At 38.3% G+C, this 121,896-nt stretch overlaps 10 protein-coding genes across 12 annotated transcripts in view; 9 read left to right on the plus strand and 1 right to left on the minus strand.

The window, feature by feature from the left end:
- LOC118824189 (uncharacterized protein C14orf132) overlaps positions 1 to 13,793 on the plus strand; it is a 24,085-nt gene extending 10,292 nt beyond the window's left edge. The window contains exon 2 of the mRNA XM_036594179.1: positions 12,032 to 13,793. Coding sequence (XP_036450072.1) covers positions 12,032 to 12,265 — 234 coding nt within the window. The 3' untranslated portion in view covers positions 12,266 to 13,793. The remainder of the gene's footprint in view (positions 1 to 12,031) is intronic.
- Positions 13,794 to 30,351: 16,558 nt separating this feature from the next.
- Positions 30,352 to 34,854, plus strand: LOC118823684 (B2 bradykinin receptor-like). The gene is made up of 2 exons (XM_036593432.1): positions 30,352 to 30,478; positions 32,627 to 34,854. Exon 2 carries the CDS (start codon positions 32,631 to 32,633, stop codon positions 33,672 to 33,674), a length of 1,044 nt encoding a protein of 347 aa, XP_036449325.1. The 5' UTR covers positions 30,352 to 30,478; positions 32,627 to 32,630; the 3' UTR covers positions 33,675 to 34,854.
- Positions 34,855 to 36,256: 1,402 nt separating this feature from the next.
- On the plus strand, positions 36,257 to 39,101 carry LOC118823794 (B2 bradykinin receptor-like). The gene has a single exon (XM_036593609.1). It carries the CDS (start codon positions 37,118 to 37,120, stop codon positions 38,162 to 38,164), a length of 1,047 nt encoding a protein of 348 aa, XP_036449502.1. The 5' UTR covers positions 36,257 to 37,117; the 3' UTR covers positions 38,165 to 39,101.
- A 2,558-nt stretch (positions 39,102 to 41,659) lies between these two features.
- bdkrb1 (bradykinin receptor B1) lies at positions 41,660 to 43,739 on the plus strand. The gene is made up of 2 exons (XM_036593472.1): positions 41,660 to 41,841; positions 42,058 to 43,739. Exon 2 carries the CDS (start codon positions 42,058 to 42,060, stop codon positions 43,132 to 43,134), a length of 1,077 nt encoding a protein of 358 aa, XP_036449365.1. The 5' UTR covers positions 41,660 to 41,841; the 3' UTR covers positions 43,135 to 43,739.
- A 2,850-nt stretch (positions 43,740 to 46,589) lies between these two features.
- LOC118823955 (G-protein coupled receptor 4-like) lies at positions 46,590 to 47,995 on the plus strand. The gene has a single exon (XM_036593829.1). It carries the CDS (start codon positions 46,988 to 46,990, stop codon positions 47,975 to 47,977), a length of 990 nt encoding a protein of 329 aa, XP_036449722.1. The 5' UTR covers positions 46,590 to 46,987; the 3' UTR covers positions 47,978 to 47,995.
- Positions 47,996 to 52,246: 4,251 nt separating this feature from the next.
- Positions 52,247 to 55,093, plus strand: LOC118824149 (psychosine receptor-like). The gene is made up of 2 exons (XM_036594115.1): positions 52,247 to 52,381; positions 53,347 to 55,093. Exon 2 carries the CDS (start codon positions 53,357 to 53,359, stop codon positions 54,317 to 54,319), a length of 963 nt encoding a protein of 320 aa, XP_036450008.1. The 5' UTR covers positions 52,247 to 52,381; positions 53,347 to 53,356; the 3' UTR covers positions 54,320 to 55,093.
- Positions 55,094 to 66,685: 11,592 nt separating this feature from the next.
- Positions 66,686 to 80,832, minus strand: kcnk10b (potassium channel, subfamily K, member 10b). 2 transcript variants are annotated; one of them, XM_036594149.1, is made up of 7 exons: positions 80,763 to 80,832; positions 77,273 to 77,682; positions 71,189 to 71,306; positions 69,647 to 69,807; positions 69,258 to 69,450; positions 68,553 to 68,695; positions 66,686 to 68,132 (listed from the first exon to the last, which is right to left on the minus strand). In XM_036594149.1, coding segments are annotated over exons 1-7 (1,689 nt in total). In that variant the 5' UTR covers positions 80,764 to 80,832; the 3' UTR covers positions 66,686 to 67,469. The 2 variants fall into 2 exon arrangements, with proteins under 2 accessions (XP_036450042.1, XP_036450040.1); XM_036594147.1 differs by lacking the exon at positions 80,763 to 80,832 and adding an exon at positions 79,941 to 80,152.
- A 1,488-nt stretch (positions 80,833 to 82,320) lies between these two features.
- Positions 82,321 to 88,979, plus strand: spata7 (spermatogenesis associated 7). Its single transcript, XM_036594139.1, has 11 exons — positions 82,321 to 82,521; positions 83,050 to 83,142; positions 83,329 to 83,376; positions 83,619 to 83,740; positions 83,862 to 84,313; positions 84,568 to 84,613; positions 84,966 to 85,072; positions 86,519 to 86,569; positions 86,863 to 86,940; positions 87,034 to 87,091; positions 87,264 to 88,979. The coding sequence occupies exons 1-11, from the start codon at positions 82,479 to 82,481 to the stop codon at positions 87,792 to 87,794; spliced, it is 1,629 nt and encodes a 542-aa protein (XP_036450032.1). The 5' UTR covers positions 82,321 to 82,478; the 3' UTR covers positions 87,795 to 88,979.
- Positions 88,980 to 92,525: 3,546 nt separating this feature from the next.
- On the plus strand, positions 92,526 to 116,528 carry ptpn21 (protein tyrosine phosphatase non-receptor type 21). Of its 2 annotated transcripts, XM_036592766.1 has the most exons (20): positions 92,526 to 92,924; positions 94,435 to 94,729; positions 95,639 to 95,808; positions 95,957 to 96,054; positions 97,264 to 97,331; positions 97,474 to 97,544; positions 98,004 to 98,091; positions 98,719 to 98,807; positions 98,936 to 99,023; positions 100,434 to 100,513; positions 100,650 to 100,757; positions 102,400 to 102,460; positions 102,637 to 102,718; positions 102,834 to 104,272; positions 107,727 to 107,867; positions 108,522 to 108,740; positions 109,002 to 109,130; positions 109,285 to 109,519; positions 111,257 to 111,417; positions 112,640 to 116,528. In XM_036592766.1, exons 2-20 carry the CDS (start codon positions 94,550 to 94,552, stop codon positions 112,766 to 112,768), a joined length of 3,636 nt encoding a protein of 1,211 aa, XP_036448659.1. In that variant the 5' UTR covers positions 92,526 to 92,924; positions 94,435 to 94,549; the 3' UTR covers positions 112,769 to 116,528. The 2 variants fall into 2 exon arrangements, with proteins under 2 accessions (XP_036448659.1, XP_036448660.1); XM_036592767.1 differs by lacking the exon at positions 100,650 to 100,757.
- Positions 116,529 to 118,106: 1,578 nt separating this feature from the next.
- On the plus strand, positions 118,107 to 121,475 carry LOC118823978 (akirin-2-like). The gene is made up of 5 exons (XM_036593853.1): positions 118,107 to 118,824; positions 119,561 to 119,704; positions 120,025 to 120,174; positions 120,596 to 120,667; positions 120,796 to 121,475. Exons 1-5 carry the CDS (start codon positions 118,647 to 118,649, stop codon positions 120,804 to 120,806), a joined length of 555 nt encoding a protein of 184 aa, XP_036449746.1. The 5' UTR covers positions 118,107 to 118,646; the 3' UTR covers positions 120,807 to 121,475.
- Positions 121,476 to 121,896: the final 421 nt, after the last annotated feature.

Raw genomic sequence — 121,896 nt, forward strand, 5'->3', positions numbered from 1 at the left:
TAGAACTTGTGATGGACTGTGATGTCATATTTAAAGTTAGCAAAGATTTAAGATTTTATAGTTTGCTAAGTAAACAATTTGTTTCCTGTTTTGAAATGTATGACTACAACCATGAATGTATTACTGCTGGTGTGGGTTTCCTCGCACTTTAAGATGCAGAAAAGGCGCTACAAGTGCTAGAAATGAGATTTCTACATTTTTTTAAAGCACTTTATGTACTTTTTATCTCAGTTCTAAAACATATTCATTTGTGCTGCAACACTGTGCAATTTCTGTGGCATGAAAATGGTGAGATTTTATAACACACTGCCAGATAAACTTCAATGTGTGTTGTAACGTATTTGCTGATGCTTAAAAACTTGAAAAACTTAAATCTAGGTCTTATTCCCAACACACTCAGACAGACAGTCATAACCCACCTGTTCCAGCTTTCCCAAAATATTGCGGGTACCATATTGTCACATCATCAGGCATATCTTTGAGTATGATTGCAGTAAAATTTAGGGCCCTCTCAGAACAATCTTGGCAGTAAAAAAAAACAGGAAATGTCCAGGATTTCACAATAGAGTGGCATGAAGAGAACACTCTGACTTCTTGTAAAGCACACTGAAATCAACTGAATCCATCAATTAGGCACACCTAATCTAGGCTAATCAGCCAATCAAGTGGCAGCAATGCATTGCATAAAATCATGCATATTTTTTTCACATTATAACACATTTTTAACATGTAAAGTGTGCAAAAACTTTCACATATGAAATTCATGTGACTTTTTTAACGGTCCAACTCACTCACTCAATCACTCACCTAATCGCTCATTCACTCACTCAGTCACGTTTAACAAGATTGACCAGAAGGGGGACCTACTGGCACTTTAGTAAGTGAAGTGAAAACAACCTTGCGTTAGCTGAAATGGCTGAGTCTATTAAGCATTGTGGATACACAAGAAGTGCATGCTTTCTGGGACTTTTGGGGTGTTACATGGTGGTGCTTTGTATCAAAGACCATTTGTGTCCTTGTTTCTTTTTTAAATGGTAGTCATCTGACTCCAGTGACACCACATGACAATTAAGTGTGACCAATCAATGGTTTGCAACCTTACTAGCTTCATCTATATGTTCCAGCTCAGCATGCTTGGTACCCTAGTTGGTACCCCAAAAAGGGTCACCAAATTCAGCACACTACTCAGGTGTAGCACAGTTCACTTTGCCATGGAAATGATGACTCAGTGTGTAATCAAGGGTTTAGAACTGTACTGTACTACAATGTCCTTGAGAAAAAATGCCATATGTGCCTTTATCTGGTGTTGCATCTTTTTGCATGTCTACATTTTGATGATTCTTTGTGCTTGTCTAAAGCCCATGCTTTAGCTTTGTTTTGTTTTGTAAAAAAAAAAAAAATCTTCATTTCCACACATACATCCTGCCTCAAAGCTTCACTTGTGACAGAAATGTTCCCTTTGGTGTAATTTTAAGAGAAGCAGAGCAGAACAAAGCGGTCCAAACAAAACAAGCTCTGTCAGGTTTGTAAGACATTCTTTCAGCGTACCCAAAGGAAAACTGTCTTTCATAAGAAGTCTTTTCTTTGTCTCAGAAAAGACAAAGCACATCTCAATACTGTTTTAATGAAGGATGACTGGTTTCTGAGTTCTTTCCTTTAAACCTCTTTCAGGAGACAAAAAAAGAGGGAAACAAAAGCATTTATTTGTTGATTAAGACGTTATGGAGGTGAACAAGAAAAGCACAAGGTTCTGTTGCGATAAAGAGATCCCTGCGATGTAGAGGAGAGCTTCCTAAGAAATTGATGAGATCTTATTACTCAGCTAAGAATAGGGTGAGACAAGTAAGAAACAAAAGAGACAATATTCTGGAAATCCAAGGGTTGTTCCTCAGAAGCTGGATTTCGGAAAGATGAGAAAATTGTTTCATATGAGGAGTAAATGAGATCTTTTAGAATATTCCTTTCTTCTGAGTTCTCCGGAAGCATGAGTTTGCTGTGTTAATAATGCAAACTTAAATACATTATAAGTATATGAAAAATACTGTGTCACTGAATTTTGCCAATACCACAGAGCAACACATACAGATACTGCATTTTCTGAGCTAGTGGTCATATGAGGTGGCTGGCTAATGATTTATGCAAACTTCAGCTGTCTTTATGTGCATCTAAGTGATTTAGATAATAATCACCCCTGCATCTGTTAATCTTGTCTGACTAATTTCCAGCCTTGCTCTGGGTAGGATGTGGCACTGGCTCGACTCCAAGAGTCTTGGGTAAGACTCTGTCTGGCAGTGCTAATATCATGCTCTCTGAACACGTTCAGGAACATTATTCTGTCTGCACAGACTTAATAACAGTCCACAGAGTAAGCTGAACCCTATCCAAAAAGCCAATAAAGTGCATGCAGAATTCTTAGAAAGAATGAGCATTACTCATCTGTGTCACTGAAAGAACTCGATCAGTTTAGATTATATTTGTATGGCTAACGAAATGTATTATGTCTAGATGAATTCTGTGTAATTTCTAACAGACTTCTGAAACACAATGCAGTTTGGTAACATAAACAGCCCATTTCTCACTAGCCACCAGCAGCTGCTGCGGTACATCTGTGGAGACTGTGGTGTTTTTCTTCCAGCCCTATTATGGATGAAAGATGGGCAGTTTTTCTCCTAAGAGCTTTTCATTTCACGAATGAGCTCAAAAACAGCACGTAGCCTCACTTGAGCTGAGATCCAATAAAATCTCCTCTACCCCCACCCTAAAGTTGCTCAATATTTCATGCAGCCAGAGCAGACAAGAAGATCCAATGGAGCAAAGACTGGCAGCAGACAAATGGACTACTTTGGGCTTTACAGCATCATTTACTTCAACTTGTAATGAAGATCTTTTTTTTTTCTTACATTGTGTATGACTACTCATAATGAGCCTCTCTTCCTCATAACACAAAACCTCTCTTGCAAAACACATGATAAACAGCACATGCCAAACATATGATAATAAGCAGTGGATATAAAAGAGGATAGTAGTGGAAATCATTTTTTGGCGAGTGACAATCAGATGGATGTGTGGGGGTCTGACAGAGTGGCCCACAGCATCCAAAATAAGAACACTGACTGGGCTCGCTTTTGTCAGGATCCCTCAGTTGTCAAGAAAATCCATTATTTTACCCGTTGCTAAGAGCATCAACCCAGCAACAGGCAAGAGCTCACGGACTACATGGAGAGCCCTCTTAAAGTGACAGACACATCAAATACAAAGACTGACACAAGATTAGATATGTGAGACAGAATATGTAGCCATAGATATCATCCATGTGATGGACAAGAATGTTAAGCTGCTGCTTACTGCTGTCAGTGTTTTCTGTTTTTGACTCTGTTTCTGGCCATTCCTGCTTCAGCACCACATGCTCACCGTACAGAAACAGCAACTGCAGCATCAAGTTGTATATATATATATATATATATATATATATATATATATATATATATATATATATATATATATATATATATATATATATATATATACACACACACACACCTGGTGCACATTATATACATTTTTCTAGCTAGTTTGAAAAAATTGTTTCTGTATAAACTACATTTCAGATTTGATCTAGAATATCTGATTTATGAACTGATCAGTTGCCTCAGATATTTGAACAGGAATTAATTTGTCTTCTCTTTAACAGATTATCTTGTACATAACTGTGGAACAGCTAAGTACTTATTCTGTTGCTAAAAAAAACAATAAGTTGTTCCACACCATTGCTGACAGAGAGGATGATCTTTAATTACATCAAGATCTCTGATACCAATACTGGAACCTTAAGTATCAGTCAACTCTTTAAATTCTACTAAGCTTTATGGGGCACATATTCTTTTTTTTTTGTTGTATTTCATCTTTTCTCTTGTTTTGTTTGGTGTCATGTACCAAATTGTAATAATTCATTTTTACATGACCCTTTTCCAACCTCTCTGACCTTTAGAATTAAACAGGCTGTTTTTGTTACTGTTACCTCTAAGACTGATAGGAGATAAATCAGCTCTGCTCTGATTGATTGTGCCTCACTCAAAAAGCACTGGAACACTTCTTATAACTTCACTCTGAAAGGCCGGGGCTTGACTACTGCACACTGAATAGGTGGATATACGTAAATGTGTTGATTCTCATGACATCACATGATATGTGGTATCAGATTGGTACAATCTCTACTGTTTATATTTTCACAGTTTCATACACCAGCCAGGGACATGAAGATTGCTGGGAGCTTTGAGACTAGCACTTTGAAAAACCTCACTCTTTTTATCATTGGATAATATATAGTACACGAAGGAGAGGTTTCTCTGATATTTACAGAATGTGATTAAACCATAAAAGTAAGTTGTTCAACTAGGGGCCAGTTACCTGGACATGGGTTAAGCTTAGTTTTGGACTAAATTGCAGTACTTAATGGTTATTCACCATTAAAAATGATTTTTTTAGTTTTGGTTTAACAACTTAAAATCCCAGTAATATTACATACTAACACATATTTTTCAGTAACTTTCGGGGATTTGTAACAATGTAACCTGGATGAGCTAGTCTTAGGTTATAGAACTTGAAACTGTAGACCTGCCTGTGGATCCTAGCCATTTACCGAGTGAATCTTAACTCTGACCTGGGGAAGTTCCATTCTTTCCTCATAGTATATCATGCTTTCACAGTCTTTTTTCACTCAGTCCTAGGTTGACTTTCTCATGTAGTTTTATGTGTCTCAGAGTCTGCACATGTGTAAACTCAAACATTAGAGTTTCATCATGAGTCAATAGTGGTTAGTTTGAAAGCTTCTTGCCCTTAAACTCTGATAAACTCTGAAAGCCGCAAAAAACACTTCGGCTCAGTTAGGTGGTTTGAGAAGCATTACTTTCTCAAGGGTGCCTTTCTCACTTCCAGCAGAGCGCCTGAAGAATGCAGAAAAGGTGCTTCACTGGGGGCTGAAAAGCAGCAGATTTGTTACACCATAGAAGAAGAGTCGATTTGCAAGCCATGCACCTCATGGAACGTGCCTCAGCCTCTTTAGTGGCAGTAACAGTTGGAGTCTATAGCAGGTTCCCAGCACTCCTGGGAATCAACCTTTGTATGGAGTTTTAAGGTTGGCTCTGAAAGTTCTGTGGGCAATGTAAGAGGAAAGAAAAATCAATGCGATTAAGGCTATAAATCTAGACAGCATTTTCACGCACCACTTCTGAGGACATGCTGGTTTTTCAAGCGTTACACTGTTGTATTACCCCCTGTCTCTCATCATAGTGTGTTTGAAAGTTTTCAAATTCATTGCCCTGTTTATTTTTCTTCTATGTTATGATTGTATTCAGCCTTGTAGTCTACGCTTTCTCTGACTCATGACTGAGAAACGGCACAGGTTGATGTTATCTGAGGTATCACTACTGTAGCATGCAGGCGGATTCTCTTTACAGTCTGCCTCTGCTCAATAAATTCTCTTGCTGTTCAGATCCCTGATGACTAACACGAGCACAGCGCATCACTGTACTTTCCGAACAAGCTCTGAATCACTGAAACACAAGGGATTATGGCTTCTTCTAGTCATGATTGGCAGTGCTGTTGCTGGAAGAAACGAAGAAAAGGATAATTTTCTGTTTTCCACTTCTAGGTGCTGGTAATGTTGCTTGTAACTGGTGGATTTCAGTTTTCAGACAGTTTAGTTTAAGATAAATTAGGTAGTTAAAAGATGCTTTTTGGTAAACATACACAGATGGTTGACAAATTAAAGGAAAAAACAACACAAAGTGTCTGTCACGTCTCCCCCCCTCTGGGGACACCGACTCCGCCCACTGTATTTCTCTCCTACACACCGGCAGCACATTTCAAGGACATTAAGAATGCTACAAATACCTTTGTGTTTTCAATGTGTTTGCGAAGTCTCTGTGTTGCTATTTGTGTTTGTCACTTGAGTTTTGAGCCTGTTTCTTGTGTTTGCTTTTCACTGGTTTTGACCTCTGCAGTGGGTAGCACTGTCGCCTCACAGCACAAAAGGCCTGGGTTCAATTCCCGGCCGGGCGACCAGCGTCCTTTCTGTGTGCAGTTTGCATGTTCTCCCCTCTCTGCGTGGGTTTACTCCCACAGTCCGAAGACATGCAGTCAGGCCAATTGGACATGCTAAATTGCCCCTAAATGTGAATGTGTGTGTGAATGTATATGTCTGTTTGTCTGCCCTGTGATGGACTGGCGACCTGTCCAGGGTGTTTCCTGCCATCCACTCAACGGCTGCTGGGATAGGCTCCAGCACCCTCCCCCCAGGTGACCCAGAAGGATAAGCAGTTTATGTGTGTGTATCTGTGTTTTTCTTTGTTTTGTCTGATTATGGATCTGCATCTTTTCCTGCCTGTCTGTTTGTTGATACCTCCCTGCTAAGACAATGAGTATCAGAATGCCTCTAATAAAGTCACTTCACACCTGCAACCTGCCTCAGCCCCTATGTTATAGTGTCTTAGTGAGGCTCTGAGCCAAAATGAGCCACCACAACGGCTTCACTGTATAGTCTATGAAACTGTAGTGGAGGAACAGGACCCCGTTCTTCCAAAATATATTCCCTATTGATGGGCTGTCAAATCTAAATCTCTCAAAGATGTTCAATTGGGCTGACATTTCATGACTGCAAAGGCTGTAGCATATGGTTTACATCATTTTCATACTTGTCAAGCCATTCATTGACCGCTCATGCGCTGTGGATGGGGCAATTGTCATCCTGTAAGAGACTCCCATCAGGATAGAAATGTTTCATCATAGGTTAAAGATGATCAATCAGAATAATGTTGTATTGATTTGCAGTGACCCTTCAGTGTAAGTGGACGAGTGGACCTAAACTGTGCCAGCAAAATGCCCCCATGGCATACCAGAGTCACTGGATTCAGGCATGTACCGTGCTCTTGGTGTTCACAACACATGCTCTCACCCATTTGTGGAAAATACAGAGAAGGATGACTCATCTGACCAGGTTGCTATTTTCCACATCTCTATTGGCAATTGTCTATGGGTTTTGCACCACTGAACTTTCAAATGAATATATGTCTTTGAACTGAGGAGTTCATGCAGTGCAAATCTGCTGTAATGTCCATCTCTGAGTAGTGGTGGACATACTCCTCTTGCAGATGGTCTGACTACATCCATTGACATTCTCAGTCACCTGAGGAACAGTAGCTCTTCTGTTTTTTCCTTACAAATTGACAAGCATCAGAGTCATTGAATGTATACTTTCAACGACAATGTCCAGCCCTATTTACTGGTGTCTTTTCCATAGATCTAAATGCAGGTATCACTTTGTTCACAGTTCCAATTGAAATACTACCCAGTTAAGCAGTCTTTGTGACTGAAGCTGCTGTCATCAGTGCCCCAACAATGGACCCTCCTGCAAAGTAACTTAGATCCTGTGCTCTTGTCACCTTGATCCAAACTTGTGGTATACTGGGTGTACTCAACATTTTTATACAAGCCACACAGTGTGGTAGGATGTAAAAACGCTTGTTAATTTTAATTGTTAACATGTCAGTATATATATAAATGCAATACACTCCTTTCCAGATGATGTCTCATTTGCTCTCTGCAGCTAAAATACCCAGGGTGCTCCTCAGTAACTCTTTTGCTTTCATGAATTCAGTTTTGAACTCTTATAGGCACTACAACTGAGTGTAGTTTAAACACATTGTATATCATTTTACAATATGAAAATTTTCATTAGAACTTAAAAACCCATGCGATTCACCTTATGTGTCTTATGCCCCAGCAAGTGTTACAGCTGGATGAAAAAAGTGGAGTAGCCCTTTTAATGCACTGTGAGAGCTTTAATGTCTCTATTAGCCAACCAATCATTCAAACACATTCTGGGGACTCACTACCTAAAAGCACTTTAAATGGCTGCGACCTATTTTGATCCCTTGCTTAAATGCAGAGGTGCTTTGGGATGCCCTCATGCAGAGTTTTAATTTCCTCTCCATGAAATGTCTGGCCACTCATCTGACTATTGAGAAAAGTTCTGGGCATTACAAGAAGTCTAGAGTGGGGCAAGTTGAATAAGAGATTAATCTGCCAAATGTGAACACTGGCACTGGATGTCAGTAACTGACAAAGATTTATTTCACTGTTCAGATTTTCCAAATCTTGTTAAAGACACTTTATGGTGAGAGTAAAATCAGCATTGCAGTAATATTAACCTGATGAAGTACATAAACACAAGTCATGGCTCAGAAGGTTATTGAACTGAAATAAGTTGAGTTGAGTTATATATTGTGTCAGCAGTGAAGACAGTAGAAGCATCAAGCTGGTCCATGTTTGTTTATTTGCATCTCCTAGTCACATGTGTGTGTTTGATGAGTTTGGTTCAGTTGAGCAACAACTTAAATGTTGTGTAGTGTGTGATCCCAAGGTGTTTAATGTGTGATCCTCAATATTTCAGTCACCCAAAAAATCTGCAGTCAAATAGTGTGAGATACCATCTTTTTATAATCTGTTAGGACTTTAAAAGTTGTGTAGTGCATCCAAGGCTTAAAGCTGAGTTGAGTTGAGTTAAGCTGAGTTAAGATGAGTTGGACTCAGTTGAGTTGAGCTGAGTTGTGTTGGGCTGATTTTAGCTGAGCTGAGTTGGATTGAGTTGAATTGAGCTGAGTTGAGTTGAGCTGAAGTGAACTGAGTTGGGCTAAGTTTAGCTGAGCTGAGCTGGATTGAATTGAGTTGAGCTGAGCTGAGCTGAGCTGAGCTGAGTTGAGCTGAGTTGAGTTGAGCTGAACTGAGTTGGGCTGAACTGAGTTGGGCTGAGTTGGACTGAGCTGAGTTTAATTTAGCTGAGTTGAACTGAGTTGAGTTAGGCTGAGTTGAGTTGAATTGAGTTGAGTCCTTGGCCTTGGCCTCACCAAAGCCTTTTTTTTTTTGATCAACTATGTTAAGCCACTTGCAGTATTTTGTTGCTCTTTTTAGCCACTAAAATTAGAGATCTTACATTATTTGTCCAGAAAACAAAGCCATCTTTACAATTTAAAATGCATAAGAGCATTTATTTTATGTACCAGTGATATTAGAGAATTACCTTTTAGGTGGCAGTGATATTCAAGTGATATTAAAAGATTACATTGAGGGAAAATGTCTGTAAAGATTCTACATGAACAATAGTTTCTGTCTGTTGTTTATTTGTGCCACCATTAAAGTGCAGTTATCAACCTACAGCAATTATTGTTAGACAGAAATCAATACATTAGTCCTATGAGTTCTTCTCTGGCAATGCAGTCCATTATAAATACCCTTTTAATAGAGAGAAGCTTAGAAGTAAAATTATTCTTCTTGTTCACGACCAATCAGCATGATAATGAAGGCATTACAATTACAAGACACGTCTGCAGTTACTGTGTATGCAAGACAACCTAGTTATGGTTGATAACAGCCATCAGTTAGAGCTAGTACATATACTTCTGCAATAGAGCTCTGGAGACAGTGCTTGATTTGACTTTATTCTGCAATGTCATAACAACAACAACTGTTCACAGTGTCTAAATTTAGTGTCCATTGTATCTACAGTAAAACAAAAATAAAGTAAAATAACAGCTCAATTTATATAGAGAAGTGCAACATCAAACCTACATGCTGTATACATCACAGGCTAATTGTATTTTCTCTCTTCTTCAATATTATACTGGCCACAAGTCATAAAAACATGACAGGAATACAAATAACCATCTAAGGCTGCTATCATTCTTTTCATGCAATGCCTTAAAATAGGGTGATGAGTCACCCATTTCATTGCCAGAAAACTTTCCATATCAGCATTCCTTTTTTTTTTTAATTCAAAAGTTAACTCAAACCCACACTTTGGCCTTCTTACCCCCAGGTCCAAGCATATTTGTTCCTGTCTCTTTCTATCCTGCTATGAAGCTGCAGGTTGAATGAAGGTTCCTATTCAGCTCTATGTCTGTTGTCACGCCTCAGCTGTAATTTTATCATTGTTTGGAGCCTCCCCTTTGACAAGAGCAGTCTGTCCGTGTGCTATTCTGAGCATATTCATGTGCTAGGCAGCCTCATACTGTATGTACAGTGGATATGAGAGGATGCTTGTGCTCTGCCAGCCAGCCTGTCTTAGGGCACTAATTGTCTTAACCAATAAATCATTTTAACTTGCCCCTCTTTAAATATTTATTACACATTAATTAAGCCCTACTTCCTCAGATGTGTGGGAATATATGCCAGGGGTATAAAACATTCATTCTCATTTGCAAAGGATGTCGTGCAACAGTTCAAATAATGGTTAAATATGCTGTTTAATGTGCATATGGAAATGCTTTTGGAAAAGTGATTTTTTTTTCTTTCTGAAGGCACAGTAAAATGTCTGAGAAGCTCTTGAATGTCCTTGAGTTAATGTATTCTGGCATGTGAAGGAGTCAATTAACTCCTTAAATTTAATCTCTTTAAACACAGCTCGGTTGTATTAATCAATGCTGTAGTACATAGACAATACAAGCAAGAGGAAAAGCAATCAATCTTTGCAAAAAAGGGTTCTCTAAAGTATGCTATAGGTCTCCTAGTGGCCATTCCACTGGCAGAATGGATATCGACTCAATATTTTTAATAATATAATCAAATAAAATATTTTACCCCATAACATAAGTAGGACATTATCGGCTCCCTGTGTGTAAAATCTAGTGACTGTGTTGAGCTGCTAGTGAGCAATGAGGGGTTAAAAGGAGAAGGAATGAGAACCCCCTGCTATGAAAACAATTCACATCACTCCGCAGTGAAAAATAGCATTTAACCCTGTCGAACAGAGTGACCTCTTTAACTTGTTTAAATCTGTTGCCAGAGGAGTTACACTGCATGCATGTTCACACTGATAAGCGAGAAACATGTCAGCATGTGAAATTAGCACTTTCTACTTGTTTCTGTGATTTCTATCACTGTTTAAAAGATGCACAAGATTTTCTTTATTGTTGGATGCACTATTGCATATTGCCACTTAATTTTCTTGTTCAAAAAGGTAGTTTGTGACAACAGCTAAATAAAACTAGCTTTATAAGATTTGCTTTTTACATATATAAATAAATGCAACAACATAGTTCATAGTTCGGATAGGTTGTGTGTTGTGGAGTCAGAGTCACATGATCATCCAAAGGGGTTCTGGGAACTGGAGTCCTTGTGTGACAGAAATTTCCATGGTATACATATTCCATCAATGCTATTGAAGAAAAAAAAATCATAACAGGCAGAAAATGCATTTTATGGTTACTAGGAGTTAAAGTTCTTTAAAAATATGTACAGTGGTTTCGCCTTCATGAAGATTTCGCATGACAATAATGATGAGACCTAATCATAATAATAATAGATGCAGTAGAGAATATAATATCTGACTATCATAATTAGGTTCTTTGTGAACCATTGTCGGCCTTAAGTGACAAACAATTGGGGGCCCCTCCACATACCCCAATCAAATTTTGAATGCAAGAATAAAAAAAGAATTAAAACTTAATTAATTTTACCTTCTTAAATCCCAGGTTTGTTACTTACTAAGTCTTATTATTCAATAACTACATGGACGACAATGCAAACTGGCTAAGTTTGGACCCACAGGTAGGTCCCGGCCATTTAAGGGGTTCATCAGGAAAAAATAAGAAAACCTCTGTACTCACTGTGCTGTTTCTACGAACAAAGTTGAATAAATCTTACAAAGTACATACTCTGGACCCCCTGGTGGCACAGGGACCCTTGGCAACTGCTTTATAGCAAAAAATGACTCCAACCTTGTGGTGGCAATTGTAGCACAATTTGAACAGCAGACTTGAAAAAGAACAATTTCTTGAACTGCAAAGAATCATTGAGTTGTCATGGTTTGAAATATTACCACTGCATTTACTAAAGAACCGCTGAAGAACACATTTTTCCAGAAAGCACATTTTAATCTTGAAATTCATCTTCTGAGCCCAGTGATCATGTGAACTTAATCTAAAGCTCTGATACTCTATTTCATGGCTATAAAATAATGAACTTTTCTGTTGCACAGATCCCGGTTATGACAGGAGCTTTCATGGACTCCTCACCCAATGACGACTACAGCATCGAGCATTCCCTCTTCAACTCGTCTGCCAGCGTGAACGCGGCCCCCACAGCCTCAGTGCAGACGCAGCACGATGAGCAGCAGCACATGTCCAGCGATGCTATCTGGCTGTGGATCGCCATCGTTGCCACCATTGGGAACATTGTGGTGGTGGGAGTGGTTTACGCATTCACTTTCTGATCTCTCTGTTCAAAGAGACTTCACTGCAGCTGAACTCTCGAGGCTGAGGATGAGGGCAGTGTTAAATTATACATACCGTATACCGGCAGAGATATTGTTTTCAGGTCTCAACTAAACCAGTCTCTGCCATCAAAACTTTCCTTCCAACAATCTGGAAGCCTCCAACCTCAATGCATTAGTGAGCAGTGTCCTTGTGTTTAGAGGATGTTCAAAGGAATTAAATGGGCTTTAAGGATTGGACCTACTTAAATGTTCCCTGGAGATATGAGAAGCAATTAAGAGAAGTGCTGCTCAATTATTTGGATGAAGGGACCGCAAATCTTTAAACATTAAAGGGAATCAGGTCACTGCTGTAGCATTATTTTAAGCTTTTACACAACAAGAACGAGCGTACTTATTTTGCTGGCAAAGGGTTTTTGCTTGATATATGAAGAAGATTTCTATTTAAATTAACGGTTCATTATCTATTATGATTAAAGAATGATCTTTCATAGCTACACCTCACATTTATTCCACAGCAATCTCAACGTTCATGTCATAAAGACAACAAAGGAGAATTTCTGATCAAACGCTGCATATCTAAACATTAATGACTTGTGAAAAAGCACTGCCAAAACACAATGGATTGCAGAAGCAAAGCGTTATGTTGTGCCAGGCACCTTCTTCCACCAAGCTCTCCGTATTCCAGAGCTGAATCTCATTTCTATCTGTGTTGTTCTCCAAGAAATCTTAATGTCAGAGGCATTCAGTAATCGGCTGAAGTCCACTTGTTACCATGGAGATTAATCCTCCCTAATTACGGACATTAAATGACTCTTCCCCAGCTACAGGGAAGAAAGCTCCTGAAGGAGAGATCCTGGCTCTTGGATGTCTTATTTTGTCTGCCAGCTGTTTTCCTTCTATCAGAAGAGGTGGGGCTAAACCCTGAAGAAGCCATAAGCACACATCATGTTCTCTCACAGATGTACTTTAGACTGGGTTGCCATGGAGAAGGCTAGAAGGGGCACAAAGAGAGTCCTAGTAATGCCACTGCACAGCTCCAGTCCTGTAGTGGGCTCTCATAGAGAACTCCTCAGAGATCAGAGTCAGATCGATGACCATGTCTCACAATAGCAATGTGTATAAATATATGACAGTTTATTTCATATAGATGTTATTCCATCACGCCAATATATGTTATTGTAATATACCATACATGAAACATATACTCATAATGTACTTATTTTTTCAGGTAATGGGATGGACTATTTTTACTGTCTGATTTGAAGTTCTTGGAATCACCCTCTACTCATCCCATTTGAATCTGCCTGCTTATCCATTTCCATGTAAAAACCATGAATATTGTTTACACACAACTTGTGAAGTTATTAACAAATTTTAATGTCATCATTACAGAACAAGAAGTGAAAAAAAATATCACAAATTAAAATGGATGAGTTTAGATGCTGAGGTTTGTGAAAAGCCATACAGCAAACTATTCTTTTGTTACAACATATTCTTTTGATTAAACATTTGTTCCACAATATTATGTCTTTGCATTTTCCTCTCAATTTGAGATTAATCGCAGTGGAGAACTGTTACTGTTAGAGCTAACTTTGCTCAAAAATGGGGAAAAACACCTCTATGACAATGCCCATATCTGCAAATGCCCCTATGGGATTCTAGTAGTATGTTAGTACCAATCTAATACTAATTCACATTAACCTTTTTTGGCCATTCTAGATTGAACACATATATTTGAAGCTTGTAAAAAAACATTTCATGTTTTATTTGAAGCTTGTAACAAATATTTAGGCCTTCTGTCCAGCTCCTAACCAATGAGAGAGCTCACTTGGCTGTATCTACCGAGAGAAAATAAATCATCATTTGGTAATTTGATGGGTTTGTCAAGAATCTAACCCTTTTGTTTCCAGCCACAACTTGACCATAAAATATGAATATTACTGCTTGCAGATTTTAAAGAGGTCATGGTATGCTCATCTTCAATGTTTATAATTTTATTTTTGTGGTCTACTAGAATAGATTTATATGCTTCAGTGTTCCAAAAGCACATCATTTTTCCCATATCGTACATCTCTATTCACCCTCTGTCTGAAACACTCTGTTAGAGCTACTGTGTCTTTAAGCCCCATCTCCTGATGTGCCCAGTGTGCTCTGATTGGTCAGCTCGCCCACTCTGTTCTGACTGGTCAACCACCAGAGTGGTTCTGCCCCTAGATGTTCCACCCCAGTCTTGTAGTCTGCAGACAGATCCTTCTCTCCTGAGCAGCTGTAAACACCAGAGTGGCTATTTTTCCACAATAAGGATTTTTCCACAATAAGGATTGTGTTTTGAGATTGTGCCATCTTGTAACAAAGAAAAGGGCTGGAATTCCAAGGTGTTTCAGGCAGCTGAGAGAAATGGTTTCTGAGGGAGAAAGTTACTCCCTCTGGTGTGTACTTTGAGCTTAGTGGCTTTGCAGACCATTTGCATGCCCTAAACGCCTTATAACACACTAAATAAAAAGGAAAATGGAGAAGCATAATAAGTCCCCTTTAAATACAACAAAATGATGATATATTAAATAACAATTAAGTAAAAAATACAAACTTGTATTTTTTATTTTGTGGTAATTGTTAGGTAATCTCTGAAGGTCTGAGGGTTCCCCACTGATTAATGACTGGTAGGCTTAAGAACCTTATAATATCACTGCTGACATAAAACCTTGTGTTGTTGAACTGGTAACTTTAGAAGAGGTGAAAATACATTTTTAGCTTTAATGTTGAGAGATTTTATTCCATGTAAATTTGTGTGATTTCTATTGGTCTAATCATCATGCAATGTTCAGACCAGGTAAAAGGTATCTGACATTTTCAAACAGAGTCAAAAAAACAAATAGGGGGAAAGAGATAGATTTACAAGGTTTTGATATGACAGCAACAATATTCTGACCGTATATCCGAAGCTGTTCATCGTTCAAGTAAATACACAACTATGACAGCAAAAAAGACAGATCTACCCCTTCACCTGAATGAATAGCCATTGTGGGGAAATTCCTCAGCCCTCAGTCAGGTGCCCTACTGTTTCTTCACATGGCTGCCATAAATAATAGACTGTTTGGGTTAATGCAAGCCTTAGGTTACATGTACATATTGATGAGCACAGAGATCTGATGTGCACTGAAAAGCAGGAGTCTCCTGGGATGCACCTCCACATTGCACTCTCCCCTCAGCCCATGGTTGCTGACAGCTCTGCGGAGACAGTTTGAATATGCTAATGTGTGCCAGGCTCTTCGGACTCATCTTGTCAGAAACTGTCAGCTCAGATACCCAGCAGTAATACCAAGGGTTTTTATTTTTTGGCTTGTTTTTGTTTTTTTTAGCCATAGCAATCCCCTACAACTGTGTCATGCTGTAATCCATGCTAGGTTACCTGAAAGCTCTCTGGCTTTGCTAATTAGATAAACAAGAAATTATTAAGTGTAGAAAAACATGTGTCTGCTTAATGCCCTTTATTACAATTAACTCTAATGACATCTGCATGTTTAATACAAGTGGGTGTAAACTGACGGGCAGCCTGTTTAGTCTTTCTACATTAGCTGCCTCCTCAAAACCCTGCCTCCGCTTTCTACTGACAGCCACCCACTCTGCCTCGACATGTCAGTACACAGACAGGGCTAAAATGCAGAAAAATCAATCCGTCAACCTACACTCCGTACGCATTCTAGGAAATAAATGTAAGGGTTCTCTTGTTTTGAAAGTGAACTGTAATGCACAATCCACCAAGCTAAAGGAATATGACTGCCTTAACGCATTTGAGTCAAGTTCCACATTTTCCATAAACCGTCTGGCCCCTAAACTGCAAAATTGCATTTGAATTGCATCATATTCGAAAGGCCAGAAGCATTTTATATCAACTGCTCTTACTACATTCCATTAAATTCAGTAAATACATTGGGCCTCATTCACCAATATCTTCCCAAGTTTGGTCTTGAGGAAGGTCCTAAGAAAAAGTCTGCAGCAGATTCATGACTTGTTCTTAAAGCACAGAACTGTTTGCACCTTTGCGCTCTTGAGTGTGTGTAGATACTTACCATAAGAACAAATCTCAAAAAAGAAAACATTGGTGAATGTCAGAATCTTCTTGAAAACTGCTTAGGTGGGTATAAAGGGGAAATTTCTTCTTAAGAAAGGTCGGTGAATGAGGCCCATTATTCTTAACAATTAGTGAATCACAGTCATATTATAATCTATCAAATCTCCAAATCACAAACTTCACAGTTCCCTCAAACAGTACTTTATTTTCAAGAGGAGATCACTGTCCCCTTAAGATGCAGAAAAAGAAAACAGGATGACCTGGCATAAACACAGAAGATGTAATTTATGACTGGACCAAGCTATGGACACTTGGTCTAAATGCTCTTCAAAGAATCCCAAACTCTAAAATATTTATTAATAGCAAACTCAATAACATTTACATTTTCATTGTAACATTGTATTTTTCACACAAACATTTACTTGTTGAGATAAATATGATGTATTAGACGCTTCATTCCTGTGAATGATGCATTTAATATTTTGAGCATCAACAATGCAATTGCACTGTTTGAAATAAAAGGCAAACAAAAAGCTGCATTTCTTGATAATAAAGCTCATGAGATTATGAAAGTTGTCAATGTGATGCTTCATGCTTTTACATAACAAGATGAGGAATTCAAGTATGTAATTACCCAGAAATAATTACAGTTAATTAATCTTTGATATTGCATGTTTACTACATATATGATAAAATAATGCTTACTTGTTAAATATTCTTTATTAATGAAACTGTATACTCTGTAGTTAGAATACTGTAATACAGTGTTTCACTTCTCTACCTTTCATGCTATGGTTTGTGTGTGTGTGTGTGTGTGTGTGTGTAAGCTGCTGATGCAATGTATCTGCTGAGTGATGAAGAGGGAAATAGTTCACTTCACTCAATGCCCTTTGGGTCTAATTATCTGTACAAAAACTTTAAAGGAGGGAAAAGTGAGAGCAAGCTGCTTGGAAATCTTTTGCTGCCTCTTTGCCTTTTTGACCTCTCTATCCAACACAGGAAAAACTGATCAATCGCTTTCACATGGAATAATGATCAAAATGAGTACAGCTCTTTCATCATTCACACTTGCTTTTGCCTTGCGTTCTAATCCATTTAAATCCACACACAGTTTTATACAGTGTTTCAGACAGGACACTGACAGCAGCACTGGGAGCTATAGTGCAAACCTCAGTTCCAAAAAAGTTGGGACAGTATGAGAAATCCCAATAAATAAATAAATAAATGATAGCAGAAAGCAGTGATTTGTAAATTCACTTTGACCTGTATTTTAACTGAAATTGACAAGACAAGGTAAGACAAGGTATTTAATGTTTTATCAACTTTTTTTTTTTTTTGGTAAATATGCACTCATTCTAAAACTGATGCCTAAAACACAATTCACAAACATATTGTGTTTTGGTAATGTCTTTAATTTAATACAGGTCAAAAAGAAATTACAAATTACTTTTATTAGCATTTCACATAATGTCACAATTTTTCGTAATTTAGGTTTGTACAACCATGTTGTATCCGGCCACATCGAGCCAAGACAGCCAAACAATTATATTAATGTAAGAGTTATTTCAAAGAGCTCAAAACCTACAGGTTATGTTTTTTTGTTTTTTTTTCCCCAAGGTCCACTTTTTGTATGGCTTTATGTACTGAAAACTGGTCATAGTTTTTGCATGACCATCTTCCAAACCTTTCTTAATCGCTTAATCAGTTCTCTGTTCTGCTCTGATATTGCCAAAAGCAGTCCAGGCTGAAACACTTTGTACAACTTCAGCATGACTAGGCAGAGTTAAACTGGATGAAAAGGCATTTTGGCTTCTGTGGCATCCCAAAAACAATACACTGAAATGAAAGTGTTTTCACTGTCGTTATAGACTGTATGGACTGGAGAAATAACAGTGTGTTTTAAACCTGCTTTAAACCTCACAAAAAGGGAATTTTTAGTATTCAGGGTTGTGGGGTATAGTTTTTAATATGAGTGCCAGCATGAAATGAACATTTTGAAAGAAATGTTTGCCCTTCTCCTCTCTGCAGGAGATTCGTTATATAAACTTGTGACTTTTCTTTTTTTGCCATCATTAAAACAATCACAGGGAGAAGAGAGGTGTCGGCTCTGATCCATTCCTTCATTAAGATATCTAATTTATTCCACACATGACACGGTAAAGAATAAGCCAGGCCTAACAGTGGGAGAGAATGGAATCTTCTCACATCATCTACAGACGCTGCCAAGTCTTTCAGAAGTCTAGAGAAATCCATCATAATGATTAGTGGTTAATATGAACTGGTGACTGTCACCATTTGGAAATAAATCTAAATTAAATGCTGTTGTACAGGGATTTCCTGGAGTTCTTTGATTTTATATGAAATTAATGTGGATTAATACCTAAAGTTTCACAGACCCATTGTCCAGTCCAGACTTTCATTAGTCACTCCAATAATTTATTTATAACTCAGTAATTTGGCCTTGTTTCCTGGGTACATCCATGGAAAAGACAGTGAACACACAAAGACAGTTTAGGGGCTTATAGTTATATGAAAAATAAAAAATGCCAAAATACATAAGTCAAATGTTTCACATGATACTGTGTACATACCGTATGATGTTTTGTATGTACTGCTTTTGTGTTAGTGTAAGAATGTCCATCGCTACAGCTGATGAGTGTACATACTGATAGTCTGAAGGGACACCTTCAAGCTGTTTCCTGTATTTTGCTTAATGTGGTTTTATATTGTTGATTTGACCCTGTATTTCACCTACAAGACCTGGTGTGAGTTACTCATTTTTATTTCAGCATTAGGAAAAAAGCAGAAAACATTTTTAACAGAAAATTACACAGAAACACACACACACACACACACACACACACACACACACACACTCACACACACACATACACACACTTTCTAAGCCGCTTATCCTTCTGGGTCACAGGGGAAACCGGAGCCTATCCCGGCAGTCATTGGGCGAAAATCTAGTGCAAATTTTCTTCTTTTTCATCCAGCTTTATTGTCATTTCTTCTCACCATAGATGTGTTAGGAGAGGAATGAAATTCATTTTCTCCGGGATACATTTAACACAGCAGTGCAGACAGACAAACTTTACAAACACAATACAATAAATTCTTCTCTACAATATACAATAACTGCAATGTATACAGCCACTGAGCACAGGACAATAGAGAAAATAGACCAGTTGGTCCACAGCAGCAATAACGGTTGTGTGTGTTTTTTATCGGTACACTGATAATTAACACATCCTTTCAGGCTTGCAGGGTTCAATTGTTTTCCCAAAGTGGAAAATAGACAGAAACACCTGGATTGTTTCAGATCTGGAGTAAAAGTGGAGTTTTCTCCTCTCTCTCAAAAATGAAAGCTTTAACCCTCCTGTTCTGTTCTACTGTAAGGAACAGCAATAATATTCCTGGGTCAAATTGACCCGATGCACGTTTAACCATCTGAAAGTAGTTTAAAATATATTTTTCTCCATAAACATTATCTTTAGCTTGATTAAGATCAATGTAATCAATTTTAGTGTAAAGTTTTTCATCCCTTACACATCATGGTTTACTTAACATGTTTTTCATTAAAAAAATTTGATTTGATTGGCAAAAAAATAGACATTCAGCATATTTGTTTTATTTGTTCATATGTTGTTTAAGTTTTTGGCATATTGTCTATCATGGGGACAAATCAGTTTGGATCTACATTTAATATTTTTACCTTTGTTAGCCTCCATTCTCACTGCTGGGTCAAACTGACCTGAATATGTGTATAACATAAACATGCAGGAGCATTACAAACATGTTAAATTACTCACTTTCTGTTTACATGTTCATTTCACTAATTAAGCCCAGCAGAAAAGATTTAATTCCCCCAAATTTCTAAAAAAATATTTTTTTCTGTATTTCTAATCTTTGAAATGGGCCAATATGACCCGCAAAATTACAGGAGGGTAAAGTACTGTCTATCTGCTGCTGACAGGTATGGTGGTCTATACGGCCTTGCTCTGTTGTTAGGAGTCCTATTTTCAATTTAATTTCCCCTCCCTTATGCAAGTGGGTTGTCTTTTATCTCAACTCAGAAATATCTCCTGAAGAATGAGTAACTTGTACTTAATGGCCATTTTGGCTGGAATTTGGTCTCTGAATTTACATAGTAGTGTAGAATGTTTCACAGCTCTGTCACCACAGAGATTATTCAGAGACTAAATACTGCTTTGTAGAGGTGCATTGTTAGTAATGTTATGGGCAGTGTGTAGTCAGTCCCTTTCAGGCCAGTAGAGGGCACTGAAATCTAAAGAATGCAACAGGTTGCAGTCACATAAAGGTTTTAAATCACAGGTGAGAGCATGACTTTCTCCTAAGGTCAAAATCCATCTCTAAAGCAGATGAGGAAAAACATAAAAAAGTCTAAGAGCAAAGCTGGTCATTTTCCCAACTTAAACAAAACATCACACCACAGGAATTCTGGCTGAGCTGTAAGTTTATATCCAATTATTTACACATCCCCAAGTGTCTAGTTTGGGCTATTAGGACAGCATCTTTATAAACTATACTGACCTTAGCCCTTGGCATCATCCACACAACTTCCTGAAGTGACCATATATTGAGTTGGAGAAAGTCGTCAGTGGAAAGCGTGATGACGTGTTCCTGTTTAGTGTTGCCAGAGGTATGAGTGGGTAAACTTGTGGTGTTTTGAAAAGTAGATATTCAAATTTATCATCCTCCATTATGTACAGTTGTGCTTGTCTCTTTTCATTCAGCATACAGATTTCAAAGATGTGGAAGAAGATATGCTGAATACTTTTCTATCCAGTTTTTATATTTGACAAGAATTTTTGACATTGAAGATTCTAGTTGTCATTATTTCACACAGGAAAAAAGTTGGTGCTTTTCGTCAAAAATTAGAGCCAATATTATCCTAAATGCTACAACAGATAAGTTAAATTTAGTCAGCTGAATTTCTTTCCCTCACTGCGGTGGAAGTGGGTACCAGAGCATCATAACTCAGCATAGTGGTGATGCTTAGAAAGCTGAGAGGCTTATTAGCGTGGTATAATGGCAGCGTAATTTGAGTCAAGAGACAGTAAGACCAGCGCAGACCAGCTCCAGCCGCCCTAATACAGAAATACACCCTGTCTGTGTGGAGGAGTGGAAACATTTTCATGTTTTTGTGTTTGAGTATGGAAACATAGTGAACAATAACTCATTTTAATGATAAGATGCTTTAACATCCAGAGTATGAAAATGGGTGGAAAAGTTTCCTTTGTCCCTATGCAAAGTTATGTTTATCTATGTCATGCATGTCAAAGTCCAAACATTTGTATTTTTAATGCAAATTCATCTGGATTGTGATAATCCTCCCCCACAGAAGTGACATCAATAGAATAGTTTTCTTTTAGAATTTGCATTTAATTCCATTTTTCACTTCCCATTTTGAGTATTATGTTATATAACAGTATGTGGGCACAATGTGCCCCCATTTCATGTGACATATTTGTTGAAATGTGGCCGTCTGAGGTTTCATGTGTAAACATGGGAATGGTTCACTGTTTGGAATGGAAAGTTATGGTGTACCATAAAGCCTGCCACAGCTAAATACCCATTATTTGCTGGCCAAATTTAAAAATATACATTCATGAGGAATGAAAGACACTGAGTCTGCTGTAAACAGAATAGACCTGCCTTTTAAAAGGGAAAATATGAGAAGTGTGGAACTCTATTTATATTTCAAATGCTTTAGCAAATATCTACATTTGTCTAACAAAATGGACAAACTACAGCACTGTGCAAAAGTCAGAGACCACCCTTCATATATTTAATTTCCTGTCAAAGTTTTAATTAAGTACAAGATATTTGTATGAGGAGATATTTCTGAGGAGATTAGATACAAGATAATCCACTTGCATAAGCAAGGGGCAAAAACGTGGCTAACTGCCAGTGTAGCAAAAAAATCACTCTTCTGCCTTCCTTGCCTGCTCTTCAGTGGGGACACTACTTGGACTACAACAGGATTCAAGTATTTAAAACATCTTTCGGAACACCTGGCCAAACACAAAAGCAGTGGTTGCTAGATTAGGCTTGCTTGGAAGAGCTAGTATCGCAGCTCAAATTGATGCCGTTCACAGACGTGCTATTGTGCTCCACAATCAGCAAACAGAAGAAAACAGGTATGTTCTTAATTGAATAATAGCACGCCTAAAACTTTATGGCAAATGCAAAATTGCTCTGCGAGGCCATGATGAATCATCAGGTTCACTGAACCCAGGCATTTTAAGACCATTTTGGAGACAATGTGCAAAGGAGATTCTAGACTTAGACGACATTATGATGCACAGCCCTACTTCAAAGGCACCTCAGCCACTATTCAAAATAAACTTTTAGAGTGCATGTTCAGTGTATACCAGGAGGAGGTTGCCAAGCAGGTATCAGAGACTCCTTTCGTTGCTGTTCAAGCAGACGAGACAACAGATGTGTCCTGCAGATGGTAATTGTGCTATGCCACATGACCGGTCAGTGACAGTGAAAGAGAGGTTTTAGAGATTCAGTGAGGTGAGGGAAAAAACTTCTGGTCTTGCTAATGCTATAAAAGATGTCCTCGAGCCATTGGGCCTTAAGGTTAAATTAATCATGCAAACCTACGATGGTGCGGCGGTGATGAGTGGGCGTATGAGTGGGGTTCAGACGCTAATGAAGGAGTTTTATCTGAATGCGCGATTCATGCATGGTTACGTGCACCAGCTAAACTTCACTCTACAGCAGGTGTGCTCAGGGAGAATATCTGATTTGAAAGTGCTCTTTGCAGATTTATCTGCTTTCGCCACTTTTTTTTCTCCCAAAAGAACAGCCGCACTAGAAGAGACTTCAGGTCGGCGCATCCCCAGGCCTCCAGCCACTTGATGAAATTTTAAAAGCAGAACAGTGAATGCTGTTTGGGAGAACCATGTGGATATCAAAGACTGTCTAGATAAGATACGAACAGAACCAGGATGGGAAAGTGTTACAGTACGTGAAGCCTATGGCCTCTCCGTGCATCTGGAGGATGAGAAATTTCTACGGTTTTTGCAGTTTTTCTATACGCTGATGCCAGAAGTGGACATTCTGTATAACATACTGCAGAAACGAGAAATAGATGCAGCCACAATCAACTGTGCAATTGGAAGCTTTAAAAACAGAGTGGGTTGACTGAGGGAGAGGGCGGATGTAACAGCTCAGGAAAGAGAAAACACTGGGACTAAACTGAGAAAAATGAATGCCGCTGCTGTAATGAAGGAAGCTTGTGACATTGTGGTAGCACAGGCCGAAGAGAGATTTTGCCAAAGCGACCACCCTATCGCAGCACAACTTGTTGACTGTACACTCTTCAGCAAGTTTATCAAATCATTTCCCAGTGCTGAACTTGAATGTGCAATCAAAATTTGGCCAACAGCAAATAGAGTTAAGCTAGAAACTGAGCTTAAGTCGCTGTACAATCACTCTGAGTTGCACATGGGAAATATTCTCTGCTTCAGTTAATTCATGAAAACAACTTTCAGGATGCCTTATCTGAAACACTGTTACCGCTGAAGATCATAATCACTACACCAGTGACCACTTCTGAATCAGAGAACCTTTTCAGTGTTGAAAAGGATTAAGACATTTACATGCAACACCATGGGGCACCAGAGGTTAAATCCACTTACCATGCTGTCAGTTGAAAATGAATTCATTCATGGATTGGTGGACTTCGACAGAAAAGTTATTGACAAGTTTGCCCAGATGAAAGATCACTGTGTATCTTTGCTTTCAAGCAATGAATGTCACTGGTGAGTCTGTTTTGCATTATTGCAAGGCGTGTTATTTTGGCTGTAGGCTAAGCCACGGAAAGCGTTGATCTTATACTGCTTGACATCTTTGGATTTAATGTGATGCTGTAGGGCTAGGTAATATACCAGTTGTGAGAGACCAAATGCCGTTATTGGTGATGTCACTCCTATTCTGGTCTATACTTCTGTTAACTCCTGCTTTATGTTAATGTGTGCACTTGTGACTTCAATGATGAGGTGCTGTGTTTGGATTATGGTGGTTAAGCAGAGTATTAGAAAAAATGGCACATTTGAAAACTCATTTTCCACTCACAGTCTAATTTACTTCGTTTTCCTTCATTGCTTTTTTTGTTGTACTTTGTAAATTTGTTTAGTAAATAATTTTAACAGCAATATAATAAATAAAGCTGGTTATACAGCTGTGACCAATGTAGCACAGTGTTAGCGACAACTTTGCAACAATATCATTTATATAAGGCCTAGTCATTATTTTAATGAAAGGCTATGCAAATTTAAAATCTGTTTGAGGAAACTGAAAACTCGTTAGACCTACACAGGCCAATAACCTGAGTGGTCCGAAGGTGGACCTGCAGTGGCATACAGCCAGCAGTGCGCCGATCTTATCAAGCCAGCAGACTGATATATGTTTGCTCTCTGGTACTTTAATTTTGGAAAGTAGAAGAAAGAAATAAAAAAAAACTTACCAGTATCTTTCCATTTTTCAGGAGAAAACTGGTTTTGGGCAGACGGACGCTAGGATTAATGCTACTGAGTGCTGACCAATGCTGTGTTGAAATATTAAAATGTCCCTTTTTATATACAAAAAATGATTAAGCATTTACAAACTATGATTTTGCACACATAGCTACATAGAAACCTATTCATTATGGACTCTGGAGTGTCCACTAGCTCTGGCAATTCCCCTTGTGTTACATTCTCTGTTAGCACTATTGGTTGAGGAAACAAATCTTCACTTGGTAAAGCTCACCAAAGTGGAAATTGACACAAAATCCTCTATACAAAATCAAACAGTTTTTTTTTTAAATAGAATTTTCTCAGTGCATAAAATTTGACACTGTACTGCATGATTCCTGCTGTTTTTCCTAACACTGCAAAATGAAAAACTTGTATTTAGTGGCCGTTTTGACAGGAATTGGTCTGATCAATATAGAAGGGGCAAAGAGTGCTGTCACTGTTTGAGCATTATTATTGCTCTCTGTTTGCTTTGGCCCCATGACTAAGAGTCACTGTGTTGAGTGTTTGCTTCCCACTTGATGCTAAAATAAAATCCTGTGAGTATATGTCACCACATCAGAACAAAGCTCCTCGATCTGTTAATGGTTGCTACACTACATGTCGCATACCAAAAATGCTTGTTTGGTGTTTTCTTCCACTTTACACAGAAGCAGCATATGGTCGCATACTGAGCGTAAATACACACATCCTGTTTTACTTACTCATGTTTTTTTATATGAAATGGAATCAGTGAAAACTCACGACAAATGAAGGTGTGAAGAGAATGTACTGCCACTGGCAAAATATGAATATGAGTTTTTTGTCGTAGCCCCAAAAGTTACAGGCATCCTAAGTGGTCATTCATGACTTCTTGATTCACAAGGGTATAAATATGAGGTGTCTAACAACTGGAGCTGTGTTAAACCTGCCTGGAACACAACATGAGTGTATTTTGCCCACACAGGCAGTAAGGTTTATAATTTAAGAGGCACAACTTTCTCCAAGGATCAGAGTTGGACAATTACAGGTGTCGGTTGCATCCTGGAGTCACCACATTTCCTAAACTACAATTAGATGCCACTTTCATGCCAACACTTACTTGTGCTGTCATCAAACCACCAACCTGGGCACCTGGAGTTAACAGAAGTTTATTTATACAGTACTTTTAAAAAAATAATTATTGATCAACATGCTGTGCAACAAATTAAAGTGAATTGATGGTAAAAAAAAAAAAATCAATGATATAATAGGAAAGTAAAACAACTCCATACTTCCACTATTCCATCACTGTCACTTTGATTGGAACCAGTTTTGTGGTCAGATGAGACATAAGGTTTTTGGCAACAAACAGTAAATGTGGGTTTGATATATAAAATGAATCAATGACATTCAATATACCCCAGAATGAAGTATGGTGGTGGGTCTCATTTTTTCTTCTAAAGGTCCTGGGATGCCAGGATGCCAGTAGGCTAAGACATGCTTGGAGTGTCCAGCAGAACAGTGATCCATAGCCTACCTCCAGACTTACTTGAAAATGCTTCACTGGCGGGCTCCCGAGTGGCGCAACCATCTAAGCGTTGGCCCTATCATCAGGAGATCGCAAGTTCGATCCCTGGTGATGCTACAGCCATCCGTAGCCGGGAGTCCAAGAGAGCACAATTGGCCTCACTCTCTCTGGGTGGGTAGAATGGCCCCTCCTTCTCCCCACATCACTCAACACGATGCTAGTCAGCGCAGGCATCTGTTAGCTGACGTAACAGATCTGGTGGTTGGCGCTTTCCTCTGAGCGCATTCAGCTGTCCGTTGCGTGAGCGGCAGTTTGAAAAGACGCTGTGGCTGGCTTCACGGGTCTGGAGGAAGCCTGTGTTAGCCTTCGCCCTCCTAGCGTTGATAATATTGTGTGACTGGGGGAGTCCTAACTAGCAGGTGGAATTGTCAATGACTAAATTGGGGAAATAATTGGGTTAAAATTCAGAAAATGCTTCACTGACCACAGAATCAGGCTTTTCAGTGCCCATCTCAGTCCCCTGATCTAAATCAATGGGATGAGATGAAGAAGAGAGATCACTAATGAGAACCATGGACTCAAAGGATCTTGTATGGAAGAACGGTCTCATCACTTGTTTCATGTTTAGCATTGCTTTTTTTTTGTAATAAATATGTGTAACACTTTATTTGGAGTGGTAATTAAAATGTAATTAAAAGGTAATTAAAAGTCTCTTGATAATCTACTGAATGTATTCACTACTGCTACATCATTGATATGTTGTTGATATGTTATTAAGAGTCTACTGAGTGTTTATTTCATCTCAAAAGCACCACTTAAAATAAAGTGTCATCAAAATATGGAATGAATCTGGTTCTCGTGTCATACAACAGTCCACAGCATTTTGTATTTTGTGTTAATGGTATTTTGCACGATTTTGGTCAGATTCTGAACACTTACAATACATAAAAAATGAACCAATTGGGTTGTTTGACTTACAAACTGAAAATGTGTCAAATGTGTGTTGTTTTCTTTGGTATGTAAAATGGACAAACATTGAGGAAAGTGCATAACTCAAAACTGTTTATTTTAACCCAAAGAGAATTCCATTCCAATGAAACACAAATAAACTGCACAGAAATGTTTCAGTGATTTCTTTTTTTGAGTGAACCTAAATTTGCTATGATAAATCAAAAGAAATGTCCTGTGTGAAATGTCTACACTCATGACATTCTGATGCTGAATCAACACATACTGCAATTTTATAGTGGCTAAATTTCAAACAGAAACCCACACAGTTCAAAGTGCTTCACAAAATATGGTAGCTAAATTACAATTAAAACTATAAAAACATGTCAAAACCTTCAAATGAAGTAGTGTTTAAGACAAAAATAAAATAATAGACATTAAAAAATAGCACCACCCATCTTAAATTTAACTCTTTCCAGCAAGCCAGCAGCTGATGATCGTGAGATCTGCTGTAGAACACAGTGTGACTGTAATAGCTTTGTGGAGGCACCAGAACTTCTAAAAGCAGGTAAACTCTAAAGCAGGCAACCAGAGCAGTGATGCAAGAATAGGTGAAATGTTTCTACTCTCCTCATTTTACTGGTGTGAGTTAATACTCCAGTTACATTGCACAAGCTGTTTTCTCCCAATAGTCTTTTTTAGGTAATCCAAAAAACTGGGTGTTGCAAGAATGAAGGAGGGAGAAGGAATGAAACCATCAATCTTTTTGAGTTGTGCATGATGAAGGATCCAATTTATATGTCCCTGGCACATCTTCGTTGTTAATGTGTGATTTAAATGACAGCTCTGAATAAATATATTGAATAATAACATCCAATACATTTTGTTTCAATTTGAATAAAAAAAATGACCCATAGTCTTAGGTCAAATTTATTTTTATTGTTTAAGTATTTGTATAATAGTCTCTATTATCTTTATAAATACCTATAGTTTCTTAAGCATTGCTCATAAAATGCTGTGGAGAGTAAAAAGTACAACTGATTACTTCTCTAAAATGTGTTTTTTTCACTAAGGCTGTTCATTCTGAAGGCTAATAAATTAAATGAACAATTATGAGTTGTATTGAAGGTTCTATATGTGAGGATTTGCATGCTGCTGTAACTCTGGAGTACATTCTACTGCCAGAAAAGCATCCTTCACTCAAACACATCATTAAATGAACCTTCATCATGCACCTCCACAATCTTCTGTCCAAAGTCTTTCCTGTTCTAACTAATTTCTATGCTTTTAAATCCAGCTTTGAGTGGTCTTTAATCCAAACAGGCAACATAACATCTGGAAAATGTAGTATTCATTGGCAGCCTAAGACAACCAGCAAACAGTGTGAGTTGTGTTTATACAAATAACATGCAATAAAATGAAAATTAAAAATTGTTGAAACTACCAGTGTTGGTAACATAAGGGGACATTAATGGCTCTTACTCAGTGTTATCAAGCCAATAGCTGCTACTTAACTAGCTAATTATTAGTATTTTATTAAGCAATCACTACAGTGAATTAAGCATTTCCCTGGGCACTTTTATTTGTGTGTTATAGAGTACATTAATTGTTTGCACATTTTAGGTGTCCATTATTATGAACTCATTAAACCTTATCAAACCAGTACCTGGTAACTTGTTATAACCAATAGCTGCTAATTAACTGTCTATTACTACTTTATAAAGGAGTATCTACCTAGACTCAAGCATTTCTAGAGCACTTTCATCGTATATTTTATATCATATTCTTGTGCACAGTCATTGCTTAAAATTAGGTCTATAATGTGCTCATCAGTTTGCCTCAGCAAAGCACTAGTTGAATGTCTTCATATCAATAAATAATATGCAAAAACTTGATGTATAAGTGCTCTAGAAAATGTTTGATGCCACCTAGTTATTGATTAATAAAGTAGTTATAAGCAATCAGTGAACTATCAACTACTGGCTTGATAAGACTTATTAATGCCCTTCTAAATTGAAGTGTCACCCAAATGTCTTGCTGACACAGTTTTCATATGAACCCAATAGAAGTGAAATGTGGAAGTAACAGCAAGATGTGGGTTAGAGGAAATAAAGCCATGAAACTGCTGAGTGCACTTCAACGTGTTTAAAATAGCAAAAAAAAAACAAAACAAAAAAAAAAACATAAAATAAAAGAAAAACAACTGCAATGCACTTTTTCAATTGTGCATCCTGGGAAAACATGAGAGACTGCACTTATCCAGCACACAGAACATGAGCACACAGCATAAACACAGTTAAGAGGTCACAGAAGATGTCTGTGGTCAATAATGGCAATAATGGCATAAAAAGCATTTTCTTACTGTAAGCAGATCTCACTAGGAGGTAATTTGCAAAAAATAAATCAATAACACCAAGAGCACAGTGGTGAGTGTTGTATCAGATTGCCATTACAGCACATTGTTCTAAATCATCTCCCAGTGAGGCACTGAAGCATGTTGGTTGTGCTATACATTTCACACATTTTACATTTTTTGCTTGCTAAGAGCTGTTGCTATCTGGCCTTATAACAAAATAAACCATTAAAAAATTCATTTATTATCAGCAACCTCATTTCTAAGGCAGTGTCAAGAGAAAGAATGTTGATGTTGATGCTTGTGATTTTCTGATTTACTAATTTGCACAAATAAAGAGATTCTGCCATTTAAAGTCTCAACATCCTTTTTTTCATCACACAACAATTTGTGTGAACAAGAACAGGGACACGAGTGGATATCTAAACACACTTTAAAAGGGTCAAGACTTCAAAACACTGATGTCAGCTTTTACATACTTAATCTGTCAAGGGAGACACAATTACTCTGTAGTTATTTGCCATTTGAGGGGGAGAAAGCAGAGTCTTTTTTCCCTTATTTAAACATGTAAACTTTGAATTCGGAAAAAAGGGTGAGAAAAGAGAAGAGAAGAGGAGGGAAGAGATTGCCTCATTTTGCAGTGACATCACTCGAAGGTCCAGCTCACCGTGTTTTAAAGCAGTCAGGCCACGCGGTGAGCACATTAGAGAGCGCAAAGGAAAGTGGCAGTACATCCGGAGGGGAAAAGCAGCACATCTGGATTTATTTTAAGAGAGGTCTCTTTCAAAACAAGGTACGTACAGCTTTGACAAGTCTCATAGTCTTAACAGAAAAACATTCATTACAATTCAGAATGGACAGAATAATGTCTCTTTAGAGTGTTAATGTAGGTATTTTAGTCTGAAATGATAATGAATACTTCTTGATTCAGAGTTTACTCTCTACACACTTAAAGTGTTACCCAAATGCCTTGTCAGGATGATTTGGTGGTTCCAACATAAAAATAACATCAAGAAGTATTGAATGGTGTCCCTGTAATCCTGCTGTTAGTATTGTGTATGCAGGTATTTTGTGGATTTGTGGACATTATCTACAGATATTTATACCCTTTAATAAGATTACAAAATGCAGATATGGTAAACAATGTTTTGAATGTTTTACCATATAGTGCTGGAACAGCTTAACAACCTTGGCATTGGACTCAGTTCAGCCAGACTTTTCTAGGTCAGTGTGCTCCAGGTTTGTGAAAATATTAAAGAATGAAATTGAAACCATCTGAACAAAAACACATGCTTTCATTCACAGGCGTAGCACAGTGCCTTTGAGACAGTATGAGCTGTAATAATAACATCTACATGTGACTCTGTACTGTCTGAACAACGAAACATTCACTCAAGAAAGTGGCAAAGGAAAGTTCACAAACTTGTCCAATTGTTTAACATACTCTAAAGCACTGGTTCTTAACTTGGGGGTTGAAACGTAGTCCCAGGGGTGTCGCAGGAGTGGAGATACAAAAACATATACCACAACAAACACAGAGAAAATCACTTTGATGAGTGCATGCAAGCTCTGCTGAATAGCTTTACCTACAGACCATAGAAGACAGGCTAATGTTGATTATGAATTTCTATTGTATGTGGTTGTCACTGAGGGAGGTTCTTGATTGACCATTAAACTTAACCCCTAAAAAATCCCAGGCTTATTACAAGGCTTATTATTCAGTAACTACAGGTACTTCAGTACAAACTGGCTGGTCTATTCTTAGATTATAGAAGTATGTAATAAAACTTTGGGCCCGGTGGCAGTCCCTTGGCCACTTAAGGGGTTAAAGCTCTTTTTGGTGCAAGGCTGAGCCATGTCTGGAACTGCTCTGTGAGTCAATGCAGGCCCAGCCATCCAATTAATTGAGTGGTCTTTTTATTTGAATATTATTCCATAATGTATCACAAACCAGATATGTGTGGGCCAGTAGAAATTCTGTAAATTTACTTGAAATAAAACCTCATTCCATTAACTTCCATTCAAAGTTCCAAATTTCTTTTTTCTGTTTTCTACCATTTTGAAGATGCAAGGTTTTGTTGTGACAGTGATGATTAGTTGTCAGACTGGTGCTCTATTATTAATAGTAATAATGCAATATTACTTTTTACAAAGTTTACTCATTGGTCCTTATTGTCTCCCAACTTCTCCTGAGCACAAATCTGGACTGATTTTTCAAAAGCGTTCATATGGCTATTAATTTAGTATTTTGTTTATATTAAATGCAGTCTTTCAATCCGATTTTTAGCAAAATAATAGAAATGCCAAATTTTATAAAGTACTATGAGAAAACACAAAAAAATAAAACAAATGAGAACTCAGCATATACATACAAAAATCCTTTCTGACTGAATAACAAGAAAATGATCTGTCGCTCTTTCCCTTATTTTACTAAAATGTATCTTTTGGACATGAATGGGTCAACCCCTTAAATTTCCAGTCTTATTACCCCATTAGGCTCATTATTCAGTAAGACAAAGCAAACTGGCTGAGTTATTCTTCAGCAACAGAAGTAAGGAATTGGGAGCCTGGACCCACTGGCAGCTCCTGGTCATTTTGAAGGGTTACCGAAAAGTCTCAGACCATTCCAGTACACAATAACCACATTTGTTAGAAGATGTGATTTGTATGCTTGGAAAAGGTTAAGAGGCCAAATATTAACTGCTCTGCTGTATATACATGTAACTTGGCACCCCTCCACTTCCTTCCTCCTGCATCTTCCTCTTCATTAACAATTTCCTCTGAACAGGCTGCTTGGATTACTCTAAAGAGCTGGAAAATTGCCCAAGCATTGTGGTTGAGATAAGAACTGTAAAATATGATATGATAAGAGGGTGTCTCTAAAGACACTCAAGAGGGGAAAGAAAAATAATAACTCTTCTCTCTTTTCATCTCTTGGCAGACAAATGGAGCCAGAAGCACCAGCAACCACACCATCAATTTTCCCCACCAATTTTACAAACAACAGCCAGTGCAATGACTCTGAGGCATGGGTCTGGCTGTACACCATGCAACCAATTTACATGTATGTCATCTGTGCGCTCGGAATTGTGGGAAATGTCTTCGTCCTGCTGGTCTTTTGCCTTCATAAGAAGGCCTGCACCGTGGCAGAGATATACCTGGGGAACCTGGCTGCAGCTGACCTCCTCCTGATGTGCTGTCTGCCTTTCTGGGCCATCAATGTGGCCAACGGCTTTGAGTGGCAGTTCGGCTCCCTGATGTGTCGCCTGGTTAACACAGGAATGAAAATGAACATGTACTGCAGCGTCTACTTCCTGGTGCTTGTGAGCGCAGATCGCTACGTGGCACTGGTGCATGCCATATCCCATGGCAGGATGCGGCGGCCCTGGTACGCCAAGCTTAGCTGCTTAGCCGTGTGGAGTCTGGGAGTGCTCCTCAGCATCCCCACTCTCAACTTCAGGGCTGTACAGTACATTCCAGAATACAGTGTAACAGCCTGCATACTGCACTACCCCAGCTATGAGGTGGAAGTGGCTTGTGACATTCTACTCATTCTGCTGGGCTTCATCATCCCAGTGTCCGTCATATCCTACTGCACCTGGAAGATCATACATGCCCTCCACAGGCAGGTAATGGACAGGTTCAACGCAGTAAATACAGAGAGGAAAGCCACAGTGCTGGTGCTGGTCGTTCTTCTGGCTTTCCTGCTCTGCTGGGTTCCTTTCCATCTGGTGACTGTTATAGACCTCTTGGTGCGATTCCAGGTACTGAGTGGATGCACACTGCAAACTGGCCTAGAAATCTGTAACCAGATATTCACTTACTTAGCCCTAAGCAACAGCGTGCTTAATCCTATTCTGTATGTGATAGTTGGTAAGAACTTCCGAAAGAAAGTGAAGGAACTCCTGGAGCAAATGACCCACCAAGGGACAAAAGTGAGCGGTTCTACACGATCACATCTGTCATCAACTCTGAAGACCTTTGCATGATGAATGGTCACACCAAGGAAATGCTATTGGAGCTAATCTGCTATTGGGAACATGTCTTTGCTCAAACAGTAGGGGAGAGCAGGGCACAAACTAACGCAGAGTAAAATGTAACATGGCTATTTTTGTAGCTGCACAGGTTCAAATAGAATATGCTATTAGTCATGTTCTTGTATTCTTACAGCAACATCATGTGTGAATTTTGACATCAATTAAACAAATATTTGTGATATACCCAGAAGACCATATACCATGAAAGTAATTATTCATCATCAGTCTTCTTCAGTTACTGCTAGTGTGTACAAGTCACAGAATTTATGCTAATCACCCTCTGGGTGGCTGCAATACAGTACCGTTTTGAAATACTGACAGTGAGAGCCAGCCAGGCTAAAGTACAGCCTCCACATGGTGGAGTTAGTTTTAATGCAGTGTTACAACTCAGACTCCTTAGTAAGCAATGTGAGAAGTCCATTTCTGGCCATATAACTACACAACAGTGATTTTTTGGAATTTTTTTGAGAAGAGAATCATCCAAAATGTACTATAGATATCAAGTAAATAAAATATGTATCAATCCTGTTGTGCTAATATTACTTCTCCTACTTCTTGTTCAGAAATTCAAGTTCGCTGTTTTCAGCACAGCTTCTTTTCACTAATCATTGTTATGATAATGAATATTTTTATGTGTTTAGGGTGTAAAGCTTGTCCAGTTCAAATGACAAAGAATTGTGTTTTGGATCGATTTAGCAGACTTGTGACTGTTACAACAAGTCCCTTCTGTTACAATTAACCTTATTTTTGGGGTAAGATGTAACATTTGCACTTACTCCACTTTCAGGTGAATTATTTATGAACAGTAGGTGCTGGAACAAAGTTCATGTTTTCATTTGTAGCAGAAAGGTTGCTTGTATATAAAAAAAGAATCTTCTCCAAATACTTTGAAAATGATTTAGCAAAAACCAAATGCGTTAGTTTGTGCCCTGCCCATGTCTGGGAATAAAGACATGGTTCTTGATTTTTCACACAAAATGATGTATTAGATTATATTCCAAATACTCAGAATTATTATACTGACAAGATAATAACAACTCAATGTAACTATTACTGAGGTGTAAATATGACTTTGTATGTAAGTATTGTACGTAGTATGTAAGTTTTGGTAAATAAATTGCATAATGTGTGATTTTTGATGTCCTTCACTTTGTACTAAATGGGATGTGATGTAATGATACAGGTGAAAAAGACAGACAAAGCTTTTTATCAAAGCAAAGTGTGTTTTTCCAATTACCATCACTGGTTATCAGGGGCCAAGAGAACAAAATTGAACTGTAAATATTGTCGGATTATGTTGGTGACGGTGCCTGATGTGAGCTAAAGTTGTGAAATCAGGCCTGATGTTTGAGGCTGTTTCTAAGTGCCCTGTGTAAACAGGAAAATGAAGTTTACAGACAACATTACTTACTCTAAGACACTGAAATGATTTTCCAGAAATTTTAAGAAAATAATCATACTCCACCCAGGTTGAACTGGAGACCGTGTCACACTCTTTCCTATTGTGACACAAACCAGGTTCTTTTGCTGTGGCTTGTGAATAACAGCCTCTTAAATCATGTGTTTTCCCAAAGCCTGCTGTCTGGCGAGACGTGCTGTCAAAGCAGATGGTGGTGAGTAGCACACCCCCATGTGACCACAAGTTCCAAACTTGGCAGTAAATGGGACTTTACCATTGTGTGTGGGTGGGTACTGAAAGCCTGAAAACAACTTGTAATCTGTTTCTTTTTCTTTCAATAAAAACTCTTCTTTTCATAAATCACTAATTTCAGACTTTTATTAGTAACTGAAAAACCAATTATGGCCTAGCAACGTCAGTGGAATCTCAGCCCCTGGTTATGAAGTTCATGTGCCAACACTGCATACAAACCATGAATGTCTGAAAGTCTGCAGTGCCATTAAAAAAAGTATTTGCCCCTTCCTGATTTTTTCTTTACTGCATTTGTCACAGTGAATGCTTTTGGATCTTTAAACAAAATGTAATATTAAATAAAGAGAACCTTATCAAATACAAAACACATTTTAAATTATTGTTTCATTTAAATAAGGAGCTTTATTTAAGATATCCAACATGTGAATCAGGCATGTGAAAAAGCAAATGCCCCCTTGAAATGAAACTTGTTTTATGAACTTTAAAGATTGTACAGGTGCTTGTTGCAAATGTGAGACAAACAGCGATGTTTCTTTTCATTAGATGTGTTTTATGCCTTCTTGCTCTTCCATGATCACCATCTACTGCCCACTCCCTTCCTTACAGTGGAGTCATGAACATTGACCACTGAACACAAGGCTAGAGAGACCTGCAGTTCCTTGGAAGTTCTCCAGGGGACAATTTGACTGACTGGACACGTCCTGGAATGTTCATTCTTCGTTTTTAGATAACATTGCTCCTTAAATAAAGTAATAATGATTTTTAAAAATGTTTCACGCATGATAAGTTTCTCTTAAAGTTTGTTCAAAGATCTGAAAAAAATCTTTGTTGCAAATATGCAATAATCTAGAAAGTCAGGAAGGGGCAAATAGTTTTTCACAGCACTGTATATGAAAACAGAGCTAAACAACAACCTATTATGACCAGAGAATACAGCCTGTGAGGAAAACTGTCTGCTGGTTGTGACCTATCCTTATAACTAGTTATGTATGATCAAGTGACGGGGGCAGCAGCCATTCATTTTTTATGGCAACAAATGGTTGTTTATTGCTGTGTCCAGTGTCGATCAATCTAGTAGACTATTTCTCTTTTGTGATTATTGCAGCCACAGTAAAGAAACAGTGGTGTTGATACTGGTTCAAAATGGTGCGACCCTCACTCCAAAATGCCCTTTTAAACTCTGGTGTAAGGGCATCTATGGGGAGTCAGTGAGTCAGTCAGTGAGTCAATTATGGATGCTGACTATTATTATATGGTCTGCTGAAAAAAAAGTATAACTATCTGAATGCTGAATTCTAAGAAAAAACAGGGTGTGCTCTAAACTGAGACAAAGTAAAGACATGTGATCCTTGACTTATCAGGAAAACACCCATTCATCATGCCACAGGTAAAAGTGGCGCATGGCACTGAGAGGTGAGCAGTTATTCCAGTGTGAAGTCAGGCAGATAAGATCAGCCATCTGTTGCCTCCATTTGATGTTCATCACAGCTTAGTTTATTTAAAGAGTTCCTGAGCTACATTAGCAACCAAATGCAGTCTTTGTCCTCCCTCTGATAAAAAGAAGGTGCCTCAGTCTCCTTCAGCCTTCAGTCAGGTTTTGGGCTTGATCTGGTTCACATCAGAGAGCTGTATTATTTCTTCCAACATACGTATAGTAGAATATCTTTTATAACATTATTTTTCAGCTTTATTCAGTCAGTTAGGTTTGACGCACATATATCTGTCCCCTGGAATAGTCTTTGTGATGATTTTGAACGGCACTGCAGACCCATCCCTGGAGCTGTCTGAGTGGGAGCTGCTGGAGTGTAACCACACCGAGGCCTGGGAGTGGGTCTACTCTATACAGCCAGCCTATATGTCCGTCATCTGCATTCTGGGTGTGCTTGGCAATGCCTTCGTCCTTTCTGTGTTCTGTGTCCAGATGGGGCCATGCTCAGTGGCAGATATCTATCTGGGGAACCTGGCGGCTGCTGATTTGCTCATGGTGTGCTGCCTCCCTTTCTGGGTTACCACTGTCATTCACAAGTTCAACTGGTCATTTGGGAAGCCCATGTGCCAACTGGTCAACCTGATAATCGGTATGAATTACTACTGCAGTGTGCTGTTCCTTACGCTGGTCAGCCTGGATCGTTACCTTGTGCTGGCCAGGTCCATGTCCATGGGCAGGCGCAGAGGTGCCACCCAGGCCAAGGCCATCTGCATGGTGATCTGGCTTGCAGGATTCTTGCTCAGTCTTCCCGCCTTGCTCTTTCGCTCGGTGCAGTTTTTCCCCGATCTAGAGGCGGAGGCGTGTTACCTGGCTTACCCTCACGACGGCTGGAGGCTGCGCTTCAACATGACGGTCAATGTGGTGGGCTTCCTCATTCCCGTGCCCCTTGTGTGCTACTGCAGTTACCACATCATCGCAGTACTTGGGAACAAACAGGTGAGGAGGTGTTCGGCTGTAAAGACGGAGAGAAAGGCTGCGGTCTTGGTGCTTGTCGTCCTTTCCGTTTTCATCCTCTGCTGGCTGCCTTTTCAAATTTTTATGCTCCTGGACACCCTTTATTATTTCAATGTTATCTCTGGCTGTCCCTGGATAAATGGCCTGGACATAGGCACCCAGCTATCTACCTACCTCGGTTATAGCAACAGCTCTCTTAATCCCTTCCTATATGTGATAGTAGGAAAACACTTCAGGCAAAGGGCTAAAGGAGTTCTTGTACAGATTCTGAACTGTGGGGGTCGAGGCGTCTCTTCTGCTTACAAAATCAACTCAAGCTTGAGATACACAGAGTCAACCAGAGTATGAGCTGATGATGTTTGATGGAGTGATTCCACAGTGCCCTCTGCTGTTATGTGTTTGCAATTACCAGTAGACATGTTACAACAGTGGTCCCCAACCCTGGACCTGGAGTACCCTCTGCCTTGTGCATTGTCCCTGCTCCCACCACACATTCAACTATTCAGTTAATTCAGAAGAGCTTTCTAAATTGAATGTGCAGGACAGGGATACTCCAAGACCAGGCATGGGAACATTAACCTCCGGAGTTGTGTATCATTCTGTAGTCAGTGTCATGATCATGTATGACCTCAAAGTCTAAGCATTTTTTCTATTTGAGAAAAATGAATGGCATTTCTATGGTAAACAAAAACGTTTTTTGTCCTGTGCTCATTTTTCCCTCAAGTGTGACTGGGTCATCTGAATTATGAGGTCATTTAGCAGTCAAAATATACCTAATGTTACATACCTGATACAAGCAGGATAATAGTCCTGCGCATTGAAATGACCTCATCTGCAAAAGTTGCAAACATCTCAACTTCGTGGACATCAAACCATTGACCCTCCCCATAAAATTACTTTAGGTTTTTGCCAACAACCGCAAAGCTAACTAGCTACATTAACTAGCCAGTTAAATGACTGTTTGTGCCTAGCCTGCTGTTGTCATGATTTACATAGCTAGACTTGTTTTCTCCACTCTATACACCCCCCTCCCAGTTTCACACAGAGCTCAGATTCATTTAGGATCCAACCAATGAAAATCATTAGAGAAGGGAAGAGTGAGATGCTCCTAAGACAGGGTGAGCAAGGCATCAAGTATAGGTCATAATGGCTACTTAAATCAATTTACAAAGGCTTCACATACACACAACAGAAAAAAAAACTCAAATATGTAGTAAAGAACCCTAAACAGAATGAGAAAAGATAAATATATAGATACGGGGAAACAGAATGGCAACAACAGCTGAACAATATACACAAAGATGATAAAAATGCCACAAATATGTACTACCCTTTTTCAAAAAAGTTGGGACGTTGTACAATATGTTAATGAAAAAAGAACGTAATGATGTGCCCAAGATATATGCCCATTTTGAATTTGATGCCAGCAATACATTTTAAAAAAGGTGGGACAGGAGCATGTTTATCATTGTGTTGCATCCTCTCTTTTTTAATAACACTCTGTAAGTGTTTGGGAACTGTGAAGACCAATTATTGTAGCTTTGAAAGTGATTTTTTTTCTCATTCTTGCTTGATATAGGCTATCAGATCACGGCCAGCCAATATTGGTTTTCGGCCTTGCCCCTTGTCCCTCTGGATTCTCTGAATCTTTTAATGATGTTATGTATCATAGATGATGAAACCCCCCAGTTCTTTGCCATTTTACTTTGAGAAAGGTTATTAAATTTTGTTGCACTATTTGCCTGTGCACTATTTGACAGAGTGGTGAACTCCTCCCCATCTTTACTTTTGAAAGACTCAGCCACTCTGGGATGCTCTTTTTTATACCCAATCATGTTACTGACCTGTTGCCACTTCACCTAATTATTTGTGAGATGTACCACCAGGTGTTTTTTTTAGCATTACACACCTTTAACAGTCTTTTGTTGCCCTGTCCCAATTTTTGAAACATGTTCCTGATGTCAAATTCAAAATTGACACATATTAAAAAAATAATAATAATTAGAATTTCCCATTTTCAACATTTGATATGTTGTCTTTGTACTATTTTCAATTAAATATAGGGTTGAAATAATTTGCACATCATTGCCTTGTTTTTATTTAGATTTTGCATAGTGTCCAAACTTTTTGGAAACTTTTGGATAAATTTTGTAAATTTATCAGATAACTTTATATTGAGGACAATGTGGTGTATCAAAAATACAAGCTGCTAATTTGGCTAACCAGTGGAGTAACTGGATGTTGTGTGTTCAAAGTTTTGTTTTTGAACTGCTTCATGCAAATGTTAAGTTGCACAAAATTTATGTTGTTAAGTTGTAAAGCTGGCCTAAGTCTGCTATTAAACTTAAACACTTTTACATAAGAACACCGGCTACTCAAGATGTTGCCCAATACTGCCAAATCAACTTAACCACCACATTAGCTATCACTAGTTTGCTAGGGTACTTTGGTGAGGCCGCCAGTGTTCTGATGTTAGTTCTAGTAACATTTAGGGGAAAAATGTACGTGCAACAAAACTTATTGGCTTTGAAACTTTTGGTTTACTTCAGGGTGTAATAACAGTGATTTTTCAAAGTGACCCTCATTTGTCTCGCAGAGAAAACCAGCTTAGACCAAAAGATCCTAAAATGGGCATGATGCTGAATAGAGGAAGATAATGTAACTTCAGATGTCTATGAGGAAACAGGCCTGACTTTTTTGTTTTCTGTTCATGCATCTATCCTTGTGAGCTTACAATCAGGCAGATAAACTACTTTGGAAATGTAATGTACTCATCACAATTTATTTGACTTAAATGTGAAATAATCATTTAGATTATATGGAAAGTACAATCTAATCTGATTACTTTTGGATTTTGTCTGATATTTTTTTCCCTGTACCTTCTGAGAAGTAAGGTTGTTTTTTACACCCAGTGGTCAGATACTGATTGCTCCACTGTTGGTCTGTTGTTGCAGTGGCCCTATTATCTACACATCCTTCCTTTTTTCTCCCAAAACCACATTATTACTGTTATCTGTGATAGTGAAACGACTGTAACGCAGCTTATGGGCATGAACAGTAAATAATAAATGAATAGACTAATTTATTAATGCTGCCTAATTAAAAATGTAATTTAGAAAAATTAGTAATCCTTTAAAAAGTAACTGCAATCTGATTACATATATCTCATGAATAGCACTTGATTTTTTTTTTGATTCAATCGAGTAAGCCAAGTAAGTCCTTCACCATCCAAAACTGTCAGTCACAGCCGAAATTTGTTATACATTTGATTACTGCTTGTTTTGCAATCTTAATCCAATGTACTGCTTTGTAATGTAAAGTGCACATATAATCTATTACAGCTATTTATATGTGTCTGCATATGCTTTTTTGTTCTTTTGAAGTGTGTTTTTTGCTTAGATTCTGTGAAATCACCTGGGAGAAGGCTGTTTAACTCTCTACTGTTACCACTTCATTTGTCAACCATGCTTTTTTTTACTCATACTGAGGAACTTCTCCCAGGATAAAATCTTTAAGCTGCTGTTAAAACAACTGTAAACTATTATTTAACTTTATCATTGTGTGAGTGCAATAAAGCATTCCAAAAATGCTTTCATTTGTCACATGGATTTGTATGAAACGTATGTACAGAGTGTACTTTATAGAGTTTGCTCTGAATGAAAATGCTTAGAATCATGTACACCCAAAGAATTTTTCTTATACTACTCACATATCGTTCATGTATATCCCACTTACAGATTTCATTGTGTCTTGTGTCTCATTTGCTGGAGAGGGTTACCTCCCATGACTATAAACAAGATAGCACTATAAACAAGAGAGCACTTCAAACTTGTGGGAGTGAAGGAATCCAGCTCTGTACACATAGCTGCTCACTCTGTTCCTCTACTCTGCTCGCTCACTCAGAAGGAGTTTTACAACGGGTGGAATCTGTTAAACACGGCATGATACACTTCAGCAATTTGAATTTCATATTATTATAAGCAGTTAGGGCTCTCCAGTGGTCAAAAGTACAACAAACTTACAAGGTGAGTCAGTTTCATGGATTTTCTTTTCATATTTTGTAAGGAAAAATAGCTTAGCATAAAACTGCTCATGAATTTGAATCCGTTGAGCGTGGCTGATACAGAAAAGTGTTAGTGAATGCTGTATAGACTTTCACATAGGAACAGCTCTGGAATGTACTAGATCTTAATAACATGTTATGCAACTGTTTAATGATGTCCTCCTTGTATCTCCAAAAGATGGATGAAGTGAAGCCTGTATCTGTGGCAACATTCCAACTTCAAAATACCACAGATGCTCCTTCACTTCCTATGATGTTCAACTCATCAGACTGGCATCTTGTTTATGCCATCGTACCACCATACATCTTTATCCTGTGCTTAACTGGGATTCTGGGAAATGCTTTTGTTTTACTAGTGTTCTTCCTACAGAGGAGCCACTGGACTATACCTGAGATCTACCTGGGCAACCTGGCTCTTGCTGACCTTATCCTGCTGGCTGGTTTGCCATTCTGGGCTATGAACATCCTCAATTACTTCTACTGGCCTTATGGAGAGTTTCTATGTAAGGTGGTCAACCTCTCCATTATTGTCAACATGTACACTAGCATTTACATGCTGGTGATGGTGAACGTGGACCGCTATCTTGCACTGGTGCTGACAATGAAAGCCAGATGGTTGAGAAGGAGGCGCAATGCCAAAGCTGTTTGTTTTTGTCTCTGGGTCTTTGGACTGGCCATGGGCATACCCACTGCGTCTTACCGGACAGTGCAGTATTTCCCAGCCTTTGAGCATGCAGCCTGCATTATCATCTATCCTTTAGACTCCTTGAAGGTGGCCCACAGCCTCCAGTTGAACCTGCTGGGCTTTGCCCTGCCTCTTCTGGCTATTGTCTTCTGTAGTTGTAATATCGTGCGAGCCTTGCACAAAAGAAGGGAAAATGTGCACATACAGGATGGAAATGACCGGAAGGCCACGGTGCTGGTGTGTGCCGTGACCCTGCTGTTCCTGCTTTGTTGGGGTCCGTTCCACATTATAACCTTCCTGGATACGCTTTGTGATCTCCACGTCTTGGACATGATGAGGTGGTATCACGCCTTAGACATCGGATCCCAGTTTTCCACCTACTTAGCGTTCCTTAACAGCTGCCTTAACCCATTGCTGTACATATGCACAGGCCGCTACTTCAGGAGGAAAGTCAGCGAAATCTATAAGCGGAGAAGAAGCTCAGTTGGATCTGTGGTCACCGCCCTGCAGCGCTCAGTTGTGTCAACCTACATCCAAAGGACTGATCAAATCACACCAGTCGTACTGTAGGACCAGAGCTACAGTATATGTACGTTACCATATATGGATATAAAATGGATCCAAAAAGAAATTGTCCTGGTAGATATAATACAGCACTAGAAATGTACACACCAGAGCTCTGTGACACAAAAATGTTTGTCAGAATGACTTGTGCGGGTTGGACATGCATGTGGAGGGATATTTGTGAGCTATATAAACATCTACCTTACTCTGCAGTTTAGACAGTCCCTGCAGCTTCTAACAGTCTTGCTGTTTAGCATCAAGCCTTGAACGTGCTGTTCATTACTGTCAGAGGTACTGTCATTATGTATCAAAACATCAGCGTTCTAGAAGTCCATTTAGGAAAGTTCGTGAACTCAGCTTTTCACTTTTCATGATAGTGGCTGGCTTTTTTTTACTGAAGGGTGGGTCTTTCCCTGTAAATGGACTTGATGAGTGTTACAACTTTTCCCATTTATTGTTTAAACAGTGAAATGTCTTCCCCTCCTTTATAATGTCTCTGATGAGATAACAACCTGAGTAAAATTAGCTACCAAAAAAAGTATTTTCTTACTTACTTACTAGTACCTACTGCACTGCACTTATCAGAAATAAAGGTAGTAAACTGTCACTGGGGCAGTACCCCTCTCATCACTGGGGTGGTACCCTCAAGGGTACATCTCAGTACCTTTAGTCAGGGAACATAACCGTACCATAATCCATTGTAATAATATTTTCTTTTTTCCACACGCTCTGTCTCGTCTCCAGGCTTTTTGTTTTATTGTTCTGTTTTAAATATGAGGTTATGAAAAGGTACAAATATTTACTTTTCACCTGGAAAAACTACACAATTAGACCTCAAAGCCACTGTTGTACCTTTGAGGGAACATTTACATTGTTTGTACCTTGATGAACGAAAAATGTACCTGCACAGTACTTTTATTTCCAACAGCGTGCAGTGAACTTTTTTAGTACACCCAGCATCTATCAGCATAGGAACTGAAGCTGCTTATTCTTCTCTTCTTGGGTTCTTTTGGTCTAAAATAGTATGCGAAAGCCCCCAAAATCGGTGTGAACAACAACAACAAAGCCGTCCAGCTGCTGTTGCCAAAAGAAAAATTTGAATTGAACCCAAAACCATTAACTAAATCTGAAAGACTAACATGGAAGTGGGTAAAAAGATTCATTTCTCATAAATACACATGAGTAGAAGTGAAAGTGCTGTCAGAAAAGTACAGATCCATCAAAAGCTTCACTGAAGTTGACTATAGGAAACTGAGAAATGTGGTGAGTTACTACCCAATTTTCACTCTCGTTTAAGGAAGGGTAAAGCTATGTTCACTCAGTTTTCAATAAAAGTGTTTTCCAATATATTAAGAAGGATACATTTTATCTGTAAATGTTAAAGAGAATATGTTTATTAATAAAAACTGAATTTACATCTGGCAGAAGAGTTGAAAAAGTTACATTGTTAAAAGTCTCAGCTTGTTTTTGATGAATAATGAAGGTCAGTTTGCTGTTATTTTTACTACCCAGAACTCACAACTGCTAACACTTTAGCTAACACTTTATTAGTCCCTAAAGGGAAATCAAAGTGTTCAGATAAACATAGAGTACACATAAGTAAGGAAAAAACAATAACCTAGAATAGGAAAATGTATAGCATGAAATACTAAATATATATATATATATATATATATATATATATATATATATAGAGAGAGAGAGAGAGAGAGAGAGAGAGAGAGAGAGAGAGATAGATAGATAGATAGATAGAGAAATAGATATGTGTGTGTGTGTGTGTATGTGTGTGTGTATTTACATACAATTATAGCTCTGCTAAGGTGCAAAAAGGTGTCACACTCCTATATACATAGAGTATTAAAGTTATAGTTATATTTATAGAGACATTGTTGTATACAATTGTATACAAGTTATTGTTTACAGCTATTGTTAAAGTTAGGGCCAAAGTTACACTGTTAGTGTTACAGTGTTACAGTAGCAGTAATCCATGGATGAGGTACAGTTTCAGTACTGTTTCAGTAAATAAAGCACCCAATGCAGTACTGCTGTAACTTACAGTATTGTGAAAAAGAGCATGACCAGTGCAGAATAAGCAGTAATAAAGTGCAGTGCAGATGATACGTAGATGTACAATGATGCGTGAGGTATAGCTGAGTTTGGTTTTAAGGGCCTCATACCTAAAAACCACAAAGAAAATGTTAGTCTCTGCATTGTCTGTAACAAACGATCTAATGCTCCCTCTGCTGGAGTAGCATGTCCTTGTACCCCTCAAGCTTCGTAAAGGGGAGGCCATGTCAGTGTGACAAAGAACAGCCCATGCTGATGGATGCTTTTTTTAGCTGAGCTGAGAGGAAGCTACGAATAGAGGAACTCACAAGAGCTACAGGGCTGAGGCTAAGCAGGCCTCGAATACAGACTGTTACCACTGGCATGGGCACCTGATTTTGTGTGGAAGAGGTGGAGGAGAGTTCTAACTCTGTGCATTAACCGACCAATGCTGTGGATCTCAACCAAGCATCAGTGAAGTTTAGGAAACAAAACATTGTTTATTCTACCTAGTAATGGACTTCTTTGCTACAGACAGGAGCAATGAAAAATGCAGTGTACTGCTGCTTGAGGTACTGATTACTGACAGTTTTCACATTTATGATATTTTAAATTCCACAAATAAAAATCACACTAAAAACTTAACGTTGGCTAGTCAACTAACTTTTACAAAATTACGTTTTGTTGATTTGTTTGATTTTTAAAGTGAAAATTAGAGGAAGTACACATACTCTGTAAAGAATAAACTAAAATGTGGCACTTTCTGTGAATTTTAGTGCACAATTTCTATTCTTTTATTTTATTACAACATGAAATGCAACTTTTAAAATGTGCCATAACTTTTGCAGAGGCAATTTCATGTTTTTCCTTTTCCTCAGTATGTTAAATTCAGCAAATAAACAGTAAATGAGCATCAATATGTACAAAAGTGTGTTCTCTGTAGAGGATGTTTTAACTTATTTTCATTTACAAATTCAACAAAACATGTAGTTTGACAAGGAGTGTTCAAAAACATTCAACAGCTTGTCAGTATGTTTACTATGCTGTTGAGTGCAAGATATTGAAACTGTTTATGCTGAAAACAATTCCAGCTGATTATAACTCTTGTACGAGATCAAAAATATACACTATTTTTAATCCACCATTATAATTTTCTCAGTTTCTGCAGTTTGTCTCACCAAACACGCATCTCCTCACTTCATTGTGCTGTAGACACTCAGGCTGTTCAAATGCTCACAGCATATAGTTCAGCATCTTGTCTGTGTCAGTTTTTAGGGTTTATCAAATTAGTTAAATCAGTTTTTCATTCAGATAAAGTGGGGAAGAAAAGCATACGCTCTCCCTAATAAAAGTGGGGTGCTCCATTTACTTCATTGAACAAGGGCCTCATGTACAGACAGCATGATGCTCTCCATTGTGAGCAAGTAGAACTATAGAGAAATACACACAAAGTACACACATGTTTTGGTGCTCCTAGAGTAATTTCATCCAAAGTCGCAAAGTAGATTGACCCCAAAAGAACGTTTCGATAACAGTTCCGCTACAGAGATAAGCTGAAGAGCCACATATGCGCAACAGCTTAAAAGAATCAAGTTACAGTATTATTCCTAAGAACATACAGGGAAAAAGGCTTTCCTAGAAAGTGAACTGTGCTCACTGTAACTCATCATTTATTTATTTGCATTTATTTGCAAAAATGATTTATTTGCATTAGCTGCATTTGCATAGCAGCAACACCTACTCATGGGACAATATCCCACGAGCGACAGTAGGTAAAAAATTTCTTTAGATAAAAGACTCCTTTACAGCCAACATGGTCTTAAATGAATCCTTCAACGAGACTAAATCTCAATGTACATTTAATGACACAGTGGATGCCTACATGTATCCTACTGCCTACTCTTTGTTTTTTATCCTTGGACTTCCTGGTAACTGTTTGTCCCTGTACGTAGCCTGGGTGCTAATGCGGCGCGGGAATAGTCTGGCAGTGTATTTGGTCAACCTGTCCATATCTGATCTGCTCTACACCATCAGCCTGCCTGTATGGATCATGCTAGCTATGAAGCAGCCAGTGGATGACACCCTCTGCAGCCTCATCAACGTGATCATGTACAACAGCTTCTATGTGGGTTCGGGCCTGCTGTGCTGTATCTCTATGGACCGATACCTTGCTGTGGTCTTTCCTCTGCACTTCGACACAGCGCACAAGGTGCGGACAGCAGTTTTGGTGAGCATCTTAGTATGGCTGGTTGAGATCTCTTTGCACGCTGGCCTTCTGGGGTACACGGGGGACCTGCAGCATTTCTCACCCGCTCGTCTGTGTGATGTAAAGCAATCCATGACCATAAAACATGCCCACATGGCTATAATTCGAGTGGTGCTGGGATTTCTCATCCCTCTGCTCCTCATGGCCTTCTGTTTCCAGCAGATAATTATGTCTCTCCAGGCAAGCGTTTCCACGGTGGCCAGCGAGCGCAGAAAGATTCGCAACCTGCTCCTGCTTCTCTTCCTCGTCTACATGGTGGCTTTTGCCCCTTTCCAGGTCGTCATGTTCCTCAGGGGCCTGTTGGAGCCTGAGAACTGTAGCACTGCCAGACAACTCAGAGACTACTACATGGTGTTTGTTGCAACCACAACAATTAACAGTGTGGCAGACCCAGTTGTTTACTGCTTGATGAGTGAGAGTGCCAAGACGGAGATAAAAAGGATTTATACGAACTGTGAGAATCAATTCAGCAAAGTCGTTTCCATGATGAAATCCTCCTCCTCCTCCTCCTCCTCCTCCTTCTCCTCTACTGCCTAACAGCAAGTCCAATTACTTATGTGATTTTCTAAAGCGCACATTCTAAAAAACAGAAACCTTTTAAAAATTACAGTATATATTCTGTCACGCACATAATATCATTTACTGCAACATAATTTTTTAAGTAGTGTAATGTTTTGCTTTTTTGAAATCTCCTCTTAAAGAAAATGTCTTATTTTTTGACTGAAGGAATGAAAATCTCATTCCTATGATGCCATTGTCAACATTTCTAAGACTTAAACCTCACAGCAGTAAGACTTGATTTTCTTCAATGTGCTTTTTTGCTTTTTTCAAGCTTTTTTTTCAGAAGCTTTTTGTTTCTGCATATCTCTAGATGTACTTGTTCTGTTTATAACATTTTCTATCTATCTATTTGACTCGTTAAGTACATCAACATGAATTATCTGTCGGGAACTGAAAAGTCCGTCAATGGTAAAAGTAATCAAACCACACATTACACATGTTAAATCAATGATAATAGTAAAGTCATTTTTAAACATGCACAGTTAACCCCTTAAAATCCCAGTCTTATTACACACTAAGACTTATTATTCAGTACAGGAACTTCAATGCAAACTCGTTGAGCTATTCTTAGCTTATTGAAGTGTATAATGAAATTCTGGGCCTGCTGGCAGACCCTGGCCATGTAAGGGGTTAATCTACATTTTTCTGCTACATTTGCACAGACTATAGTCAGCAGATGTTAGCAGGCTAGCTAAAAAACTACAACAACCTTGTCACAACCTCCAGTTTTGTTGTTTACTTTTGATATGAACCACATAAACATGACTACGTTGGGTAAACAACGTAGATTTGCATATGAAAACAGCTCAGGTTGGTCATCTTTCTGCTGAAATACAGCTGGTAGTTATCAGGTTTAGTGAGCGTGTTTGAGCAGGAAATCTTCAAAGTGAGCTGGACTAAAGTCCTCCAGAGCTGCTGACCCCTGGCTTAGAGCACAGCAGACAACTCAGGAAAGTGCTGATGTGGCTGTGTGCTCCTATTGCGCAGAAGAAATTTTAGCTTCTTCTTAGTGTTGTTGTCTAGAAGGATCAGCATCCACATTATTCTCACTAATCATAGAACAAGGAAACATTTAAATAAAAAGGCACAACTTTTTTCTTGTTTTTCTTTCTTTTTGTAATAAAAAAAAAGCCAAGAGTAAAAAAATGCTAAACAACTTTAAAATAGGAAAAAAAACATGATTTCACTTTTTGCTGTACCATTTAAAGTTCTAGTTGATCTACTAAATGATATGAATATTATCTATCTGCGTGATGACTGGCACTCATATATTAATAAATGTGATTTGAGGATGTTTTATGGGAAACATCTATGATCATTATTTGTTTTGTTTTGTTTTGTTTTTACTTTTGTACTATTTACTACTTACTACTTTACTACTGGTAAACGCTTTGAGCTGCTACTTGTATGACGGGTACTCTATAAATTAAGTATATTATTGTTATTAGCCTAACTCACTGAAAATGTCTGCAGTGACTGGCTCCACCCCTTCTATTATATATATTATATATGCTCCACATAATGTAAATGTTCTCAGAAGAACCCTATAACTGTTACAGAAACTTTACACTATGTGAAGATTCCTAAAATCTTTAAAAGATTCTTCACACTCACAAATACTTCTTACAAAAGTGAGCTGAGCACAAGCAATATGCAGCACTTCACACTCCATAATCCTTTCTAAACATACAATTGTGGAAGGCTTGCTCTACCTGTACTTTTATTTATATTACATTTCTATATTGACAGTCATAGCGCCTCACTGACAGAATTCTAGTGTCTATTTTTTTTTTTTGTCTATTTTTGTAAGAAACATATGTAACTGGTTCATAAAGGCAAATAAAATACTTAACCACACCATGCCACCCTTTGTTTTTTGCATCCACAGCAACAAGTTCCAAAATGTCCTAAAACACCCAATAAAAAAGCAAACACTAAGCTCTGTTTGTGGTCCTGACTGACCTGGTCATTGTTTGTCTTGGAATGTCTTCCAAACCTCTAAATATAATTATGAACACATAACAGTTTACAACGTGTTAAATGTATTGCAGTGGATGAATAGTATGAGAAACATGATGTTTCATAATAGATTCATTTCAAACTATCTTTGTCTGTGTGTGTGCAAAGATAAACATTGCATTATTCAGACAAGTGACTGCATGCAGTGCTTTGCAAACTGCACTTGCAAGAGTCTGGCGCCTATTTCTCACGCTCATGTTCTGTGATGCTTTTTTGAGAAGTTTTCGTGAGTACCAGTCTGGTTCATCTATCTGTATGTTGTTCCACGAAGACTTAGTGAAAATGTGTTTTTGTTACTATCTCAGTTGAGCAGTGTGCTTTTTATGCCATTGGCAGGAAGCCACTGCAATGTGAATACTTTTGTAGGACCTAATTACATTTAATTTTTGTGCAACTTGATATACAGGTATTGTTGGTTCTATAAATATTTGCTGAAATACCTGCGCTTAAAAGTACATTGTTGAAGACTTGGCAGATATTTAATAGCTACTGATGAATTAGATGAAATAACAAATGACTTCATCTTGTCTACCTTGTCTATCGCAGTGTCCTATTTACTTTCACGTCATTAAGTGATCTGAACACAGCCACACTCTCCACAATGATTTTGCAAATCCCCCCTTTACTCTTAAAGACTGAAGCAAGATAAGTTATTGAAAGATATTAAAATGGCAAACAACATTTAAACATTAATTTTTTGGCTATAGTTTTGACTATTAAACGGCATTCCCTCAGTCACTTACCTGACCTGGAGCTGAGAGACGGATACAGAGTTAGTAGGCTAGCTAATCGGGTTTGCTGACTGCTATAAGACGTTAACTGTCTCAGTTTTTAGAAAGGCACCACATGAATGTCTTTTGAATTTGAATGATGAATTTTCATACTGCACAAATATAGTAAATCGTAATGGTACAGCACTGTAGCGACTTACTACTGGCTGGCACTGGCTCTGAGAGTCTCTGGAAGCGTGGCTACTGTATGCTAAGGCTAAGGCTCATGATATGCACGCACCCCCCCTGACTAAGGGACTTGTTGTTAATGTTGTTGTTTGTTAGTTTAAGTGATGTGTAAGTGTTATTCCTTGAGGAGTGGGTTAATGTGTGATTTTTGTGTGTGAGGGTTGGTCACCATCAGGGTGGAGTGTGTGCTTAGTGGTGACCTCCCCTGCAGTTTCAGTGTCCTGGATGTGCCATTCTTCTGTTGTGTTGAATGAAGAGCACTTAATCACAGCAGATCATGGTCACTGTGTTTGTTTCTTTGCTGATATCACAGTACATTTTAAGCATGAATAGTTAGGCCAGATTTAATTATTGCTTTGGATGAGTACAAAACAGCAGTAAATAGGCCACAACCCATAACTCACAAGAGGTGAAAGGTCATGTTATATCATCTAGAATCCCATGTGTATCATCTAGAATCCCGGTTTCTCACTAGTAAATATGACTTTATTGAGTGTTCAAGTGCAATTTACAAGCAGGAAAATTGACATTTCCCAGTTCTGACACCACTGGAATGCAGCGTCAAACGCTGAAATAACTTGCTGAGTCATCGATCCTGAATGAGATTTATGTTCCCCTACAAACGTTATTTCACTCAATGTGGAACTTGAGCTTGGACCACTAAGTTAGCACTGGAATATCAACTTCACTATCCATTCAGCAAACCAGCTAAATTGTTGAAAAACAACAGCAGCATGAATTCCATGCTGGCCTGAACTGGTTTATTCTGGCCTGGTGCTGGTTTAGCTGGTCACACAGCACAGTCAGTGTCCAAAACACAGCATGTGTTGGTTTTGGCGGTGATCAACTGTGCTAGTTTGTGCGTTTTTTTGAGCAGGGTACTTCTGTATAATGTTAAAACATGTAGTTTTTGCTTTTTTACACTTGAGTATATTTAAATGTTTATACTTTTTTATTTTTTACTTTCACACAGATGAATGTTTGGCTTGATACTTATACTTTGGTAAGGTTTTGACACAGTACTCTCACTTTCACTTGTGTAGAGTTTCTCTGTACTTTATACACCCCTGAAAATCACTACGTTTACTCATTCAGTGCTGAACAGCAGCCAGCAGAGTGTTGAAAGAGGGGAGTCATTACCAGTGGAAATAAACACCAAGGTTCGTCCACTGACGTGTTACACTTGCAAGTCTTCTTTCCCCACCCTCGCTGGTTTGAGGTAGTGCTAAAAACAGAAGAACACAGGAAGTAAAACTCCTCATTTCTTGTTCAAAGAAGACAAGCCACAAGCTGAGAAAACCATGCTGAGACGCTTTAATATATCATTTAACTCCTTTTCCACTTTTGTTGTTTTTTTCTGATTGATAATACAGAGTCTGTGCAAGGCCTTCCTGTGTGAATGGTAAGTTGACTGTAAATTTATGCTTTGTCATTATTGAGTCTTTAAGATCTATAAACAGCATGAACTCTCCATGTTCTTAATTGGTCAGTCTAGTTGAGCCTTCAAACTGACTGCAGCTTGGTTCCAATGAACTGTTCTCAAAATCTTATGTCCATGTTATTGTCCATATTAGGACATCGGCATCTGTACACACACTAGTAAAAGTCAGTGTGCACGCTTTGAAAAAGGTCCAGAGATGGTTGTGATGCCATAGAAGAACCACTTTTGGTTTACCAAAAACAAAAAAAAACACTTTTGGAAAAAAGTATTTGTGAGTGTGAAGAATGTTTTAAAGATTTTAGGAATCTTGACATAATGTAAAGTTTCTGTAAATATTTTAGGGTTCTACTGAGAACCTTTACATTATGTGGAGATTCTATAACTTTAAAGAGGTTCTTTACACACAAACACACACACACACACACACACACACACACACACACACACACACACCATTTACAGAAATGGTTATCAGAAGAAACATCCATTCAAAGGTACATTAGGGCACCAAAGGTGGTTCTTCTATGGCAAAGAACCCCTGATGGCACCTTTACTGTTAGTGTTTGGTTGCATATGTGCCTACATTTTCAGAAATAATCATTTATTTGTCTTTATAGAATTTAGACAAGATATCTACCAAGAGGCAGTTTGATGAAGGCTGGGATTTTTTCAGGGCTGTTAATATTACTTAATTAAGCATAAGTACATGATTTAAAAAACCATTGATTAAAATTTACCTCACATCCATAATGACTAGTTGGCAATTTGGTGCACATTTTAAATTAAGACATATATCAATTTTTATTGTTTGGCCTTTATCAAAAAACTGTGATTACTAGATTACTTGATTTCTAACACAATATGCCCTATTATTATAAGTTACAAATGACATGAATGCTGTCTGCCTTCGTTTTGCACCTGTTCAGCTGGAGGACGATGAATTCTACATCTGCTGCTTTTAACTCCACCACAGTTGAGCCAAATGACTGCTATCCTGAGTTTAATCTGAACAGCTACTTCTTCGTTATCCATTTGATCATCATCCTGATAGGAATTCCTTGCAATGCGTTCTCTCTGTTCGTGTCCTATCAGCGTATCAAACAGAAAAACGAGCTGGGGGTCTACCTGTTTAACCTGGCTCTCTCAGACTTTTGCTTCATTGCTGGTTTGCCTGTATGGATGGACTTTGAACTCAAAGATTCCTGGCACCATGGCAAAACATTATGTACTGTGTGCATCTTCTTCATCTTCACTAATTTCTATAGTAGTGCTCTGCTGCTGAGCTGCATTTCTCTTGACCGCTACTTTGCAGTGGTTCATCCACTCAGCTTCACCTTCCTTCGCAAACCCAGCACTGCAGCTACAGTCAGTGTTGCAGTATGGACCTTTACTCTCATGTTCAATGCCATCACCATTGACCCAGATAAGATTTATGATGACACCTACAGGGTCTGCTTGGATGTTTTCCCACTTTCCTCAACACAAAAGAAGGTATACGTAGTCCGTTTCTTTGCGGGCTTCCTTCTGCCTGCTGTGGTGGTGGTGTTTTGTTACTGGAGGATCTGCAGGGAGGTTTGTACAAACCAGGCCACAGGACTTTCTGAGCGCAGACGGGTCTTTAGGCTGCTGGGCAGTGTGCTGCTGAGCCTCTGCCTCTGCTTCGGCCCCGTCCACATCGCCATGGTGCTAAGGGCAGGACTGGAGAACCTGCAGACCTGTGCGCCACCTGCTTGGCTCTACTTCCTTTATAAAGCCGGAGTGGCTCTTGCCATGTTTAACTGCCTGGCTGATCCACTCCTGTACTGCTTCATCACCAGGAGAGGACGCACAAGCGTCACCCAGGCCATTCTGTTCTGTAAGAGTAAAGAACATTTTAAACAAAGATCCACTGATATTTAGGTTTTAGCAATGGTTTGGCTAAAAATCTAATTTTGTTGATCAGCCAAGATTTGTTTAAGTTTGCTTCTTTGGTTTTGCACTGTATTTACTAGAAGAAATGGTAGCTTAACATTGATATCATTGTGCAAACTGCATGTCTACATCATCACTCAGTCAAAATGTTAAGGAATCTCAAGTAGACCAAGTTACATGATTTCCAACACTGTATGGCATGGTCTTCTGAATAAAGATCTACAGTTGTGCAGTCAAACTTCAAGCTTAAAGATGGTTGGTACTGTTCTTAGCTATGTAAGGGACCCACATGCAGTTTACACATGCAGTTTGCACAATGCTAACAGGAAGCTATAAGCTTCCCCAAGCATTGAGCCTTGTAGGCCCTGTAGGGGTCTACTCATGACTAGACAAAGGGCTCATGTGCAGGGCCCATGACAATTTGTTCATTGGCAAATGGTTGATCTCCAAGTGTTGGCTCTGTGAACGGCACATACTCAGCCCTAACCAAGCCTAAGCTGGCCCAAGTTCACATGCCCACCCTCAGTCCACAGCAGGCCAGTGAGGCAGCATATGTGGACTATTACATTAGCCTTGAAAAAATGAAGAAGCAAACTTCAGACAGCATGTCTTGGCTGATGTACTGCATTTGAGGTAGAGGTTATACTTTTGTTTATGTATGTACAGTGAATTGCTATTTTGCAGAAAGTACTTTTTATGTTTTGAAGAACAGAAATGCTATAAATATATTTCTTGGTGAGAAACAAGAATTAGAGTATCCTATCTGATGGAGTATCCAATTCTATTTTGTTAATAAAGAACATTTCAGGAGTTCTACAAAAAACATTTGGTTGTCCAGACTAATTGTGTTGTTTCACAGACTGGACCACTAGATGGAGGCAAACAGAGTGGTCTTTCCTCTTTTGTACAAAACTGAATGAGGAAAAATGATTCCTCCTCACTTTTGGAGCCTAATAATGCTCTTATTAATCAAGCTTTTCTATTAGAAGATACTTGTTGTAAGTAAATAATCTAAGTAAATTGTGTTGTAAATTCCAGAGGTAAACAAAGTTTCAACACAAAACAAATTTGTAGCCTCTTACTTGTCTCAGTCTGGTGGTGAGAGTGGGAGGAAGGAAATGACTCACCATTCTTGTAAACCAGTCAGATTACCATCACCAAAGAGTAAGCAATCTTATTTTAAATTCTGATACTAAAGATAATGGAATAGTTTGCTGTTATTATTTGAAAACCCCTTCGTTCTATAGGTCGCAGCACATGTATCTCTTTTGATAAAGTTACAATCAGGTTCATTTATGTACTGATTATTTTTTAGACTTTTTAAGTTCTAGTTCTCATAAAGTGTGCAAGAGCAATGATGTTTTATATTTTTTTTCACTATAAACATCACATTAATTATCAAAAAATATTTTTTTAATGATCTCTTTTATTCATGTACATTCATTTATATTTGTATGCATTTTTGTGCCTCAAAGAACTATTGCTAGAGGCTTTAAAGGGCCCATACCCTAAATTTTTCTTGCATTTTATATACTTCCCTCAGGTCCACTTATTATTGTTATATACACCAATCAGGCATAACATTATGACCACCTCCTTGTTTCTAAGCTCATTGTCCATTTTATCAGCTCCACTTACTATATAGGTGCACTTTGTAGTTCTACAATTACAGACTGTAGTCCATCTGTTTCTCTGCATACTTTGTTAGCCCCCTTTTACCCTGTTCTTCAGTGGTCAGGACCCCCATGGACCCTCACAGAGCAGGTACTATGTGGGTGGTGGATCATTCTCAGCACTGCAGTGACACTATGCTGGTGGTGTGTAAGTGTGTGTTGTGCTGGTATGAGTGAATCAGACACAGCAGTGCTGCTGGAGTTTTTAAACACTGTGTTCACTCACTGTCCACTCTATTAGACACTCCTACCTTGTCAGTCCACCTTGTAGATGTAAAGTCAGAGACGATAGCTCATCTGCTGCTGCACAGTTTGTGTTGGTCATCCTCTAGTCCTTCATCAGTGGTCACAGGACGCGCCCACAGGACATTGTTGGCTGGATATTTTTAGTTGGTGGACTATTCTCAGTCCAGCAGTGACACTGAGGTGTTTAAAAACACACACTAACACACCACCACCACATCAGTGTTACTGCAGTGCTGAGATTATCCACCACCCAAATAATACCTGCTCTGTGAGGGTCCATGGGGGTCCTGACCACTGAAGAACAAGGTAAAAGGGGGCTAACAAAGTATGCAGAGAAACAGATGGAATACGGTCTGTAATTGTAGAACTACAAAGTGCACCTATACAGTAAGTGGAGCTGATAAAATGGACAATGAGCGTAGAAACAAGGAGGTGGTCATAATGTTATGCCTGATCAGTGTATGTCTACATATGTTTATGTACCAAAAACATGAGTTTGAAAAAAAATGACCATTTTCAAATTAGACAAGCTGTTTTTGGGTCTGTTATATGTAAATGAGCTCTGTTATGATTGGCTACCCTGTGTTGCACCTCATTCAGGAAACAGTCTAACCTGAAACACTCCTTATAACTTCAGTGTGAGTGGGCAGAGCTAAACTGCTATAGACTGAATAGGCAAATTTTTGAAAATGTGTTTTTTTTTCATGACACCACAAAACAATGAAGTTAAAATAAGCTGTTTTTGCAACTCAGAGAGTGTTTACACCTTGCATTAATGTATGTTTCACGTCTGGGTCATATCTGGACAAACTCTGGTCGAATTTTATTTACATTTTTTATTAAAATGCGTCCCTAGTTTGACCAGATGAGATCTGATTGTACTTTTCTCACATGAAAAACACTTTGTTATCATTTTACTTTTGTTTGCTCTTCTCACTGCAATAGGAGCTCAGCTTGGACACTTTCATCAGCCTGCCCATATGGAAAAAATGTATGGACATATATTTTTAGATATTTGAAATACATTTTTTAGTACATTGCAATCCATGCTGAAATGCATTCCAAACACTAAAACATATTTCAGAATATGTTGCCATATTAACCAAATATATTTTAAAATGCATTTATTTTGAAATGTATGGGCAAATATTACACCTAGAAATGCACCAGATAACAAATAAAGTGTCTGTAAATGTATTTTTGAAATACATTTGAAAATGTATGAAAATATCCAAACTACTTGTCTAATGCGTTTTACTGTTTGAAATACCTTTTGAAACAAATTTGTGTTCCAGTATTTTAATTTTAATTAGCATGTGAACCTTTAACATGGCAAAGGCAAGTGTTGTAGGTACTGATACTCTGTGAAAAAATATTTTTGTGACCATTTTCTTTCACTGCAAAAATATATTTGATAACTACATTTGGAAAATACATTTAAAATACATTTTAAAAATCTATGTAAATACATTTTTTGATCATATTGCAAAAACATACTTCATAAATAAATGTGGAATATTTTGGAATGTTTTTTTCCATATGGGTCGATTATATGAAGGCACTTGGTTTGGGGCTAACTTCAGCCTTGCGTATCTTCCATCTTTCATTTCATTATTTATCCCCTCTCCTGCAAGTCAGAGCTCAGCAGATGTGTTTCCGCTCATATGGTCAATGAAAATGCATGTGTTAAATGTGGTCAAGACCATCTCCAAACGTGGTTTGACTGATCCAATCATAATCTATTCAAAATGTGTCAAAACACATGTTAATGCCAAGTGCAAACAGGCTCTTAGTTCCCATATACGGACTGTATTTACTGGGGAGTGGACAGTATGTTTAGACATTTTAACTGTGTTTACATACTACAGTAAACTGTGAGGAAAGGTTTTCCATGATATGGAGAGACTTTTTAACAAGCTGAGTTTATAGGGAACTTTCAGCTCCTGTTCTCCAGCATCCCATGCTCTGCAGTTCTCTGTAATGCCTTCATGAGCTGAATTGTGTGTTAGAGCAAGTAAAGTACAAAAATGTGCAGCACCCTGTGATATACAGATGGTTTCTTTGCTAAACCAGGTTATTCATCATCACCGATGAGAAATAAAGTCAGCTATATCAGCCAGCCGCACCCTTGGAGGGGAGATGGATGCTCCTGTTGGCTCTTTGCCACCCACCTTCCCATCACCTTCATCAATCAAACATAGTCAGAGAGAAAATAGCAAGATGGCATCATAGCACGTGCCCACAGATGGAGTGCTGTAATGTGACTTAAAAATGCTACCAGTGCCTTTAATGCATGTTGGGAAATGATGAGCAGTCTCTTGTCCTGGCCAAATGCTCTACCCCATATTTCACCATTTACAATGTGCAGCATCAGCAGACTTCTAAGAACTGAGTGAACTCCAGGACCCTCAGTTGCCCTTGAAGATCCATGAACTAGTTTCCCCCAGAACGCAACTGATCTGCTGCAGCAGATAACACCTGCCAAAGAGGATCAATATCAGAATTCATTCATCATTCAACATGTACAGTTGTTTTCCCGTGTAGGATGCTGGACGACTTTCCTGCATGATGACCAAACTGTACTCTAGAAGTCTAGTAATCCCAGTTTTTTCACCCTCAGATTTCCTGGGGGTTTTTTTTGAGGACACTGGATGCTTTAATGGTAGCTCCTGCAGGAACTACGTTTTTCAGTGGAAGAATTTGCCATATTTAATTGCAATATTAAAAGATGTATTTGTAATAATGTTTAAGGCTTCTTTACTTTGAAACACTGTTGTATAAAACCAATAAAATATGTTGGTAATAAGTTGTGGGTTCTAACATAATAACACACACCCTCTTGAGCACTGTTAAAGAGGAATTCCAACAAAGTTTCAAATGTTTAGATTCAAACAAGTCATTCAGAGAGCTCCCATGTAAAGTGGTTCATTTTTGAGAAACTTAACTTTATAGTTAAGTTTCTATCACGACTACTACAACTTTTTAGTGGTGAGTCATAATGTCAACTCAAATATATGTTTCATTTACTATCCAAAACAACCAGTGAACTTACATGTGTCTGAGTTTTATATGTAATGTCGATGATGGTATAATAAGGGTAAATCTGAAAAAAGAGCTTTCCTTAGCATCTATTTTGCCTTACAATACCCTGCATTTATCTCTCCACCATGAATGCATTTTGAAAATACGTTTTAGGCCTAAAACTCTCAAATCTATCATAACAAATGTCTTAGATATCAGACAGCATATTTGTAACCATTTCATGCAATAACTTTCTGTGAGTAGCTTTTGGAGTCATTAATCATTTCAGACGTCTGGTTCCCACCATCACCACTCTGAGTAATTCTAACTCAATAAGATCCTGTTAATACTTGGTCTTTTCATGCGTGTTGAGTATCAGGATTACATCTACATAAGGCTAAGCCACATGAAAATGCAAGTGAAAACATATCCAAGACACATTTAACACAGATACAAATCTGACCAGTAAGACCACTTCAGGAAGTGATCTGAGACATATTTGAGCCACATTGTATCAGTGTAAACACATCTGTCTCTCTAAGACACATTCAACAACCAAGAGCCCTCCCAGTACGACTGAAACTCCTCCTCATACAGTACCTCACTGGGTATGTGATCTGTGTCTATGAGAAGATAATCATGGAGGATGAAACAAAATGCTTAACTGCAATATAAACAGACACTACTGTGCAACAAACGGCAGACAAAGAGGCTGAACAATTCATAATTGGTTGCCACGTAATGAGCAGATATGCATATTCCATCCCACACAGTATTTGACTATGAAGCGTAAATGCATATGGCTAAAATCTTACCAGGATAAAATCCAGATACTAATCACATGAAGTGACCAGGTGTTAATGGGATTCAAGTTTCTTTACAATGCACTATTTCACCTCAAACTACTCACAATTTTGTTTACAGATTGTTTAAAAATTGGTGAACTTCCCCTTTAAACAGTCACTGGATGCAATGTAACAGTGAAAGTGAAAGGGTTTCTTAGCTGTTTCTCTTCCAGAGAGAAGGTGTTACATTAAATCATGGTGATTCACGCGATCTGCACATTAGCAGCTGCAGCCCCGGCAGCTCTGGAATTAGGCCAGAACAGTCAGGCGACAAAACACAAACAGCAGCACGTGCCACTGGACTGACAACAGACTAAATAATCAACCATGTTAAATATGGAAACAAAGGCTGTGAAAATAGCTATCTGGGAAAAGCTATGCAGAATATAGGGTCAGGATGATGATGCAGAAAACTTCAGTAAAAGTGGGGAAAGACAGCAAAGAGTTTAACCCTTTAAATGGCCAGGGCCCAGTATTTTATTACACACTTCTATTCTGACCTAGGAATAGCTCATCCAGTTTGCATCAGAGTCCTTGTAGTTAGTGAATAATAAGCCTTGTAAAAGAAAATATGTAATAGGCCTGGTATTTTTAACGGGTTAAATGGAATTTTTTCCAATTTTCTTTTTTTTTCATTTTTAAAATTCTCAAAGTGCTTTACAGTGGTGGTGATGGGAACCAGGGGCAATGTGTACAATGGAAATGTATTTTATTTACTATGCAAAACAACCAGTGAACCCTCTGAGTGTACATATGTAATGTTGATGATGGTGTATTAGAAGCAAATCCCAAAAAATAAGCTTTCTTTAGTTTATCTTTATTGTGCATTACAATACCCAACATGCACATCTCCTCTATGAAAGGTTTGTTTTTATATTTTAGGTAAAAACCTCATTATAAAATTATCATAAAACAATGTCTCAGGCATCAGGCAGTATATTCATAACCACTTAGTGTAATAACCTTCTGTGATGTAGTATTTAGAGGCCTTAAACGCTTTGGACGTCTGGTTCCTATCGTCAGAGTCAATCTGACTGTGTTTCTCTAGAATGGGGCATTTTGCATCAAATTACTCTGACATTGTTTACATCTTAGCCATTGACTGAAGCAGACATTTTGAAAAAAAAAACAGATTTTTAAAGATAAGGATCTGGATACCGCATGAGGATTTTATGTATATTTTTTCTAAGAATTTCAAACCGGTGTCTTCTATCTGCAGCTTTTCTCTCTGTTATCTCAGTCTCCTTGACACAACACGCTTGAAGTTATCGTGCTCATCACAATTTGTGGCTTATTTCATATTCGTCCCTAATGCACAGAGACGCTGCAGGTCTGCTCCCTGCCAGAGATGCTTTTAGAAACAAGATGAGTCAGCATCCTTGACAGATTTCTCCATTAAGGCAGGAGCAAACATAAAATTTCATTCATGTCTGCTCTGCATTTTCTATGTGTCGATAAAGGTCTAAGCATGTTCCCTCAAAGAACTCTTTTCATTCTGGAACTCACCTTTAGATGATCTGCCTCAGTTTCTGAATAAATGTACTTCTATACTGGTCCTTTCTGCTTGAGTGGTTTGGCAAGTGTGCTTTGTGTGGCTATATTTGGCCTAGACTGGACTTTCATCAGCCACCACCTGCCTGTCCTCCTAAAGCCCCTCTAACCTTAACCTTCTTTTAGCACGTTGTGCTCTGCACCCTTTTCCTACTGTGTCTTTTTCCTTCCAGCTGGTGAAATTGTTCTGAAGTGTCAGCGATGTTTTCATTGCCGCTGCCAAGTGCCAACATCTGTCTCTAAAGCGCTTCCTCTTCTCTTTTCCATCCTACTGGACAGTCGAGTCAGTGCCTAGCGTGAAAGTCCAGCGCAGTGAGGCTCACAATATTGACAGTTTCTAAGGCAATTGCACTGTACAGAGTTGCATTGTTTTGCTCCTAGCATGTTGCAGGACATCCATGGGCTCTCTCGAGCACTCTCAGATCAAACCGTTGCTATAATTTACATTCTTTAATGGAGGAATCAAGCGCCAGTCTGTCTGCAGATAAAAGCAAATCATCTATTGAGCATGCATTCCTTATCAGGCTGCTCATGCTGTGATATGGCTGAGAGAGAATCCTCACCTGATTTGAACACAATTATCTTTCAGCCTTCTGCACTAAAGTAAAGAAAAACACTGTAGACTCGATCTTATCTCCACAACGGTAAGTTCAAGGAGGAGGAAAAAAACAGTTCTTAACCAAGCATCTGTTAACTGACCAAATTAGAGGTGAGTGGGGTTGGCTGGCTAGTTTTCACATAACATACATCAGGATAAACCATCTATCAGCAAACAAAAGCTGAAATGATATTAGTTAAAAAAGGGCATGTGGAATGTCAGGAAATATTTCCCAGAATTAGTGGGTTCATGACTTAATTCATGTTGTTCACTTGTGACAACCAGGCCCAACATGTGATTGTTTGCCACTTGCTATGGGGACAGCTGGCACAGTGTTAAAAGGCTATAATTTCAAATAATGAAGCAAAAAATAGAAATAAAAAAAAATGCAAACTTTAAGAATGTTTAATTTATTTTATCATTGGTTTGCATTGATCAACAGTGGACAAAGTATACACCTCCGGTACTTAAGTAAAAGTAGAAATAACTTTCATTAATTATTACTCAATTAAAAGTAGATGTCTGCTGTTCATACATCATATTCAAAAATTCATATTTAATATGCAAGAAGTTTGAATTCTGTAAAGCTGGAGGCGACGAGGCTGGATGCAAATTGAAAAATTTTATTGAAATCAGATTTAACAAAGTCCAGACACCGAGTAGCAGAAGTACATAGAGGAGACCCCGTGATGAAACGAAACAGAGAAAAAAAGAACTGAACTAGGAACAAAAAAAAAAGACGAGTGAAAACAAGCACCAGGGTCACGTAGGCAATACAAGACAAAGGGACTGAGCCAACACAGGGGTATAAATATAAATACACTAAGGGGAAATAAAAAACACATGGGACTAATGAGAGGGTGGGGCTACAGACTACAGACAGGTGGAACAGATGACAAGGGATAGGACTAGGGAGGAGACATAGACCAGATTAATGAGTTAAATAAAAGACAACTGGCACTGTACTGTGTTTATTGCTACACATACGATATACGAGGCCTTTTTCATTGAAGCACACACACACAAACATGCACATACACCATGTCAGGACATACTACCTCAGCTCTGTTTCCCTCAGTCAGTTTTAGCAGGTCTTTTGGGATAATTTATGAGAAGTAGTCAATGCTAAAGAGGAGAGAAACAGGAAATGTTTCTTCATGCACTTAAAATCTGAAGTGTTCACCACAAATCTTTCTTTCTAACGTGTTTATAATGAGTGTTGCATGATTCACCTCAATCTGCCTTCATTCTTTGCTGTAAAAGACTCTTTTGACAGTTTATATCCAGACTGCCAGGCAAGAAGTGACAAGGGCGTGCAGTGATTTAAGGTAAGACTGACCATGTAAAGCCCTGCAACCATCCATCTTCACCTCTTTCTTACAGCAGAAGCTGGTGAAGGTCCCCTGAACCTTGCAAACATCTTTCTTTCAGATTGCATAATAAAAGGAATGGCTCCACTGCGGCACTGTTTCAATGGTTGTGGCGACAGTTAGCTGAGTGGTACACGGGCAGAGGTACATTACCTGAGGTCTATGTGAGAGAACAAATGAGGATTATTGCCATTATTGTTGATTTGTATACACTTTGGGCCTTAAAAAGTACTTGAATTGTTTTTTGTTTTTTTTTAATTTTGTTAGTATTACTTTGAACGGCAGCATTTATAAGGATACACTGCACCTACATAAGCCTTTCATGTCAACTGACATAAACCTATATGGATATTAATAAAGGCTTATTCCAACAAGTGTTAATTGCTGAGGTGAAATTACATTCAAATTGACAAAAGCTGCCTTTATAACAACTGACGCTTGTTGGAATAAACCTTTATTGATGTTTATGTAGGTTTATGTCAATTGTCATTAAAGGCTTATGTAAGTGTGATATAGCGTTACAAACACTGCCCTACAGTAAAGTGCTACCAATTTGTTCAATTTGTTTCTTGGCATTTGTGTATGAATGATTTTTTAAAAATCATGAATTCAATTAATGAAAAATCAATTTAATTAATGAAGTGAGAACTCTAATGTCCTTACAACACTAGCACTGCCACTATAAAACGTTTGTACACAACATCAGACTCTTCCTTTACATACATTTTCATGTCAAATTCGCATTTCATAAACATTACTTAAACAGGAAATTTTATGTACAATCAAGATCAAATCTATGCATACAAATGTTTTATAAATGAGGCCCTGACTTTCTACTTTACTAGAAACATCTATCCTACATCTGTACCTCATACAGTCAGGTCTAAATATTTGGACATCGACAAAGTCTACTATAGCATATTCGAGTGAAATGAAATAATGAATATGAGCTTTTTTATAAGATGAATATGAGCTTTTTTATGAGATTTAATTTGATGGAATTTACATCCAAATCAGGTGAATGATGTAGGAATTACAAGCATTTTCATAGACAGACCCCCATTTTTAGGGGCTAGAAAGACAAACTACAATCACAAATTAAAAAAAAAAAGCCTTGGGTTGCTTTCACAGTAGGCTTCAGGTCATTGTCCATTTGTACTATGAACTGCCGTCCAATGAGTATTAAAGCATTTGGCCAAATCTGAGCAGATAAGCTATGATATGATACGAGCCCTATACACTTCATAATTCATCCTGCTCTTTGTGTTAGCAGTCATATCATTAATAAACACAATGTAACCAGTTTCACTGGCAATCATACATGCCCATGCCATAACACTATACCTCCACCATGCTTGATAGACAGATGCATCAACCCTCAGGCACAAGCCTAGGAAGTGTCTCTGACTCAGCAGTATTTCATGGAGAAGGGATGTGTGCCTAATGAAGCTGGTGTCACCAATCAAATCCTCAAAGGGCCAGTGTTCCAGCCAAGCAAGGGCATACTTAATATAAGCAATCAGTTGGATGAAGACCAAGATGAACTGATTAAACAAGTGGAATCGTGTGTACTTCTGCTTTATTGGAAGGAAAACCAGCAGCCACATCCGTCCTCTGTAGATATGATCAGTGACATCCTGTCATAGAGGGTCAAGCCCAGTTTATGCTTTAGCTAAAGGTTTTCTAAATGTGTACGTAGATAGTATGTACAAAAAGTTGTTGTGCACTTTACAATTTTTTTTACACTTATAGGATCTTTGGAACATCCATCATGTTAGTCAAAACTGATATCATTGTAAAGTGCATTTTTGAAAGTGTACATATCTCGACTAACCATAAATCATCACAAGTGCACTATTAGTCATAAGTAACAAGATACTGTCAGATACGAATGTTTGAACGCCTCAGCTTTACAAATCACATCTTTTATTGATTTTTTTAAAATAAGCTAACACATCCTCTACAGGGAACACATTTAAATATGCCATTTTTTTCTCTAAATATTAGGCAGTTTTTCTATTTACTTGCTGAGTTTACATATTGGAAAAAAATAGAAAACATAATAAAAAATGTGCCATAACTTTTTCACAGGCTACTTTTTATGTTTTTATTTTTTTTCCAATATGTTACATTCAACAAATGAACAGTGACTGTGCATTAAAATGTACACACGTGTGTTTTAACTTAGAAAATCATCAAAACATGTAATTTGACCAGGGGTGTCCAAACTTTTACATATGACTGTAAATAAATATGACCTAATCAAAATACTAATGATGCTCTGCAAGAAAAAAAGATCAAGTATCAAAACCTCAAGATGTGTGATGTCACCAGTCATTAAGCATTTATTTTCAAAAGGCACTCACTACGTTTTGTGTAGCGTTTGCCCAACAACTCTTGAAATCAACTGACAATTATTTGTAGTGATATTTGAATGTTCACAGAAGGCATTTAAACTAATTTGTGAGAAAAGGTTGCCACTACTGGCATAAGCCACTTCAGAACTGAAAGACAAAACCATTGTCTAACCCATTTCTCACTGCTTGGGAATGCATACATTTTATCCAACAGAATGCGCATTATCCATTTCAAGAGATTGACTGTAAATTTCTCTAAGGGAACGCTCAGTAATAGCTCTAACTAGCCCTGTTGTAGTGAATGCTAAAGCTATGGTTCCCAGGTGTTTGTCATTTTGGGGCATGGCCAAAGGTGCAGCTGTCTTCATGAGCAGGCCACTCAGGCATCAGTCTGGTCAGGTTTTCCAGTTGAGTACTAGGTTTTCTAGCACATTAGGACACTCAACAACACTGTCAGGGCAGTCGCTGGAAAAGCCACAGTTTTGGGCTTCATACACACAGAAAGATGTACATATTGGCTTTAATCCTCCAAGACCAACGTGCAATAGGTGAAAGACCAACACTACCCAGGAAAATGGTAGTAATTACACGGAAATTGGCAGCAACTTAACTGGGAAACATTTCAAAAATGACCAAAAACACTGTTACAAAACAATATCAGTTCTGATTCAGATATTGTGCATGATATGTGTTTTTCTAAGATGACAAATTTTATTTTATGATCAAAACAAAATGAGTGAGTGATGCATCAAATGGACAGATAACATAAGTTCTTGAGTGAGACAGGTTGGTGCAGACAGTTCCTGGTAATGATATATTTCTTGGACATTCTTTTCACAGTTATTCAGCCGGTTTTGGATAATGATTATTATCAGTAGTGCTTTAATCTTGTTTACTTTTAAAATCGTGATTAATAAACTAAATGAATGCAGCACATTTCATGCATATCACACTTCCATTTTTTTGAATTTTGAATAAACTCATTACATACAGTCAAGATGTTGTTGAACAAACATCTGTTCATTTGTTCTAATTCAGCTGAATTAGGTTTAAAACAGTGATTAAATTCAACATATACTGACATCTGTGATATGTACTATGTAAACCCACATCCCAGATTTGTCTGGACACAAAGTGACTGGGTGTCAGCAGCAGTTTCTTTCAAAGGAACCACAGGTTATTGGTTAGTTTCCCATCACAACTCCTTTTTGAAGCACGGATACATACAGTATGGCTGCATCAGTCTTCAGAGTCTGAACAGGAAATATTTCACACAACGTAAAAAACATAACATGCTTCATATTTGATAGGAATCCACTTCACATTTTTGGCAACCAAAACATAATTTGTTGTTTGGGAACAGTAAATGTTGACTAATATTCATCTGATGGAGTCAAGCCATAGCATATAAAACAGAAAGGCACATTCTGTGGCATTACTGAATCACTTGCCTCCCCTTTTCACATAACATGTTTGTCTATGGCTGATGTTCTCTCTCTGCCAGCATTTTGTCATTGTCTCTTTCTTTGGCCTGAGCTGGCACAAAACCGTTCTGCTGCTTGAGCTGCCTGGCATACGGAGGCAGATAAGTAAAGGCGGTGTTTTCTTCTTTCTCCATCAGCTCCTCCTCTTCACCCTCCTCTTCTCCAGCCTCGTGTCTCTCCTCTGCCAGCGTGGTGTTGCTGCTGTTGCTGCTGAGCGCCTCAAAGGCTCTGGGTCGGAGTGTGTCCTCTGAGATGTTCCTGTTTTGTTCCCTGGTCCTGTTACGCTTGGCCAGCTTAGTGAGGGAGCCGAAGCGGTTGAAGATGTTCTCCTCTGAGGAGGCCTGCTGGCTGTGCGGCTTATCGTACTGCTCTCCTTTCAGATGGAGGTTGTTGAGTTTCATATCGATGTTCTCCTGAGAGGATGTCTTGAAGCGTCCTCCATCGAAGCTTGCGAAGACAGCTCTCTTCTCAGGAGACAGCATGTCAAGAGAATGCGCTCGCTGTTCAAGGCCAAGCCGCCTACGCTCCATGCTGCGGATGGTGGCCGCCCTCTGGAGCTTGTCATGGATCTCCACACTGAGGCGCCGTCGCGTCTCTTTGAGCTCCGCCCGCACGTTGGCCTTCCATTCAGCAGCATGGGCTTTAAACTCCCCAACCTGAGTCGCACACAGACAATCAGCGTTACTCTTAAGTGTAATGATTACATGCCACTACAATGTCAATTTGATCGATGTAATCACTGCAACATTGCAACGTTAATAGCCTGTGTATGAACCCACAGATGAATCAGTTCATTCCTTTCATAACTATGTAACTTACATTGTAGTTTCACATGAATTACTGAATAACTACATAGTAGTTAATAAATAATGAGTCTAGTATTTAAAAAAAAAAAACTTCACACAATGTAAGAGCAACCAGTGTTTTCAGATGGCATAAAGAAATGCAATGACTGTAGGAGGTTTTCTTATGATAGTAACAAATTATACGATTTTACGTGCTACTCAAGTATTTCCAAATGATTATATGAAATGCTGCCATATCGTGTAAAAATGAATTGGGAATTCAGTTCTTACCTCCTCTTTAGTCTTCTTGGAAAGGACTCTTAGCCAGTCTCCAATCATACTCAAAACTGCTGCAAAATATGCCAGACCCACTAAGATCCAGAACCAAACCAGTGGCTTGTACCACTTCATGTATTCAATCCTCCTGTCCCCACCTGAAAATAAATCACCACTTTTCAGTACCTTTTCAGCATAAGCCATCAATAAACAAGACTTTGTTGGTAATGAAAAACCTTTTTAATCCCTTAAAATTGCCAGGGCCTACTGGCAGGCCCAAAGTTTTATTACACACTTCTATAAACTAAGAATAGCTCAGTTGGTTTGCATTGAAGTCCCTGTAGTTACTATATAATATGCATTAGCATGTAATAAGCCTGGGATTTTAAGGGGTTTAACAAATGATTGCCTGCTACTCACTCATTAACCTGAAACAAAATAGTGCAAATTAAGTGACACTAGTATACACTATGTTGCTTAATGTCATACTTAAAACTACACATACACAGTTTATAGTGTTTGCTGTGTTACATTATTCTTTGTTTTACTTGTCCTCCTCTTTATACCATATTTATTGTTGTGTGTTACTGCTCTTTGTCTTCAAGGCACTTCAAGATTTGTCTTTTGTACTTTTGCTATTTGTTGAATGTTGAACTTCCAAAAGCTTTTCGTTATAATGTATCCTTGAAACCTGAATAGAAAAATCAAAAATATCTGTACCTGCTACATAATCCCCAATGCCGACAGTTGTGAGAGTAATAACAACAAAGTAGATGGCTTCCAGCGCAGTCCAGCCTTCAATGTGTTTGAAGATGACAGCTGGGATAGTGACAAAAACAATACACCCCGCCAGGATGAAGAGTATAGTGGAGGTGACACGGATTTTGGTCTGACTAATCTGTCTATGTTTCTGCTGCAGATAAAAACAGACAAAACATATATTTTATGCCTGATAAGCTAAGAAAATACACATAAAAGTTTTATAGCATTGTAGTATGCAGACACTGGGTTACTGTTGTAAGTAACATGAACATCTTGTGCTAAAAAACAGCATATTCATCTTAAACCAGAACAAGACTTCAGTATCCTCTGGGAGAAAAAAATCTTACCCTGAAAATTTGCTCCACCTTTAAAATGCTCTTAACAAATATGGTCCCAAGCTGATCACCAATACCAGCCAGGAGGAACCCAAACAAAGGAATCCCAAAAATGGCATACAGGATGCAGAATATCTTTCCTCCCTCAGTGCTTGGCGCAATATTCCCATAGCCTGCATATGTGGGTGTATAAGAAGCAAGAGGTTAATTCCCTTCAGCTAAGCCATACAGCAGCTACTGGTTCACTCTATAGAAACAACAACATCATTAGGAGGAAAATTGTTGGGTTGCATTGAGAGACAGTGGCAGTAATTACAGACTGCTGAGATAAAAATAATGCAAGAGCGAGACAATAGGCAAACAGTTGCAGTTCTAGCTCCAGAAAAATAAACTGTACGTCTTCCCTTATCTCTTTATACAGCAGAAATAAATATGAATAAATATGAATAACATGTACAGCAACTTAATATATCAGTGATGTGTCTACCAAAAGACAAAAATGCTTCTATCATGTTTTCTGGATATTCTGCGTTGCTGTAAATCTGTAATCTTGGCTACTTCTATACCAGAATCATGAACTTGGGTTTGATTTTTTACAGATATCAGATATGATATTTAAAATGTGTTTTGAAAACACAAAGGCGTGTCACTGTACAATAGATTCCTATTTATGACCAAAGAGATTTATCAGTGTTTTTGAAAGCTTAATCAATTTCTGCATTGTACTACAGTATGTTTAAGGCTAATGAGAAGCTTCAGTGAGTTTTTCAGTACTAAAGCTATCCATAATGTTGCATTACATAAAGTTATTAATTAAGAGAGACAACAAATCAAAATTAAATTACATTGCTACTCTTAAACAATACTTCAGATGAATGCTAATTTGACCACTAGTAATAATTTAATTGCTCAATAATCTCAATGAATATTTAAAATAAATTATATTCAATCAACCAATGTTTATTTAGACTCGGAAGTACATTGAGGGTGACCCTTATTTACAACGTAGCGCAGCAAGTCAAACAGGGATAAAGAAAAATCAGCAAGACAAGAAGATTTATAAAGAAAATAAAACAGCTCGAATAAGAAATAGACATAAATGACAATACCATATATAATCAAAACAACTAAAAAGTAAGTAAAAGAGCCAAATAAGATAATAAGCAATAAGAAAACTAAAAATCTTAAAAATAAAATAATTTAATAAAATAGTAAATAAAATAGAACAGTAAAAGAATAACATTAAACAGTTGCCATAAAATAGTAAAATAAAAAATTGTCTTAAACATAGAATAAAAGAGGGTAGAGTGCACATAAAGACCAATTATTGGATTATTTTTTCCAAATATGATGATCTTTTTTGAAAGTTACAGAGGCTTCCTTCAATATACTACCATTGTAGTTACTTTTGTTAATTATTAACCTTAAATATTATATTAGCACTATATTAATATTAAAATATTAACACGAAACAATTTTCCTCTAACTATATATAAAAGGGTTAATTATGTGATTGAGATCTGGAAGACTTCGATGAGAGTAAAATAATTTTACCTATTGTGGTAATGACTGTCCCAGCGAAGAAAAAGGCACTGCCAAGGTCCCAGTGGCTGGAGTTATAGGACGTGTCTCCAATTGGACTCACGCCAGCACTGACCGCATCTACTGCATGCTGAAGAGACAACAAGTAACAAGTAGATACAACTTAGAGAAATGCATAAGAATCTTCTGCCTTGCAGTTTAATTCTTGCTTTGCGACTAACCTGTGATATTCAACCAGTTTCCATCTATAACATCAAACAATACACTTCAGGGCCCTCAGGCCTGTCATTATTCTATCAATGCACAATAAAAGCAACAGGCACATCTGGTACTCTGATTATGTAATACAGAGGAAGGTGGTCACATCAACACTGCAGATGTACCAGAGGTCAGAAGAGGAACAGTGCAGGACACAGCAGACATATATCCACATCCATTCTCTATTTTTCCTGTGCTAAAGCTGCTTTGGCAACAGAAGGACCACTCCTGCTCAGCAGCCAGGCTTAGATGCTCATTCGGTTTGAGGTTACATTTATTGGCTTCACTGTGGTCATCCAATAAGTCAAGAAGAATATTATTCCCCGGCCTAATCTTAAACACATTATTCCTTGATGTTATTGCAGTGTTAAAACAGAGGCCAAACAGACTATTTATTGAACCAATTATTTGTATCATTTTTCTACACGCCTGTAGAAAATGTAAGCCCTACAGCTTCAGTCAATATGTTTTATTGATTAAGTGTACTGCACATATTGCTAGGTAACTGGTCTCCTAGTTTATTCATAAATCACAGATGTAGATCAAATTGACCACCGGCTGAAAGTGGAAGGGAATTTAATTTATTATTTTCCCATCTAAACAAGCAATAAGATCTGTGCATCTGTCTGGATTAATCCATGTAAGTCGTTATACTGTATATGCTACATACTTAAAAAAAGATGGTCCCTTAATGGTTATTTAGTAAAGGCAATGATTCTATTTAGTAACATGAGTTCTGTATAAAACCATTTCATGCTTAAATGGTTCTTGGCATTGTGAAATGCTTCTTTAGATCGATGGAGAATGTGTTGTATGTGGTAGTTCGAAAATGTTCTATATAGCACCAAAAAGCATTCTTTTATTGTTATAAGCTTAATTCATGGTTCTAAATAAAACTACTGCCTTTACTAAAGAACCCTGGAAGAACCATCTTTTTTATGTGTGTTGAACAGTAATGTTGTCAGACTCTTTCAGCCTTCAGTGCATATTATTCTATTCATGAACTTTGCTTTGCAGTACAAATCACTAATTAACAAGCATCACTGTTCAAATTTTATTCATCTTTCATAAAAAGTCTTAAATATCAAGTGCTTTCCACACCAGTGCCATTTACATTGTGCCGTGACCAAATCAGGGCAGTAAAATCCCGACTGTCACTGCTTCCCACACACCTTCACTGCTGACTCTGCCAGAGAGCTATGCTTATGAAATATTTACAATGCCACATGTTCAAGTCAGTGGAAGCTGCTTTTTTAGCACAGAAGTCTATCATTTGTGTATCCTTGTGTAAAACATTTGTGTATCTATTTTTCAATGATACTGACCAATACAGAGTGTATGAGAACAGTCTTTGATTGCACTTATACAGTGCTTGGTTCTGATAGCTCAGTGCGAATGGTTGAAAAGTGTTCTACCCATATAGTTATTTGTGATAACAGCATTTTTTTTCACTATCACTGTCTCACTCCACAAAGCACCAGCTGCAAAGTATCGTCTTGCTTTACGCTGCAGCTAACTGATGCTAAGTTTCCATATAAGCACATACAAAAACAGACCAAAACTACTTTAGAAAAGTTCTGTAACCCTGTTTGGTCAGATTCTGGAGGAGTAAGACAGTAGGCCAACATCAAATTCTGAACTTACTGTCACCCCTTAGTGAGCTCAGTAGTTGTGATGGAGGAACAACTAAACAAACTGGAATTAGCCAGAAATGAACAAAATACAATTCGGCAAACAATTCAACTCCGAAATGCTTTTCATGCTGGCTGAAACAAAAGGACATTCCAGTTAACCTGGCAAATACTGAAAAGGCTGAACCTGATATTGTTTTATGGCTCTTTCTGTAATGCAAATGGCTATTACTTTTTCATGGTAGAAGGAACTGCCAATATTAAATCTACAGTGCAAGCAGAGGGATTATCACAGCCATGATATTATACACAATACTACACCATCTCAAGGGTTCTACTGATTTAATCAATATGGTGGTCTGACTGTCTTTTTGTTTTTTCATGCATAGGAAATCAAAGGTGCCATGCCACACTTCCTTTATGGGCCACATGTTTTAACACAAGCTACAATAATATGGCAGTGCAAAATCCTTAAAGATAAGCCCAAAGTGAAACTGAAGAGTGTCGCATCGTAATAGGCTAAGCTAAATATTAAAAATGCACTGAAAACAATAATAATGATAATAATAATGTTGCAATGTAACATAGCATAGCAATAACATAGCAACATAACCAAATTTTAAGCACTGAAATGTAATAAAATCTACATACAGTAATACAATATTCTCCATATTGTTGCTGTCAGAGTAAAACCATATTACCTTTTTTTTGCCTTTTACTTTTTTATATTATCTGAAAATATGAGCTGCCTTTTTACACTGTGTACAAAATGTCATGAAGAACTGACCAATAGAAACTGTCCAAAATGACTTTGAATAAAATCTTGCTCGCCTTGACTTACACTGAAAATTCAGAATGTTGCTTATGAAACAGAAAACAGCTTCTTGTAAGAGTGACTGTAAAAGGGCTTTAAACAGCTGAGCAGGGAGTTGAATGTTAACGGTAACTTGCTGTCACTACAGTAAGACTGAAAGGTCAAGTTAGCACTTAGCAGAAAAGCAGTCTGTGATTAGAAATGGGTAGTTTGCTCTGAATCATCTCTCCACCGCAGGACGCAGGTAAAAAGAGGATTTTTTTGTGCCAGCATCCTTGTGGGAAAACAGCAGGCAGGTGGGAGGTTTTGAGTCACCACTGTTCAAACCTCCTCAAATTCGCTTTTTCATCCGACGCCCCCGTCAAGCAGAACAACACTGCATCACTCCAGCTGGTCTCAAACACCAGGGTGGGGAGAAGGCAGCATGACAAGCATGACAAAGCATTAAATGCAGGAGATATCAAGCATGCTGGAAACTATTTCATCTCACTAGGGTAGGCCTGGGCATCTACAAACAAATGTCAAGATATTTTCTAGTTAAAAAGAATCGATTATATCCCCCCCAACAACCAATCCCCCACCAAATACACGCAGATAGCAGCAGTTTAGACTTACTTTCTAAACTATTTTGAGTTTTTATGCTTTTAACAGTTACTGTTTTAATAAAAAACTTTAATAAAACATCATATAAAACCAACATCTTTTGAAAACTACTTTACCTGTTGTAGGGGTGGTGCCACACCTCCAAAAGTGGTGGGGCAAAACATGTTTCAAAACAATGGCTGGCTGAGTGACAAAATTCAAGTGGGCCACTGATTAAATTGCTTTTAATATTATGCTAATGGCATGTATTTATAAACCTACTCAGAGGTCGGGTAGTAACTAGTTACATTTAAAATATTGATGATTTTTATTCACTTTCAAATCATATTACTTTTACTTCTACTAAAATGAGTAGAGGAATCTTTTTACTCCGTTACATTTTTCTCCGTTACTAATTCTATTTTTGTGTTTAATTTTAATGTTTGGCGGTGGCAATATTTGTACTTCTTTGTGATTGGTTACATCTCTGCCATTCCAAGTATGTTTCTGTTCTTACGGTGTGTAGCAGAGAGAACCAACAAGCTTCTCTCTCTCAAAAGTCTCAACACAAAGTCTGTTTGTGAAACCAGCAATAAAGTGCGCATGTGCTTATGGTGCAGCAGTTGATGATCTTGATGTGATATGATATGATAGCAAGAAAACAACCTGTGACACATATCTGCTGTCTTCCCACATCCTGTGGCTTACCGAATGACTGACGCATAGTCCTCTTGAACAGCTCTGGCACAAGTAGACCACACAACAAATAACTAGTTTCTCAGGATCTAGTCTCTAGAACAGTCGAATTAACACTCTCCTCTGCACATTTATGGCCACTGGCTTGATCACATGGTCTTAGGGGTGGAGGAAACACCTTCAGTAAGAAAAGATGTATTGATGTCCAGGAGGTACCAAAATAGAGGAATAAAACAGTCTGATACGGTTTATAAACACTGATTAAAAAATGTATTTGTTTAAAAACATACTAAGTCCATATGGAACCTGTGCTCCAAAAATGACCGATTTTGAGGTCACGTCCCAAAGCATTTATGTTTATCCAACTATCCAGGCTATAGCAGTTTAGCCTATTCAGCCTGGAATGCAAAATACAAAATAGCCAATCAGGACAGAGATCATTTACATATATGAGTTTAAAGACACAGTAACAAAAATGTATGTAAAAAAACAAAAAACAAAAATGTAGGTTAAAGTTTAAAGAACCTCCACATAATGTAAATGTGTGGTGTGTAAAGGTTCTATTTAATAACAATTAAAAATGTTTTTCCAAAATCTATACATGAGAGCAAAGAAATATTTAGGAACTGATTTTTTTTAAAGTCATATATGATAATCATATATGATTATTTTAAAAAATAAGAATAAGATGTAATAGTGTTACTGAGACAGCTTATAGGCACAGTCCAAATGAAAAGGCTTATTCTGCATTAAGGATGCAAAACCAAGCAATACTGAAAGTGAAAGGATTTAGCTTTGATACATTTCCAACTTTATGTAAATATTGTGCCCTGCGCTGGACTGACGACCTGTCCAGGGTGTATCCTGCCCTTTGCCCAATGGACAGAGGGCAGGAAGGAAAAGCGTTTTTGTGTGTGTTTGAGTGAATATTGTTATCATTTCTGAGATCAGTCCATATGTGTAAGTTACCTCAGACACTCTCCCATTGAGGATAATAAAGGTATCCACCCCCAGCACACAGCTTCTTAGACCGGCTAGTTTGGTTTTATATCAGTTTAACTGTAATTGGTGTATGGTGGTTCCTCAGAATGTTACATAACAGAGATACTTTTCCTGAAGGTAAGTCAGTCCAAGCTTCTAATTGCTTATATTTATTTCTCATCCTGAGGTCTCCGGTGCCAAGACTATGATCGTTATATAAGAAGCACGGCTGGTACATTTGTGCCCAAAGTCAGGGTCAGTATATTTGAAGCGTCTGTATTAATCAGGGCTTACAGAGCCATTTACATCCTGAGGGATCACTTGTCAGTCTACATATGACATTGGGTATTTATTACAGCCCTGTGCTAGTTGAAGTTTTAATAGCAGTGTTCTGGTAGGGAGCCCACAGGCATCTCACCATTCTCAGCTGGAGGACATTTAAAAGGGCCCTCAGAGAATTTGTCTTTATATGTTTTATATTTACTGTGTGACAATTTTTGATCATTTTACAAAATAGATCAATGTGTCTATAAATGTATGATTCACATTACATACCATAAGTGCTCTTATACTCAGTTCTGCCAAACTACATGTTAACCCTTAGAAGTGGCAGTTATTGACAGCAATAACAAGAGCACGGTGTAATTTGATTTGAATTATTCTCACTTGTATCTCTCTGAAAAGCTAAGAAGTTGCGTCAGAATTACAGATTTTCAACGTTCAATCAATATCACATTTGTATTATATTTATTATGATATGACATTTTAACTTGAAAAATGTTACTGTTGTGCATACAGCCTTGTGTTTTAAAAAACAATTCATAACATTATTGCCATTTTTGCCATTGTTGACATTAAAACAAATGGAAAAAAGTCAAAGTTGTCGATACAAATTGTAAACTGAATGTAAATGTAATTCATTGTGTAACACACTGCGTGATTAAATACATAATTATGAAATTACAAGAATACCATAGCAAAAAGAAAGTAATACCTCTCAACTTCTTAGGGTTAATCAAAGTCATTTAAGGTAAATTTTGATTAAAAGTATTCTGGGAGCTAGGTATTTTAATTCCTGATCTAACATATTTGGAGAGAAGGACATCTTGCAAGAGCCACTGCCAATGAGCTTACCTTAATTAGGGCTTCAAGCTCCTCGTGGGATACACAGGGGTTCCTCTGGAGAAACAAGGCCTTCTCCTGGGTGATTGTGTTCTTTTGGTCGCTCTCAAAGGGCTGCTCCAATGCCTGGAATGCCAATCCACCCACCACCAGGTAGGCAACCACCACCACAAACACTGCCAGCACTGTCTTCCACTTCATGACAGAGTGGAGGGCTGAGCTGTCCGCTCCAGCATCCATGTTGGGAACTATACTAGCTGAGCGGGAGGAGATAGACAGCCGTGGTAGAAGACAGTGGTCATTTCCCTTCAGTTCACAGCCCACTGGGTTCTGTACAGCAGCCACGCTGGCCTGGACCAGTGTGGCCTGCGCAGCAGCAGGTTGTGGCTTCTTTGGGGCGGCCATGTTCGTCTGAATCGCCACTACAGAGAGGGAGATAAGATTTATTCAGCCGATAACCGAGTGAATTACTGATAATTCCACTCACTGATAAAACCTTTACACCTAAAATTCTAAGACTTGTTTTTCAGTAATTACATGGAAAGCAACACAAACTGACTTAACTATTTCTTAAGTTATAGATGTGAGGAACAGAAACCTGGATCTTCCAGTAGTTCCACTTAAGGGTTTAAAGTGCAAATCTGGCTTTGCGCATTCTCTTCTGGGTTTATGTGGTGTAATCCACTGTATGAAACTCATCCCTACCATAAAGGCCAGTTTCCCAGAAGCAGATTATTCCTAAACCTAGACTAAAAACAATTTACAATGATTCACCATTGGCACAGCAGTTTCTACTTCCTAGACTAAACTTAATCCATGTCCGGGAAACAGGACCAAAATATTCTATTTTGTTTCACAGGCAGTAACTATTTCATTCGCTGTATGTAAACCAACAATGCACAGCATTTCATTAGAGCAGTAAATTTAGTTTACCTACTAAAAGGAAGCTGAGAGGACACCAGATCTCCAGTGTGATCAATTCTGTAAGTAGCATCTTCCAAATGCCATAAAGTGTTGAGACAATTCATCATTGTTAGCAGCCATAAATGTTCAGAGGGCTATTCCGGTTTATGTTTAGTCCACAAAGTGAAGGATAGTTTACCTGGTCCAATCTTTGAAATTGAAGTTGAATGTGAGGTCAGGGCATATTTTTTTGAGATACTTTAAATCACTTTGCAATCTTTTTAATAGGTGAGTGACCTTCACAAGAGAAAGACTAATTGCCATTCTGTATGGGTCACTGATTTCCAACGGAGGCATACTGTGAGCTATAATAGAATTTAGAGAAAAGGGTGGGGCGGGGTCACTCAAGGTGGAGGACAAAGCAAAGGAGCCGCCCATTTTTTTAGATTCTTACAAGATGCTCACTTGCAAGCCCCCCTGCCCAACCGAGGGGAACTGTTTCCCTTTGTGGCGCACAATGGGGCGGAGTCTGGACAGCCAATGATGTAATGCTGAAGCCACAGAACTCTCACTACGTTTTGACACAGTAACCCAAGTAGCAATTGTACCGTGAAACTCTGAACAGTAAGCAGATCAGTTTTTACTGAGTAGTAAGAGTAGTTATACCAACACAAACTGCAGCATCTATTTTTTTTATAGCTCAAAATCACATATCTTAGGTGAGAAAACATTTCTTAATGCATTTTCTGTTTGTCTGTTGTTTTCTGATTTTTTTCATATTTTAAGCTCAGCACATATTTTGTGCATTGCCTTAAAATGTGTGGTAAAACTGCCCTTAACATAAATACACTATGCCATTACTGTTTGTTACCTAATTATCAATTTATGAAATTGAACAGCCACATAGAGTGACTCAAGGACAGCCGGGAAGCACTGCTGGCAAATGCTGCACAACGTCTCCATCCCATGAGATATAAATCCTGTTAACTGGCACCTTAGCAAGTGTCCAACAAAGCCCAAAGCATAATGGAAAGATTCAATAATCAAAATGTCAAGGGTTAAGTCAGCACCTTCAGGCATGCATTCAATCACGTTGTAGAAGTGTCACAATCGAAATACAAAAAAGGCAAATTCTGAGTATATGACACATTTTCATAAAAACACAGTCCATATTTATTACATTCCTGTATTACATTAACAACATGACACTCCAAAGCACTGATTTTAGTGTAGGGATCTACAGATTTGGTCAGTAAACACTTCTGCCTAGCATTTTCTGGAACTTTCTAACACTGCTGACAGAGGTTCTTAATTATGACATTAGACACAACTTTAATTAACATGATCCACCAACCACCACCATCACTCCCCTATCACTGATGCTCATTAACATTTTAAGCACCTTTACTTACTATAAACATTTTCTTTAAGGTATGTCCACTCTGTGGATGTACCCATAAGATTTACAAGCTCATGACAAGCAGCTTAAATATCCATGCAAATAACATACTAACATTTTCTATAACTATATACAGTTAAGCATGTCAAAATGTAAAGAAGCTTGCATGCACAAAGAAAAGTCTTTAAGTTATTATACAAATAAAGAAAACTAAATAGCATAGAAAGATGCACCAGGCAACAAAGACATAGCCTGATTATTATAATTTTAAATCATTATGCATATGATATCCAAGGATATCGTAAACCAAGGAAAATATTAACACAATTTATAAGTAAATACATAAATAAAACTGATAGGAGAAATTAAAAACCCAACCTGTCTCGCACTCCCAGTTCACTTGTTTCCTCGGATTCTCAACTGGAAATTTCATTGTGACTCTTCCACAAAAAGGGATTTAGTCTATGATATTAAGTTGCTCTGAGTTGTTACATTTTTTTAAACAAAAGAGAAATTTATCTGGGCAGCTTCCCTTTCTGTTCTCTCTGCTCGTGTTCGGTAGCTAAAAGCGCTTATATTAGCTAAAAGGGTTAACACACGACCACGAGCCTGGGGTTATAATTTATTTATTTAATTTGTCCCACTCGTATTCCGACAGACCCCGCTGATTCGTCGGACTCCTCGCGTGTGTGAACTATTAGCCAATCGTAGCACAGGGTTTCGGATCTCACTGTCCAATCCGCTTGCACGGGAGGCGGGAGCAGACGGAATACGGGTGGGGTAAAACTACTAGCGCATGCGCACATGCTGCTTCTGCGGGGAGTGTAGTGGTACACGCCTCGTTACAACCGTTTGATAATGTCCCTCTCAGCACTGCATAATCACTTCATATAAGAACATACAACCTACATAACACATATAACACCCCAGTCACTGTGTAACTAGAAAGACTAATGACACAGCTATTTTACACTGATAAACGGGGCGGTGGCTGAGAACTGAGAGAAATCCTCAGGGCTACACCTAGCATCTAATTATATGCACCCACTTTCCTTTGTTTCACAGACCCCGGCTGGAAAACAACACCGCAGTAGACGTTAAAAAGAAAAAAACACGAACTGCATGAGTTAAAAGAAGGAGGTTGTAATTAAAATGAGAAACTGAAGTCAAATTGTTTCCCTCAAAACATTTTTTACTTACTGGTTGCAAGGTGGATCCCAACGATTCTCCCTCAGACGGCGCATCTATGCCGGTAGACTCTTGGAAGGTGGGGAGGCGGGGAGTGAGACAAGAACAGTGGGAAGATGTAATTGCTTACGTAAGCATATTAATTGCTTAGCCACCAAAAATATAAAAATCCATGGTGGGTTTTCCAGACAGGTTTATTCTTGGACTGTAAGTATTGATTCCTCAATAAAAATCCTTTGCAGTGTGGCAATACCTGAAGATATTTCCTCAATAGGTCTGTTATCAACGTGTATTTTTTGATTGACATTTTAAATGTTGGCTATGTACAATGTAAAAACAGATATGCGTGGTGTTCAGTTACAATGATACTCTGAAATGTATAAAGTATCAAAAATCTCTTACAAATAAATTGTGTAGTAATACTATAAGACACTGTAATATTTCTATAGTACTGTGATACTTTTTATAGCAATCTATAAAATCTTTTCCTCTGTAATTTTATATATCAGTAAACTATAGTAATTGTTTGAGTTCACTTTTGGAATACATTGTATTTTTTGATTATTTGTCTATTATTATTTTTATTATTATTATCATTATTATTAGATATTAAAAGGTGTGGAAGTGTGTCCTCTGTAGAAGATATGTTCAATTATTTTCACTTAGAAAATTAACAAAACATGTAGGGGCACCCAAACTTTTGCATATGACTGTAAATATGTAATTTATTTATTTTTGTGTTTTAAATATATGGATTTTAAGATAAGGGAAACCCACGGTATAAATGGGTTAGTATGTGATGATTCCACAGATCAGTGCAGCCGGCTTGGATGGGAACCACCTAGAGACCCCCACAGTCGCTTTAAATAATGAATCAAATTGTGCTGTGCCCTTCTTAAGACTCAGCATCTATTAATAATGATGAAGCAGCTCAGAATGACTTAATGACCATGTGTCATTCTGCGCATAAAATATTTAGACTGTCAAGTGAAAACATCCCAGGCATCTCTGCATAGCTTTCTGTCTTCATTACAAATTAAAAAGAAAAAGTGTGGCCATCACATGATTTGACAGCAGTCACCCCTCTCCCTCCCTTCATCACTATTACTGAACCACAACCTTCGGTACAAACCAAGTAATGACTATTTTCTTTTACTCTCAGTGATTTATTTAGTCCACAGATTAACTTTAGTGTACTCCAGTTATAAGTAGAACATTATGCAGAGTTTTTTGTTTACTAAGGATTTTGTTAGAAACCTTCCTGAAAAGGTCCAGCATCAGCACATGACCTCACTACTACTTGTGGCTGAATGCAATCAGATTCTCATAGCAATGTTCCAGCACTAGTGGGAAACCTTCCCAGAAAAGTAGAGGCTGTTACTGCAGCAAACTCCATATTAATAGCCTTGATTCCAGAAAAACACATAGGATGAACAGGTGTCTACAAACTTTTGGACAGATAGCTGAAGATACAAGGTGGCTGTTTTGAATTATTCATGAGCGCGAGTCCATTACGTGCCTCCGTACGGCTCTACGCGTTACGTAATGACGGACTCCTAGCAACCGTCATGGCGACGAGGAAGCTTTGTGTGGCTGTAGCGCTGTAGTTGGCGAGGACGATGTGTTGGTCATTTAGGAGTTTTTAGTAGTTTTCACGTCATTGAGACTTTGTGGAGGTTTTATAATGTTGTATACTTTTGCACTAGTAGATGCTGTAGTAGTCTGAGCATGGGATACTTGGCTGAATTTCCAATCATGGATGCAAAGCGAGGTAATTTAACGATGAAGAACAGCTGAACCAGCAAGCTAACTAGCTAGCGCTGTAATCCGACTGTAACTGCGATTAATCTGATGAGAGGGAATTATTTTACCCACCTCATTGCTCATATTGCGTCATAAATATTGATCATATTGAGCAAAGGAAAATCCAGTATGGTTTAGAATTAAAAATATTAAATATACACGCTCTTTTTTTCTGATTGTTTTGGTCGGTTCGGCTGCACATTCGAGTCAGCATGACACAAATGTGATAAAGTTAATTTACTTCGATTCTATGGATTGTGTTAAGGCAGGGGTGCTCAGTCCTGGTTCTGGAGATCTGAAGACCACCCTGCAGATTTTAGCTCAAACCCTGCTCTAACACACCTAATTCATTGAATGAAGGCCTCCAGGGGCATCTGAGCAATAGAGCCAGGAGTGCTGGATCTGAACTTTCCAGGGTGGTGGATCTCCAGGACCAGGATTTGGCACCCCTGTATTAAGGTAGCTACATCAGTTAATTGTCATACTCCCTTTGCAGCATTCTGCCATGGCTCGACTGGCAATCTAACAAATCAGCACATTATTCAAGACCACATGATATCCCATTACAAAAAGATATACTCAGCAAAAGGTGAGTCTCCAGCATTATCATGTTAATCTCATCATCATAATATTGTTATTAATGTTGTTAATAATGATGATATCAGTAATGTTCCCAAACTCAGTTTCTTAAGTATTTTGCCTTTGGCCTATTTGTATATTTATTTTTTAATGCTTCCCCTTGATGCTTGTGCTGTTTTTTTTTTTTCATATCTAGCTGCAGTGGACTGCTCAGTACCAAAAAGTATGTGTCGCAGCATAAAATGTAAGTACAAGCCCCTACTTACTTTTTTCCCTGATAGCAGTAATGCATAGGTACAGAGCCATGCTGGTGACATCCCGTATAAATAAAAATAATGCGTGGCCACAACTTAGTAAGGCACGGGAACAAGATAATTATTACGGCTTAGTAAGGCATGGGAATGAGATCATTTACAAAGTCGTTAATATAGCGTGGCCATGCATTGTTTTTATTTATATAACCTTCACCTCTGCTTATGCACGCAGACATTGACCAAAAGCGGCGTGAGCAGATGAAAAAAGATATGTCTGAGAGGTCACAATCAGTAAGGTCCCTTTCACAGAGGAGCCTCAGGATGAATACCGTGACACCTTGCTCATCCAAAAATGTAAGATGATTTCCTCTAGTTCGTTCACATTCCTGTTGGGAGAAATGAGTGAAAAGATTCTGTTTTTGTGTGGGGGAGGCTTGATCTTAGGACTGAGTTTTTCTCCTTTCCTGTGCTGTAGACCAGACCAACTGTTCGAGGTGAAGAGAGTGCCCATTTCGACCTGGGGGGCTCCACCATGTCTTCGCCTAGATTCAACACTTCTTTCCATTGTAAGCAAGTCGTGTATGCTTCACAAATGACTGCAAGCTCTCAGAACTGCCGAACCACATCAGAATTTAGTTACAGGAGCCCAAATTCTCGGTGGCACCACCTCACTCCTTCATGTACCACATCTGCAAGTCAGAAGAAGTTTAAAAGCTTTCAGGATCCTACACAGAAAACCTACAGTGGTGATGTTCTCCTTAAACATGCTCACTGCTTCACTCAAGAAAAGCCATTCACCCCCAGAACGCTGAAATCAGATTGCAAGCCCACCCTGTCTACTTATCGGTATTACACTCCTGCTAGTAGGAAAGGAACAGACGAAAAGACCTCTTCTAAATTTCATCGACAAGACACTTACCATGGAAGGTACAATGTTATTTTTCCTGTTTAGAGTAGACTTTTCAACTTTTTTAGAATGGAATAGAATGGAATTATACTAATATTTTGAATTATACTAATATTTTGAATCATGTATGTAATGACTGTACTTTCTTTTACAAAATAATTTTAAAATGCATATAGTTTTACAGGTGTACATAATAACATAAAAAATAATAATAAATACAGTTAAATAACTGATGTTACATCCTGGTCTTTAGCTTTGTTGTTTATCTCTGCAGCACACACATCAAGCAAGGATCTTCAGCAGAACAGGACTCACCCCAGGTAAGTTTGTTTGGACTGTTATTGAGAAGATATTCAGTACCATCCTAATGTTGCATTTTACTGACAATATTGATTAAAATATTGATTAAATATGTCAACATATTGATGAAAAAGGCTATTTAATATTGGGATGCATGGTATCAGAATCCTATTGGTATTGGCAGATATTTGGAATAGGACAAATGCTTAGATATGACATACTTATCGTACTAATTCAGATGGATGTAGTCCTACCTTTTAAAAATGTTTATGTATTGGCATCATTATTAGCATCAGCAGATATTTAAAAAAATAGTGCAAAAAACGGTGCAATATTACAGGATACTGAAATTATGTTCTTTTCTCTTAACAGCCATACAACCTTGAGCATGAGTGGTCTGATGAAGAGACAAATGAATTTGGACATTACAGCACAGCAAACAAGTTCAGAGACGGTGATATTCTTTTTTCCTCCTCAAGGTAAAATGCTCACTCCTTTTCATACCAGCAGTACACTGTATTATGAATTGTGCATGTTATTTACAGAGTAAAATGTAAATAAAAACAGAAAGTAGTGATTACTAAATTCACTTTGACCTTTATTTAAATGAAAACAATATAAAGACAAGATATTCAAGGTTGCACCTTTGAGTCCTGCAACGTATTCCAAAAAATGAGACAAAAGAAATTTCAGACTAGAAATGTTGTGAAACATCCTAAACAGGTTATGCATTCATGCTTGGGTATAAGGAGCATCCAGGAGTCCTTTATGAGCAAAGACTTGCTGCTTTGCCGAGAATGCATCAGCAGTTTAAGAATAATGTTCCCCAATACGGATTTGCAAGGATTGTAGGTATTTCACTCTCTATAGTGCAGAATATCATCAAAAGATTTAGAGAATCCAGAGAAATCTCTGTGCGTAAAGGGCAAGACCAAAAAAACAATAATGGCTGTGACCTTCAATCCCTCACACGACACTGCATTAAAAACGGACATGCTTCTGTAATGAATATAATGAGAATACTTCAGAAGACCCTTGTCATTAAAAAAACATCAGTCATTGCATCCACAAATGCAAATTAAGACTCTGCTACACAAAGTGGAATCCATATATCAACAACATCCAGAAATACTGCCGAGTTCTATGGGCTAAAGCTTATCTGACGTAAAATGGAAATGTGTCCCGTGGTCTGACGAGTCCATCTTTTAAATTGTTTTTGGAAATAATCAACATTATGTTCTCCGGCTTATAGAGGAAAATGATCATCCTGATTGTTACCAATGCTTCAAAAGTCTGCATCTGTCACTGTATAGGGTGTTACTGGGTAACTTGCACATCTGTGAAGGTATCAGTAATGCTGAGGGAAACAAACACATTTTGGAGAAACTTATGCAGCCATCTAGATGTCCTGATTTGTTTCAGCAAGACGAAGCCACATTCTGTGTGTATTACAACAGCATGGCGTCATAGCAAGAGGGTGCAGGCGCTAGACTGGCCTGCCTGATGTCCAGACCTGTTTCTCATTGAAAACCTGTGGTGTATTAGGGAGTGCAATATAAAATGATGGAGACCTCAGACTGTAGAGCAGCTGAAGTGTTATATCAAGCAAGAGTGGTTAACAAATCCACTTTTCCAACTACAGTAATTGGTGCTTTCAGTTCCCAAAAAATGATTGAACATTGTTAAAAGGAAAGGTGATGTAACACAGCGGGAAACATGCCCCATAGCAACTTTTTTGCAACATGTTGCAGGCATCATATTTCGAACAAGCAAATATGTACAAAAACAAATAAATCTTGTCTTTGTACTGTTTTTAATTGAATGCAGATCAAAAAGGATTTGCAGATTATTGCTCTCTGTTTTTATTTACTTTTTACTACTGTCCCAGTTTTTTTAGAATTGAGTTTGTATTATGTGTTCTGCAGAGTATCACCTGAAGGAATGAGGTCCCCTATAATGAGAAAAGTAACAGCAGAGTAAGAACCTCTCATATCTACATATATGTGTAAAGCTTCATCAGGATCATGGTGCCACTGAAATGTGTGAGGAATGGCTACAAGCTGTAACTTGAAAATCCTGACTCTACTTTGTTAGCTTTTGTGAATCACGTAGTAGCAGTTGATTTTAAAGCTATACAGAAGAGCACATCCCACTACCACTGACATGTAAAGTGGTCTTAGTTGCATATACAGTGTTGTTTTGTGATTAACAATATTTCCATGTGTGTGGAATTTCTGTGTGTGGAATTTCTGTTGTTGTTTTTCAATAGGGAAGAAGAACTAATGTACCTGGAGTTTATTACTGATGTAACCAATGAGATTATAGCACGAGGGATCTATTCTGACAGGTTTTTGTGCGCTTATTTTGACCCTTTTAAACCCATAATTTAGAATTAGACTATAGAACATTTTAAAATGTGTACAATTCTTTCTTGTTACAGGGTGCTAGAGCGTGTTTTTGAGCGTCATATTGATATGAATAGACACAGATTAGATGAGGTGAGTATTCTTTTGGTGCATCCTAATATTCTACTTGTACAGTATTGACAGTAATCTACCAAATAATGAATAAATAAATCTTTACAATACAGTTTTGGGCAAACAGTCCATACAGTAATCGTGTTAAATGGTTGGTAACATTTTGTTCATCTTCATTCACGTTCATTATAAGGTCAAAATGCGCCACCTACTGGATGTTCTGCAGAATGATTTGCAAAGTCCCGCTGCTGCTCCTGTCATGGCTATTGAGAAGAGGGACAGGGACAGTTCTATGTTGTCTAGACACAAGTATTCAAGTATGGAGCAAGATCTGACATTAACCAATACAGATGATTCATGTCTTCTCCCTTACACACCCTTTGATAAGGACACTGAAGAACTCTGTGTAACTCCTTCATTACATTCCACACCAGTAAATTGCAGTGTCTCAGATCGAGCTGGTCTAATTACACAAGGAGACAGTGTGGACTTGGAGCTTGATCACCAAGAGAACAATGCAGTATCCCCAACTCCAAGTTTGGGCTCCCAACGAATGAACAAAGTAGAAAAACATCAAAACTGTACAGAAAACGATGAGTTGATGCAACAGCTTGATGAACTTGGAAGAAACATGGCTGAGTCCCTGAGAGTGTCTGAGACACATGGCTCACAAGAAGGCATTGAACAAGACTCTAAAGTAAAACTTAGTGATGATGAGTTTTGAACCATCTGTTGGTATTCAGTTGCCTTTCCAAAGGCACAATGTCGCACTGAAGATACGAGTTTTTTAGTGATTGCTGAATATTTTTCATCACGATATTGGATTTTAGTTTATTTAAAGAGGAATTCTACCATTATCTTTCCATTTTTCTGTATAATGAAATTGGTAAGATGTAATTCAGATGTGATTTGATGTGAAATGCTTCATTTAAGAGAATCTTATCGAGTCAGAATTGTTTACAGCAGTGGTGATAGGAACCAGACATCTGAAGTATTTAATGCGTCTAAAAGGTACCTCACAGGAAGCTAACATTAAATATGTTTACATATGTTGCATAATGCCCTAGACATTGTTTAATGATTGTTTTGAGATAAGAAACAATGCAGGGCGTTGTAAGGCAAAATAGTCATGTAAATGTATTTTTTTCAGGTTTGCCATTCTAGACATTACATAGTAAAACTCAGAAAATGTGTAGGTCCACTGATCATTTTGGACAATTAATAAGTTGTAGTTGTAGTTGTGACACCCTGGTTCTTAGAGTCTGTACGTTTCTCTACAATGAACCATTTTCCATCAAACCACTCTGAATGACTTTGTTTACATCTTTATTTAGAGAAATCAGTGGAATTTCCCTTTATGTGTCAAATTCAAGGTACTGTTGCAAAATTTCTCCCTGCTACATTGGTTAAAAACTCTGGTGCAATGCCATTACTGCTAAATAAGCACCTCAAAGGGAAGAGGTTTCTTTTGCAAGAGTCTTGTTTGCTACAGATTATTACATTCACTCCACAGCTGCTCGACATACAGAGTAATTTATTTCCACTAAACATTTCAGCAATATACAGTGCATTCTGTACATTTTTGGACAGTATGACTTTTTTTGGTTTTGTTCTCTTCTCTAACATGCTGGATTTTAAACGAAACGATTATTATACATCTCAGTTGCTTCTTGGCCAATTGTGTTGTTCTTAAACAAGAGAGCTAACAAGAGGTTCAGAACTGACTCTATGACGTATGCATCTGTCTCGGAAGGCCAAATAAGTATCAATTCCAAGACAGCAGGATATCACAAGGCTGACAACTCAGAATAAAGTGATGACAGAGCCTAAATCTTAGATGTGTCAAGATCAGCTGTTCAGTAGTGGCACCAGAAATGACCTGGAAGACCAAAGTACTGAATAATTAAGGAATGTCTTTGGTTATGAAAAAACCTTAAACACTGTATAACCTTAAACACATTTAAAAAAAAAAAGAAAGAAAGGTTAGATTTGTCTCAACCCATATGGAAAAAAATATATATACACATGTATTTTTAGATATTTGAAATATATTTCAAATACATTGCTGTCCATGCAGAAATAAATTCCAAACAGTAAAATGTATTTCAGAATATACTGCTATATTATTAACCAATTAACCAAATATATTTTCAAATACATTTATTTTAAAATGAATGGGAAAATATTATACATAGAAATGTACCATATGTAAACTTTTTTAAAACTACATGATTAAAAATAATAATAACAAATACAAATAAATGCATTTTTAAAACATTAACATATATATTTTTAGCTATTTTCATACAAGGCAAAAATATATTTGATAAATACATTTGGAATATATATTTTTTCCGTATGGGATATTTTCAGTGTGAGACTCTAATTAACTCCAAATGCGTTTTTCATGACCTTATTTAAAGTTATGAGAGTGTTTCAGCCTGGATTGCTTCTTGAGGCACAGTACATGGTAGCCAATCAGAACAAAGAGCATTTACATTATATCAGTCCTAAATGTGTAATAAAAATTGGCTGTTTAATTCTAAGGAGTAAAGGGAAATTGGAAAATAGTGATGTAAAAATGAATTATGATATGAGTTTTTGGTGCATAAAACCACACAATTCTCTTAAGTGGACCACAAGGAAAATATACAATAGAAGTAAAGGTAGGATATTCGCTCTTTAATGCTTTTTTCAGTGGTAAAGGCACCCAAACCAGTTTGGTAGCAAGAAGCTGGATTCACCACTGGCACTGCAATTTAGTCCAAGACTGGGCTTACACCATATCAGGGAAACCAGCCCATTAAGTTATTTTACTTCACTTAGCAGTTTATTTTGCAGTTTATTTAGTATTATTGCTGTATAAATCATATATAATTCGCATTTTATGTGCACAAAAAGTCTAAATTTTTTTTTTTTAAATCTATCAGTATTGGTATCAGGATATTACTTTTGTTAATACTTGGTATCAAAGGAAAAAGAAAATTAGTGGTATTGGCCAACCCAATGTCTATCTCTAAACCATGTGTTCTTTTAAACTGATTTGTTCAGTAAACTGGTGGAACTGATTAAATTAGATCTCATTTTTGCAGCATCCACAGAATGTTTACATTTACATTTTGGTAGACTTATAAAGCTTGAAAAATAATCTTTCACAGTTAAGAACAACCTATGTCTGAAATGACATGCATTTTCAGTCTCTTGACCAGGGCTATCCAAAATTGGCCCATGAGGGCATTTGATTTGGCCACTAGAAATTACCCTATCCCAACCCCCTTATCCAATGAGAAAACAAACACTTATTTTATAATAAATATATACTTCTAAATTATAATTTTCCTTTTAAAAACTGAATTAAATTTTTTAAAGCATTTTGGCAACAAATTAGTGTCTCATATGGAAAACTGATATTTGGCAATATATGGATGTTAAATATATGACATATATTACCATTTATGGATTTCCCTAATGTCCAATGGTCATATGGACATATACACCGATCAGGCATAACATTATGACCACCTCCTTGTTTCTACGTTCATTGTCCATTTTATCAGCTCCACTTACTATATAGGTGCACTTTGTAGTTCTACAATTAAAGACTGTAGTCCATCTGTTTCTCTGCATACTTTCTTAGCCCCCTTTTACCCTGTTCATCAGTGGTCAGCACCCTGACAGAACAGGTACTATTTGGGTGGCGGATTATTCTCAGCACTGCAGTGACACTGACATGGTGGTGGTGTGTTAGTGTATGTTGTGCTGGTACGAGTGGATCAGACACAGCAGTGCAGCTGGAGTTTTTAAACACTGTGTCCACTCACTGTCCACTCTATTAGACACTCCTACCTTGTCAGTCCACCTTGTAGATGTAAAGTCAGAGACGATAGCTCATCTGCTGCTGCACAGTTTGTGTTGGTCATCCTCTAGTTCTTCATCAGTGGTCACAGGACACTGCCCACAGGATGCTGTTGGCTGGATATTTTTGGTTGGTGGACTATTCTCAGTCCAGCAGTGACACTGAGGAGTTTAAAAACTCCAGCAGCACTGCTGTGTCTGATCCACTCAGACCAGCGCAACACACACTAACACACCAGCACCACGTCAGTGTCACTGCAGTGCTGAGAATGATCCACCACCCAAATAGTACCAGCTCTGTGAGGGTCCATGGGCTTCCTGACCACCGAAGAACAGGGTAAAAGGGGGCTAATAAAGTATGCAAAGAAACAGATGGACTACAGTCTGTGACTGTAGAACTACAAAGTGCGCCTATATAGTAAGTGGAGCTGATAAAATGGACAATAAGCATAGAAACAAGGAATTGGTCATAATGTTATGCCTGATCGGTGTATGTGACATATATGCCAGCTTATTTGGAATCTCTCTTTTTAAATATGTGACATACATTTTAGTCATTTATCAATATATACAAGCCTATATGTGTCACATATATTTAATAACATTTGACAGAAAACATTATTCATTTATGGATTGTATTATATTACTCTTATATGCTAGATTTGTATTATACAAGATATTTTTTATTGAATTTATGCTGCTTTTGTATTTCATTTTGATATTTTGCTTTCAACTTGCATTAAAAACAAAGCATGCAATGTATCTAGTAAACCTTGGATTAAAGACCACAATAAATACTTTTGCATAGGCCACATTCTATGTTTATTCCCAATATGTTAAATCCAGCAATTAAAACGTATGTCTTATAAAATAAGAATATTTAGACATTCATCTTCTTTGTTTCTTCTGAATACTTACTAATGTAGTGAAAATTAGTCTAATGGCTGCATAACTAAACTTTAAAAACATGCACATTGTAAGCCATGCAATAAAATCATTAAAACATTAAATAAATGCACATATTGTTCCCAGACACATTTAAATAATTTACTATATAAAAAGCAAACAGATAATATAGTAACAATTATAGCTGTACTGGGATGCATTCAACCATGTTTCAGACATATATGTATAATCCACATATTATGCCTATATATGTCTAATATCGCATACGTACAAATACACAACATATATGTACATTAGAAATTAGAAATATATATGACCCTTTATTATATATGTGCATACATCAGCTTTTTCCATATGGAGTAATGTATTAAAGTACATTTCTAATAAGTCGATTGGAAACCTACCTTCCCCTAACGTCCCCTAAGCTATTTGTCGTTTTGGCCATCGGCCCACCGCAGCACTGTGGCCCACCAGGACAAAAGATTAAACTTCTTTGTCCTTCTAACCTCAGTGGCATAAATGTATGAGGCGTTTTAAGTGTCGTACATTGTTTTGTGCACTGCCGCTGTGACTTGACTGAGCACTGGAGCGATAATGAATCATTTGAATCGGTCGTTCGATTCATTAAAGTGATTCTAGCGGAAGAATCGGTTCACTAAACTGAATCGAACTTCCCATCGCCTCCAGTCTGCCTGCGCGGCATTCCAGCTGTCTGATGTAACACACAGCGCTCCGAAGTGCTGCTTTACAGCAAACACAAGCACTCTCTCCTTATTTACCTTGCTGATATGAACGGATGTATGTATATAAGCGGTAGATGCGCTATTTGGACACGGGTTGAGTAAGAAACGCGACGTATTTATCACCTTTCAGGCTGTGAAAATAGATCCGCGGATGAATCCGCCAAGAAGATTTTTGGACTCCAACCGGAAATGAAGTATGGAAGCAACAGCCAGTGTGACCTGGGAGTCTAACATGCGTGATCTCACACAAACTTCAACTAAATTTGGACCCCGTTCGCAACTCCTCAGTCGTCCTAAAACTCGGTTCCGAGTGTCAATTAAATGGTAGTCAACGGCAGACCGTTCATATGGTAAGTGTCTGTGTTGCTAGCGGCGGTTAGCCAACTCAAGCACACTTCAACGTTTAACGGTAATTTACCAGCCATTATGCTGGCTAGCTCGGAATTAGCTTGGGCTAGAATTAACATAGCTGACTGGATGAGAACATAAGCGAAATACAAGCCATTTTAGCTTCCACGGCCTCTTTGTCTTAAATAAAAGTTTCTAAACTAAGTTATACTTATAGTCAGATTTATCGTGGGCCAGCTTCAGCGTGCGAGGAGTTTGTTTTGCTTTCTCCGCTCACTTGGTTGCTACTCCTGTGATTCCGAGTCACTTCAGACAACAACTTGTTGATGAGTGATTAGCTAGTAGACTGGTTAAAGTAACTTAATAGGGAATGAGAAAAAGTATACAAGCACAATACGAGCTGACTGCAAAATGCTGTTGTAGAAATCAGCTGGTACTGGCAGGAATTGTAATGTTTGAGTTAGGTAGGTTAGCTAACTTATGTGTAAATACGTGCCATAAGAGAGTTGACGATGGCAGATAAACATGCTGTAAATACCCACCTCTCTTGTTTTCCTAATCTCTTGCATTGCTTCTGGTTATCTGACTAATAGGTGAAACATCTCATATTGTTTGCAGTCCCCGCCAAAGACAAGTATTTTTTCTACGCGACTGATGCGAATTTATTCTACCTCGCGTTTGTCTGTTGTAAAGTAGCCTTTACTTTAATAAGCATTTAATGCTTTGCACGGTCAACGCAGTGATTGAGCAAGAATGTCAACATTAGTGTTTAAACCTGAAAATCATGCTGACAGTTTTATCCATTTAAACTGATTTTTTTCTTTGCCAAATAATATGTAGTACTATTACAAGAAAATGTAAGTTTACTGTAGTGCTGTGTAACACTATTATAATACTCTGTAATCTGTAACATGATATTCCTGATGTACTGTTTACAGTAGTGTTATAGTATCATTTCCTATACTATAGCAACTTTAACTTTTCAAAAGTACTATACAATTCTTGTAAAAATCCTGTAGAAATTTCTCATATTACTATAGTTTTTTTTTTTCAATGGTCGTTTTTGATGAAGCCATTAAACCAGACTGAATGTGGTTTGATATGAATGTGATTTTCTTGGTTTGGGGTGTCAGATCGTCTCTCTCAGTTCAGCATTGAAACAGTCATAGTGATGCCTGCTCAGATTTGTGAATAGTTCATAGTAACAGTGGTGCTGAAATGACAAACAGCTCAAAATCAGAACTTCACATTTCAATATTCTGTTAAATCACTGCAATATTCACTGAAGTCCCATACTCAGATCCAAAGTAATGTAAGTGGTATGGACATTAGTCTTATTTTTCATGGGAACAGTTTTGTTTGTACACGTTGTGCTTGTGTAGTTATTCTGTATTCCATATGCTCTGGACATAAATTATGGGAAATAGATGTTTTTTCTCTAAATATGAACAACATGTGTGCCCATAAGAAAGCTTCCTAATCTGTTTTGCTCTGACTGCTTGTTTTCCCCAGTGATCAATGTAATTGCCCTATGGAGTTTGGCATAATCTCATTCGCCAATGGCTTAATGTTAAAGTGAAGCTGATTGAATCGTTTTGAACAGAGAGGAGCAAGCTACTGGTGAAACATGCCCTTACCATTTGGATTAAAACTTAAGAGAACACGAAGATATACCGTCTCCAGCAAAAGCTGCCTGGTCACACGCATACAGCTGCTTAATGGTGAATTTGTTGAGTTTACACTTTCTGTGGAAAGCACAGGCCAGGAATGTCTGGACGCAGTTGCTCAGAGACTCGAGTTACGAGAGGTATGTAATTGTTTTCTACATGTTTTTCACTTGTTGGACTAGTCTCAGTAGTCAATATGTGCACGTCGATTATGAGTGTTGATCGCTTTCTAAGGCCTGGTCTTCCTCCAGCATAGTCTGAGACGCCTGGTTTGTGTCTGCACGCATACTTTCACCTTGCTTCTAGCTGCTATTTTGTTGCATGTAGTAAAGAATATAGTATGTATAGTAAAGTTGGACAAGAGAGTGGTAATGCAGAATGCACTGTCACATGTCTTTTTTTACGCTGGAAAGCTGCAAGTTCATTTTAATTTCTCAGTTGTACATGTCCTTATCAGTTAATTGACTTTTTGGTCCTGCTAGGTTCTGTTTATCAGGCTGTCACTAGACTAAACAGGGTGGGACTATTTTCCTCAAATACTTACATGTGCCAAGACTTTTTAAACTCCATAACTTGCAAGCATTTGCTTTTGAATGTCACATGTGCTAAGAACACAGAAGGCAGTTTCTCTGCGCTTTCTATGGCCAAGTGTCATTAAGAACGCAGTTCTTTTTTTGAGGGTGGCAGGGTCTGTTTCTAAGCAACATGCCAACTACATAGACTTATGACTGGCTTTCTTCTCTGAAAGCTTCGAGACACTCAGCAGTGCGACATGGTGTGTTTTGAAAAGATAAGGTCCTAGCCAGGCATCCTACCCATCAGTCTTGTTTCCTTACTCTGCATTCCAGATGATGAAAGCAAATGTATTATTGTGGAATGTGCTCCTGTAAAATGGATAGGTGTGAAATGTTTTCTGAATACAAGCCCTCATAAGTAACATATATGTGGAAAGTGACTGTTAAGTATTCCCTACTCTGCTTTTTCCAAAACAATATTGCAGTGTCCTGCTTTACCATGCAAGCCTTACTGACATTCTGATCATTCTGCAGATAACTTATTTCAGCCTCTGGTATTTCAACAAACAAAACCAACAGAGATGGATCGATTTAGAAAAGCCACTAAAGAAACAGCTTGACAAATATGGACAGGAGCCCACTGTATACTTTGGTGTCGTGTTCTATGTGCCGGCTGTTTCCCAGTTACAACAAGAGATAACCAGGTAATAATATGCTAGAAATAGTTTGATCTCTGACATAGTTCAGCCGTGCTGTAGTCCAACATCATTTGACCATTGTGATGTTGAATAACAGAATATAACAATTTAATAATGTTTAATGATAACCGTATGTTAATCTCCTCTCCAACAGATACCAGTATTACCTCCAGCTGAAGAAAGATGTTCTGGAGGGTAGGATTCCATGCTCGATTGAGCAGGCAGTCCGTTTGGCCGGCTTGGCAGTACAAGGTATCCTGATTATAGGTTTATACTTTTTAGTAGAGATGCATCAGTATGAGAGTTGTGGCCCAAGCCGATGTTGATATCCGATATTTTCGGCCTGCTGATACATAAATATTTATGAAATGTAGAAATTGTGAGAAAATCCACTTGGATTATTATTGCAGAAAAATCTAACATTTATATATACAGACATTTTAGCACAGTAGTCCAACATCACCTAAACATACTGCTCTTCAAAGTACAATAAGGAAATCATCAAATATCGATTCAAAATATTGATCAAATCTAGACAGCTGTCTGAAGCCAATATTTATTTTTATTGATATTTATTGATATTTATTTATTTATTTATTTATTTATTTGCAAACATCTACCGATACCAATGTGATTTCAATATCATTGTGCATCCCTATTTACTCTCAGATTGTTGATGCACTGCCATGCTTATGGTTGTTGATGGAAGGTTTGATTTAGGTCACATACAAACTCTAAACTGCATCTTAAGTGTGCACATGTTTATTAGGACATGGATTATTAAGTTAATCAAATTGGAACCCTATTAGGTGCACAGAGCTAGCTAGGCTTGCAGGCTTGACATTTCCGGCTCCGGTTTTTGCCCAGGAGAAGAATCTCAAACACTGCTGGCAAAGATATATCTGGCAGCACAAGTTACTGGCCTGGTGTTAACATAGCAGAGAAACTGACATCACTTGCTGTTCCAGCCAGGCCTAAACTGCTTCCCCCTGTACATCGCACACAGGGGGAAAGAATGCCACTGTTACACCGACACGCTTACACATTGGCCACTGTTTGCACAGTGAAAGTGTCCTTTGCTTTAGTGTGATTTGGGTCAGATAGATCAGGTGTTTAACACAGGCTATTTTTGTGTATTAGCAGTGCCGTGCATAGAAACTTATAGCTGTGCTAATACTTTGGATTGTCAGCATAGCTTGAGCACATTTCTAACAGGATGACTGGAATTGCTGGTAATGTTGGACTGCTATGGTTACAAAAGCTAAATTTGTTTTTTTCCACAACATAATATTTCATTGGCTCGTCAAAAAAATGCCCTTGTGACACGGTGCTAAAACGTCTCTGCAAAAATGCCCTTTGAGTTTACAATTAAGATTAATGTAGCCCTGCACCTTCATTTGTAGATACTTGGACACAAAGTAGATTTTGATCAAGTGGTATTCTTTTCTTTCCTGGCTCTAGCTGACTTTGGAGACTTCACCCGCTATGATTCACAGGAATTTCTTCAGAAATTTGTGCTTTTTCCAATTGTAAGTTTGTTTTTCTCTATAACAGGTGTTTTTTGTTCAATTTTAAGCTATTCATTGTTACCCAGTTGTCAGTAGCTTAAAGATATTCAGTAAATCTGCCTCCCTCTCTCCCTCCCTTCTTCCCTCCCTCCCTTCCCTCTAGGAGTGGATTCAAGATGAGCGAGTTGTTGAAGAAGCGACTCAAAAGGTTGCCCTACTTTATCAAAGTTACCGGTGAGAGCATCCTCAGCATTCTGCATGAGTTTAATATTTTATTTGTTTTTTGGCTTTCAAAAGGTCAGAACAGACATTGCACATTCTTCCCCTTTACATCTGTAAGGAGGCTTTCTAATGCAGTCATCTGGCACCTGTTAACAGTTGCACTTTAGAACCATCTGCTGAGTGTAAGACTTTGATTTTCAGCCAGACAGATGAAAAGCAAGCCCACTTATACTCAAGAATGTTATGTTATTGCTTTTTTATCCTATTGCATTTGTACTGACTTGTATACTGTCTTTTCTTTGGTCTCATCTCATGTTTTGTGATGCTCTAAAATGGTTTCAAAGCAGTGTTCAATAGCATGATGGAAAATTGTACAGGTTACAGTGATAATGCGGGTTGAATGAGAAGCAGCCTATTTGTTGTAACATCAGTGTCTGTGTTTGCGTGTTCCAACCCCACCCTTATCCACAGAGGTCTTCCAGTCCCAGAAGCAGAAATGCTGTACATGCAAGAAGTGGAGAAGATGGAGGGTTATGGTCAAGAAAGCTTTCATGCAAAGGTAGACAGCTGTTTTGATCTTGTTTGACTTGTTAAACTTCAGACAAGCTGCACAGAAAGCATAATGCTTATTTTAATATGAAAGCTTTTGAAATAAAGTTTTGTGTTGGTGTACATGATCGTGTTTGTCCAAGATCATCAAAATGTTTTCTTCTTCTTCAAACAAGCAGTCTGCACTCAGCAAATTTATTATTTTGGCCAACCCACATTCGTGTCATAGCACAATTGTGCATGATTCATTTAGCTAAATAGCCAGTTATTTTCGTTATATCACTTTATTTGCTTTTATTTAGGTATGCAATTTATTTCCTTTTTGAGAATTTAAAATGCCCGTTTTACCCATTACAATTGGCAAAATGTTAATGTTATAGCTTTGTCTAATAAAAAGTACAAGTGCTAGTTCACTTAGCCCACGCAGTGTGAGCTTTGAGTGAAAAAATGAGTAAATAAATAAATAAATAAATGAAAGAAAGAATCAGCCATAAACACCATGCACATCAGCCATAGATATTCATGATGGGTCCATCTCTGTTATGTATTATGTTCCATCGTTGTGAATAATTATAATTTACATTTTTTGCTGGTATGAACATATTTAATTATATAAGAATTTTCCTATGTTTTGTAGGACAGCCAGGGTGCAGATATAATCATTGGATCCTGTCTGGATGGAATATTTGTCAAGCACAAAAATGGCCGGCCACCTCTTTTGTTCCGGTATGTATTTGTGTGTTGGATACAAACTAATGCATTCAATTGTCATTTGCATGCATATGTTTTCTTTGGAGGAATTTGGGCGCATTCATGTAACCTTGACTGCATTGTTTGACTTCTTTCCCATTAAGGTGGAATGACATTAATAACATGACTCATAATAAGTCTTTCTTTGCCCTGGAGCTGGCCAACAAAGAGGACACCATTCAGTTTCAGACTGTAAGTTCTGTAATCTCCCTAGTACCTCCATTCATTATCCCAGACATTTCAGATTTTTTTTTTTTTAACTTGCAGTAGCACAAAGCCCACAGTTAGTCCTTCCAGCTATGCACTTATGCCAGCGTATTTAACAAAAAATAAATGTGTCTGTGTGCATATAACATGTCTACATGTACATAAACTAGACCTTAAAGGTAGGGTTGCATCAGTACTGATACAGGTATCAGGTATTGGGCCGATACTATGCTCAATTACTTTTACTCATAAAAATGCACTGATACCAACATTCCGATATCAGCTGATACTGTGTGACGTAAGCCGAGTGTACACTGCCACGCTAATGAACAAACACAGTGAAGGAGGCTGTGCTCACACAGAGAAGAGTGACTCTGTGACAGTCAGGCACAAAGTCGTTGGTCACTTTAAACTTTCTGCCTTGGTGTATTCCCACTAGACCTTCACTGTGTAATTTAAAACCATTTTAAACACACAATCACAGCCCCTTCCCCTTTGCAGGTGGAGATGCATACGCTAGTGAAACCTAGTTGGAAAAAAGTCGACATTTGCTACCAAAGTTCGTCTGTGCCGACTTTACTCTGTTTATCTGAATAGAATAACAAGGTATGAAAGCTAATTTTTTTTTCCTGTAAAATAGGCTGTAGAGAGACCATGTTGTCCTACCGTGTATGTCACCACCTGCTTTTAGCTTCCGCACTGATCCGTTCTCAGTTTGTTTGATCGGTACTCATGTTATTTTAGATGAAATGACTTAATTTGATATTGTTCATGGACAGAGATGTCTGTACGTTTTTGTACAGTGTGAGTATATAAATCGAAGGCTTCGTTTGTACATGATGGTCTATCTAAAATCACACGGTATATGTCTGACTGTAGAGGACATTCAGCTACAGCTCAACCAGCAAAGACCCCGAAAAGACAAAACTCCACAAGTGAGCTCCTCAGATGCTGTCACTGAGCTACAGAGATTGTTGTAGAGAGACACAGATGAGGATCAAAACTACATCTGTACAGAGGTGCTTTTCTGATGTGGAACAGAACCTGGTCTTCTCCACTGCAGCGCTACTCAGTCCTAGTTAGCGCTGAATAATGTAGCATAGGCACTTCAGTTAAGATCAGCAAGGTTTAATGATTTAACTGTTAAGGTTGCACACGTTCACACTAACTACTGCTTAATTGTAGGTAGATTACTCAGTATGGTATCGGACTCGGTGTCAGTGAGTACTAAGGAATATGTTCTCAAACTTGTGCTCAGTCTGGGGGAACAAAAATGGTATTGATGCTTCCGTATTTAAGACACATAGACTGCTGTTCTCAGCTCAGTACAATAAGTCCTTGTGCATGCTTGTAATTCTTGATTGTTTTGGTTAACATGTTCCCTGTCTCTTTTAGGAGGACATGGAGACTTCCAAATATGTGTGCAGAATGTGCCTGGCACGGCACAAGTTTTACAAGATTAACAAGAGTAGTCTGTAAGTGTGGATTTCAGTCAATCCCATTAGTCAGGTTGACTGTGTGGGGGTTGGAGTGTGTGTGTGTGTGTGTGTGTGTGTGTATGGGTGTGTGTCACTCTTGGAGGCTTCATCCCTGTACCTTTCCTGTCCCCAGAGAGGAATCTGATGCCCCGCCTTCTGAGGGCTCCCAGAAGTCCATTCTCACTCTTTCATTTCCTCGCTTTCCAATGCTCTCTCGTCCCTCTCTGCCTTCTAACAAGGGGTGAGCAAGACTGCTTCGGCAGTCACCAACGCTTTCCGCTCAAAGCCTCCCAGTAGCACAGATGCTGAAAACATTGGTAGACATTTCATCCCCTCTTTTTGTTATGTGTAAATCTGGAAATGTCTGCTGCCCAATCAGATGAGTAATATCCTGGTAGAGAGAAACTGCAACTGTGGGAAAGGAAACTGTTTTAAGAGAGAATTATTTTTATAGGTTAGGGTTGTCTCAATAATGAAATTTTAGCTGAAGTTTAATTGATGTATAAACATTGTGATTAACAGTTTTATGATCTTTTTGTTCATTTAATGCCGCTAGTACAGTGCAAACATAAATTGGCCAGATTGGCTGATTAGCTATTTTCCTACCTAGCTTTCGAGTTAGTAGCTCTCAACTGACGACAGTAACAGCTCAATCTCAAATTAATAAACATTACTCACTACTAGGGCTGTAGGATAAGGAAAAATGCAATGTTCTATAAAGCTGTTTGGTAAAGCTGTTGGATATGACAATGACAAAGTGAGGTGATATTATTAAAGTAGTGTGTCTCTGCTGGATATGACGCAGGTACAGACATTTTTTTTGGTGTGTAAACAGAAATCTAACATCTCTCCTTTAAGCACAAATAATACAAAACTGTTAAAGCATCATTGATTATTATGCAAAAAAAAAGGAAATACTAACTAGCTACTTAACTGCAAGCACGTTTTGTGCACCGAAAGGCTGCATTCCCTCAGCAGCTTTTTCTACAGAGGCTACAACAAAAAATACATATTTTTATATAGGCACACAAGAACAAATAAACTATTTATTTATTTATTTATTTTTAGTTATTCATTATATTTTTTGTGACAGTAGTTATTACTGCCCAGGCAGTTAAAACACAATACTGAGTTGGAAAACAATCCTAATGTTTGATGCCTTTTTACAGGCTTATAATTTAATGGTTTTGAGATGTGCACGTGTATTTTTTTTTTTTTAATTGGCCATTTAGCGTAATGGTAAAGTTGCTCTTCCCCCATGTGGGAGAGCGGGCTTCTGTCCCAGCACTGAGAAACACTCATTAGGCTTTTAACAGTTTGTGGCGTAATGATATCTTTCTTATGCTGCGTGTTTGAGGTCATTTGATCTGTTCTGTCATCACAGCTCTTAATGTGTTTATCGTGGAAACTTATATCACAGTAACAATAAAAATGTGTTTTATCATGCAGCCCTACTCACTGCTGCCCTCTAAATGTGTTACAGCACCAGTCTTCCATTTACATGTGTTTCCCTCGACTGTGAAAGCTAACAGCTGTGCAAAATAATTGTGATATGCTCAAATAATTGCAATCAGGCAATTATGTAATAATTGTAATAGACCTATTTCAAGTACAAATTACAAGAAAATATGCCCAAAATGCCTGATAGACATGATTTCATTCCACTGATTAGGCTTTGCCTTTCTGTTTCATCTGTTCTACAACAAAGTTTTGTTTTAAAGTGAATTTAGTTAGTCTGTTCTAGTATAGGGTTTCAAACTCTACTGTAGACGTACTATTTCTGAGCTGATTCTGGAAACACCCTGCTGTTCCCTCAGCTGTCGCAGAGGGTTACAGCTGAAGGCCTGCACTCTGGTTTGTTTCACTCTCACATTTTGGGACAGCCAAACTCAACCTGCCCCTGTGAACCCAGTCAGACAGCGCTCCTCCACAAGAATGTCTCTGGTAGGCACGTTCTAAATAATTCACTGCCTAGACTGCTTTTTGATGCTTGGTGTGTTATTCACTTTACTGGATCTTGCCATGGAAACAGCTGCTCTTCTTGTTATATTCATGTGATTTGTCTTTGAACATATGGTAAATTTAGAAGCTGAACAGCGGTCCTCTTGTTTTTGCTGCAGCCCAAGCCTCAGGCCTACATGATGCCACCACCTCAGTTACACTACAATGGCCATTACACTGAGCCTTATACATCCTCTCAAGGTAAAAAACAAACGTTTAGTCTCCCTGTTATTCACTATATTTATATGGTGAATGCTTTATGCTTGCTTGGGGACTTTTTTGTAAGTTGTAAACCTGCCTGTTTCTGCTTATACAGACAACCTTTACATGAACAGTCAGAATGGGTACTACTACCATTCTCAGACGAGTCTGGACCGTTCCCCGCACGAGTACAACGGAAGAATCCGGAATGGCAGCGTGTACAGCGCTCACAGCACCAGCTCCCTCAACAACCCACAGCACTACCTGCAGCCGTCACCCATGTCCTCCAACCCCAGCATCACAGGCAGTGATGTCATGCGGGCTGATTACGTGCCCTCTCATCGTCACAGTGTCCTTATTCCACCGTCCTACCGTCCCACGCCCGACTACGAGACAGTTATGCGTCAGAAGAATGCAGGCATGATGCCAGCAGCAGAGCGGCAGAGTCACTCCATGAGGAACCTCAACATTGGCAACTCCTATGCCTACAGCCGGCCTGATCCGCTGGTCTACAGCCAGCCTGAAATCCGTGAACATGGCACGACCCAGTATCATCTCAACTACAGCTTCCACAGTCCTTCACCCTACCCCTATCCCACTGAAAGACGGCCCGTGGTGGGTGCCGTCAGTGTGCCTGAGCTGACCAATGTACAGCTGCAACAGGCCCAAGAATACCCTGCCCCCAACATCATGAGGACTCAGGTGTACCGGCCACCTCCTCCTTATCCTTACTCTCACCCCCGGCCGGCCAACAGCACCCCAGACCTCTCCCGCCACCTTTATGTAAGCAGCAGCAACCCGGATTTAATCACTCGACGAGTGCACCACTCGGTGCAGACCTTCCAAGAGGACAGCCTGCCGGTTGCTCACTCACTGCAAGAAGTGAGCGAGCCACTGATCACCACCCGTCACACTCGCATGCAGAAGCGCAACTCTATCGAGATTGCTGGCCTGGCATATGGCCTGGAGAACATGAGGCTGAAGGAGAGGGCAGTGTCCGTCTCCGCTGCGGAGACTTCACCCCCAGGCACTACTCCCATCACCTCTGCAGCCTCAGGCTCTGATCTCAATGTCTTCCTGGAAAGGACCAAGGCTGAAGATGCAATCATAAAGGAAGACGTATGCTACGGGCACAAAAAATCTCTGTCTGATGCCACCATGCTGGTCCACAGTAGCGGAGAAGAAGAGGAGTTTGAGGACGACAGCGGCCGGCACACCCCGCAGTCTCAGGACGCAGTTGCTGGTTCAGAGCAACACATGACTGTTCTAGGACATCCTCTGATGGAGCCACCTCCACCTGCATATCCCTTCACCTCAAGCTTGGATCCAGTCCTCACTGGCCCTTTGAGCTTTCAACCCCAACCTCGGATCCGGGAGCAGGACGAGGTGGGGCCTCTGTACCCACTTACTGAAGCTGGCCCAATCATGCCTTCAGTTTCAGAGGGTGACCTGAGCAGTCAAGGACGATCAAAGCATAAGGGTCAGATCATCAAAAAGAGACCAGTGTCTGATGTGCCTGCTACGAGACGGAACATTGATGGCCTCCCACCACCTGTAAGTTCTCTGGTGCATTCAAAATTCCCAATACACTGGGTGTTTAGGAAAAAAAGAAGAACAAAGCAGGCCATGTGGTGTATTAAAAACTTGTTTCTGAGGTGCCAGTGCAGCTCTTAAGATGGCAGTATACTTTAAACGGATATGACTTTTGAAAGCACAATGATGTCTTTTTGGCCAAAGCATTGCTGTGGTTTTAGTTTGTTCGGTGACGTGTGCACTAGTTGCTGAACAGAGTTTATAATCACCACATTGCTTGTTCAGAGACTTACCCCTGACTGGGATTGATCCAGATTGTACAAAGCAGGCTTCTAGCAGTGCTGAGAGTCTTTTTTAAGTATATTTCTGACTGCATGTTTGGTAGTAGTTTGCTTTCCTTTAATACTTTTGTGATATGAAGTATAATGCCACCTTGTGTTTCATATAACTATACCAGACTGTTTCATAGATACATTATGTTGTTTTGTGAACATACTACAGTCAGTAGGTTCACATATGCTGATAAGATGATAAACTGCACTCTGTCTCCTCCATGACCTTATAAATTTAGGGTTCTGGAGAAGAGACCGTAAGTTGTACGGACACCAAACTTGGTGGGTAGTTTGTGTGCATCTACCCAGGCACCGAACATTACCCCGATTGGCCAAAGGGGGGGGCGCTATAGCACAGCCAAACGCATTGTGCCTCATAACTTCTAAAGCAAATTTTTAGATACAAAATTCATTTTTTCCTGATTCCCTGCCTCATGACAAACTGATTTACAGTTTGGACCATTTAGCTCCACCTACTTAAATTTTTTGCATATTTGCATGATTGTCCAAGGCTTTTTGCTCAATCACCATGTAACTGGTATAAAAAAAAAGGCCCTGAACCTCAATAATCATCAAGAACATCTTGACGTTTCTGAGCAGTATGGCTGCCATATGCTAATGAACCCTTCTGTAATCGTTCATAATTAATTTAAAATTCTATAACTGAGGAATGCTTCATTCAAAAAATTTGACACGACGCAGTTATTCAGGAGTGGATTCTGAGGTGGCCTATGAATTTGGCACATACATCATTAGGGGGTGCTGTAATTGCTAAATAACTGTTTCTCAGCATCCGTTCACCAGATCAAGCTGAAAATTTGCAGGCATCTTCTCTGAGACAGACTATAAGTAAATTTCATTTGATACAGTCAAATTTTTGGACACCATCAGCCACTTAGCTTTCAGCTGACATTTGACAGACTTAACATTGACCAATCACCGTGAAATTTGGGTAGGGAGTCTTTGAAGGCATTTTCTAAAAACCAGTGAAGTTTTGAAAGATTTGGCTACTAGGGGGTGCTATTCATAAAAACAAGCATATCTTACAAATATTTTCACTTAGGTGACAACTGATATTACACCACGCACTACAGTGTTCCAAACAACCTTGCAATTGTAAGTCTATCAAAAAAATGCATTGTGTTGCAATCGTTGACTCTTTGAAAATTGCACTTCTTGAACTAATCTCTGGGTTTTGATCCCAGCTGTTCAGAATTAGTCTTGAAATACTCTGTGGCCTCTCTAGGTAAATAGTTATTTTAAACTCATCATAGTCTCTCTCAGTTAATCATTACTGCCATGACATTTCTAACTTAAATTGCTATAACTCATCAGGAGTTTTAAAAGTTTTAAACACACATAAATTCAGACTCTACTGAGGTATGCAAATCTTTGTCCAGATTGCCCTTGAGTGGAGCACTTTAAAATGATTAAAAGTCCTATTACAATGGTATTATGCAGTCTACAGATAAACAGTTCATGCCATTCGGTTCTGTGGCCTGAATAACTTTGTAATTGGACTCTTTGTCTGTTGTTTTGACTAATTAATACAAAGACTACAGCTTAGTATACAAAGGTCAGAAGGTCAATCTGTATAAACCTCTTTGTTGAAAGCTCCTGATCAATAATCATGACATTACAGAGACTTTTTATCAAATTCTGACTCACTTTCACTTAGCTTCTTTATGCCAAGAAGACCCCTTATGGGAGCACTGGCCTCAATATGGCATGTATATCAAAGGGTTAAACTTGGGGAATGAAACCACTCAGTGTATCAATACATTATAATACATAGGCAATTAAGCATCTATCATCTTGAAAGACCACAGTTCAACAATTATGGCAAATTAGGGCCTTTTGATAAACTTTGACTTCCTTGGATTTTTCATCCTCTCTCTGTTAAATAAGACCCAAACTGCATTAGGCCTTGTTAGGCATCATTGGTTCAGTCTGCTTAAGGGCTCATTGTGCTGATATGTGCTTGAACCCGCGGATTGCCGCTTGCAGCTGTATTTTCTATTGATGTTTTCTACAGTGGCCAATCGTCAAAATAGTGTAGTCTTGTAGTCTTGGAACTCTCCCTGAATTTATCTATCAGCGAAGTTGTAAAAAAAACAGCAATAATGCCCAGGTTTCCAGACTGAAAATAAAAATGATCACAGTAATTAATTGAAAACATAAATAAGGCAAGTAAAAGTACTCAAATGTTTTGTTGCATATTCCTTCTTTTGGATGACAGCTTGAAGTCTTCTGGGTGTGTGTTGCACTACTGATGATCAGTCAGACTTGTTTTACTTTCTCTTTTAGATGGCTGTAGCTTTGGCAGGTTTTGGACACTTCTTGTCTCTTTCATGACTTTAGTACATTTTTCACATTTGATTTTGGAATTTTCAATGTAGCTGCAATCTTTCTCACAGACATTTTGTTACCAAGAGACAGCATTTTTTGACAAAGTAGTTCAACTCAATATTCATGTTTTCTAAAGCAATATCCTTTGGAATGATAATGATATTTTTAAGATGTGTTGGATGGTGACTTTCCTGGAGTAGCATTGGAGATGAAGTGTGCCTTTGGATTAGTGTCCCAACACTTTTTTTTTCTTTATAAGTAAAATGAGCAGTTACCTAAAAGTTTTGTAGTTTTCTGTTGTTCATTTCAGGCAAAATATTGATTGAACTTACTATCTAACTGAAATTATGTACTTTAGAACATGTTAAAGCACAGTTTCCATAATACATGCAAAATTAAATAAAAAAAAAATTATAATAGAACAAATGTTGATAGAGGTGTCCCAAAACTACTTGAGGACTGTGTAATATTGTTTTTCAGTAACTAACAAAAAAACTAACAATATTGTACATGGCAGGTGTGATGGCCTGTTGTAGCAGAGACATCACATGCAGTTGAAATGTTTTTATCTGTTAATGAATGCAGAATACCAGGTTGTTTCTGGCTCTGGGAGGGGCTGGCCAGCAAACTCTGTACCTATGACATGAAGAATGCCGCCAAACAAGTTAGCAGACACAACCGGCTGCGTTCCGCATAGCCCTGAAAGATTCTGTTCACTGCAGTATCCTCTCTTGTATGCTAGAGCAAATACTTGCTCTGAACTTCACCCACTCACTCCCACCACCCTCACACAGGGCATGAAGAAAGGAGTCCGATCAGATATAAAGAAGATGGGACCGCTGAAGCTGGCGGCTCTCAATGGACTAACGCTTGCTCGAATGCCTGTGCCGGATGAGGGCAAGGACGATTCAGGAAAGGCTTCCAATGACGAAAGGGTAGGAGACTAGAACCATTGACTCCTGTTGTGTTTGTCTTCATGTATGTGAAAGTTGCCAGACACCCAAAAATATATCTGGGAGCAGTTAAATTGTTGTTGAAAGTTTCCATGTATCATTTAGATTTTTTGTTTAACATGGTGTACCTCATAGTAGACTGGGTGTTGAAACAATAACAGTTGTGAAAATGAAACACGTTTGTGAATATGGATAATGCACATTTGGGGTGTGTTGGATGAAATAATAATGCTGTTCTGTTCCTCAGTCCGGTATTGGCAGCAAAGGCTTGATTCCTCCCAATTGCTAGTGTGGTACACTAAGAGTCGCTGAACAGCTTTTACTCAACTCAGCAGATAGAAAAGTCTAGCTGTTCACTTACTACAGCACAAAACCAGTGGGACAGCCAAGAGAATTATGATAGTATCATTTATTATCAGAAATTAATACATGAGTGAAAAGAAAGGTGTTTAAGGTAAAATAAGGTCCTGAAAATGTAGATTTTTATTTATAGTGTATATTTATATCACCCAGATGTAACACACAGTGTATTCATTACCTCAAGGAATTTTAATTCTCTTTGTGAAAAACACATAATCCTACTTATTTTATGGTCAAAATTCATAGTAGTTCTGTGTTGGTATTTGTGTGTTTCAGTGTAAGCTCCTGGAGCAGAAGTTGGAGCAAGGCATGGTATTTACAGAGTATGAACAAGTGCCAAAGAAACTGCCCAACTATGAGTGCAGCATTGCGCAGCTACCTGAAAACGCAGAACGGAATCGCTTCCAGGATGTGCTGCCCTATGATGACACCCGCGTGGAGCTTGTGCCGACTAAAGAAAATAACACAGGCTATATCAACGCCTCACATATCAAAGTAGGCACACATAAACACCAAGTTTTTATCATGTAGCAGAACTTTGGTTGATGTGATTGCACATTTCCTGTAGCCATATTTTAACTGTCTTCCATTTTTTTTTTATCCAAATGTAATTCTAGCAGCAGTTCCTTTTCCTAGTGCATCATCCACTTGTAATCCTCTGTGGTGTTCTCACCTTCAATGAATCAACCGTCACCCAGATACTGCTGTGCAGTATTGGTCATTGTTTTTAGTGTTTTGTATTGCTATCTTTACTAGATTACAGTAGGGGGAGAGGAATGGAGCTATGTTGCATCCCAGGGACCCCTCTCCAGCACATGCCCGGACTTCTGGCAGATGGTTTGGGAGCAAGGAGTTGCCATTATTGCTATGGTTACTGCTGAAGAGGTGTGTATTTTAGACATATTTGTGATGTAACTCTGAGCAAATAACTTCCTTGTAAGATCTTATGTATCCGTCCGACATGTTTTTCCAGTTATACTTTCTCTTTCCCTATTGACTTCTTGCCATTCAAACTTTCTTGTCTGCCCTTCACCCACAGGAGGGTGGTCGAGAAAAGAGCTTCCGCTACTGGCCGCGTCTAGGCTCCCGTCACAACACGGTCACGTATGGCCGTTTTAAAATCACCACACGCTTCCGCACAGACTCAGGCTGCTACGCCACCACAGGCCTGAAGATTAAACATCTTTTGACAGGCCAGGAACGAACCGTCTGGCACTTGCAGTACACAGACTGGCCTGATCATGGCTGTCCCGAGGACTTCAAAGGATTTCTTTGTAAGTTAAACGCCTAAAATGGACTGTCTTTTGGAGCAGCTAAATTTATTTTAAATGTTAGGTTCATTAAATAAAATATTTGGGGTGGGTGACGTGGCAGTACATGATATGCATCAGGATATTTAGTGTTTGAGGTTTGAGTAGTTGGAACAAAAAAAAAAGGGACCAGCCGTGCCATATTTAGAATTATCATATTCCGTTCTATTCTGCAGTTTTGTTCTTAATTCAATGTTTCTCATATTGCACTGCTCTAAATACAAGTAAGCAGGCTTCAATTTGCTCTCTTTGTAATGAGACATGCAGTTTAGTGTTCTTTAAATACTGACAATATCCATTATTACAATATATATGACACTATCCACGATGTGCTCAGGGGAAAGAAATGTGTGTGTGTGTGTGTGTGTGTGTGTGTGTGTGTGTGTGTGTGTGTGTGTGTAACACAGTACAGGCCAGCAGCTTCAAGTGATGGTCACATGAACCATCAGAATTGAGGAAAAATGTCTTCTTAGTGATTTTGACATGGCATGATTGTTGGCGTCAGACAGGCTGGTTTGCATACAAACAAAACATCCAGTCAGCAGCAGTTATGCAGATGAAAACGCCTCATTGATGAGAGATGTCCATGCAGAATGGCCAGACTCGTCCAAGCTGACAGAAAGGCTACGCTAACTCAGATAACCACTCTACAGATGTGGTGAGCAGAAAAGCGTCTCAGAAAGCACAGCACGGTGAACCACTACGCGGTTGGGGTACAACAGCAGAAGACCACTTTGAGTTCCACTTCTGTCAGCCAAGAACAAAAACCTGAGGCTGCAGTGGGCACAGGCTCACCAAAACTGGACAGTTGAAGACTGGAAAAACGTAACTTGCTCTGATGAATCTCGATTTCTGTTGATGCACACAGATAGTAGGGTCAGAATTTGGTGGCGACAGCATGAATCCATGGACCCCACCTACCTTGTCACCAGCCCAGGCTGGTGGAGGTGGTGTAACGGTGTGGGGAATGTTTTCTTGGCACATGATTGGATGTTCACAGGCCCAACATCACTTGAATGCCACAGCCAATTTAAGTATTGTTGCTCACCACGTGCATTTCACAATTTACCATTGTCTGATGGTTAATTCCAGCATGGTAATGAACAATGTCACAAAGCAAAAGTAGTTCAAACTGCTTTCATGGACATGACAATGAGTTCAGTGTTCTTCATTGGTTTTCCCCATCACCGAATCTGAATCCACTAAAACACCTTTGGCGTGTGGTAGAAGGGGCAATCAAGTTAACATAAACCAGAATTTCAAAGGAATGTTTTTACGTCTTGTGGAATCCATGCAACAAAAAATTGAAGCTGTTTTGAGAGCAAATGGGAGGCCCTACCCTGTGTGTGTGTGTGTGTGTGTGTGTGTGTGTGTGTGTGTGTGTGTGTGTTTTATAACAATACTGTAATAAAATATTGATATCATATAGTGACATTGCCTGTTTCTATAAAATAAATAGCATTTAAGACACATCATTTAAGTTTTTTTTTCCAAGGATGTACTTTGCAGATAGCAAATATATTTTCAGCAAATACTGCTGGGATGTACAAATGTATGTGTGTGTATATATACATATATATGGGGTTTTGTTTCCATTTGTACTGAATATTGACTGAATAGGACTGTTCTGCCTCATAAACCTTGTTGGTTTCGGGCTGGTGCAGAATTGGCTCAGTTAACTGTTCTAACTCTGTGTCCTAGCATACTTGGAAGAGATTCAGTCCGTGAGGCGGCACACCAACAGCACCAGCGATCCAAAGAACACAAACCCACCCGTGCTGGTGCACTGCAGTGCAGGGGTGGGGCGCACTGGTGTGGTCATTCTGAGTGAGATCATGGTAGCCTGTCTGGAACATAATGAGGTACATACACACACTGTTTAATTTGGCATGAACACTGGAAAGGTCCTATTGTCACTTTCTCAAGACCAAGTGACTGCACTTTGTGTGGGTGGCTTTTGTGCATGTGTGTGTGTGTGTGTGTGTGTGTGTGTGTTTATGTCGTTTCTTTGTATGTTTGTTTTTTGGGTAATTATGTTGTTTTAATGTTTTATTTCTATTGCCAGTAGTAAAAGGGGAATACCACTCAGTTTTTAAAATTATTCTGTGTAATTCAGTTGTTGAGATGTAAACAGTCGTTCAGAGTAGTTTGATGTGAAATGGTTTATTGCAGAAAATCTTACTGATTTTGACAAAGATCTCTACATGTCTACAGTGCAAATATAGCCATTTGATTTACTATCCAAAACCACCAGTGAACCTATAGTCATGTGCGAAAGTTTGGGCTCCCTAGTCAAGTTCTGTGTTTTGTTGATTTTCTAAGTGAAGTTAACACACCCTCTACAGAGAACACACCTTCTGCACAGTTTAATGCAGAATTATTGTTTATTTGTTGCGTTTAATATGTATAGAAATATTGTAAAATAAAACTTAAAATGTAACATAAAATATTATGGCACATTTTATCTGTTTTTTCCCCCCAGTATATTAAATTTAGCAAATGGAAATTATGCACTTCAATTAGCAGAAAATGCCATATTTAACTTCTTTGTAGAAGATAAGAGTAACTTATTTTCACTTACAAAATCAACAAAACATTTAATTTGACTGAGAATGTCTTGCAACTTTTGCATATGACTTTACATGTGTCTTCTGAGTTTTTAAATAGAATGTTGATAATGGTAAAATAGAGGTAAATCTGAAATGGGAAACAATATATGCACTATCTATGCCTCTCTGCCATGAATATATTTTATGAAATACCTTTCAGGCTAAAATGTTTTCTCAAAACTATTATAGCACAGTTTTCACGCGTAAGGCGACATATTGGTAACGATTTCATGACATAGCTTTCTGTGAGCTTTTAAAGGCTTTAAACACTTCAGACATCTGGTTATCACTACCACTGTGAACTAGAATAGCCCATTTCACATCAACCACTTGTATCCAAATGACATTGTTTACATCTTAACATTAAATATGCAGAAATTCAAAGGTAAAAAAGTTGGAATTCCCTTGTACAGCCGATTGACGAGTGATAAATAGAAGATTATGCTGAAAGTTTAACCCATTTTTGCTTCTCTAGATGCTGGACGTCCCTACTGTTCTGAAGTTGCTGCGACAGCAGCGTATGATGATGGTGCAGACTATTTCCCAGTATACCTTCATCTACAGAGTCCTTATACAGTTTCTTAGAAACTCCAGACTTATATAAGCTCAGAATGTTTGCTAAGCTGCCAGAGGCATGGAAGATGTTCTTCTGTGACATCTGGAGCAGATGTCTACCCTTCAAGGGATATCTCACAGAGGGGACGGTGTCCTGGGGTGAGTTTGAGATGGACTGCAGCTCAGTTTGAATGAAGCAGTCTTCTCACTTCAACTCCTGAGCACTTTCCCTGAATATTAATGAAGGGCCATAACTCAGAAGGATTTGGGCAGGTATGAAGGATGCTGCAAACCAGCAGATGTTCTCTTTAATCAGTATTATTCAGAGATTTTACTGTGGATTTTTACAATATGATTACTGCTAATGAATCACAGCACTTTTACTTTTACTGTATATAGCAAATAACACTAATGCTGCATCTTTATTGTTAAATGTATAACAATATTGATTGCTTTAAAAAAAAACTTTTTTCTTCTTAATGGCTATCTTGGTTGATAGTTTTGAGTGAAGGTTTACTGAGTTGAAATGAAAATTATGGTCACAGTGTTTAAAGTTTGAAAAGTAAGGGGTGTTTCAGTGCAGAGCTAATTTTAACTACTTTCTCAAAACCAAGTATCATAACTAAAGATATGTGGCTCATGGGGTCTGCACTCTCGTGTGAGATTTGCTCTATGTATGCAAGTCTTCACAGATGATGTTGAGTAACATGGGTTTCGCATATCAGAAGTTAGGATACAGCCAAAGAAAAGTTACGAGGTTTTTATATATATATATATATATATATATATATATATATATATATATATATATATATATATATATATATATATATTTTGATTGCAGACACAACCTTTTAATATAGTATTGCATTAAAATAATTTATAATTCTCCATATTCTGTATGTTGTATCAAAACAGATTTATTATGCTCAAGCCCATTTACCCCTGGCTAGATATATATATTTTTTACAAGTATATCTACTTATGCTACATTTTCACCAGGATGCTAGAACTACTGCAACCAAAGAGTTGTCAGACTTGAATTTTGGATTCTTTGAATTCAAAGACACAACTGTTGTCTTTATGTGAAGGGTTTATGGCTTAGCCCATTAGCCACATGACAATTATGATGATCTACCAAAGAATTTTTTTCTTCTGAGATCTGGGGCTGTTAAGGATGTCTTCAAACACTGTGAAACTGTGTTTTCTATGTGTCAGAGTAACTAAAGAAGGAACGGTTTGTATGTTGAAAGTGAAATGTGCCATGTTGGTATAATCCCTGTGTGTGCACATGCTATACGACATTTAAATTCTTATCAGGCCTTGAGATCAGCAGTCAGCTGCGAAGCAAGGGGTTACAGCCTGTCCTTGTTTTGCCTACACTACTGTTCAAAGGTTTGGCATCAGTTATTTGTTTTGTTATTTTATATTCAGTTCTAACTTACATAATGTAAATGTAAATATTGCAAACTAGCTAGTTTAAGATGTCGTCTGGGATCAATAAGAACTTATTAAATGGGAAAGCATATACTGTAATTCTCTGTTTATAGATTTTTAGCACCAAGATTTGATCACTTTTGGAAAACAAGCCATTTTGGAAATTATTTTTTCATAATTTCATTCTTAATTCTATGAAATGTCTAAATTCCTACTAATCATTTGAAAACTGAAATTGCACAGGACTAACATAGTAAACATTTTTTACAGTTGCTTCTGCAATGAGTTTCATTTTATTTTATTGAAAACATTGATTCAAACTGTTGAACAGTGATTGAGCAGAGTCTTTCAACTTTGCCTGAATTTTGTGCTCCATTACAAACTATTATAACACTTCAGTGTTGTTAACATGGCCATTTGGGTGTCAGTTCCAAACCATCATCAAAACAAAGAAGTCTGTCATGTTTTAGACATTGTTCGAAGACCAACTTTGGACAGCCAGTGTATGTATGTTACACACCTACCTGAGATGAAATTGCATCTACTTTAGTAGAAAACGGCACAGTGCAGCATTGCACCAGTTGATCTCAAGAGTATTTTGTTCCATACACGCAGCTCTTGCTAAATTAAACAGCTGCAAAATAGTACAGAAATGACTTGTTGTGCGTCTGCACACACAGGGATACATTAAGATTTAAAATGATGTTTAGTTACAGGTTATAAGGCTGTAACTAATTAAATTTTCCATTTACATGGCTAGTTTTCTTTAAACTACGTACAGTCTTAGACAAAAAAAGAATAAGACTTGGAGAATCTCTCTTGACAGTGTCTTTTAGTCTAAGACTAGGCTTAACCAGCTTGTATAAAACTGGCATGTTAATTCAGGGTTAAGGTAAGAAAAACTAGTCCAGAGTCTTATTTTTGCTACATGAAACATGTTTAGTAGAATGCTGTGGGAAGGAATATTACAATTTTTCCAGAACTGAAATTTTATGTTGATTTTCATAACAGTTATTGAAAGTATTCATTCATGAACATTTGATGTAAAAAGCAATATGAAAAATTTCACAATTTAGATCAGCATCACAAGGATGTAAGTTTGATTGTTCCATGCATTACTTTAGCTTTTTTGTTTTAGGGTGAGGGCTCTCTTTGTACAACTGAGTTAATGGAAATGTTGAGCTTCTAAAGCAGTGCCCAAAACACTGCAAGAGATCTCAATCCTGGTTAGGTTTGTGTTACAACAGGGGAAAAAATCAAGGTAAAGGATCATAATTTTATAAGAAGTTATAGCAAAACTCTCATGGCCCTTTAAATCATTAGATACACAGAAGTTATTTTTGTATTCAGGTGCAAAATTGCAAGTCTTTAAAAGGAGGTGTGGGTTTGCAGATTGAAGTGATGTACTTTGAGTTAAAAAAGGGCAGCTTGTTTTTCATTTGTCTAAATCACAGATCACTTTTATCCTCCAATTTTTTGTAACTCTATTGCATATCCATGCATCGTCCAGGTGAGCTAGAGCCAGTTTTGCTGAGGCAAACTACTGTAACTAGGTGAGATTCTTAACTTTATTTGCCTCGTAGATGAATGTGGTGATAATATGGAATTGACCAATTTCACATTTGTAAACATGATAATGTGTTATCACTAACCTCAGTACAGGGGTTTATCAGTAATCAAGAGAGAGGCCATCTTCCTCTTCAAGATCTCAGCTCAACGTTCCCAACTCTCAGCATTCAGCCTAGCATCCTGGGCATATTAGACACATGCAGAGTTGTGAAGCTATCATTATTTTTTTGTTATAGTTACCAGTAGATTTAGCATTTATGATTGCATCTTACTGTATCTCAGCAAAGTTTTATTTTAGCAATATTTGAATTGAAAAGCGAACAAGTTGTGCCCACAAATCATAGCTTTGTTTACCTTTGTGAAATTGGTCCACAGGAACGGTCTACAGAGCTGGATTCATGAATTAATACTTTCATTTGAATCAGAGAACTACTCTCTGAACCTACCTTCATAGTCTTTCTCCATTTTGTATTATGTATTATCAATACTGGAAAATATTATGGAGATTGAAAAGTGTTTTGAGCTAAAAAGAAAACTGGATAATGAAGGCTCTTGTTGGGGCTGTTTTATGTTTTTAATATATGTGAATTAATATCAGATGCTGTTTATAATATTGATTTTTAGTCTTGTTTACTATTAACAAAAGATTAAATTTGCCATTAGCAAAACCATTGCCCCAGATAAATCATTGTGTATCATCTCATGGATTGATGTAGCCTTCAAACTATCAGAATTCATATCCCAATGTAAATTACTTGTCTAGAAGTAAAGTTTCTTTAAGTAAATAAATATTTTGAAAAGTAGTCAAGTTTGTCTGTTTATTTGATTACTTGGAGCTCTTCAGCTAAAAAATATGCTAATGGCTTTCTTGTTAAATGCAGTCTTAGTTTTCTGCTTGTATTTACAACTATATTATTGATTGTCATTAACTGATCGACTTCATTAGTGCTTTAATGATATTCCTGAAAAATACTCAGTATTCAGTAAAATGAGTCAAAAGTGGAAATCAATGCATAACTAGACTGGATTACAGAAATATGTTTCATTGTTGTAAGTATACAGAGTTTCATTGACTTTTATGAAGCCAGGTGACACCCACGCAAAATAAAGGCTACCTGTGGAGTCTTCAGCATGGCAAGGCATCACCAGTGCACATAAGAGCAACATGTACATTTTAATAAAAACAGACAACAGAGGAAGAAAATCCAGTTGGGTGCATGTACTTATTTTCTTTTAACCAAGTCTACCTCATTACTGCTGGCCTGTTTGTTGCACCCTGTAGGTGGCATATTTTACTTATGGCAGAGAGGCCTAATTTTGAGTCCGCTCTCCAGAAAAGTCTAAATGTTACAACTGAAGTGTTAAACTCTCCAGGTTTGATTAAGAAAGTGAGATGTTTCAGGTTGTTAACAGGTGACATTTAACTGACCGCCTGCTGCGTCCACATCATGGTGGACAAACAAGACTGTTCTCCTGTATATAAAGTGCAGAGTTTAAGTGAGCCCAAAGACCAAATCCATGCACAAGTGCACAACAAAAATACTGTAACCTCCAGGTACCACATATGTGTGGATATGGCCACAAGAGCATTAGTGAGGTCAGGTACTGATGTTGGATGATTAGTTCTGGATCACTAATTCCTAATGGAATTAGAGGGAGCTGCATCACAGCAGAGAACGCAGCTTTATACCCTCTAGTTGCTTGGCATTAGGGTGACCTCAGGCTGATGTACAGATGCCCCAGAGTGTCCCATTCTACTGGTAATACTTTTCTATGGAGACTGTATAAGCTGTATGTGCACCTTAAAGTAGCTCACCGCTGTTAAAAAAGACCACAGCCTTCGCACATGTGGTGGTGCTTTATTTTTCAGCTGTTCATGGCCACATCTACACCGTACACAAGCAGAGTCTTCTTTCCCCAACAGCCTGTTAGCTACACACACACGTACACAGACAGCCAGCGGCCGTTCCCAGCCCCATCCTCCACAATAAGAATCCCCAGCTAAATGAACCAAGTGCAATAAATGCTGGAGAACACATAACCTGAAACCAACAAAATCATTTCTAGAACACTTTATTATAATACTCCTGGATATATAGTGTGTGTTATGAAAAGAACAAAACAGGGCACTTGGAGCTGTTTTCATATATTTCTGTAAATTCATATAAAATGTGGTTTATACAATTAATATCTAGTCTCATCAACTATTAACAAAACTGCGTTTACTGCCATAAGCAGAACTATATTCCCAGTTTCTGCCTCCTCTCGTTTACTGCTGATTTGTAATGCTTCCCTTCTCTGTAGGTCCTTCGGTGCTCTGAAGTGTCTCCGTGACACATTCCAAGAGGTGGCAGTAAAAGACATTTTGGTTTAGTTTTAACGTTGTCACTAACGTAGAGAAAGGAAGAAGAGAGAGGACCTATCGTCAACGACATGTGGAGAGAAAAAAAACAAACTCGGTGTGTGGAAGATAAAGCTCTTTAGAGGGGTCCAAATCTCTCATTAGACTGCGTGTGGGCTTAAACGGCGCTTTCGCTTTAACAGCACGTCCTTAGTTACAGCGGCGGATTCACCCCAACAACCGAGACACAACGAGGCGAGCTATAATAACATCATAGCCTGCTTTACCGGCCAAAAGGAGGCACGTTTTTGTTTTGTTAGAAACGTAAACCGAGTACTACGCTAGCTAACCCAGCTGGAAAAGCGCCTGAAAGGCCCTTCGGCTGGCCGGCGTAGCTAACGGGAACTTAACGTTAGTTAGCCTGCTTAGCCTAGCTAGCAGCAGGTTTGCTAGGCGGAGGAGGCGACGGAGTGGCTTTTCCTGACCGAGTCAAGAGGACGTCTCATTTTGTCCACCCCCACCTTCTGGCTGCTCGTACACCGCTGCGTTCCTACTTTTAAACGTGTCTAGGTTTGCGACGATGGCTTGTGGGGCTACACTGAAAAGAACGATGGATTTCGATCCGTTGCTCAGTCCCAGCTCGTCGAAAAGAAGAAGATGCGCCCCGGTGTCCTCCTCCTCTTCCTCTTCATCTCCCCGAAAATACCTCCGCCATGAGCCGTCCCCTTTTGGAGAGGTGTCGGCCACACTCACCACAGGTTCGCAGCTTTCAGAAAGCTCCTCCTTAAGACATAACGATGCTAGCTCTTTCATTTTGTGGCAACTGTTCTTCTGGTCCATGTTGAAACATACAGTACACCCTTTAAAAAATATCTGTACTAATCATACAAGAGACTATAAGATTTGCATAGTGTTTTGTAACACATTTATAATAATCTGTATGTTTTTTTCAGTTCCTACAGTTTTGCAGTAGTACTGTCTTCATAGTAATCACTGGGCCAGCTTCCCAGACATGGATTAGGCCTAGTCTTGGACCAAACTGAAACGTCAATGTTGATTCACCATTGGAAATTCTTTTTGCCAAGGCTTAAAGCATAATCTGGTTTCTAGGAGACTGGTCCCAAAATACTTGTGTAGTATCCTGTAGTAAACTACAGTAATTGTCCAGATTTACTATAATATCCTTGTAGGAAGCATGTAGATATTCATGCATTCATTACTACAGATCTTTTTTTCCAAAGAGAAGCTCCAGGGGCTCGGTGTCCTAGAGCCAGATTAAGAATGAATCTAATCTTAAAAAAAGATTTTCAGTGGTGAATCACCATTGTCATTGCATTTAAGTCTGAAACTAGGCTTATTCACTATGGGAAAGGGGCTGTACATAAAATAAGTTGTGTTTGTACTCTGGCATCTGTTGATGGCAAAAACAAGGTGCCTTTTTGCACACACATATAATATTTAATACTAAACCACTGGCTATTTTTCCTTAAACAGAGCAAATCCTTCATAACATAAAGCAGGAGTACAAGCGCATGCAGAAACGGAGGCATTTGGATGGAAGCTTTCCACAGAGCGAGGCTTGCTGCTCTCTCGAGTCTCAGTCTCACTCGTCTATTTTGAGTGGATCCAGCTTTCCAGGTGAGCTGTGTATAATCTGCTGTTATGGCCTGTAAGCCGGTGTCATACTTTTTTCTGTATGTTGTCATGATGACTGTCTGAAGTTGACCATATTTAATGGTCTTTACTAAGACTGCAGTACAACAGATAAATACCACAACTCATAAAATGCAGAGGTTGCTACCAGTAAATACAATTAAGTGCAGGCATTGTCCTACAGCTGAACCCTACCAACCCCACCAGAGTACAGTTGGTACCCTGGTGTAGCTTCATGTTGTAGCATAATGAAAACGAATGTGTTATCCTCGGCTGTGCCTAACATGAAACAACTTATTTTACAGATACATCCTCTGGAGCTGTTTCACCAACAAGGAGAGAACAGCCGCTGTTTACTTTGAAGCAGGTCGGAATGATTTGCGAACGTCTCTTGAAAGAACGTGAAGAGAAAGTCAGAGAAGAATATGAGGAGATCATGACTTCGAAGTTGGCAGGTTTGTATCAAATTGCATATATGTAAGGACCACTACTGATGAAAAAAACCTGAAATAGAATCAAGTAGAAAGAGAATAAACTTGAGGAGAAAGAATGGCAGACGCTCTTAAATAAAGGTACTTCTGGGTTGCGTTTTTGCTATTTACAGAATAAAACCTTGCATCCTTGCAAAAGTTGAGGCTTTGCAATGAAGTATAGTGGCTTTAAAAAATATTTTTTAAATCAAAAAAAGTAAAAGGGCTGATTTTACAGTCCTTAAAAAATAATTGTGTGGATTGTCCACAAATCACAAAATTTGCATGCAATTGCTTATTTAACAACACTAAATTACTTAACAACAGTTAAGTTTAATAAAGTGAATTTGATCATATTATCACTACAGTATTTTCTCTTTTCATGCTGGATTGATTTGTCTTACAGAACAATATGACACCTTTGTGAAGTTCACACATGATCAGTTAATGCGGCGGTTTGAGGAGCAGCCTGCTAGTTGTAAGTATCCTTTTTCCCTTCAGAAATTAAGCTTGACAAAATTATCCCAAGGCCACACACCTCATTTGCATATATAATTACCATGTTATTACTTTGGGCTGATGTGTATTCCCCCTGTTCTTTTAAAGATGTGTCTTGAGAACACCAACTCTGCACCAAGATGCAGTTCGACTTCAAATTGCTGCAGTTGGAGCTGAATGTCTTGATTTCACCACAGACCTGGTTTGAAGTAAAACTGCTACAGTGACACTCATGCTGACAGAGGCTGCCTTTAGAATTTGTCAGTAAATATTATTGTTCCTTGTGAACCTGGGTGCTTCCTCTTGTAAATGTATACGGACCTTTTATGTCTGTTATTCTACCAGTGGCCTACTTATAATCTATACCATGAGCCTTCTCTCACATTTTGCTCGCATTCCAGGATAGTGTTTGTTACTAGTAGCCTGTACAATTTATTAATGCAGATTACAATGCGTTATTTTCTGAAGACGTTTCACGTGCGTAGACATTATGAACAAGAAATCTGTATACTTCTTTGCCAATATTTCCCTGTCCTTGAGAACTGTGCACTACACAGTTTGGTCTTTTTTCTCTCACTCCTTAACACACCTGATACAGAACGCCTGAGCCAAATCAGAGACGTGTGGAGCAGAGAGAGTGTTGCGGTTCTCCTGGACTGGGATAAGAAACACTGCTCTATGCTATATAATGAGCTCATGAGATTTCCCCATCACTCACATCTTTTTGTTTTGCTTTCCTATGTATTGATATAGACAAACCCAAGCATTAAAAGCATTTTATTAATAAAGATTTGTGTGTGCAGAGTCTGTTTTGTTAACTTAGTGTGTTGGAGGTCCTTGGCCATAGACTTCAAAGCATTTTAGTCATGTTCTTTTGGCTATATTGTTGTTCACCACATGGGAGCATAATATGAAAAGGCTATCAAACAGCAAATTCCAGAACAGCCTCAATGCAGCATGTTCTAACAATATATTTTAGCAATTCATGTAGGCTTTCATAAATTACAATTCAGGTGAAAATAGCCTGCGATGTTGAGGATTTGTGGACTTGAATACAATTTGCAGTTATTCCTCTTTTGCTGCAAAGAGAGATGAGTCAAACATAATGTATCACATTTCCTACCTCTACCTTCAAACCTCAAACGCTTTCAGGCTAAAGGCACTGAACCCATTGTCTAAGCCATGATTAGTTCTGGACCACAAACATCA

The sequence above is a fragment of the Colossoma macropomum genome, unplaced genomic scaffold (genome assembly GCF_904425465.1).
Source record: "Colossoma macropomum unplaced genomic scaffold, Colossoma_macropomum, whole genome shotgun sequence".
Taxonomy (NCBI): Eukaryota; Metazoa; Chordata; class Actinopteri; order Characiformes; family Serrasalmidae; genus Colossoma; species Colossoma macropomum.

What these genes read in the sequence shown, in the direction of transcription:
- LOC118823684 (XM_036593432.1), top strand. Translation starts at nt 32,631, where the DNA reads ATGGAGCCAGAAGCACCAGCAACCACACCATCAATTTTCCCCACCAAT.
- LOC118823794 (XM_036593609.1), top strand. Translation starts at nt 37,118, where the DNA reads ATGATTTTGAACGGCACTGCAGACCCATCCCTGGAGCTGTCTGAGTGG.
- bdkrb1 (XM_036593472.1), top strand. Translation starts at nt 42,058, where the DNA reads ATGGATGAAGTGAAGCCTGTATCTGTGGCAACATTCCAACTTCAAAAT.
- LOC118823955 (XM_036593829.1), top strand. Translation starts at nt 46,988, where the DNA reads ATGGTCTTAAATGAATCCTTCAACGAGACTAAATCTCAATGTACATTT.
- LOC118824149 (XM_036594115.1), top strand. Translation starts at nt 53,357, where the DNA reads ATGAATTCTACATCTGCTGCTTTTAACTCCACCACAGTTGAGCCAAAT.
- kcnk10b (XM_036594147.1), bottom strand. Translation starts at nt 79,995, where the DNA reads ATGAAATTTCCAGTTGAGAATCCGAGGAAACAAGTGAACTGGGAGTGC. An exon ending in AGCTTGAAGCCCTAATTAAG is followed by an intron (nt 71,307 to 77,272) that starts GTAAGCTCATTG and finishes TTGTCTCTTCAG; the next exon opens with CATGCAGTAGATGCGGTCAG. An exon ending in CATTGGGGATTATGTAGCAG is followed by an intron (nt 68,696 to 69,257) that starts GTACAGATATTT and finishes ATTTATTTTCAG; the next exon opens with GTGGGGACAGGAGGATTGAA.
- spata7 (XM_036594139.1), top strand. Translation starts at nt 82,479, where the DNA reads ATGGGATACTTGGCTGAATTTCCAATCATGGATGCAAAGCGAG. An exon ending in AAAGATATACTCAGCAAAAG is followed by an intron (nt 83,143 to 83,328) that starts GTGAGTCTCCAG and finishes TTTCATATCTAG; the next exon opens with CTGCAGTGGACTGCTCAGTA. An exon ending in CAAGACACTTACCATGGAAG is followed by an intron (nt 84,314 to 84,567) that starts GTACAATGTTAT and finishes TTATCTCTGCAG; the next exon opens with CACACACATCAAGCAAGGAT.
- ptpn21 (XM_036592766.1), top strand. Translation starts at nt 94,550, where the DNA reads ATGCCCTTACCATTTGGATTAAAACTTAAGAGAACACGAAGATATACC. An exon ending in AGAGACTCGAGTTACGAGAG is followed by an intron (nt 94,730 to 95,638) that starts GTATGTAATTGT and finishes ATCATTCTGCAG; the next exon opens with ATAACTTATTTCAGCCTCTG. An exon ending in GCCTTATACATCCTCTCAAG is followed by an intron (nt 102,719 to 102,833) that starts GTAAAAAACAAA and finishes CTGCTTATACAG; the next exon opens with ACAACCTTTACATGAACAGT.
- LOC118823978 (XM_036593853.1), top strand. Translation starts at nt 118,647, where the DNA reads ATGGCTTGTGGGGCTACACTGAAAAGAACGATGGATTTCGATCCGTTG. An exon ending in GTCGGCCACACTCACCACAG is followed by an intron (nt 118,825 to 119,560) that starts GTTCGCAGCTTT and finishes TTCCTTAAACAG; the next exon opens with AGCAAATCCTTCATAACATA. An exon ending in GAGTGGATCCAGCTTTCCAG is followed by an intron (nt 119,705 to 120,024) that starts GTGAGCTGTGTA and finishes CTTATTTTACAG; the next exon opens with ATACATCCTCTGGAGCTGTT.